This window comes from Excalfactoria chinensis, chromosome 1, assembly GCF_039878825.1.
Source record: "Excalfactoria chinensis isolate bCotChi1 chromosome 1, bCotChi1.hap2, whole genome shotgun sequence".
NCBI lineage: Eukaryota > Metazoa > Chordata > Aves > Galliformes > Phasianidae > Excalfactoria > Excalfactoria chinensis.
The window spans coordinates 137,284,150-137,428,328 of record NC_092825.1 but is presented as its reverse complement, the minus strand read 5'-3'; the positions used below and the strand labels follow the sequence as shown (position 1 = coordinate 137,428,328).

The window sequence follows — 144,179 nt, the reverse complement described above, 5'->3', positions numbered from 1 at the left end:
TACATTAAAATTTGAATCTAAGTCTTCAAAGATATTTTCCTTTCCTTAGAGGAAATTACTGAGAAGGAATGATCAATTTTAATTCAGAGCTGCAGTCTGCCTCTTTTAAAGATCCCATTCCAGGAGTCATTCTTCTTTTAACCCCACCAAAATGACATCCCCGGCTCTTGGACTTTGTATCAATCCATATTTTTGTGTGACTGGTTTACGTCTTTGTTCCTGGACCCCTTGAGCATAGGGGCAGGATTTGTGGCAACCCGTGACAATCAGTGTTAATTCGAATATCAATTTATTTGAATTTAGGTCATGGTTTTAGGAAGGCCCAGGTTTATTTGCCCACAGTGATAGCAAGCAATGCTGACAGTCTTGAGAAATGAGAAAGCTAACTCTGACTCTCTTAAAAGAGTCATAACCTGGATTATCTGAATCTGGGACTACCATGACACTGTCTAGATGGTTGTGACTGAAGAAGGTTGAGGCATTCTGGCTACTTTCAAAATAAATATGTCGATCATCTGCTGTCATTGGCTCCCACTCCAGTTGGCTTACTCGAGTTCTTAAAAGTAGCATGTCTGTTTGTCATGCACCTGGTGTACTTCTATTTTTGTACTACTATGCGGCATTTTATAAAGTACATAAATCATGCCAAGTACTGCAGTATTTTCAGCATGTGTATGTGCATGTAATACTAGCACATAGCCCCAAAGAAAATCTTTTGTCAAAATTACAGATCTCTAGACATTCATTATTCAGCATTGTTTGCATTTCTGTCCAAAACATTTTATTATCCTTTTAGTCTGATGGCAGTTTTCAAGACTGTTGTGCAAGCTTGTGTTACTTAGCAGTTCATCTCACCCAAAATTGGAATAACAGGCCTCTTTTTGTCTACCCAGATTCATACTGTTTTCTGTTTGATCTAATCAAAGAAAAAAAGAAAAAAAAACACCACTTTCCCTTCCACAGAACTCTCAACATACTGACATAGTTCATGTACAGCCAGAGGTTTTCAACAAGAAAAACCCCACAACCCCACAAAACACCTTGTAGAAGAGGTTAAGACTCAGTCTAAAACAACGTGTGATAGTATCTGTTAAGAGTAAATAGGAGAAACTTTAGCGTGTTCTATGGAGCTTTTGAAGGACTGGCTCAGATCCATAGATGCTCAGATCTTGCTGTGATGGCAGCCTTCAGAAATGAGTGGGTAGATAAAACTGGTATTCATCTTTCACCACTTTTGTTGTTGAAGTTTTATATGTACGGGCTTTCTTTCTCACATAATGAGGTTCTTCTTCGACTGATGATTACTTTGGGTAGGCAGTTTCCTGAGTACAAACAGGATGAACTTCCAATTTCCTCCCTAGAAAAGTGGTTACTTCAAGTCATCAGTATCTGATTCCAATCCACTTCCATGCCCTTCAACTGGAGATGCCTAAGTAAACTTATTTCTTCTCTCTACAGATAATAAAATGTAAAAGCCCACAGCTTCAGAGATTAAGGTGTTTTTGTTGCTCTTGTCATGTTTTTGTCTCCAGTATTTTTTTTTTCCTAAGTCTAATTCCCAATTCTCCTGTAGATTTGTATTTAAGATTTTAGCCAGAGGCACGAAGAGCTTCTTAGAGATTCTCTTGAAACTTCTCAGTTGATTCCAAGAAATCAGAATGAACATTCTTGTCTTATGGGACTTCTAGAATAGAAGAAAAAAAAAAAAAAAAAAAAAAAAAAAAAAAAAAAAAAAAAAGCCTACAAGGGCATCTACAATGTGAAAAACCACAAAGAAGAAAGAAGTGAGTCAAGTTGACTACAACTCAGCCTGGCTTTTTACCATCAGTGAGAAAGTCTGTCCTCTTATTTCAAAATCAAGGCCTCTCTCCGGTCTTCACTGGAGGCAGAGGAATGTTTTTCTGATTCTGTTATTCTGTGACCTGAATGAGAACTCCATTAGTCCTCAGCAATCCTTTTCTGCTGTAGGCCACATTAAAGCAAGGAGTTAGGTCTGGTCAGGCTGTGCAATACCCCAAATCACTTTTTCCTTCCCAGGCTAAGCAATTATCTGGCAATGTTTCATCCCTCTACATCACTATTAAATCTACATTATTATTAAAAACAAAGGTTTTTAATATTTTACCAAAACTTTAAGAACACAAGTTACACTTTTCAAGACGCCACATGCGTCTTGAAGCCTAACATTCATTACAAATCAATTGAACTCTCAAGTCTGGTTGATGCAGGAGGAAAAAACTTACTGTGCTTCTGAGGTAAGATTTATACATTTTGTCATTCCTCTCTTTCAGTCTTTTCATAGGCACAAGTCACACTCTTGCCATCTATCTCATACCATTCCATCAGTGCAAGATGAATGTCAAATTAATTTAATCCAGATTTTTATGATCTCACTTGCTCTGTGAGATCCGCTGTTTGCATTAGTGTTTGCTTAAGAAATACCAAAGATCGGGTATTGACCATTAACGTAGGAAACAGAACTAAAATTTATCCTTATTACTGAATAAGACTTATTGGTGCTATTTACATGTCTGTAAACACAGCCTTTCATAAATAGATATAAAGCTTTTTATATCCCTGAACTTAGTGTCCACATGCCATGCTATACAGAGGCAACCAAGATCCAGTATCTAAGGTAGATATTGGTAGAAGTTCAGGCACTGAGATTTATAATGAGAGTACTTGAAGATCTAATCATAAAGAGTACAGGAGAGAAAAAATAATTCCAGAATAATGCACACCTCATTCCCCACCCTGGGCACTGGAAATCCTTATACTGAGATTTGTTAGTTCCCTAACGGCACCTTTGTTCACATCGTACCCTGATCTGGGCACTGAAGACTCCTTGTGTATTTGAAAGTCCTGAAGTTGTGAACTAGGACTAGGGATACCCGCAAAGGCACGTGTAAATACCCTCCTTGCAAGAGATTCTAAAAGGAGCCTGTGAAGATGTCTTGGAGCAGTAGTTCAAAGACTTGGAGAACAAAAATCCCAGTGAGGGAATTTTTGTTGGAGAGCTTCAGGAAAATTTCATGCTTCCTCATTTTCAGTTCTTAACTGAAATACTTAAATGATATTGCGGATTTGTAATGATCCCTATAGTTGTATCTCCAGAAACATAAAATCTCAATAGGGCAAAACAGACACCTCTAGAGGGCTGTCTCCCTTCACTTTCCCCGCAGGGACCATGAGTGACTCAGCTTCCAATGGAGGCACACGATGTAGATGTTTTCAAGCAGATGGCATAAACTTTCCTATGCTTTGTATGTGCAGGAGGTGATGTAGATGTTGAACTAGAGTTTGTAGATCTAGGATAAACTTTTGCACTCTTTCAGGAAACCAACATCTTCAAACAGAGAAAGATGGAGTTTCCCTCACCCATTCCTTTTGGTGAGGGAGATAGTAGAACCCAGCAGAGGACACATACCATAATACATGAACACACATCTGATTATGCATATTCCAAAATCTTTTGCATGTAGGGGTTTTCACAGCAAACAACACACTGCAAAGCATGCTCAGTAGAATAGAAGTTCTGTTCAGAGAACCTGTCGGGAAAGAGGTAGAGATTGTTTTCACACCTGACTACATACTATTTTCACAAATACGTGTGTGCTGACTGCTTTATGTTCTTGCAGGAAAAGTGGCACACCATTTGTGCTCAGTGGTTCAAAAGCAAAGCAAAACCCAGGCAGCACGTCTGCTGTTTTTTATTGCTTTTCTTTATTGTTGGGAGTGGTGGGATTTTGGCGTTGAATGGGTATTTGTTATCAGGGTGGGTTTGTTTGTTTGTTAGTTTGTTTTATAGTACAATGGAAAAAGGAACTGTGTGATTTACTACCTAATGTACAATTCATACATATTTTCCATCTTCTCAAGTTGTATTTGTTGTCATCCATTCAGTAAGTCCTAACAATCTGCAGTCCCTCTAACAGAAACTTCCCAGTTTCCCCACCCTTGCTCTCAGTTTGCCAAAGATATAAATCTTTTCAAAATAGCAGCTCTTCCTCCCCAGAGAAGCTATTTATGTGATACGATAACTACAAAAATAAATACATAGCCAATGATGGACTGGATTCAGATTTGTTTTTCACTCTAAGAAGGCAAAAATTTAGCTTTCACCACGCCCAGGGCATCCAGAATAATCATAGCAATCAAGAATCTGTTCAAACTACTTTAAATATAGCTGCTTAACCTTTGAAGACCATGTACTAGGATTTGAAAAACTATTTTCCTCAGTAAATTAACTGTGTTGTTGGCTCTTAAGTAGCCTTTGTTTCAGATGTTAATAAATACTTCCATGTTTAACAAGATATGCACTTATTTAGAGATACGCAAGAGAGTTTTCAGCTGCTAAGAATGATGAATAAATACCGTATTAATTCTACTATGTTTCTGAAATGTAAGGAATTTCAGTAGGGAAGTATGGAAAACCCAGTGTTGCCTCTACGACTGCAGCTTTGTGTACTCTGCTTCTGGTTGCACACCGCCGCTCAGATTTTTTCCTAGTCAGCTGCTGCTTGAGTCACACTGAGCCAACATCCAGTTGTTATGTTCACGAGCACCAGTGGTTTCATAGGATACGGCCACTCCATCTCCATTAGAGCATGGTTAAACCGACATTGGAAATAACCTGTTTTGGACATGATATTGGCCTGATACTCCACAAATGTTTACGTTCAAAAGCACAGAGGTAAAATGTCATTAATGGGCATTATTTTCTGGAGCAGATGTATCAAGCAGTAAGAGCATGCTCTCATTCACTCTTTAGCACATAGAAGAGGAAATATGGCTGGCAAAGCAGTGACAGTGGAAAAGCAAGGGGAAAGGGAAAGCACATGAATATTTTGGTTGGCAAGCAACCTTTTGCACAGAACAGGGTCTTGGCAGACTTAGGACTTCGTAGCAAAAGAGCTTTGGATTTCAGTGAGCTGAACAGCTGGAGCAAGCAGGTGCAGAGAATAACATGCTGGTAGCTCAAGTTCTCCTCATTCCACTGCGATCACAACAGATCACTGGAGGTACTTTGTTTGTTGCTGTTTGTGGTTTTCATCCCAGTTGAAGCCATTTGACAAAAATGCAACATGATTTCCCTTCCCTCCCATCAATCACAAAACACCGACAAGGGAGAAGAGAGAACAAAACAGCACGTAATAAAAATGTGAAATGGCTACAGCAGTGCAGTAGAAGCCCCAAAGTTCAGAGCTACAGAAGAGCAATGCAGTATTCCAGGAGAGAATACATTCATTATACAGACAGTTTTATTTATTTAGCCTCACGTTCTTATACAGTTTTTATTGATCACAGAACAGTTTAGCATACCTGCAGAAATGTTTCCTGTATCCCACTGGGTATTACTAAAACCCCAGCAATATTTCACATTCATAGGGGTCAAGACAATTTGTTATGCATACTGCTACTGCGACACTGTTTTTAGCAGTACTAGACAGCATTAAAGTTTCCACTGATGAATGCATTAAGGGCTTAATAGCTGTAAATTGCAGATTACTAAATACCAATGGATTCACTTAAAACTCATCCTGAGTTCAATAAACCAAGGATGCCAAACATATCAAGACAGCTTTAACATCCCTTCAAAAATATTGATCATTGTATTGCTAATTTTTTATAAAGCTTTCAGCGAGACCAAAACACCTACACATTCACAGATAGTTTAAGTGTCGATTGCAAGTCTGATGCAGAAGAAAATGCCATACAGAAATAATCTTTCAATCCATGGGATTTCTTTCTGAGGGTTAGGGTGACAGTATGGTACTGTGTTCACAAACTTCCAAACAGAATCTACAGCCAGCATTTTCTTGCCACAAAAAGTGGTCTCAGTGCCATATGTGGAACTTGACCATGTTATCCACCAGGCACAGCTGTATCTCTTGGTTCAGGTTTGCATAATGAACTGGTGGACTGCTGATAGCATAAGCTTGTTTGCCTTTTCTTGCAGCCACACTTGGTACTAAAGTCAAGGTTGAGAAGTTTCTGTATCCTTTAGACACTGGCTGGCCTTGGTCCTCTTCCCATTACTGCACTTGTCTGTTCCTTTCTTTGCCCTGCTTTCTGTTTTTTATCCTGCTTTTTTGGCCCTTTCTTTTTTTTAACCCACTCAAAGAAGCAGGCTGCTAGCTCCTGTTTAGCCATAGTGGATATTCCCTTTCCTCTTTCCTCTACCAGAAAAGCTGTTTCTCTTTGTTTCTTGCTTAGTATAGGCATGCTCCTATATAGGCTTTTGGACAAAACGTCCAGTGCACAGACTCGTCTCAAAGTCCTGGGAATTACACTACTGAGTTAAGATACTCATTAACCGAGAAAAGCATCCTTACTTCTAATCACTGCCCTAATATTAGTGTTTCCAAAAATAACTTTGTTGTCTCCAGTCTTAGCCGCATTCTTCTAGTGCTGTTACCAACTCGGGAACCTGAAATACAAGTGTCACCTACCTCATTAGGTCAGTCTCATACCTGATGATTGAATGTAAGTTGTTTTTGAACATCAAAAAGCCAGGCAGTTTAATATTTGTCTCTGCTTTGGTTCTCTTAGTAAATCCTGAACCTTGTCCTTCTGCTGATATAACAAGCAGCTTTTTTTCTTTCTCTTCTATTTTTTTTTTTCCAGCTACCAAACATCGCCAGTCTGTTTTTGCTATATGCAGAAACACTGGATTTCCTTATATATTTCTCACCAGTACTTTCTGCTCAAATTCACTGGCTTATTCTAGCTCTCTTTCAAAAAAAATAAAAAGCAGTGACAAGACATATATTGAGCCAAAAAGATCTCCAGCTTTCTTCAGAGAAGAATGTGTCCAGAAAAACATCAACTTTGAGCACTTCTGTGTAGCTCGTATTACTTAACAAAGGCTGTCACAAAATGAACGAGATGACCTCTACTCTTACAAATAGGTCACTTGGATTTACTACCGCCTTGCTCTCCCTCCTGTCTCTTCACTCAGTAAATATAGAGGCACTGTTCAGTGCTACTGCCAACATTTCCATGAACTCAAGGCAACTTAACCATTCTTGGCACAGATGCCATTAGGACCAAGTGAGCTGTCTCTTATCCTGACTGCGTCCCCTTAAGTGCGAGGTTTGATTAACTCTGAAGTACAACGTCTGCAGTTCTCCTCTACCCTGCATACCAAACACACTCGGACTGGGTAAAACTCTCTCCTTTACTAGTCTGTAAATGTGTGAACATGTGAACATAATCTTTTTATCAAAATACTGTCCAGAGAAGAAAACAGAGTTCAACAGTCAAGATAAAATTAAAAGGATTTGTCATTCCCCAAGCACTACAAAGACTATACAGGTATCTAGCTTGGCAAAGCTCTGCCATCATAAAACCCCCAGAACATATTCTTCCCATCTTCTGCAGCCTTCCAGGCAGATACTTGTTTGGCGCAAATAGCTCCCCAGATCTCAGTAGAAAAATGTCCTTGTAAATTTAAATTGTTTTCTGGTTCGTTTCCTAGATATTTCGAACTTGCTAGTCGAAAATGATTCGTGAGCTCTTCAATGAATAGGTCCTAACCTCCTATGGAGAGCTTTTGTGCTTGATACCAAACTACAAGGACTTTCCTAAATGACTGTCCTGCCTCCTGCTTCTTTTATGATGCAGTGTCAACACACTGCAAACAAACTAAAGCAACATAATCTGCTGTGACTATGCTAATAACAAAGGCCAGATCCTCAAATGTTTTCAGTCTTACTGAAGCCATATCAAAAATAGAGGCCCAGATAATTACGAAACTCTGAGTCCACACTGCATGCCATACATACAAATCACCACAGACTGGCTGCGTCCCTTGCTAGAATGGGATGGAAGGAAGAGGTTAGGAAATACATATTCAAACTTGTATTGCAGGAAGAAAAAGATCTGACCATAACTAGACTGAATAACTCTGGTACTTCCTAAGTCAAGTCACCAAACAAAAGAGTAATACAGAATCACAGAATTGTAAGGGTTGGAAGGGACCTCTAGAGATCGACTCCAACCCCCCTGCCATAGCAGGTGAACATAGCAGAAACAAAAAGTATTATTAAAGATGAGGAAAAACTGTGCTGAGGAAAAAAGCAGGTATCAGTACGTGTATGCCTGTGCTGAATGGCTAGCCTCAGGCAATTCCAAAACGAAACAAAGGAGCTGCTGCAACCATTTGGTTTTGTACAAGACAGCGGGCAAAGAAAGTTATGTGGCAGTTGGAGGGGTCTCAGGTGGGGACTGAAGAGGAAGAAGCAGGACTGGACTGAGACACAGCTGACTACAGGATAGGAAAATAGATTTAGGAAGGGAGTGGGAAAAGCTCCTAGACACGTCATATTTTTGGGTGGTTTCATGTGGAGCCAGCAGTTGGGCTCAATGATCCTGTCCTCAACGACTCTTATGAGGAGCAGCTGAAGGAACTGGGATGTTTAGTCTGGAGGAGGCTCAGAGTAAACCTTACTGCTCTCTACAACTACCTGAAAGGAGACTGGAGTGAGGTTGGTGTCAGCCTCTTCTCCCAGGTAGCAGAGACAGGACCAGGGGAGGTTCAGGTTGGAAATGAGGAAAAAAATTGTTCTCTGAAAAAGTGGTGCTGCAGTGGCACAGGCTGTCAGGGGAGGTGGTTGAGGTGTTCAAGAACTGTGTGGATGTGGCACTAAGGGAAGTGGTTAGTGGGCATGGTGGAGATGGGTTGATGGTTGGAGTAGATGATCTTCATGGTCTTCTTCAGTTTTAATGGTTCTGTGACCCTTATGTCCAACTCGGGACGTTGTGACTCTATGATCTGATGGGATCTGACAGGGCAGAGAAGGATCATGAAATGAGAGAAATCCAGGCAGTTGTAAGTGGTTCTCTGAGGTCCCTACTTATAAATCTGCAAATAAATCATGCTCAGTGTTTTGCTCCTTCAACGGATCTTCCAGCTCCAAGAAACTGAAGCAAGCCCACCCCTCGCTGTCATGTCTTCCCTGACCATCACACGGCTGTTGCTTCTCATCCCGTGCCACAAATGCAGCACGATGTACTCAGATTTGTCGGGAAGGACAGGATTCACGCATGAAAACCACACACCGCACTGTCATCCTCCTCGCACCATCTGCAGCATTTATTAACGCTGAGACAGACTGAGCCTGTAAAACCGCGGTGCCGAGGAGCGGTGGCGGCACTGACTGCGGTCAGAGCTTGGGGACACGCTTCCCACCGCTTGCCACCAACGTCCTTTCACAGGGAACCAGCCAACGCCGTTCTCGGGAAAGGGAAAAACACAATCCCGGCGTGCCCGCCCCGCCGCGGGCCGCAGGGAGCGAGGCGGGCGCCATGTTGCCCTCAGGCGCCGCGCCAGGCGCCAACCGCCCGCGCAGAAGGGGGGGGGGGGGGAGAGCTGCGTGGGCTGAGGGGGAAAGCGCCTAGCGGCGGCACGGGCGGCCCCGCAGGAAAGGGAAATGGCGCGGCCGGGGCCTGGGGACGGGACGGCGCCCGCACCCATCTGCGGAGAAACTGCCCCCTCCCTGCCCTGCCTTCTCCGGCCGATGGCCAGCTTGAAAATCATAGGATCATAGAATGGCCTGGGTTAAAAAGGACCACAACGATCACTTATTTTCAGTCCCCCTTCTATGTTGCAGGGTCTCCAACCACCAGACCAGGCTGCCCAGAGCCACATCCAGCCTGGCCTTGAATGCCTCCAGGGATGGGGCATCCACAGCCTCCTTGGGCAACCTGTTCCAGTGCGTCACCACCTCTGTGTGAAAAACTTCCTCCTAATATCCAACCTAAACCTCTCCTGTCTCAGTTTAAAACCATTCCCCCTTGTCCTATCACTGCCCACCCTCATAAACAGCCATTCCCCCTCCTGTTTATACGCTCCCTTCAAGTATTGAAAGGCTGCAATGTGGTCTCCTCAGAGCCTTCTCTTCTTCAAGCTAAATCTTTATATGCAATAATTTTTTCCTCTCTGAGACACAACAGACATTTTCTGTGGTACTGTATCTCCATGCAGTGCAATTCCCTTCGTACACCCTTCTTTTTTAGGAAACCCCTTTCCACATCACTGCATATTTGTGTATACTTAATCCCGTAAAGGGAACATGTTTGACTTACTTTGAATAGACTCCTCTGGCACAGTGTTAAAAACGGGAGTCTTGCTGTTTTTCTAATTAAGAGCCAACCCCTCAGCATGTCGAAAGATGGGTGGTTGCAAGCCTGGACAGACAGCAAGCTAGCGCAGTCAGTAGCTACTTGATGGCAGTAGGTCACACTGTGCTAACTGCTTTCCTACCGTACCCTGCCATGTGTAGTAGCTTATCCTTTCACTGAGGGGTAAGCAACCTCAAATTACCCCATCCACACTACAGCTCAACTCCCGGCCTCGGCACCACATCCTCTAATTGCGTATTGTGCTAAGAAGTGCTACTTTTTATCCGTTTTTAATTTGCTACCTTGCAGTTTCACTGGATGACTCTCTAGTATTGTGTTGAGCTAAGGAACAAATCTGTCTCAACAAAGCTTTTTATCTACCTTCACTTGTACCGTTCTTTGCTTTAAATACAATTATCGTGCTCTCTTTGAAATGTCTGCTTTGTAAAATGAACAATCCCAATCATTTCAGTCTGTTCGTGTATGTTTTTTTCTTTACTCCTAACATTCTTGTTTTCCTCTCAATAACCCACTGTTTGCCATGACACAATCGCGTTTGCAACCTGTGTTATACAGGATACTAGGCTCTTGTCTAGATAATGAGTCCACAGTAATTCGGGGGAGGGGGGGTGCGGGGGGAGCATTTTTCTCTCTCCCACTCTCATGCATCACAAAGTCAGGTTTTCCTTCTGAGTACAGCTGTGTACTAAGAAAGACTTACATCTGAGCCATCCCTTCTGGTGAATGGGTGCCCTTCCTGAGTAAGAATCTGAAAAATTCAGAGTTTTCTCTCACACATGCATTATCTAGTGATGTTGAGCTGAGCCTGTCATGATGTTATTTATTTACCTGGCTGGGTAAGTCCTAATGTTCCTAAGGGTCTTTTCAGGACTTGAGTAGCCTAAGTGGCCATCACTGTATGTGGCTCATAGCCAGGTTTGTAATTTGAGGAACTATTTAAACCAGCATAAGCTTTCACTATTCCCCAGCTGCTCGCTCTCTGCTTTATAGAGTCGTACATGTTTGTGTGGCTACGCCATAAACCAAGTTTTGGAACAGATTGATCTATAGGCCAACACAAGGATCGACCTGATCTGTCTGAGTGTGTAGCTGTGGAAACAGCTGTGTCCACAAAAGAATGGCAGCAGAGCAGGGAAGGGAATGAGCTGTAGAGCATGGAGTAGTTTGGAGACTCTTTCATTTGCAGTATTGTCTCATATCATTAAGAAGCACTTGGTGAATGACAGCAGCTCTTAAGAATAACAGATTGTGGTTTTGGTAGAACAAGCTTTGTGCAGAAGTTTCTGTCTCTGCTATAAATGAACACACTGACAACACTCAAGATGAGCACCTCACATGGACCCCATCACTGCCAGCGTGCCTTGCTGTTCATGCCCCTCCATGGCATGGGATTCTTCATTCTGCAGTGGAAGGAATTTCAAGAACTTTTATCTAAATTGGGTTGGATCCAAGTTGACACTAGTTGTTGAAAAGCAGAGTTGGGGTGTTGCATTAAAAGTTAAATTAAATCGGTTTGATATATATCAAATGTCAGATATATATCTGAGGCTATTAGAGGCTACCAACAATAGGCATATGAAGAATCATTAGCCTTGAAAACCTAGAGGGTGAGATCACAAACACACAATCCAATTAATCACATGGGTTGCTTTTGGAAAAGCTGATGTACTATAGCATCAATTTGTTTTTATTCTGATGGGCCAATTGGATCAGTGTCAGATCTTCTGTGGGGTAAAAGATTTTGCTTTTAATATATATTCTTCCCTGAATGGCTTCTCTGCAGCTTTATTATATCAGACACCTCTGGTCTACTTTGGGATTACAAATAGAATATCTAAAATAGGCAAAACTGCTGAAGTAGAATTGTCACAAGATTATTTCGAGATGCAGACTTAGCATTGAAAATGTACACAATGAAGTTGCATTACATGATTTAAGTTGAATTGTTCCCCAGTCACTTTGAAATATTTCTGGTTCATTCTTATAACCCCAGCTTTAATCACATCTCCTTCTGAGAAAGGATTCCCTAATCCATATCTTTTGGAGAGAGACTTCAGAGCTAACATGATCTTATTACCTCTTCTGAAATCTTGACTCAAATTGTCTAATCAGACACATAGTAATAAAGTTGGGAAGTGTGATACAGCTAGGGAACCTTATTCTTTTAATGACTGTAACAGTACTTCAGCTGCTATGAATTGATTTGATTATGAAAGCTTTCCCTGCAGTAACATGTAAAATATTTGTAATGCAATCATCAGACTTATTAATGCAATAATGAAAATAATAAAATGCAATTAAAGCAAAGAAGAGTTGATGCCAATCTACACCAAGCAAAAAGATAGTATGGCCGCTTTCTTTCGTTGTTTTAAGAGAGGTGGAAGTGATATTATATGTTTTGTGCCATCTATTCATTTGTTGGGTTTACCCTGGTCTTGTCACTGCTATTAGAGAGTACAACACTTAACCTGAGTAAGTCTTTTCTTCCTTCCTGTGCTCCCATTCCCCTTTTCTTCTCCACATATTGCACATCAGAATTTCAAATGTAACCTTTTTTTTTTTTTTTTTTTTTTTTTCCTTCTCAAATTGCCTCTGTACTTCATTAAAAAAGCAATAAAAAAAGTGCAGCGGAATCTCAAAGTTACTGTCTTTATTAGATCACTTTCGGATAGGAAATGTTGCTTTGATAGCAGAGCTCTCCCATATTTCCTTCCTTCCTTCCTTTCTTCCTTCCTTCCTTCCTTCCTTCCTTTCTTTCTTTCTTTCTTTCTTTCTTTCTTTCTTTCTTTCTTTCTTTCTTTCTTTCTTTCTTTCTTTCTTTCTTTCTTTCTTTCTTTCTTTCTTTCTTTCTTTTTTTATTTCTTTCTTTCTCTCTTTCGTTCTCTCTTTCTTTCTTTCTTTCTTTCTTTCTTTCTTTCTTTCTTTCTTTCTTTCTTTCTTTCTTTCTTTCTTTCTTTCTTTCTTTCTCTCTTTCTTTCTCTCTTTCTTTCTCTCTTTCTGTCCTTCTGTCTTTCTTTCTTTCTCTCTTTCTGTCCTTCTGTCTTTCTGTCTTTCTTTTTCTCAATGATGGTTTCTGCTGCTGTAAACCAAGAGTGATAATTAATGTCTCCTGCTGTTTATGCCTGCTGACATCTACAGCGATGAGCTGCTATTATTCTGTCTGCTAATACTTGGAAAGGATACCACTTGGATGACTAATCCAGAATGCAGCAGGTAAAGGTCATTGTCACAAAAGCCTGAAATGGAAACATTGTTATGGATTCTAGAAGCGAAAGCTATTCGTTTTATTGGATCATCCAGTTCATCTGGCAAGATCGCTTTTGCACATGCTCTAATGTTTCACATAAGAGCCAGGTATTAATCCTATGATATATCTTGAAAAATATTGTGTTGCCTTGAAAAACTGTCTATGGTGCTAAGCAGACCTGATCTTGAAATGCGGTCCAGTTCAATGGACAGCAATGCAGTGATCTTCCTGCTCAGGTCCACATACTGGCCTGGAGCTGTTAGAATGGGCAGTTTTACTAAGGAGAACTAAATTGCAAAACAGTGCAGAATAAAAAGCTATGCTCATCTCTGTACCCATGGGCTGAACAAAAAGAGGAGCAAATAAGAATCATAGAATCATAGAATCACAAGGTTGGAAAGGACCTACAAGATCATCTACTCCAACCATCCTCCCTTTATCATACGTACAGCAAACCACTAAACCATATCTCCTAGCTCCTTATCCAGACGCCTCTTGAACACTGCCAGGGATGACAACTCCACCACCTCCCTGGGCAGCCATTCCAGTGCCTGACCGCTCTCTGAGAGAAAAAGTTCCTTCTTATGTCTAGTCTAAACCTCATCTGATACAACTTGCAGCCTAAGCTATGGTTTGGGCTGTGTGTTTGGTTGTGGGGACATTTTTTTCTGGTTACTTTTTTTCTCCTTTCTCTTTCTTTTGAGGAGTTATGATTTTGTGGAAATCAAGTCCCATGTCTGTAAAAAGTCTGTCGGGCTGCAGTTCTGAGTGTCAGATGATTTCTTCATGGGGACACACTTGTCAAACAAATGTAATTTTTTCACTGCCATATCTCTCATGTTTTCTTGTGGAAATCCAGATGATATGTGCCACTGGAGAGCTTCTAACATCTGGGATTCTTCTCTCCTATGGAGCATGTGTCTTAAAAGCCACACTGCTCCAAACAAATGTTACAGAAGCCACCTATCTGGCAGTCCTCCTATTGCAGGTGGTGCAGGACCCCTCTGTCCCCCTCACAAAAAGTTTCTTTACCATTTCACATTTCCTTCACTTCCCCCATAAAAACCGTTTTGCTTGACAACCCATTGGCAATCCACACCTAGTGCTAACCGAGTGCTGGGTGCTAGGAGAAAGTTGCACCAATGGTTCTTGCTGATTAAAAGCCTTAAGTAAAAAGCAACAGTGTTTGAGTATTTCAAATACATTTTAATTCTGGGCTATGAGATTTTCCAGTCTGGTGGTCTTCGGAGCCTTGTGACTTCTCCCTGAATATAAACATCACTGACAAAGAATTCAACATCCTCCTGACATCCAACAGAGGAAAAGGCAACATTTTCTTGTAGAAAGTCATGAATGACAGAATCTGAAAGCTAAATCTCTTTGATCATTCTATAAAATTTCCAAGAAAACCTCTTAACTAGATTGAAATGTAGAAGAGGGATGTTGAAATGTTGAGTGTATGTGGGAGGGATCTACGTTGTACAAAGCAGGAGACCAGGAAACAGTGATGTTCACAGTGTAAAAATAATGAAAGTAAGTGATTTCTTGCAATCAGTGGGGAATCGATTCAAAGAGAAAAAGAAAAAAGGATGATTTTCAATCCACACATCTTGAATTATTTCGTTTGCACTTCAATTTTACATGCCCATTAAGTCACTATTTTCAAAGTCAGGGCCTGAGTCCTTTAAGAAATGAAGGGCTGGAGGTCTTCACAGGCACCCACACCTCTGTACCAAATCTTAGCAAGCCAATCTTCTTAAAATATGTGTTTAAATGCTAAGAAGTGATACCTACAATTGCAGACAGCGTTGTAAGCAGATTCACAGAACAGAGTGGTGTGTTTTATTTTTCCTCAGTGCTTTTACTTAAACTATGATTGTTGTAGTCTGAAATCATATTAAAGTATTCTGTTTGTCGTATCTTTTGTGTAGCAGCTCCTACTTGTTTGTTCAAAATGTAATACACTGCTACTGCAGATCAAAGTAGCAAAAGAGCTGCTTTCTCTCTTGGCTTATTCAATGCATGCAGATATCTCTAGTTCTTCCCTTACTTCTAAGTCTCTGTTGCGTTCTTGTTTAAGTAACATTTGCTATCATTATACATGTTTAATAAGTTGTCCACAGCTGTTCTTTTTGCCTGTTTTACTAAGAACCTATTGATTCTGTCTTTGTGCCTATCAGTTAGTCCACGTCAGCCTGCTCTTACCTCAGTACCTTCTGAAGCCATTGCTCAGTTTCAGCTGGCTTTGAGGGAGGGATTGAAAGCTGAGTTATTAAGTTTTTATGAGTTTTACAGAACTAAAAGTCTAGCTAGGCAGGCAAGAGAGGCCACTGTTGGAAAGGCTCCAGCATGACTTGGATCTGTTTGGCTTGCCCAATAGCCAGCTAGCACATATGTACTTACTGGCTAGTCAGAATTAACACTGTTTGGAACATACCCAGGCATATGACATGAATCATGTTCTTCCATAGTCACCCTTTTGCTAGACTAAGCAATCCGAAGCCTTTTAGCTTCCTGTTGTGAGGCAAGCTCTACATTCTCTGGATTATCTGAATATCATTTGCAACTATCGGAATCTAAACTCTCCTCTCTTAACCATGGCTGGGCAGAATTGAATGTAGGGATCCAGCTGAGGTCACATAAGGACTGGGTGGTAACAGTTTTTGCTCGATTTCAATAGGAATATTATGTCTGTAATACACAGACCCATTCTCAAAAAGAGCAAGAAGGGGTTTACGTTTGTGTGCCAGGCATGACTGAAGAACTGAGGGCAGGTGTCCCTTTTATATCCACAGCCAACTTTTCTTTTTCACCCACTGAGTTGCAGTGGAGCAAACTACCTTGCCAGTGATATTTCTGCTTTTGTACACCCCCTTAAAATGCACTGAACCATGTGATGACTTTGAATCTCTGGCTAGTGACAATAGCTTCAGTAAGTCTCTCTAGAGCCATGAAGATGACTTGTCTCGGTCTAGGACAGTCCGGAGTCATTAACTTAAGCTTTTCCTTTCTTTTATTTGCATGATGCTTCTAGCTAAGATGTAGCTAAAGTACATATCAAGGTTACATTCAGTATTTATCTTATAAGAGAGATTAGTAATTTCTTGACTTCTCCTTCATTTGCTTTATAGGAATAAATCTTCTTGCAGAAGCAGATTTTACTGCTTGGCTGTCCAGTCATCTCTACCCTGCAGGAATAATAATACTTTTTGAACAAGTTGTTACAGAAATTAGCCTTATGATGTCTCTCAGTCAGATAAGAAAGGAAGAGATGAGTACAGGCAAGCAGCTGAACTAGCTGGAAGAAGAGAAAGCAGAGCTCTTTGGAGGGCTGGCTGTAGAGATGTCAGAATATTTAATGCCGGGCATTAGAATTTAGGGCTTAAAAGCATGCTTGAACTGTCATTTCTAAAATGTTCTTTGGTCAAATGAGTGGATCTTATAGCAAGTGTCTTTCAAAGCTGAGTCAAGAGAGAAAAACTGTCCTCCTGCCTGTTTGAAACATCTCTTTTTCAAATACACTGGTGGATATTTAGATGAAATGCTGAACATATGTTTGAAATTTGCTCATATTTGATTTGGTTGATAAAGAGAAAAGAGTGGAATGAAAACAGATTGATTGAATAAGGAATGATTCGTTTTCCTACCTAGCGGAAAAGTATTGAGTTATTCTACTACATAGGGAAGTCAGTTCTAGTAATGAAGATATTTTTCCTTTGATGTGATAAAAAGGGTGGACTATGGAGTCCCTGGGAAAAAGAAGAACAGGAAATATATTATTGTGAAGAGCTACACTGTGTGCTTCTTGGAAGGATTTTTCTGTAAAGCCGAGTTGCTGAAAGTAATCCATAAATAAGCTTAAAAATAAGCTTCGGTATTTTATTGTGAGTATCTCATCAAGAATAGTAAGGGGAACATTATGTATATTGACAGAAACGACTCTTTGTGTCAAGTATTCATTGTAGCTTCAGAGCTGCTGCGTTTTTAAGTATGTTTGCAAAACATCTTTGGGCCTTGTGGACCCACAGCAGTCATGATTGCTTTAATCCCTTCTCTGAAGATTTCCCATGATTTCTGGCTTATGAACATGAAAAAGGCAATCAGACACATACATTTAGATAACCAGAGCTATAAGGAGCATCTGTTTTCCAGACCTCTCTGTGTCGTACGTGACCTATGGTCCTGATTTGGCTGAAATCTGATAGTGTTGTATAATTTCACATGCCATCATTAGAACGTTCTTGTGAGGGGCACCGGAACAGGCTGCACGTCTGGGAGCAGCATGTTTGGGTTGTCTCCGAGAGAATCTTCCTGCTGGTAAGGAAGCTTCACTCACAATCACACCCAGCACATGGGGAGCCGTGCCCTGAGAATGGGTTTGGTGGGCAGACACAAGCTGGTCTGTGTGCCGAGCCTCACAGAAGCCACACAGCAACGCTAGTGCCGCGATCAGCACGTCTCACAGTAAGGTTCAGCAGCTGTGGTTCAGTCAGCTACAGCAGTTGCTGCCTCAGTGCATGGGTTTGCACAGTGGTTTGAAAAAACATGCAGATGTGTCCCTCCCAGCTGTGCCAGGTGTACGTACACACAGAAAACTGAGGTTGCACACGTGTCAGCCAGTATTATGATGTGTTAGGAGTGGATTAATAGATCTACTGTTAGATGTCAAGCCTCCTTCATCTTCAGTAAATGCAGTCTGGAGTTTTGACTCAGTCTTGGTCTAACCTATTCTGGACCGAACGTCTCTGGCACACATGTGGTTAGAAACTGTCTGCAGTTCAGTCTGGGCACTATGGTTTGGACCCCTCCTGGGGATGGAGCACATTTGGGGAGCACCTGGTGCGGTGCTTGAGATTCAGCTTCTCTGAAAGGAATGTAGTTTGAGTGTATGAAAGCCATTCCTTTTATGCAACAATGTGCAGTAAGTGTGAACGACTGGGGAACTTTAGTAGTCCAAGCCAAAATGTGAATACAGACAAAGCTGAATTCATTTTCTAATTGTATTATTTCTTCACTTCCTCAGTGTTTTCTATAGATCAACATGATGTGAACAGTTCACATAACAAAATCATTATGCATGCATTCTTTTGAAGGAGCACTTAAAAGTATCTTGAAATTGAAGAATGTGTTATCAAGTGGTGGAAAAATCCAAATGTTTTGTTTCAATGGCTTCTTCTACTTACATTATGTTGTTACACACTAAGTAGATTTAGAAGCTGGAGAAACAAGTTCACCTAACCGAAACTCTAAGGTGGAGATTTCCACTATGACATGACCGTGTACGCAAGCTTAATGTTATGTTATTGTGACATTTTCTCTGCAGTATATACAGAAGATTGGACAAAGAGAAATTATTTGATTGCAAAACCTTTCTAAATCCCCTGTATACTTAAGTGCCTCTACCTTGACAAACTTGGGGAAAACACAGAAGAATGAAATTATGAGATATGTGTTTGAATTAATATTATGGTTTCTAATCAACACTGGGAGTCGTGTTTGTCTACTTATATCCAATGGCATTCACAGAAGGAAAAAAGCCACCTATAAATCAAGTTTCAAGATAATCCTTTGAGCTCTGACTAAAATTAAATCCAAGCCTGGTGGCTGAGATCTGTTAGGATGGAGATCACATTTGAGGTGATATCAATCTGGTCTCTCTGAAGACTTATGGATGGATCACAGAATTCCATCAGACCCAACAAAGAACTGAAATATCTGAACAACAAGCAAGTGGAAGAGCATAGAGACAGAAGTACCTTCTTAAGCCTCTCTCTCTATATATACATATCTATGTGACTTGCATTCAGGTTGCACTGACTCATAGAGTAATATTTTAACACTATGTACCAGTGTTAGTACTATTCAGTGAAGTTCAGTAGTAGTAATTGTAAACACTTGTCAAAAGCTTCAACAGAGAAAAAGGCATCTGCAAGTGTTCCTTCCAGCGTAACTCCTCCAACAAAGATGTGAACATGCCCCAACCCTATGATAACCTTATAGTGTTTAAAAAAACAACTCAGATTTTATTAATCAGGAGTACCTTTATGGTCTGATATGGAACACATCTAGATTCACATCACTACACAGGAGGGTGAAAGTTGTCTGAGCGTCTTTAGCACGTGCTGTCTGCAGAACTGATGCCAGAATTATCATGTTGAAGTTACCACTTCTGATGACGGCAATCTGATGTGTTACCAGCCAAGTGAGTAACAAAAGGACAGATTTTTTTTTAAAAAAGAAATAAATCATAAATAATCTCCTGTAGCAATATTGAAATTGCTTTGAAGCAACAGTTCATTCCTTACTCAGAAAAGCTAGAGGCTGAAAAGGTCTCCTGGATTGCCATAGTAACTAAAAGAATAATTTAAACCAGCCTTTTAAAGAGTTGTAAATAATGCAAGTGTGATATCAGCCACTGCTCGTTGCCAAGTCGCATGCTCTGGAAGACTATTTGAAGAAGATTGTGGTATCACAGTTCCTCTTGTAAGAATTTCCAGCATCATAAAATGATGAGACCTCATCTGTCCCTTCCTCTGTTGTTTCTCTCTGGATCTACCTGATGAGAAATAAGAACTTGTAGAGCAGGCTTCGTTTATGTGTCTCTTTGGGATGCTGAAATGCACACAGGCATCCACTCCTGTTTGTCCAAAACAACATCACTGTAAAGGACCAAGAATATTAATAAGGCTCTGTATGTGTTTGTATGCTGGTTGTTGAAGAATATGCTGGTAGCACTGCAGTATTGATAAATGGCTGCAAAACATGTGCCAGGGTCTTCAGGATTACCTACAAGAGTGGAAACATGCAGGTACATGAGTGCTGCTTCATTTACTGTTAGTAAGTTTACATATTTTTCTTTTAATAGGGGCTTAAACATGAAGACAAAATGACACTGATGATTATCTAGAGACTGTTATAAGTTAAATGGCATGTATGTTTTTAATCTTGTTGTGTAGGAATAAAATATACAGCAGAATAAAAAGTTACTGAAGAGACATTTAGGTAGCATTTTTTGTCATCTCAGCACAAGAAAGATAAGATATGGAAGTACTGGAGCAGGTCCAGAGAAGGGTAACAAGGCTCGTGAAGGGCTTGGAGAATCAGCCCTACGAGGAGAGGCTAAGGAAGCTGGGGCTGTTTAGTCTGAGGAAGAGGAGGCTGAGGGGAGACCTTATTGCCGTCTTCCAGTACCTGAAAGGTTCTTACAGTGAGAGTGGGGCAGGTCTCTTCTCACTAGTGACAAGTGACAGGACGAGGGGAAATGGCCTCAAGTTGCGCCAGGGCAAGTTCAGGTTGGATATTAGGAAGAACTTCTTTACAGAAAGGGTGGTTAGGTACTGGAATGGGCTCCCCAGGGAGGTGGTTGAATCGCCATCCCTGGATGTGTTTAAGAGCCGATTGGATGTGGTACTCAGGGATATGATTTAGCAGAGGGTTTTTAGAGATGGAGTACTGGTTAGGCTGCGGTTGGACTTGATGATCTTCAAGGTCTTTTCCAACCTGGGTAATTCTATGATTCTATGATTCTATGTTATTAAAAATAATTCAGAAGATATCCAAGATGGATGTGTGAATTATAAAGACATGGCCGAAGACTGAATGTAAACCCATTTGCCATTTTAATTCCATATGGTGCACAATGGTTTCATAAGATACAGTAAAAGTGCAGTGTGGGATTTGGAAAAGCAAATGGGTGTGTGCCTTTAAGCATTAGGTCTTTGTCTCTGTCATGGGTAGGTGTGGAACTTCACTGTGTTCCTCCCCTTTGACTGGAATCAGATGGTACTGCAGCTCTCAGGCCATCTTTCACTGTCATGACTCTTAATTTTTACTGACACTGAGGAGCCTTGGACTAACTCTATCAAGGATGAGAAAAGTGTCATCTGAACATGTTTTGAAAACTGTAATTGAACTGAATAAAATGCTGCTTTGAAACTATTTTCCTTAGCAAACAACAAATGCACGTTTTCATCTCCTCTGATCTTTGTTGGGTGTTCTTTGGATAGAGGAAAAGAACAGATCCAGTTAAACTTCCTTTGGACAGGAATCTGGACCAGTCTGCTTTTATTCCGGAACCTCTGTCATTCACATCCTTTTTTTAAAATTATTATTATTATTTATTTTATTTTATTTTATTTTATTTTATTTTATTTTATTTTATTTTATTTTATTTTATTTTATTTTATTTTTTCCACTGGAGAAGCTGTATTTTCCTGAAAACATTATTTTTTTTTTATGGCTTCTGGTTATAGAATTGCATATTTCTTGTTAGCATCACTGTAGAACCTGGAAATAAAATCTTCCTCTGGCTTCAGACTGCTTTTAAGCCTAGGCAGCTTGATCTAAGAATGTATACCTGTGACATTTGTGCCAAGGCTGTTTGGCCGTGGTCCAGTCAGCCTTTATGTCCTATCCATTGGCAAAATGTGCTACTGCTGCATTTTCTCCTTGACATCTGAGATATTATCATCTCAGGAAACCGGACCACAAGATGTGTTTTGAAAACAGTAACATCTTCCACTAGCCTTTACTGGTTATACTGAAGGTGCAGTGGGACTGAATAGTCAAGTCCTCTGGAACTGAAAGGTTATGCCTATAAGACAAGACAAGACAAGAAAGAAAAAGTAACAAAAGATTTTTCTGAAACTGTTAATATATGTTCCATACAAAGAATTAAATTCCATACATAGAAAATCATTGACACGAGCCTTTGCCTCTCCAAAGTTATGGGGACATTCTCTGTATTGTGGTATTGGTACAAAGTAAGCAAACCCAATGATGGCTCAGGCAGAGAGAGTGCAAGAGAGGTCTTCTAGGACTAGTGTTGGTCTTGTGTTCAAGCAGGTAGGACCAATGTGGATGGGTACAAGACTACACCTTGAAAGAAAACTTAAGTAGTTCTAATCAATAACACAAATAAGATGACTTCGATGTAATGTCTGACTTCATAGAGTTCTTTTAAACAAATACAACCCTTCCTCTATTAAAGTTCAGTGTAACATTATATTGAATTCCTAGCACTTATGTTGCACTTTGAAAAGGCAAAATGCTATAAAGTATTGGTCATACAGCAACGGGATGTTAGTGAGTATTTGAAAAGACAGGGCTCGTGTGTGGCTTTACTTGGGGGTAGGAAAGATTGTATCCATTTCCCAGCTCTTGCTTTTGGCAATGAGAAATTGGAACCTGAAACTGAGATTCCATTGACTTAATTATTCCATGTAATTCTCCATTTCTCCCCCCCCACCCCAAATTTATTAGAAAGATCAGTGACAGAAGTAGTTCTGCAACAACACCTGCAATTTATACACAGTGCGTTTTTTATTATCCAGTGATTTTGTAGACCTTACTCATTTTCTCTATGGTGCTGTTCTTCCTTTGTATTATCGTTCTACCAAGTCAAATGTGTTTTGTGCAGAACTCAACTTCTCCAGCAATGATGCATTAAAAGGCAGATAATGGTAGGTAAAGTAACTGAATAAGAGGGGATAAAACCTGCTGACATTTGTCATTAAGTTGAAATTCACACAGTTGCAATTTGTAGCTGCAACTGGTTTTCCCCATTCAGTTTGAAAACTGTCCAAAAGGAAAAGAGACAGTCATATAATCTGAGCCCTACCCATCTCCACTGAGGTGTGTTGCCATATAGTAACCATACTTTGAAGCTCTGAAATGGCAATGTGCAAAATCCCAAGACATGAGTGTTTGGAATAACAGAGACCAGCCTGTCCACACAGACATGATTACCTCCCAGTCTAACTACAGGTCACCACAGACTCTGAAAGCTCCTGTGGCCTCCTCAAGAGATTTACAAATTCTCCTACCCACCAGAAGTGTTAGTCTCATTCTAATTATGTTTCTAAGGTTAAATACTTAGAAATAAATATATATAAACTGTGGTATTAAATACAGCTTCTTATTATTTAAAATTTACTGCCATGGCATTATTGCAAGACGAGCACCATGCTGGTCTCTGAGAAGGAAGACTACACTCAGAAAACACATTTCAGAAGGACAAGAAGAGCAGTTCTCAGCTCCCTATGACTACAGTGCATTTGTCTAATTGTCAACAGTCTAGGTTTGCTTTTCAGCCAACAGAGGGACATAATTCTAAGACATAAATTGACTATTCCTAGCATAAGAGTCTAAAATTGCTAAATTAACTCAAGCAGATTTTTGCAGTACAGATGAGGGGACAGTATTTCAAGCCCACAACTTAGGTGTCTCTATTTTAACTTGTTGGATGAGCTTGCATGGTAGTCAGTTAATGTCTGGTTGACACAGTCAACAGAGCTTTGAGCATGGTAAGCAGCTACATGGCTGCCCAGGCTCTGAGGTCAGTGTTTCCTCTCCCTGTAGCTATCTGTCTTATTTAAGGACACACACACTTATCTGATGTTCAGTTCCACAACCACACTGTAGACACATTAAAGTAAATGCCTTGTCCATAAGGCAGGTTGAGATGAATTTACATTAGGTATTTATGAACTATCAAACATACATTTTCTAACATCACAAACCACAGCCTATCTTTCACTGATTGAACTACTGCATTTCTAAAGTGCTCCCAGCTAAAACATGCTCCACAGCCAGATACTCTATTAGCTGCCCTATGGATGCACTGCTTCTTCATAGTACTCAATTGTTGCTAAGTTCCAGTTCCGTGTACTGCTGAGGTTGTGGAACTTTATCATATTGTCTCTTGCTTACAGCTGGCCCACCTGAGCCCTTGCTCCCTGATAGCCATATCTGTGTGCTAATTCAGATGGGATCATGGAATGATTAAGGTTGGAAAAGACCACTAAGATCATCTAGTCCAACCATTAAACCATCACCACCATGACCGCTAACAATGTCCTTCTCTATATTGACTGACTGCAAACGTGCTTCGTTGCTGTTGGGACAGGTATCATCATGCCTTTTTTTCTTTTCTTTTTCTAGATTTATTTTTTATGCAAATGAAAATGAAAACGTGAATGAAAAGCTGCCTATTGTTTTCAGTTCATGTCAGAACCTGCACTCTTGGTTTATTATACTTTTGCACCTCCAGGTTTCCAGAAATTCTCATCTGTTTCTTAATGCCGCATAGTAGGGGACCCATGCTTACCAATGCATTGCATGTGTAAGGACATGAATTATTTAAACACTATCAATTCGTAGCAGCTCTGTGCAGGTATGAAACTCTGCCTTAACTTCTGTGAAGGTGTGCCAGTAGCTTTAGGTATTTGTTAAGTATTCATTGAGCGTATCACTGTAAGAGTCATTTGCACACTTTAAAAATTCACTGTATAAAGCCACTGGATATTTCAGTGCTTTGTTCTACATTTCAAAGGACTCATTCTAATATATATATATATATATTTGCATATTTTTCCTAGGTAATTTTAAAACTAAAGCTCTTAAACAGCCATCATTCTCAGGCATTTTGTAGGAGAAACGCTGCAAATCTATATTAAATAGCAGAATAAGTCTCTATTCCAGAAGAAAAAAAAATCCAAACCTGTTAAGTGTATACTTCCATTCATCTCTGTTCAGTAAGCCTTTTAAACATACCAGAGCTACACTGGAACGTCAAGATATACCTAAGTGGTCTGACCAACAGTGACAAACTTAAACAAATCCTTACAGTTAAGTGCTTTGTTGAAACTGAATTCAGTGATGTAATTCTCACCCTGTAAATTATTAAATAGATGTGGGTGAAACTGCGAGGTGTGAGCTTTGGCAACCTTAATAGTGAAACTAAGACAATTCCTCTGGTAGTGCACTAACGATAGTTGAAAACACGTGTGCTGTCTTTCTGTAGAGTAAAACAGTTTGATTAAGTACAAGAATTATATTTTAAAAAAGCATGTCCAGCAATATCTAGAGATTTGTTTTACAGCAGCTAAATATGATTCAAAAAATACAACTTCTCTAGTAGGTGAGCAGCTGCAGCATTAAATTCTGCACAAATTTGTGCTGTGTAACAGCAGTAGGAGTAACTGGTGCAACATTTGATCTCTCAGTGCTCTGAGTTCTAGGGGATATGGCCTCAATGTAGGTCCTATTTTAACGCAGGTCTCATTGGATTACTGCCGCGCTCTTCACTAGCGTCAAAAAGCTGTGAAGGAAAATGTGTGAAACAGGTTCTTCTATAAATAAATTATCAAAACATTTGGGTCTTACTTTATGACAAGTTGTTTCACGCTGAATCTTATGGGTTATATATAAAACACCGAAGAAAAAATACATAACATTAGTTAATTTCACCTAGGAAACATTTTCTGGACACCATGTATAGGGGAAAAAAGTAGTATATAAGCTACATGTATTAGTATATAATGAGAAGGGTTATCTTTGTAAGAGTTTCTCAATGCAACACGCTCTGCTCCCTAAGGGAATGACTCATCATCAGACCTTCTCTTGACAAAGAGTAGTTAATTGTCACTCCAAACACTGCTTTGTTGTTTATGTATATCTGATTAGAATCTGATTACACCCAATTTGCGTGAACATGTGATGTTGCCTCCAATATTCATCTATGAAACTAGAAGGTAGCTAATTACCCAAAGCTTAGAGTAATTGTCAGCATAATGGACAGAGATCATGACTGAGAGGAAGGAAGTGCTAACAGAAGCTGCCAGTTGTTCAAAGACATCCAGTAGGATATGCAGAAAGTCATAATTTCATTAACGTGTGAAGCTCTTACTGGGCACAAAGTCATCCTGGTTAAAAAATGAAATGAGAAAATATAAAATTGATTCGTAAAGACTCAGGTGGGAAAAAAGAAATTAATGACAGGGATTAAAAGTAACAAGGCAGAGAGGAGAAAGAAGCTACTTGCTGGCATATGAGTGGGCAACTGAATTAAGCACAGTAGAAGGACACTTTTAGTATTAGGAGGGGATAAAAGAAGAGTCTCGTATTAAATATTCATGAAGTGTGGTGAGCAAACAGTATGAAAACAGCAAATAAAAAACAAAAATGTTTCATAGATTTCTGTTTGGAGTTATGACATGAAAAAGTGGCAAAAAGAACAAATATCACCAGCAAGAGAGAAAGCGGGGAGTATCAGTTCAAACTCAACCTCATCCCTCAGCATGGTTAGATGAGCGCCTGCCTCCAGCTGTTAACAATGTATTGTTTAGATCAGGGAGAATTCTGGAGGAGTAATGTCAAAAAAATCTCAGTGTGTAAAAGCTTAAAAGGACATATTGAATAATTATCAGATGACATTCATAACCATAGGAAAAAGATAGCTAATACGTGCTCTTGTCAATAAAAACTGGAGGTTAAAATATCATTAAAACCAGACACTGTGGCATCTCACAAGGTAGGCCCTACTGAACTTCTTTTGCCAGGTGCTGCCTGTGCCCTTCAGCACACTTTGAAAATCGATATAGTTCTGAGTGTGAAGACAACTGCGTTCACGTACCAGCCATTGATTTCTTCAAAGCGTTTTAGTCAATCTCACAATAACACTTTGATTTAAAAGACCTTCTATTATATGCAATTAGCACTGCATGGATTAAGAACTGACTCACTGGTGGATCTCCAGATGCCACTGCTAATGAAAAGGCATAAACAAAGACCATTATTGTGAGGAGTTTTTTTACCCAGAGATTGATTTCTTTGTCCAGTACTATTATCAATGATGCAGACAACATAAAATATTATGATACAGTTTGCAGACGATTGTAAATATTGAAGAGTGTATATTTTTTTTGCCAGTGGGGCTGAATCACCGGATTGAGAGTTACGATCCAACAAAAGGCAAATTAAAGGGGACAGATACATTGTATTACGCGTGGGATCTGACAGTACATTAACATCTGACATTAAGATACTCTGGGCCAGAAGGGAGTTTTGCAGTGTGAGTTTTGAACAATGCAGTGCATTCAGCTTATATGAGACCAACGAGAACTATGCTGACCGCCTGGTACAGCAATGAGAGACCTCGGTCACAGCTCACTTTTCAACCCAGGTGTTGAAGGCAAAACACTTGAAGATGTCTGGAAGATGGATAGAAACAAACATCCCGCTATCAACAAGCATAGTGGATGGGATAGGCTACTGGGGACAGCAGAGGACTTGCGCTTACTAGATGTGTGAAAACCTCATCAAAATTCTCGACACAAGTAACAGCCTCATTTCAGGAGCGGTGTTCATATTGCTGCCTGTTTCTTTCGGAAGAGAGTCTGAGAGGTTACATGCATGCAGGTAAATGGCATGGAGCAATGGTCTGGATGCCCAGCGTTGCTGTTGGCATCAGTCCCTAGTGTTTAACAATCACATAACACACAGCAACTTACACTCCTTCTGACAATACTGAGCGCATAAACAGGTAACAGCATCCCCTAAGATCAGGGAACAACTCTGTACACCAGGCAGTACAGCTGAGCCATCCTCATTGGGCACAGAAGATGTTTTAGCCATATGCATGCAATTCTCACTGCTGCCCTTGTCCACAGGGTCAAAGAAGAAGCTGATCCCTGTCTTGTTCAGCAGCACGGAGATGTCCCTTTGCAGGCCTGCTGCAGAATGCTCGTACTGTATTGTCCTCCACATGTCCATTACATTTGTAGCTCTTCATTAAGACAATGAATGTATTAAAATCTTGTGTGTCTGGACTTCAGCTGGTTGGCTGCCATAGTAGGGAAAGGCTCCTCTCTAATACACAATAACCCAATTGTATTTTGGGGGGCAAAGGCCCTTGTATTTTCCATTAGGATCATCTGGAGATGTGGCACCACTGCTTGTTAAAGAAGCCAACCCTTGCCAGGTCTTTGGTCAACCTTAGTTTCAACTTTAAGAGCAAAAGGCACATGCTTTCTATAATTACTTTGTCCTCCATGGGTTTAAGAGCTGAAAGGTCTGTGAAACATCCTAACAAATAAATCGCCAAGGTATTTGAAGTATTATTTCCAAAAAGCATCCCAAACAGATGGGGCAGATGGTCTAATTGTCATATGAACAAATTTAATGACAAACTCCTGAAAATAAAGGGCATCTCAAAACTTGTAAAGAAGAAATGTGCAGACTTAAGTGATTGATTTTCACAAACTTTGAGTGAGTCATTTATGGATACGTGGTGCTCCAACTGTAAGCAATATGAAGTTTACTATGTTAATTTATGAGTTCATAGGGAAGTTTAATGTGTGTTCTCATTATGAAAGAAAGAGAGGAAGGAGGGAAGGAGGGAAGGAGGGAGGGAGGGAGGGAGGAAGGGAGGAAGGGAGGAAGGGAGGAAGGGAGGAAGGGAGGAAGGGAGGGAGGGAGGGAGGGAGGGAGGAAGGGAGGAAGGGAGGGAGGGAGGAAGGGAGGGAGGAAGGGAGGGAGGAAGGGAGGGAGGAAGGGAGGGAGGAAGGAAGGGAGGGAGGAAGGGAGGGAGGAAGGGAGGGAGGGAGGGAGGGAGGGAGGGAGGAAGGAAGGAAGGAAGGGAGGGAGGGAGGGAGGAAGGGAGGGAGGGAGGGAGGGAGGGAGGGAGGGAGGGAGGGAGGGAGGAAGGAAGGAAGGAAGGAAGGAAGGAAGGAAGGAAGGAAGGAAGGAAGGAAGGAAGGAAGGAAGGAAGGAAGGAAGGAAGGAAGGAAGGAAGGAAGGAAGGAAGGAAGGAAGGAAGGAAGGAAGGAAGGAAGGAAGGAAGGAAGGAAGGAAGGAAGGAAGGAAGGAAGGAAGGAAGGAAGGAAGGAAGGAAGGAAGGAAGGAAGGAAGGAAGGAAGGAAGGAAGGAAGGAAGGAAGGAAGGAAGGAAGGAAGGAAGGAAGGAAGGAAGGAAGGAAGGAAGGAAGGAAGGAAGGAAGGAAGGAAGGAAGGAAGGAAGGAAGGAAGGAAGGAAGGAAGGAAGGAAGGAAGGAAGGAAGGAAGGAAGGAAGGACAACAGCGTCATCCCAACTTGTGCAGACAGGTCTAATTTCAATGAAAGCATGCCAGCTTCCCCTAGCTGCAGCATGTGATTGTACTGAGAAACTGTAAAGATTCTTTAAACTGGTGGTCTGAGATTGAGGAAGAAAAGGAATTAGTGTCTGTTCTTACAAATTTGCCACGATGCAGGACGGGTTGTTGTACTTTCACAGTTATTTACTGTAATTCAGCTAAAAGCATGTGCAGAAGTCATTTCACTTCACACATGCTCCCTTATATGAAATTGCCAAAGTGATGTGAGGCTTCAGAGAAAGGGGCATGCAGCGTAGAGCCAGATTTCTAGCGTTGTCTGAAAGTAGAGCACATTAGCAGGATCCCAATGTTTGAACTTCACGAGCGGAGACACGTGGGGGCACCACTGGGTGGAGGATGGCGGCTGGATGGGAGTGGGCAGCTGCCACCTCCTGCCTTGTTTAAATGGTACCTTGAGCCTTTGTGGCAGGTTGTTAATAAAAGCAATAAGGCAAATGTGACAAAACGAACCTGCAAATATTAAAGAGTTAAGAGCATTTAACTCTGACTTGTTTTCTCCTAATTCTTCTGGGCTGAATCTCTCAAAGCAAGATAATATTGACTAAGCCTCATTAAACTGATTCAGAGATTTTTATTTTTATATATATATATTTTTTTAAGAAACATGCAAAATTAATGAACCATGTTCTAATATCAATAAGGCACTTCAGAATGTACGCTGCTCAACTACCGCTATGAAAAGATACTCTCTCTCCACCTGCTCTTGAAGTTGGTCAAGAGATGATCTGAAATTAGCAAGGTCAGGGCAAGAACTTATTGCAGCCGTCCATTGCTTGAGGGGAGCTCATTAGCAGGAGGAGGTGGATTTTGCACACAGACAGTGATAGGACAAGAGGGAACAGTTTTAAACTAAAAAAGTGGAGATTCAGGTTAGATGTTAGGAAGACATTTTTCACTCAGAGGGCCCCAGAGAAGCTGTGGATTCCTTGAGACGTTCAAGGCTGTGTTGGATGGAGCCCTGGGCAGCCTGAGCTGGTGGGTGGCAGCCCTGCCCACAGCTGGGGGTTGGAACTAAATAGTCTCTAAAATCCCTACCAAACCAAGACATTCTGTGACTGTATGAAGTGATTGGCGGGCTCTTAAGAAGCCACAACTCTTAGGAAGTCAACACAAGGCTGCCTTTGCCCCAGAATGGTCCCATCGGATGCATTGGGCACAAATGGTCCCATGGCAGGGTACACTGTCACATATGCTTTGTAGAGTTCTACTTTTCATTGCTGATGAGTCTCAGCTGGTATACTACGTCCATTGTGGGCATCGCATCCCAGATTCTCAAGGAGACCAACAAAAAATGATGAATGCTTTGAAAATGTGGCAATTTGAATGGAGAAATATGGAGAGCATGTTACCTCATGATGCCTTCAGCTGTACTTGTGGAATATTGCCATAATGAGGGTAATATCCATGGTGCTCCACGATCAGAAGAGGAAGGCAAAATTGAATTGGGTTAATTTTCAGAAAAAGAAGCCTAGGCAGAAATAGTTAATGGACACAACAAGCGGTCTGGAAACAATGTGTTCTTCACTTGAGGTTTTTAAAAGCATGGCAACAAAATATGTTGGACTTGACCTGAAATACAGTTAATCCCGCTTCCCTCTGAGCAGATGCCTAATAGAAGGCCTCTGGAGATTCTGCCTTTTATGATATCAGCCCTGCACTAAAACCTTATTGATAGAACATCCTGCCCAGGCTTTTTGCATATTTAATAACGTCCAGTTCTCTCTCATCTCATATAATGACGATTAAAAAATAAACCTTGCCAGGAAAATGTTTCACAGTCTTGCCTGCTTTCTGCCAGGGAACCACCATTCACCGGGGGGCAGAACTGGGTACTCTTTTAAGCGGTGCCCAGTGCCAGGACAGGAGGCTGCAGGCACAGACTGTATCCCAGGAGGCTCCCCCTGCACACCAGGAGCAGCGCTGCGCTGCGCTGTACCGGAGCACTGGCACAGGCTGCCCAGAGGCTGTGGGCTCTCCTCCCTGCAGCTCTCCAGAAGCCGCCTGGCCATGGGCCTGGGCACCCTGCTCTGGGTGCTGCTGCTGGAGCAGGGGCTGGGACACAGGGACACAGAGGGCCCTGCCCGCTTCAGCTCCAACCCGGTTGCTCGGACGGCCCACCCGCCCCGCGCTGCCCGGGGGAGGAAGCGCTCGGGCTGAGGGCGGTGCGGAGCGGGGCGGGCCGGGGCGGAGCGGGCCGTGCCGTCCCGCCCCTCCGTCCGCAGCCGCCGCCGCGGCGGGAGAGGTGACAAGCAGCTGCGTGGAAGCGCCGCCGCCCGGCTGCGAACGGCCGCTTCCCGGCCCGGCTTCTCCGCGAGGTAAGGCGACCCCGAGACGCGCTCCCCGCGGAGAGCTCTGCGCCGATGCCCCCGGCCCGAGGTACCTGGGCGGGAGGCGGCCGCCGCTTCCCGGCCTCTCCTCCCCCTGCTCCCGCGTGGGTGCCCCCCCCGCCATTTTCCCCTCGTGTTTCCCATGGGAGCGGCTGCGGCGCGGCGGCGCCTCCCGTCCCGCGGCCGCCGAGGGCTCCGCGCTCTGTCGGGGAGCGGCGGCCTCGGGGAGCCGCGGTTTCCTTCCCGGCGGCGGCCCCGTGCCCCGCGTCGCCCCCACCCGCGGCCGTGAGCGTGACCGCCGCAGAGAGCCGGCGCGCCCCGAGGAACTCCGTGCGGAAAAGTCGACATTGTGTTGCGCCGAGTTGCGTGCAGAGCCCAGTGTGCGTGTGTACCTACGGGGAATGCGCACCTTAGGTGCGCACGTGGGAGATCTATGCACGCTAATAGATTTTCCGAGCCATGACGACATTGCCCGCAGGCTTCTGCTTCCAGATGTTTTCCTTTCTGTTTCTCCCGGCTGTGCTTCCCTTCTACTGGGAGCGAGGATGCTCCCTGGGCACTGCGGACCGGAGCAGTGGAGCCATCCGCATGCCCACGGTTCCTCATGGTCACGCTGTGCCGTGTCCCAGCCCGTGGGTTCCCAGTGCCGTGGACAGGCAGCTGCAGAAGTGCAATTAATGTTCAGCACGTGACTTGGCCCCGCACTTATCATCTTAACGCGGTGTTCGTACCTTGGTAAATAGGCACAGGTTCAGCCACCTGTCCTGCCTTCTCCCGCCCTGTGTGTGCATACCGCAGTGTGAGTGTGCACACAAATAAGAAGCGTACCTGTAGGTGGCTTTGGGGCCAAATGTGTATCTGAACTCCTCAGGGAAGTGCCACAAAGTTACTGGTAAGGACTGATGGAAAGCTCCTTTGATATGGTTTTTGACTGCGTTCAAAAATACCCCAAAACCGGTTGCTTCAAGGGTGGGTGATGCCAGTTAGTAATGTGTGGTGTGCTTGGCTGTTTGCATACACGCGCTACAGCTGGTTCTGCTGTGGGAAGGCATGCTGCTCTTCCCCTGCAGACAAGGCCCTTTTGTGTAGCTGTGGGCTCCAGGGGTGCGTGAAGCCAGGATGGGCCCTGTGGCCTCTCTCTGTGAAGAGGAGATGGCGCTGCTCATTCTGCAGGGTAGGGTATGTCGGTCTGTGGCACTTCCATGGCTGCTGCCATATGCTACAGCTTGTCTTTTGCAGGTGAGATTTGGAACGTTGTTTGGCTCCAGCAGGGGGTTGCAGTAGCACAAAGGTCTGTCTGTCTCTCTTTCCAAGGCAGCCTACAGTACGGTAGCCGTATGGTGATGTTTTTCTATAGCAGAAGAGGTTGGACGTGTAGTGATACCTCTGTGCAGTGTAGATATGAAGGTGGGCTCCACGACGCATGTCACCTCAACACGTTTTTCCTCAGAAATTTCTCTCCTTAATCATTTATGGCCCTCTCTGAATAAACAGCGTATTTTTAGAGCTCGGAAGACCTACCAAAAATCTCAGATCCTTGGAGTTGGTCTGTTTAGGATTGTGATGCTGAAATCTTTCATTCGAGCATCATTTTCTTAAATTTGGCTTTTGCAGAATAACAGTTGTCATAAGAAGATTAAAAATAAAGTCTACTTGCTGCTAACACTTGGTGGGCGAAATTTTCATCTTGTCTACTACATCTGCTCTGCAGTTTCTCTGCTGGTTGCACAGTCTCCAGAGCTGTAGGATGCAGCATCAAATAGATTTTCTACTAACCTAGGGATTCTCAAAGTGTGGTGTGCGTGCCGTGCAGAAGATGTCCATGGGTTCTGCCACCCATGTGACAGATGACTCCTCCAAGTTTGGGAACCTTCCTGGTCTTGTTTTCTCTGAGCTTGAAAGCTCAACTACTAGACGGCAGAAAAAAATGCTGTTAACAGTTTATGGCAGGAAGAAGCATCACACAAAATTGGTATTCCCCGTGCTGCCTGATGGTGTTAGGTCCTCTGGGCAGCGCTTGGAATCTCAGCAATTTTTAATGATTATTTTACTCTTTACACTGACGAGTAAAATTATAGAGCCTAATTTATTTAGGTTTGGCATGTTCTCACTGAAGCTGATGCCATACCATGTGAATGAACAGCCTCCTTGTTTATACCGCCTTCCCTCCCCCCTTTTAATAGGCCCCCATAGGTATTGCTGTGGTACTACTAGAAGGTTTCAGAATTTGGTCTAACCTGCCAATAAAAACAGAAACAGAACCACCAACAGCATTAAACCTGTTATTGAGGAAGGTATTTTAATATTGATGGCCATCAGGGTAGCTCACTTCAGAGGGCTCCATCCAGTCTTTCAATCACATTTACTGCTCCTCTGTCCTTTTCTTCTGGCAGTTTATTGTCAGCTGTATGGTGCCGCAGTACTGAAGGCAGATACGAACACGCTACCTTCATCTTTGCAGAACTGTAAAGTAACCTAATTGGCTTCCAGATCTCATGCCCCTCTATCATATTTCAAACTCTGTCTACTCATTACTGCTTTCCAGATGTCTTGTACTAATCAAATCTCTGCTGGATCACTTTTCCTCACATGCATTATTATTCATTTTCTTATATGCATCCAAGAAATTAAAATGCTTGATGTAATTTTCTTTCTTTCTTTTTTTTCTTCTTCTTCTCTTTTTCCTTTTGCCTTTCTTCAATATTCACCCATGTTCATTTGCAACTTTATGTACGTATAGTTAAGTTAGAAAGCGTTCATTAAGATGTCACTGAAGTGAAAGCTGGGAAAAGTGATAATCAAGAATACTTTCTAGTCACTCGTTTCTGACGAATGAACCTTTAAAAACAAAAGCAATCTCCTTTTTCTACTGGTGATGTTTCCCTTGCTCTGCTAGTGTAGTTTTTATCATGACGGATGAATGATTTGCGATAGCTGGGTTCTACACCTTCCAAACTGCAATACTGAAACACTCAACTGAATACGGAACAAAAAGACAGTTGAGTATGGCTCAGACAGACCTGAGTATAAAGGAAGAGCAGGTCTCTTCAAAGAGCTGGAAGTAAGCAATAATGCAACAGTTTGTCCTTGTCTTGCAGATAATCATTTCAGTGACTGATGAAGATGCCCACAGTTAGGGACTTCCTGTGGAGCACAAGATAGGCCCATTGCTGTCCAGTGCCTAGGCCTCAGAGTGCTTTAAGACAGCAAGTAGGGTTTTGAGCACTACAAGAATGCAGTCTGGAAGACAGGAGGATCAGTGTGGTGATGGTATGCTGTGTGATGTATTACTGATATGTTCTGGAGCAGTAAAATATCCTAGAGTGGGAAGTTTTGTGATCTTCTATGGTGTGTTACACAGGCCACTCTTTGCTTAGGTAGAGCTGAGACAGCAACACTGTCATTGAGTAATGTTTCAGTATGAAAGTATAATGTCAGTGTAAAGTCCAGAAATACTTCTGACCTATGACCAGCTGAGATCATGTATCTTAAGGCAACAAAGCCAGTCTGTAGGTGGCTGCAGACTCTAAAAAGTGTGGTGTTTTCTCAAGTTTAATTATTTTTGCTTACTGGTGAATTCCAGGTTTAGGTTTAAGTTCAATTTAACTTGTGCTAGCGGATCATTTTGATCATGCTGCAGTTGTTTGTGCTGAAGGATAAACAGCTCTGTTGTCTTGATACTGAGAAAATTGGACCCCTTCACGTGCTGGTTTGATACTGATGATGGAAACAGGGCAGAGAGAATTCTACTTTGTGGGTTTCTGCTTGGGAAGTAACAAGGGGTTTTGGAGCACCTTCCTATTTCATGCACCCTCTGCTGACAGACAAATATCTCATGCCTTATGGTATCAAAAGAACATCTGGGAGTCTGAGTTTGCATGAACCTGCATCTCCTTTCACTGGAAATTGTGTGGGGTTGAGAGTCCACGCCTTCTGTTTAGCTTGGTGTCCCAGGTCCACAGCTTTAGGTTCAATTAAATGAACCAACAGTTGGCTTTGTTACTGATCTTTCTCAGAAATGGGATATCTGACACTAGCAAATGGTTGTTCAGTAGATCCATGGCAAGCTTCTTCAGTAGTGGTAGGACTGTTTCTTTTTCAAGGATGAAATGCTCAAGAAAATTTACAAGTGTTTTGTTAGTGATTTAAGACTGTAAAAAAGTGTGGGTTGAATTCAGAGGTCTGGGAATAAAAACTGTTAAGAGGTACAGGGATCTCTAAATGTTCTTGACATGAGCTGTAAGTGAGCAGTTAGTTGGGTTTGGATGGAGGGTTCACTTGTTAGCTGAGTGGGGTTTCCAAGTAGGCACGAGGTTTTTGTGAAGTAGGATGCATCCCTGTGGTGTTCTCTGTTTATATGGATGTTGTAGGATCTGAGCATTGATGACCTTGGTGTATAAGCTTTCATGAGTTAGCTATCTAACCTTTATTTGCTGTTCTCAAAACTGGAACTTCTGATTTTGTATGTACACAATGAATCGTCAATAAATCAAGGTGATTTTTGGATACGCTTCTGGAGCAGTGCTTGTCAGGGCTTATTAAGTGTTCACTTACTGTAGCCTTTAAGTGACTAAATGTTAACTTTAGCTTTTCAGATTAGTGAAATAGAATAATGATGCCTTACTAGAAGCATCTTAGATTTCATGTCTGCAGAACAGGTATATAAAGTGTTTCCTGCTTGTGCTTGAGGCTTTGTCTTAACAGTGGGGGGGGGGGAGGGGGATAAAAAAAGACGTAGGCTTTAGATCTCCTTTTGACAGCATTGGGTGATGCAATTCATATCAGGTATTTCACTCTTAGTATTCTGTGTTGCCTGTTGGCAGTTAGAGATGGGTCTTGTGTTACTCAACTCATTCACTTAATTTCGTAATACTTTATGCTCTTCGCTTCCTGTTTGTGTTGGAGTATATTTCTTGTGCTACTTGTAGCTTTTCGATGGTATCTGATGTCTCTGGTTCTTTTCCTAGTTTCTTGAACAGTCCATTTCAGTTTACACTGTGTTAGATGGGTTCCATGTGGGCTGCTAGATGCCAAGGGATGGGCTTGGATACCCTGATGTTCTTTTCAGAGATATAAGTGTTGAATCCTAGGAATGGTTAGACTTGAAAATGTATCCTGTGGGAGCAGTAGTGAGTGTGGACAGGAAGGGTGAAGGTGTAATTAGCTGCAATGGCAACATTAGGGCACAGTGCAGCAGAACAAGGTGTTGTCAGTGGCTTCAGTTAGTCGCTTGGAATTACCTATCCTCACTTCTGTGAATTAGAGGAAGGGGAGGAAAGATCAATACCCTTTCTGAGCTGTAAAGTTGCATCTTGATCAACAGTGTGACAATAACTGGAGGCCAAGGCTGGGTGGAGCTCAGCGCTCCTCCATTGTAAAGCAGCAGAGCTGTTTGGTTGTCTGAGTTGTGATGATGGCCCTAGGGCTGACAGGAGGATTATTGCAGCATTGTTGTTGCTTTCTAGAAAGCTTACCTCATGCTTCTTTAGAAATTTCAGATGATTGATGCACTTTTTCTTACAGTGATGCCAGTGATGCCAAACCTGCTAGGGTTGGTCCCAACTGCTGCTGAGTCCTGGCAGAGAAAGCCTGCTGCCGGAAGCAAACTGGAAACAGGCAGGATGTCACTTTGAGATGCTGTTTTAGAGAGTTTTAGGATTGAGACAATGGGTTTTCTCAACTGGAGGAATCATTAAAACTGCTGTAGTTCTACTTTGTTTACATCAGCAGGATTTTGTCGGGGGGACTGTAATTATTTTTTGTTTTCCACTTAAAAGACTGGGGGGGAGGGGGGAAAAGGAGTAAAATAATGGAATATTCTTAAAGTTGTTGGTTTTTAAGAGCTTCCAATGCACTTCAAGTTACGTTGTCTCAAAAAGAAATATTTGGCCATGGCCGTAATTGGAGAGTCTGGTTTCTGAAGTGATGTATCAAGAAAGTTAGCTCTGGTTACTTTGTTCCTTTGTAGTTAAGATGTTCGGTAGCTGGAAGGGTCTTGATGAGACATCGTGTGGCTCAGTAGTAGATATCTCTCTAAAATGTAAGTGCACGCAATACGTAAAACCTCTGAGAGGACAGAAACAGGGCCCAACAGTGGACGTTTCTGTGGAGAATCCAGGGATTTAAACCTCTCTCTTCTGTCAGTAGTTGAAAGAAGAATCAAAAGGAGCAAATGCAAAACACTTGAGTGATATTTGCTCATATATGCTGCCAAAAGCAGAGGAAAGGGATAAAGGAAGAGACTCTCTAGTTCATCCACTGGGAACTGAGCACACATTCACAGCTTTTGTCACGGGCTCCAGTGAAGAGCTGTTGCCATGTCTGGGCCCATTGTAAAGCTACCATTACGGGCAATGGACTGTGCTGAGGGAGCTGGGTGTTCCCAGTTGGATGAAAGGAGACTGAAGGAAAATCCCGTGCACCTAGTAAAGGATATTGAAGCCAAGATCTCCTGAGTAGTGCCAGATGACAGCTAGAGGACAGTGGCAACAAGTTTTTGCTTTGGAAACTCAAATTGGTCATTGCCCAAATAGGCAACCCCTAATGATCATCAAGAGGGTGGGGAGACTGGTGAGGTTGGCCATAAGATTTTTGGTTGGTAGACTGTATACATTTGAAGGTTCTATATGGATTTCAGCCTGCGCTGTTCTTCTGCAGTCTCCTTTGCCTACTACTAACTTTAAACCAAAGACAGCAAGCAAGATACCTTCTAATCTTATTTTGCCTCTACTAATATGTATTTCATCTAATCATTAATCATTAATCATTACTGGATTTGGTACTAGGGGCAATAGTCAAATTAATGGCTACATCAATATTTTGTTTTACTTTTTTTTTTTTTTTTTTCCTTTCAAGTGAGAGGAAGAGTAGTAAGTTAGAGAAAAATGCAGAAGATAAAGTGCAAAGCATTAGCTGGAGACTATCTATTTACAGTGTTTTTCCTACAAATAAACTCTCCATTCTATCTCTGGACCTCTCATCAATGAAATGGTGTATGCACTTTGATTTTGAGGCTTTCTTTTTGTAATTTACCTCATTCTTTAGGTGGCGGGGCTCAGTCTTGAAAGTTGCTGCTGAAGCTGTACTGTCATTGGATATCAGGGTTTTCGGATGCCATTTTATCCCCACCTAGTGCTTCTGCTAAAGGACCTTGTTTCTTGCCCTTCATTACTCCTTCTTTGCCTGTTTATACCGAGTGAAAGCAATTCTTGTTTCTTCGTCTGTGTACAGATATTCACTTTCTTGGTTTCTGTTAACGTAATATGACATCAGGAAAAATAAAGATGCACGATTGTGTATATTTATATAGTGTTATGTGGCAGAATAATTAGGCAAAGAACCGCATGCAATGTTTTAAAACATTGTACACACAAAAGCTTCATAGTAACCATACAGCAAGCTGTAACAAATCAACCTTTTTGAGGTGCAAATTGAAATTTGATGTAAAACTGGTGACTGCTTAAATGCATGTAATTCTGATGTTTAAAGAAAGGCTTGTCTATGTGAACACAAACTGATAGACTTCACAAAACAGAGCTGCCTGCTAACCAAAAGACTAGTTGTTGCTTGCCAGCGGTTCGCTTGGCATAGCTTTCGCCTACCTGTCATCCATACTTCACAGAAAGGAATAAAACCCTGTACTTACATACTCCAGGCCTATCCTCCTTGCCAATGTAATGCTTTGTTAATTACATGGAGTCCTCTACTTTTACATGTGCAGCTCATTAATTGCTGTGAAAGGGTGAGGGATTCAATCCTGTTCTCATTGATTTTTAAAAGCAAAAATGATTCAATTGCTCTCTCTCTCTCTCTCTCTTCTTTATTTTTTTATTATTTTTTTTTTCCCTGAAGTCTCCTGGCGCCTGTTTTCTCTGCTTACAGTGGAGATTGCTTGCTGATTTTGCTGCATGCCCCTGAGCATCTACCCTACAGGCTCATGCTGTTAAGTGGCAGCTTGCAGGGAAATAGCAGCTAGCATCACCTGCTAAATAGCAATGGGACATTTTGCAGCTACCTTGTAGCAGTGTTTAATAACAATAGAATAATTTTAGACAGTTAGACTAAGCTGAATTATTATTGTGTTAATTTAAGATGGAGAGATTCAAAATGTAGCTTTGTTCAGTGACGTATTTTCCCCTTTGGGTTTAACATGGAGAAATAAAATAGAGCTCATGAATTTAAAGGATAATTAAAGAGTCCTCATTACATCACTGGTCAAAAGTTGTATTATTTACAGCCATTGCTTGAATTATGTGCAGGATCTGGATTACATTAGGGGCTGATAATTGAATCTTCACAGTAGATTAAAAAAATACTTGGTTTACCTATTACAAAACATAATTGGAATAGGCTAGTTTTTTTAGGTAGTTATGTAAAGGATTATTTCTGGTAATTTAGGAACTTTTTAAAGGACGAATCTTAGTTCTATTTCTTCCTGGTAGGTTGGCTGTTACGGGAAGCCACCAAATTCTAGCTTCTCAAAATAAGGGGCAGGAGTTTCTTTTAATTCAGTCATCACCTGTGTTCCCTGAAATACAAGGGACTTCTCCTATGTGAATTTAGGGATGGAGCTATTAGGTTCTCTGACAAGGTGATTTATTGAGTGGTTTCCTCTTTCTGTTGGTTTGAACGGGAGCAACTCCAAATCTGAGGCCAGAACAATAGCTGCGGAGGAAGTTAGTCATGGAGGGATCTGAGGGGGAGGGAACATGTTTGTATCAGAAATGGAAGAACTTCCCAAAACACAATGGTCTTACTAAGAAGTACTGAACAGTGGTGACTTACACCTTGGCGATGTTTCCAACTGGATGCTGAAGACATACAGGCACAGTACAAGACTTTCACCAGTTAATTCCCTGGTTGTGGTAGATGCTGTATAAAACAAAGGACATGAAATCAATTAGCAAGAAGGAAGATACATCTTGCTTGCAGTGTTAGTGCTTTTACCCCATGATTCCTTCTGACTCATAGAATTGTTCTTCCGAGTAGAGTTCAGAAGCTTTTGAGGAAGGTGCAACTCTTAAATCTTTCTAAAAGAGTTGAATGCAACAGGCTGCCCAGGGGGATTGTGGAGTCTCCTTCTCTGGACATATTTAAGAGCTGCCTGGATGCCTACCCATGCACCCTGGTCTAGGGAGCCTGCTTTGGGAGGGGTGTTGGACTCAATGATCTCTAGAGGACCCTTCTAGCCCTTACAATTCTGTGATTCAGATGCATATTGAAAAAAAATCATTTAGGTTTTTGGGTGAGTTCAAATAGTCAAGTACATGACTTCTAAAATGGCAACAGACCATTTTATGTCCGAGATAACTGTATGGGGCTGGCAGCTACAACCCAGGGCATACCCGTAGCCCCGTTTTTCAGCAGTGCCACTCAGGCTCTCAGTTGGGAAACTAAGATGTCACCAAATGTCTGTAATGTTAGTATTCAGTGGGCATGGTGGTGATGGGTTGACATTTGGACTTGATGATCTTAGTGGTCTTTTCCAACCTTTGTGATTCTATTGTAATACTTCTGTGATTTGATATTTCAGATCAGTGGACTTCAAAATCCTCAGCCTTTTTTTAGTTGTCATGAAGAAAAACAGAATCACTGTTTTGACGAAACTTTAGTGTGAGTCGGCATTCAAAGAGCTAGTTAATATGGGTGGTTTGCCAGTTTGTTTTGCCTGGTTTAGCACTCTGCCAGTGTATATTTCTAAGCTTATACAGTGAGAAACAGCAGTAAATCATATGTTCTATCAACCTTCCCTCCCAAAAAATTTCCCATGAGAACCTAAAAGAAAATCTTAAAGAACTTAGTCTAACTCAGTCTAACTCCTTTTAGGTTAATTTGGTGTCAATCAGTTGTTCAGAGGAAGAAAGCATGGGGGAGTGTAAGGATGGACATTCAGTCAGGGAAAGAAAACCTGGAACGTGTTCAGCATAGCTTAGAGAACAAGCTTGTGTAGCTTATATAGCAGCATAACTGGAACGTGCTTATAGGAAGCTGAGGATTTACACCAAAGCTGTAACTGTGCATTGTCAAAATACACGTGTTCTTAAGATATATGTTTATGTATTTAGTTACTTGAAATTAATTTGAAAATCTAAAGTGCCATCCAGAGCATGTAACTTCAATGCTTTAAGTTCTTAGGTTCTTAATAAAGCTTCTTCTGTGGTATGATTTCACCTTTTCTTTGTTTAACAAAGGAATTAATAGGAGGGTGGCCATCTCAGGTAACAGAGACAGAACATTTCGAGGATATGGAAGAATCTCTTAGAATATCTACTTTGGTATATGATGAATCACAGCCTACAAATGCCTATTTCTCTTCAGTGACTATAAAGAGTAAGGAGGAGTAGAGTGACTCATGGAGATGTGGTTGTTTATATTTGGTCATGTATATTTCAAGCCAAGTGCATAAGGCTACATTCAGAGGCAGCTCAGCCCTCTGGTGCACCCGGGCTATGTCTCTCAATCATTCAGCTATAAAACCTGGCTGCGGTGTTCTGCAGCTCTCTTCTGTCTGGCACGTTCATTACCCTTCCCAACCACAACCACCACAGGAGGGAAACGTGCATGTATACTCAGCTTTCGTGCTGATGTGGAATTGGTGTCATCCCAGAATAAAGTCGGGATACAGCCAGAGTACATGCCTGAATCCATGCATTTGGATCTCACAGTTTAGACATGGCTTAAATTCCCTGCACAACCAGCAGGAGGAAAGATGGGATTTGGAAGGCCTCCAGAAGCCCTCTCAAGTTTGGTAAGGTGAATCCTAACCTCTGACTTGAATATGTGCTTGCTTATGTGATATCTTACTGTTTCATATTTCTTTCAGTGTAGATGGTAAGACTAGAACAATCTGTTTTCCTGTCTGTGTACAACCCATTTCAAGGTTTTCTGGGTTAGGGAGATGTTGGGAAATCTGGGTACTTGAAAATTAAAGCAGTTGAAATTCTGGACTCTAAGTTCTTATAATAAGCATATTTAGAAAATAATAGTAATAATTGACCTAGCAGTGTCCTTTTGGAAGCATACTTGCTTCTTGACACTAACTTCAGTTTTGGCAGTACTAGAGATTTTATTTTTGTAACTTACTGTGATTCCTGCCATCACTTCAGCTCCAGTGCCTCGGAAATAGTGAGGTATTTTGCAAAGACTGGCATCAGTGACATTGCCTGTGAATAGGTCTAGGTGTCTAGATTTAAACTCATGGCAGCTGCCTTGAATTTTCTTTTCTGCTGTCATTCAGATCATAGCTACGAAGGTGGAATTTTGCTGGTGCTAGCTGTTGTGGGAAGAGTCTGTTACTGACACAAGGAAGTTTTGAAGTTGTTCCTGCCATTGCTGAACTTACCAAAATGTCACCATTGCTGTAGGTCATCTACTCTCAGCTCAAGATCTTCTTTGTGCTGTACTCAGTATCACATAAGTTACTTGTCATGTTAAATGTTAGCAGTATCTATAGTCTACTCTTTTTGCATAACTCTGCTTAAATCAAGTTTTGTTGGTTTTTGGTATTAGCTCTAACATCTATCACTGAAGAGCCAAAAAGCAAAAATAAAGCATGTTTTGTTTTTTTTTTGCTTGATCCATTTTACTACAACTTTATTACTTCCAAAACAGTCCAGTTTTCTGGGGTTGCTATATCTGTACCCTTCAGAAAGTTGTAAGAGTCGCCTTTAGCAGTGAGTGTGTTTACATTGAATCATTAAGTACAGGAGACTGTGAAACAGAGCAGATGGTATTTTCTTTGTTCAGAATGTACCTGTATTTGTTCATCTTTTTCGAGTTTGACATCAGAACTTCTTTGCTTCTCTATGATTTCTGTCATATTGCAATTAAATATATAATGCAGTTGCAAATGTAGATCTGAAAATTGAAATCCTGTCCTTTTTAATTGTAACTGATGTGAAAAATGCATGATTGGATGGCTACATCTCAAATTCAGATCAATCACTCTGGAACTCTTTGTTCAATGTGCAGAAGACCGTACTTTTAAATATACATTATTTTGTCTCCAACCCTTGAACTCATGACTTGCTGCATGCTATTCAAACACCATTTTTAAGGAAGATTACATATTTTCTCTTGAGCTTTCTGATGGAAGCTGGCTGAGGGGCTGATACAGTGTGTGATTTGAGAGGCTTCTGATCCCTTGACAAGGGAAGAACTAGAATGTAATCATCCACACAAGAATCCAGGCGAGCACGTGGCCATTGGTTTTGCATATGTAATTCTAGCAGCCTAGGTGTAAGACTTTGGAGAACCTGAACCACTCTTTGACTTCACCTGAAGACCTGAGCCTGCAGCCAACTTGTCTGGATTTATTTAACTTCCTTTTTGCAGTTAAGTTGCAAGCTTCTTAGAAACAAACTAACTACCTGTGGAAATTCTTTGTGTGCGCTGCCACATTGGTTCATAGGGAAAGGAGGACCATAGCAGTGTGTGCCTCTGGAGAGGAGTGAGCTGCAGACCTCTTGGGCCTGGGCTGGGAGCCATGACCGGCCTGCATCTCCACTACACAGGGCTAGTTCCTCTGTAGGTGGAGTGGTTGTGACTGTGCTGCTCATCCTTCTGTTTGGACCCTTTGGGGTGCTCTGTTGCCACCAGGCTCCATCACTGTTTTGTCCCTGCCTTGGTGTTATCTTTCATCTACTGGCTGTGCTGGAACTGCTGGTGCTTGGTGCTGGCTGCTCTGTGCTTCTCATCCAGCTCAGGCACTTAGTGCTTCCTTGTTATAACCTTTTTGCTCAACCAGACCCGGGATTTCCAGACTCAGTCTCTCACTTCTCTTTCTCCCCTTCCTCTGACTGCCATCTCTTCCCTCCTGCCCAGCTTCATGCTATGGTCCCCCTCGACCTTTCTCACATCCCACTGCAGTGCTGTCTCAAGGCTCTGTCTCCTGAACATCCGTGGGACATGAGCCAAAGGGTCACGAAAGCAACAGATGAGGTTGTCTTCCTGCTGTCACTTCCAATGTCTGGTCTTTGGCAGATGGGAGCAGCAGTTACAGGGGAAATCCTGCTAATCTCCTGTAACTTGAGCCCGTTACACGCTCAGTCGCACTGTGGGGCTGGTGCCTTTCCAGCCACATACGGCCATTCGGAGGAGGTGGTGGATTTACATTGCAGAGCTCAGAAGGAAAAATACGATGATATATCAGCACCATTTTGGCAGATCCCACAGCTTTATCAGATAGGAAAAATATTTTCATAAGAATAGCAAAAGGTGTAGCCTTGAAAAATAAAAGTAGAGAGTACTGCCAATTTTCAGGACTGCCTTTTGAGGGGAGGGGGTAGATTTCTCTGGTCAGTGGGCTCTAGGAATGGCAGAGCAATGTGTTTCTGTCTAGCCTGTCTCAGAAATGGACAAACTGCGTTTTGGCAGAAAAATAAATAAATCCTGCAGCAGATGTCCAGCATGGAAAATTTTAACACAGGCAGCTCGAGTCTGGCAAAGTCAGAAGGCTGTGGAAAATCCCAACGAGACGCACCGGGCCACCTCGACTGTAGACAGAGTTGCCAGTCTTGCCAGCAGCGAGACCCAGCTCCAGGTCTCTCGAGGCTTAATGGAACCAACTGTTTAGGGTTATTTTTGTCTGTTTTTGTATATTAGAGTGGAATGATGGGGGTGATTCAGCAGAGAGGGAGGGCTGCCCTGTAGGAGTCTCTAGGCAGAAGCCAGCAGCAGGAGCCAGCAGAAGCCTGAACTTGCTGGAATGGAGGAGGGGAGGGAGAGGAGGAGTGTGTCATGGTCAGATGGCGGGGACACCAGCGGCAGCCGGCAGGGGGCTGCGGTAGGGGGGTCTGCAGTGCTGGAAGGGGCAGACCTTGACAAATTGGAGGGGAAATGATGAAGCCCGAAGGAGAGTTTTTGCTTGTGGGATGGCAGGGTAATGGATTTTGGAAAGCTTCATTTATAATATGCAAAACAGGCGATAGGAAACAATGGGGCCTTGGGACAGAGCTGCCAGTTGAATGAGGGCTTTGTTTTCCTCTTGTCTATTCATATTTTTAAACTTTCAGTGGGATTTTAGATACATTTTACACATTTTTATGTAAGGGATTGAACTACATTAACTACTGTCTAAAGTAGTATTGCACAGCAATCTTTATCCCTTTTTGGATGAAGATTGACTTCCCGGTTAAGCTCCTTTTTTGTATTCTTTCTTAATTGCAACTCATGTTTGATAATCCTTTGCTGCATTGCACTTTTGGTTTAAAACTAAAGCAAAATTTGTGAGAAAACACCAGACCCTTTGTCCCAAGCGTACTGAACTGCACTGGGCACAGCCAAAAAATGGCAACTGGTATCACAGCCTCAGTACTGATGGGCATCAATGGTGAGCTGCTCACCCTACTGGGGTGCAGGTGCTGCTCATATGATCTGTCTGCCAGGGGTATTAAAACACCACCATTAGGTCATGTCCTCATCAAGGAGCATCCCGTACCTGGAGCACCTGGTTTCAAATGTTCTGAAAGATGCTGCCTGTGTGTGATGCTGCTAAATGAGCATGCTGCACGGTGGGATTGTGCAGTATTTAGGTGAGAACACTGCAAGCTGAATTGGAGTGTGGTTTTGCTGCACGTCAAAATGAAAGGCAGATTGTTTGGTTTATGGTGCACGGCAAACCTTTCCAAACAAAACAGCATCGCTGCGGTTCTGCAGATTCAGTCATACCGTTTGTGCATGCGTTTATGATCAGCAGAAGCTTTATAAAATCCTCGTGCAAAGCCAGCGCCGAGCTGTCGTTGTGATGCAGGGGGAGGTTTTTTTTTGCTTCTGCTGCATGTGGTGCTTCATGGAGGTATTGCTTTACCTCGCCAGCAGAAACCCTCTCCTGCGCGAGGGAGATTCCTGGCTCATCAGCATGGACGTGTTGTTTTTCCACGTTGGGAGCGCCGCGCTGCCGTGTCAATCACCCCGATCCAGTGGGTTCGAGAGCGGCAGGGCTGACGATGCGGGGTGTGATTGGCTGCCATATGCTGGGAGGGCTCTGGGAGAAGGAAGGGCTGCAGTCCTCCAGCAACAGAGTTCAGGCTGTGTCTTTGCTTCATCATCTGAGGAAAAATCCCCCGATAAGGCTCAGGGCTTTCTGAGTGCAAGAAAAAAAAATAGGAATAATAATAATAATAATAAAAAAAAGGACAGCTAATCGCTTGGTGTGGCATCCATTCATCACAATGATGCGATGGGAAAGGCGCGGCTGTTTGTTGATGTCAGATGTTTCTGTTCACATTGGAAACGTGCCGAATAGACGGAGCTGAACAAGGTAGGAGGACTGTCGGTTGTTGTCGAGTGTTCAGAGAGTTTGCTGCAGTGCGCTGCATACCGGCTGTGCTGCCTGGGGCAGTCGGGCAGGCGAGATTTCCCTGGTGAATACCTGCTGTCAGGGCTCAATATGCGGGTGTTATGCCAACTCGCTTTTAGAGGGACTTCATTTATGCCATAAACAGCTCTCTTCAGGAATAGATAGTGAGTATATGCGTATTAAAAATAACATGAGCAAATAACAGAAATAGGTCAGTGTGTTTCAGAAGTGCTGTACCCTAATTGGATTTTTAGCCGTGCTGTCGCCTAGTAGTGCTTCCTAGCCTTAATAAAGAGAATGAGTCAACCTGGAAATCTGTGAAGTTTATAGCAGATACGTTTGAAGATTTATGTGAATTAGACTGGCTCATCTAAATAATTCCTGATCAGAGGCTTTAACTAAAGCCGGGACGGTCTGCCTGGGGCTTGAAGAAGCGGTAGGGTAAGCTTACAGCATTTCACTCCATTACAGAAGTCCCGGGTTTTTCAGCCGTGCAGTGATTCCTTGTGTTCGTGAAGGCAAGCTGTTAGTTTCTGGCAATGTAGTTCAGCTGAGTATTCCCCCTGCCATTTCCAGGTCTTTGTCTTGGCAACAAAACGGGATCTTTATGTGAAAACAGGGTTACTAATGTGTGCTGCAATTATCTGATCTGTGTGCATTTTTAATGAGAGGACACACAGCTAGCAGAATAATTTAATGAGCAGGCAGGCTTTCGCAGCAATGATTTCACTGTGCTGAGACGCATCAACTTTCTTGGTGAGGAGGAGCCTCGGGAAGCAGTGGAGAAGATTTATGTTAAGCACTCTGAAGAGAAGATGATTATTTAGGCAAAGTCTTTTCAGTTGTGGAAGGCTTGAGGAATTGGTATTATTATTCATTATTATTATTTGTTAGATGTTGGAAGCAAACTTTGCTGCTGTATTGTTGGAAGGGTCTGAGGACGTTGCCTCATCCTGTGACGTGACATACTGAAGCCTCTTGGACTTTCCTAGACTGCCATTTATGCTGGCAGATCTCAGTACCTATCAGGATCCTACCCAGTTAGCTACCTGACGTAGCGTGCTGTCTTCAGGTGTGCTTATAGCAGCGTCAGGTTTGTGTATACAGTACATAGCTTTAAAAATAAATAAGAGATTGGCAGATGGTGAAACAGCAAGAAAATGCTCTTATCTTATTTCTCTTCTAATACCCATGAACGTTATATAGAGATATTTTTGTTCAGGTAAGATGTGGGTAGAAAAATTAAGTGTGTGATTTGAGAAGGAATGAAGATCAATGTCTAGAAGCAGAGATTTATGTATGAGAACCTTTTACTGTGCAATAATCTAAGAAATCTTTTAACTTAAGCTAATTTTAAAAGCGTTGTGTTAAATAGGCCCTGCTAGACCAACAGTTCCCCCATCTCCTTCACCCCCACTTCTTCAAGGAGAAGTACAGGGCATAGGTACAAAACTCCTGATGTCATCGCCTAGCTCCTCACAACAGACTTAGTTCAGAAGAGGCCAATTCAAATTCCCCATTATTTGGCTCAGTGCTCACTGAAGACCTGGGGCTGGGATGTCGATACATCTCCAGTTTATGAAGCAGTAATATGCTGCGCTTGTGTAAGTAACAGCAGCCGCATGTATCTCCCGAGAATTTCCAACTGCTAACAAGTGAAACACGTCAGGATGTAGAATGTTATTATTAATAGAATATGAATATGTACGTTTCACAGTTGATTGCTATCGATGTTCAAATGTAATGTTTGTGCACACAGTAGGTTAGGCAAGTGAAGCAAGGACTGATAATTAGAAGTCAAATAATCTTATGCAAGACATAGAGTGCGAGCTACTTTGTTATTTTTTGCAAATAAAACTATTTTCATGCACAACGTGCACTGAAATCTTTTCTGTCTCATATTTTGAGACTCTGACAAATACCTTAAACTACAGTTTTTCATATATTTGAGGTGACATTGTATAGAATTGGCTTTAATGCCGAGGTGTCTGCCTGCTCTCAAAGAACAGTTACACAGCATTGGATTCATTTCTTCATTTTCCTAAGATAATATTTACTAATCATGTAGCGTAGTGTCTACAGAATGTTTATGAAAGTTCTCTGTTTATACACATGCATTTTACAGAGATTTGCAGTAGTCATATGTTGCAAGTATTTTTTTTCTTGTGCAAGAAGAGTAGCTATTAATATTGCATGGGATTTCAGGCACTCAAGTCTGCTAAGTCATCTCTGCTGCGGACGAATGTTCTTCTCTGTAGCTCACCAGTATGTCAGCAATTACCTGTACTGTATTTATTTGCAAGAAGCTCTGAATGTTCACTATTTTATACCATTGAGAGGTGAGAAAAAGACTTAGGGTTCAAATGGAATTCCTCATTTCTAGTTCCACGTGTGGTTTTGTTTCCTAAATCATAAACATTAGTGACACGTCTAATTTTCAGATAGTAACCATTAATGACACCTTATTCTCCAGTGTTACTAGAAATTTCTCAGGCTATGAGGATTCTCTTTTATCTTTCAGAGAACAAATGCTTTTTAAAGCCCAAAGATTTTTCCTCTTTTTTTTCTGTAAGAACACACAACTGTTTACAAGAGTGTAGCAAATGAGAATATAATTTCCTTCTTTAGAATTTGTTAGTATGTTTGCTTCCTAAAACCATTTTACGGCCTTTGATTGTGAAACCAATTTGGTATATTTAGCACAGTGTGTTGTGGTCAACTAGTGTGAAGCAGTGCTGTAAACAGGCTGAAATTACTGCCTGCGGAATATAAAACTCATTTTAAGAGGGTGTCAAAGCTGAAAACTAGCTCAAATAATAGTAGAATTAACTGCTTGACTAATTAAACTAATCGTCTTATCCATTACTAGCAAATGCAATGACAGTTGTTGGTCATTGATATACGGTGTCCAAAGTCTCCTTTAAAAACAAACATTTCAGCTCTGTTTGGGGTAGAGGGTGCTTGAGGTTAAAAATCATACATCGCCTTCCGAGAATTTACTGATGTCTTAATCTCCATGTGAGTAAATAAAATGCATTAAATAAGGGATGTAAAGTTCTTATTTCAGTGTTTTGGGTGCACTAAAAAAGGAGTTTGAGACTGTGGAAATTCACGAGCGCACCTAACAGGAGATGAGAGGCATATATAACTAATACAAAGAATATATGTTATAACTCACAGCTATGCACAGAAATTGTAAGAGTGTGGAGGACTTTGGTGCTGTTCTTACCAAAGCTATTGAGAGATGCCAGTGTTCAGCTGGCTGCTTTAGCAGGAGGACTGTAGGATTCCTGGAATGATAAGGTTGGCCCAGGATCTGGTGGGCTTGTGGTACCAGCAACGATGTAAGTGAGAAGAGCTGGGCTGTTCTGGTTAAATGAAAGAGCTGCACAAACATGCTTGGTGCTTTCTTTTTTCCCTTCTTTTTTGTTGTTATTGTGTGTGTGTGTGTGTGTAGATGTACACACACACACACACACGTACGTGTAATAAAAACATCATATTTCATTTCTGTGATTTTGAAATATTAAACATGTAATGGTATAGTAGGGGAGGTTTTGTGGTGCAGTTCTTACATAAGGAAACAGATCAAGTTAGAACAGATGGTTTATATCACTCTTTTTTTCCTGTTTTTGATCAGTGAGTTTTAGGAATTTCCGAGTGCATCTTACACACCATTTCAAGATCATTTGAGTATCACACGTCGTTGAATTGTAAGCCAACAACTGATAGAATGGCTCATATGCTGGTGAAATCTTTTCTCCTGCAGAGATTACAGCAGTCTGAGCAATAGGCAGAATTAGAGAAAACACACAAGGAAAAATACAGAAATGTTTTTCCTGTCAAGGCTTATGGAATGAAGTTGGAACTCCGAAGCGCTCAGTTTTTTTCCCCTCTTTCTGTGGATCACGAAGGCAAATTTTCAATGTCGGTTTTTTGTTTTTTTTTTTTGGTGTGATTGCTTTTAAGAAATAGGCCAAGCAAATAATTTTCTCCCCCATCTAAGATTTTCTCCTATCCAGATGGATTTATTTTTTTTTTCCCCTTGGTTTTCTAAGAATTTTTTTGCTTTTCCAACTGTGGTTTTCAGGCATTGGGTACGTACACCAGATGGCTCAAAGTCCTACTCCTCAGCACCCATTTCCTGAACCTGCCATGATTTTTCTTAATTATTATTTTAAACAAAATATTTTCTACGATATTTATTTGGGACAGCGTTTTGAACGTATTTTGAGCGGTGTTTTGAACTTAGCCTAACCTTTAAGTTGCAAACTGGCAAGATTTCTGCTTATTTTCAAGACCTTGGAATAAAACTTTCCATAAGTGGACTTGTATGTTTTTGTTTGTTTGTTTGTTTTGCTTTTAACAATTTCACTTGGAGGCTCTCAGCAGGACACTGCTTGACACTGAGGTGGAGGAAGTGATTGTGCTGTAGGATATCTAAGCCTAGCCTTAATCCATTCCCCTGCCCCCCCCAATTCTAGATGTTTTTTTGGTGTTGTTATTAACAGCTACATAAATATTTCACTCCTACAGCTGTGCTGCTTTGTAAACAGACACCTCTGTCTATCCCTCCCTCTCATATGGGTAGCTGGCACATGTGCAGGTATTGCCCCGTTAATGATTCAGGGCTTTAGCAGAGCCGTGCATTTTATTTATTTGAAAGGTTGTGGTGACAATTATGGGGTTTTCCTGACAGCTGTATTCATTGACGGCTCAGACCTTGCCTTGTATTGCTGTGAAAAGAACTGTGCTGGTTTTCCTACTGTAGCCAGCAAGTGCAAGGCCCAGTGCTATGAGACAGAGACCCTCAGGCTGATGGAGGTGGGCTGAAGGCCATCTCCATCACAGAGCAGATGGGAGGCCCTGGGAGTAAGGCAGGCAGTCACAAGGAACTCAGGAGCTTGTCGTTCAGTGTTTTTGAGCAGACTTTTGTCTGTGGTGAGGTTTCTGTGCCAGAGGACACTTGTGTGTGGGCTGCTGGTGCCACTGATGGCAGAGCTGCAGTCCTCATTGAGATGCTAGGCGTGCAGCAGCAGCACGGCGCAGTGCTCTCCTGGAGCCACAGCACATGTGTTAAAAAACTTTTCACGGGTTATTTTTTTCAGTTCCCTTGTGTATTTCAGTTCCCCTTTGGATTGTTTTATTGTGATAATTTTGAAGGATAGGGAAGGGGAAATACTAAAAAGCAAGACATGAAGGCCTTTCAAAGTGACTGCCCTGGAATGTTTAGGAAGCCAGTACCTTTGCTGCTTCTTTTTTTCTTTTTTTTTTTTCTTTCCCCCCTCTTTTGTTTTTTTTTTTTAAGACCTCATTTAATGCTCAGGACATTGTGTGATGTGGCTACTTTCAAAGGCTTTGCAATCCATGGCAGCAGCTCTTTGAAGTAGAAATGCCAGCAGGGGACACGTTAACAGCTTAATCCTTGGTATAAAATGTCTGAAGTGGTAAGAAGCCACTACATCCATCTCAGGGGGAGGAGCTGGAGGGCCACACCTGGAATTACATCCATCTCAGAGACATGGACTTCATCCATGGAGCTGGGAGTGGCTGGACTCTTGTAGAACATGGGAGATACGGTTCTCTTTCACCTTCCTGTTGTTTGCCTACTTTCTATCCTTCCTTCCCTTGAAGAGCAGGACCCAACAACCAAAGGTGAGGGACTGCAGCCCGAGAACCACTGCCTGTTTCTGCCAGTTTTTTGCCTTCCCAAGCTGATGGCTGCTCCCCTTGCAGAGCAGGGCATTGGCACACTGCCTTTCTCTATGGGGATTTTTCTGCAGAGTGGTCTGCAGCTATGTGGAGCCTGCAGGATGTACATCCATACCTTTATGCCCTGAATTTTGCCTTTAGAGGTGCCCATCTCTCCTTTGGCATTGAGGGTGACTGAGGAGATGGTGCTTTTCAGTCACCAGGGTCACGTTTATGTGCCTCAGCACAGGTTGTGTGAGTCTGCAGACTCTTAAAACTGTTTGAAATAAGAGATGACTGCTGACTTTCTCATGGGAGGCCTTGAGGATCAGCATGTCCCTGAGGATCTGTCGCCAGGCCTAGTTGCAGAACTAGGCTGCTTGTAAGGAGTTGCAGTCCCAAAGCGGAGAAGGCAAAAGGGTAAGCTGAGGACAGGAATACAGACCTTGACTGGCGTGTGACTTCAGCTTTTGGTCACTGGGTTTCTGGGAAGGAGTCTCCATGTGAGAAATTGTATTTAGTGGCCTTTTTGTAGTGCTGACAATGCTATCATTACTCTTCTTATCTAGATCTGCTGTTGCTGCTCTGAGATGAGGGGGACCCACAGTATCTTTCTTCTCTAGTAGGGTCTTTTTTGAAACTAATGGTCTATGTGTATTACTAATTGCTTTTGTTGTGTGGCTTTTTTTCCCCCTCGTCTGCATTTTTTTTTTTGCTTTCTTTAAGTTCTTATGTCATACTGTCATTCACTGTACTCACTGTCACGAGATCCTTTTGTAACTCTCACAGTTGGCTCCAGGTGTGATTTTGCAATATTTAACCACAGACTTTCAGTGGTTACACGGGTGCACTGCAAAGGAGAGAAGGATACACTGTAGGTAGACTGCATCATTACAAAAAACACAGCTCATTATGAGAAGTATGCTATTTAGCCACGCGAGCTTGCTTAGGTGGGGAGCCTCATAGAGTTCACTGACCCAGAACTTCTGCTCTGACTTCAGCCTTCATGCCATCTGCAAGTACTTTACATTTTTACTTCTTTCTTTTAATTAAATTCCTTTTGACATCCGTAAGATCCTTATCATCGTGAGAGTTAAGTCCCACAGTAATCATCAGATTATAAAGATAACTGAATCGTTTGCTTTCATTTTGCTTAATGCTGAGCTTTTTGGGATTGGTGGTTTGTTCAGCTCTTCGCCGCGGTTGTCAGATTTGTAATTTTTAATAAAAACTGATAAGTTTCCTGCAAACATATTTGTAGATGTTAAGGCTTTATGGCGGGCACTTGGTGTTTTAAGGCTTCCATTGATATGGGTGGGAGTTAGCTGTACTGTCGGAAAACTGTGCAATAGATCCATGAACTTAAGGATTCTTGTGAGAGGAATCAGTATAGGTTATTTTCTTGAAGATAAAGGATATTAAAACTGTCTTACTAGTAATGAGTTGCTTTGGTAACGACAGTCAACTGTATCTCATTCTTCTTGGTCATCAGACATTAAAAAGTTAACATAACTTTTTACTTAGGGGAAAGGTAAGTATGGTAGTTTTCATCTTGGGAATGCTTCATCTGGAAGGTAAAAACAATTACCTGAAAAAGGTACTGAGCAGAACAGAAACAGCAGGCAAGTTCCTGCTTTACTGATTTAAAAATGCTCAGCTTTTTTGATTTATGTGCCTGCATTGACTCCAGTGCTTCAGTTATGACATTTAGATTGTGCTGTGCCTTACGCTGTGGCGGGTTGTTCTTCAGATTTTTCCTTTCTCAGCAAGCTTGGCAATAATCAAGTTTAAAAAAGGGGGGGGTGGGGGGTGGAGGAGATCTTAAATTGAGGATTTCCATCTAACATGACAAAACTACAATGGTTAAACTTAAAACAAAAACATTTTAAGATGTAAAAGGATCGAACTATGTTTCTAACACATCCCAAATGTGTGGAACTAGAATACCACTGTAGCCAAAAACTCTCTCATTTCTCTTAGACTATTATGATGTTTTTTCAGTAGCGGACAGGCAATTCTATTCAGTTCCATTAAAGTGATACCATGGTTGCTACTATTTCAGATGATAGACAAAGGGATAAATGTGTAGAAGGACATTACAAATAGTTTTTTAAGGTATTCCAGAGTCTATACACTGTAATAGATTGAAAGTCTCTGTGAAAGCCAAATATTGGTGATGTATTACTTTGCAGCATGTGAAAGTTGCGCAGTATTACTTGAGGGCATAATTCTGACTGAGAGGAAGTTAGTAGACATACATTTTATTTTATTTTTTTCTAGTCTGATTTGATATTTCATGTCACGTTTTCTTTGTCCTTGAAATGATAGGAGTTCTTCTCTTTTTCATACATCAGGTGCCATGGCTGGGGGTCAAATGAGATAAAATCTCTCCTTTACAAGCTAAACAAATACTGCATAAAAATTAAGTACATTTGACACAGAAATCATTTTGAAGTCATTTTTTTGCAGGCTTGTTTTCTGAAGTTAAAGTAAAATCGCAGCAGTCCATTTTCTTAATGTTCATAAACAGACGATGTTTTATCTCACAATGATGTTTTTGGTGTTGTTTGTTTGACCAAATCCATAATATTTTTGTGCTATTTGTTGACCTTGTAACACAGAAAGATTTATGTAAGCCAAAAAAAAAAAAAAAAAAAAAAGCTTTTAAGAACAGTACTGCCTATCAAAGTGAGTCTTGTGCAAGTTTAAGGGATTTTTTTTTTGCGTTACAGTTTAACAGAGAAGTTACACAAGGCAATGCAAACCATAGAACGCAAAACCAAATGTTCATTCAAATACCCATTTGGGACTAAGCTTGAAATACAACAAACAAATTAAACCTTTGAAAAGGACAAGACTGCTGAGACTCATATTAAACAGTCCAAATCTTGTGCTGCAAGTTGAGCAGAAAACATTCTCTTGCCAAAAGCCAGTTGTTTGCGCTTGGTGTCATGAGCATATCCATTGCTTTGGAAGTGCTCACCAACACCAGGCTGCACTTAGCAGTCCCAGCAGGAGAGAGAAATCTCTGCAGTTACAGGTAAGCAGATATATAGTAGACAAAGGGCTGGAAAAGTGCTCCATCAAAACATTTCTGGGAAATGCATTTAGTGGAAATTTTAATGGAAAAATAAAATGCTGTAATTCCTTGTTTCCCTAGGATGAAAGAACTTTCTCAGCTTCCAAATCAAGAAACAATTTATAATGTACTCCCAAAGAGCTGTGTGCTTACCCATGATGATATTCCAGTTACAATATAATGGTTCTACCATATGAAAATAAAGCATACAAGTGGAATTGTTTCAGTATTGCTAAAATACTTCTTTCTCTGATATTTTCACCTTTCAGTCAACGGAAGCATTGAGATACTGGGTTACATTCAGAAAAGTTTTCGACAAGTCCTAGAGAGAGTAGGAGGGACATTTTCCTATTGCTCTGTCTCCGTGTTAAATATTTGAATTAAAATAGTGATTTTTGTTTTCATATTGGAAAAAAAATATACAGTCCATTGATTTGAAGCAAGGCTGTGTGCGGGTCTTTCTTTATGACCTTGGACTGTCCAAATAACCTTGGACTGTTGCTGCATACCCAGTCAATACTGTTACCTGCATCCATGCTCACCTCAGCTCCAAAGCCAGCAGAAATGAAAAGGAAGGCTCTGCACATTAAAGTTGGTTTTACAACAACCTGAGAAAGTTTTTTCTTTCACAAATCCGAAAGTGGTTTGTGTCCATTTTCACTGTTGTAAATGGCTGAACTTAGCACATGGCTGGAAAAGCGAGTATGAATTTACCTGGTGTTGTTACTATAGGCTGATAAACTTTCCTGAGCTTGTTCCCATGTATCCTCTCTACCCATTGTTGTAAATGCTTTGTCTTCCATTACTTACTTAAAAAAATGAATTATTTTCTAAAATGAAACTGGGTTAAAAAGTAACTTTCTTGAAGTGCCAGTAGCTGGTGAGTTTTTTGGTCCAAGATCAATGTGACCTATTTTTATTGGGTCAGCACTTCCTAATCAGCGCTCAGGCGAAAAGAAAGGTCAGCGCTGCAGATCAAACACCAATTTCATCAGATCAGAAAAAAAAACCAAGGGTTTGATGCTCACTCCTTCCAGTTGTAAATGCTTCCTTTAATCATGAACCAAAGTAGAGGTTTTCAGGATTTCATGGAAAACAGAACTTGCAGGTGATTTGAGAAGAGCACTTTGTTGTTGCTTTACTGTAAGTCGCAAAACAAATCTTTGAGGAAGAGCCCTCTCTTTCTGAACTCATGATACACTGACAACAGAACACTATCTTCAGAAGAGACCGAGTGAACCTTCATCCCCCTAATTTTGGTGCCTTATGGAATCAAACAAGCAAACATTCTTTGAAGAAACGAACATTTCTTCATGATGAGGAAGGCTCTGAGAAATGCCTTTTAGTGAAAGGTTTCAGCTTAGGTTATTTAAACCCTTTGCCATTTGTTTGAATGTTGGCATAAAAACATTAACTATGTTATAAAGACGTAATAGAATTGCTTTTGAAGACACTTGGAAACAGTGTGATGCTCCATAGGTAACGCTGAAGTTAGGTCTCAGTTCCATCTTTTTAAGTGCTGTAAGATATAAAGTATTCTGACATGTACATTTAATCCAGCTGTGCAGTATGTCCCATGAGATATGTAAGAAGTAAAAAGCTTGCATGTGTTCAACCTCATGATGATTTCTTTAGTTCTGGAAGTAAATACAACTGTGTTTGTATGGTACATGCACACCACTAATGAAGAGAGAAAGGGAAATTGAATATTTGCGTTTAAATGGGCACTGGTTAAAGGTTGCCTGGACAGCCCTTTGAGAAGCAAATACAATATACATGTTATTTATTTTTCCTGTGGTAGACGCTTCCCTACTGCAATGAGTCGCCTCCCAAATGTGCCTGAGGTTGTTGTGAAATGCTTAGGGTCTGGCAGGGCACAGTCGGTGTGCCAAACTTTGGATCTTTCAGATGTGCTCTTGGCTTTTCTTTATTCTTTCTGATTCCCCACTGGATTACAAACATAGCATTGCTTTTAGATAATGCATCTGAAGATGCAGAGGGGATCTTGGTGTTTCTTCCCATGCTGATAGTTTTTAAAAGCACTTCTCAAAGTTCCACTAAAAGTGGAAGGAAAAGGTTTAACGCATTCAGGAGCAGTAAAAAGGCAGTAATAACACAGATTTAGTTAAGGGTTGTTTATTTGTTAGTCACCTTACTTCACAACAATGCATTCTGTTTTAGAACATGCGTGCATCTCTGAAATCTTGATGGGTTTTCTTCCATATCAACTCTCGTCTTCAGAGAGGCCAATCTTTTGTCAGCAAATGGAAAGCAGTTCTCTCTTGGTATCCCACTTTTCATGTGTGTGATGCTGAAAGACATTCTGATAGGGCAGCATTCAATAAGGGAGTAGGCAAATCCATGGAAGAAAAATCCAGTGAGATCTGGTAGATACAGATGCATCAGTAAGAGGTGCACGCTTTGCTGGCCCAGGTTTTGTACTCTTCAGGAGGCATCTGGTTCCTGGCCATGGTTGGAGACAGGATATTGGGCTAGATGGATACTTCAGTTGGCCTGCAAAGGTATCTTTTCTGTTTTTTAGTATCCTCAGTTAAAATGGAAATGGAGAAAGTGGTGTGGAGATACAGGTATCTCTGGATGGTGATGTTTCTTGGAGCTCGTGCAGGGAATCTGTTTGTCAGAATGGATTTACTGCCTAAGAGATGGTTGAGGTTAATAGTATTAGACGGTACTCTCGCTACACTCTCCTCCAGAGCTTTTTTGGATTTGCCATGCAGCTTTCCAGAGCTGGGTAATTTGTTGGAATTTATTATTAATAATGCTATTGGCTGTCTTAAGTGTATTTTTAGCTTGCAAGCTCAACATATCTTAATTTACATGGAGTTCTCAGTTCGTTCAGAGCTGCCCCTTCTCTCCTTGGAAGGGGATACAGCCTGTGACATAAAGAAATACCTTTGTAACAGTTCTGTCTTCTGGGCTCAGTGTGAAATCCAGGAAGGGAAAACAGAATGCTGACAACAGCCCCAGCTCTTTAAAACTGTGCTCACTGTAACAGCATGTTGCCGATCCTTTGGCAGGTGAGAGCAGTCACTTGATCGTGGACTCATTCCATGCCAATCCAGGACCATAAAGATTTCAGAGCATATACACATGCTCTTCTATGAATATTTTTACAGTCCTAAAAACATCCATGTGCTTCTGCAATTGGGCATGTGTAGGACCTCCTAATGTTCTGGGGTACCCTTCCCTGGGGAACCAGGTTTGATTAATAACTGCTGGGTGGTGCACTCTGCTAAAAGCAAAACATTGGTGTCCACCAGAGGCCAAGTGATAACGTCATTGCTGCCAGGGATGATTAACTCTGCTCCCAGAGGCACAGAAACAGGATTTGCTTTAGCCCCTTGACAAGGTGGGAGCAGAATGTTATGTATGAATTTGTGCAGCTAGGGGATGAAAACTGTTTTCATTGGGCTTGAAAACAAGAAGTGTTTTAAGTTACAGACCACAAAAAGAAGATGAGGACCAAGAAAGAATGTGAAGGTTCAGTGGAGCAGGTTTTAAAATCATGATAAAAAACAAGTATTTGTTAGAAGAACAACTATTTTCTACAGGTGTATTTTAACAGAAGCACGGTGAGTATTGGTTTTATTAGCATGACTTCCAAACACTTTGATGTTAGAAAATACTCCTATGGCTTCCAGTCACCTGAAGCCTTGAACCTCAGCAGAAATACTTCACAGTCCATTACCAAGGTAGTGCAGGGGATTCCTGAAGAGGTCCTGAGCTGCGGCTGTTGTTTCACAGCTGGCAGAACACTTTCCTCACCTCTTTCCCAGGGGACAGAGGGCACAGGTGGTGTTATGTTGTACTGCCAGCTTCAAAGCACACAGCAGGTTTTTGTAAGAAGCCCAGCATTATGCTGTAAGTGGCATGGAGCGTACTGAAAAACCTGAAGCTCAGAGCACCAGAAGGAGCAACATGGCACATTAGTGATCTTTGCAAGGAGAATGTGGCTCATTCATCAAAACTGATACTTGGAGGTTATGTGCAGTTCAAATAAAAGAGACCAGCATTTCCTAGCCTGTCTCTGGCTTTCTGTCAGCTTAACTGAAATGGTTAGAACTGACTCTTGGCAAGTTTTCCATTTCTATTACACGTGATGAGTGTTCGTCTGTCGTTGTATAACAGACAGAGAGGTGTTGAAAAACTTATCTGCAACTCAAGCAAATAACATAAGTAATGGTTCTTTTGTAAGTCAGAACATGGTTGACTTCAGTAGAGTTCAAGTCAAATTAATACAGGAACTGGGATTAGATTTTTAGTATTTTTGGCTCCTAGCCACTTGCTCTTTCAAGTATCAGGCTTCCTCCCTGATAGGATAGTTGTGTTTCCTTCCTCATTTGAGCAATAATGGTTTAGTCAGTGAAGAATGGGAGCTGCTTACTGTCTTTTCAAAGAAGTGTTGTGGGGAGGAGCTCTCTAAAGGATTGGAGAAATATTCAAAGTGTCATTTGAAATTTGCAGGGAAAAAAAGATGGATTTGTCACTTCCTACTACCATTGAATGTTGTTGTTTGTGGTTTTTCTTTTCCCTTAAAAATGGCAGGGAGGTTTTCCATTCATATTTCCCATCAAAGAACAGGCGTTGTTTCCTAAAGTCTTTCTTGTTTTCTGTTGTTTCTTGTGCACTGAAAATATTATTCTTGTGACTTCACAACAGCTGAGAAATGAACCAGCAGCCTGATTCTTTTTACGACTTTAATTTTCCTGAAATAGGCAAGGACATTACTGAACTCCTTGCACAGTCTTACCAGATGCTCTAATATTAGAGTATGTATCAATAATTCGAATGAGACTTTAGAAACTGGTTCACAGGAAGGGTGTAAAACTGACTCTGTACTCATTGATGAGGGGTACCCCTATATTGCTTATCACTTTCTAGTCTTGTTCCCTTATCTGGTGGGCCAGTGCAGTGAGAAAAGCTTATCTACCATCCAAAAATCTCTTGCACGTTCTGTCTTTAAGAATATGATTTATTCAGACATGATTTTCAAGCATGCTGACTGTCACATTACATGTCAGTAGAATAATTTTCATCCATTCACTGTAGCATCTTTTGAAATAACAACCTCTCTCTATCAGTTAGTAGTGGATTTTTCATAGAGAGGTTTATACCAGCTTGGTCAGCCTTACTTTCCAGGGACAGGGAGACTATTCTGTCTGATACGGCATTGTAAATGTAGGGCCTTGCATCTGAGAGCCAGGTGGGCTACAGTGCGAAGATGGAGGGCTGTGAAGGGAGCAGAAAACAAACCATGGTGCCAGGCCCAGCTAGTATGGAGATGTCGGCATGGCTCTGCTGAGGTAGTTGGTATGCCTGATTCAGGGCTTATGCCTGCTTTTTACTACTGTTTTGCCTCTATTCCTCATCTAGGAATGCTGTCTGTAGCTGATCCAGCAGGTAATGTGAGGTGCTATGAATGAATGGTTTGTGAGCTGTCAGAAAATCTGCTGGAACAAAGTCAACTTTAGAAAGACAAATGTGAACCAATAGAGAGTACACAGGATCAGCATGCTGTCATGTGGAGCATTATGCCCGCCTTTAGCCCAGGATTAAACTGCAGCCTTGCTTTCCTGAGCCTCTTGGCAGAGGACCTGAGGGAGAAATACAGAAAGCAGTACTGGGGAGTCAAGGAAACAGCAGGTATGTGGCATTTAAATGGTGCTGGAGTGTGCTTGTGGGTTTGTGGCGGTCATTTGATCTGCAGCTCCTATTCGTTTTGGAGGCCTGGGGTGCTATTTAAAGCACAAATAGTGTGAAAAATGACATTTAAAGGAACGTAACAGTAAGGAGTAGGTGAAAAGCTGTAGTAAAGTCACACCATCATTGGACTGATGTGAAACCTGGTTGTACAGCCATGTCCTGAGTGCTTTAAAAGTGGAGTCCACTACTCAGTTGCAACTCAGAGGTAGGGCTTCATGGGATTTGCATACTTTTTTCTGGCCTTGAGGGTGAGGTGTCATGTTCAATAGCTGTCCTTTGAATATCTGTATTTCCATTATGAATATGTAAAATATTCAACTCAGCATGATTCTGCTTCATATGGAAAAATCCCTTACGTATTAGAGTTGTACAGGGAATCTCTCCACAAGGTGTTGTCTCTTACCACATCAAAGGGCAAAGTGAGTTTTACTTGGCAAATATCACTAGCTGCTGAAGACTCATCCACAGAAAAGGACACATCGTTAACTCTTGTGCTTGAATTTAATGGAATTGTGTATGAATTCAATGGAATTCTGCACTTCTGTGTATGGTTATGCATTGTCCCATGTTGAAATCCCTGCTGAAATCACTGGTTTGAAACTAATAAGTCCAAATCAAAGGGGATGACTAAGCTGATGGTAATATTTCTTACAGATAAGTTTACCTCCTGGTCAAATAGCTGGAACTCGGTGAATATCATGAGAATCTGAGTGAGACCAGTACATGGTTAGGACATGGTTGCTGGGTCATGAACTTGCATTGTTGAGAGTGAAGCTTGTGATGGTTTTGGTTAACGGTGCCTAATGTTGTGAGGTAGCTGTTTTCAACTTTCTGCAGCTCCCATCCAGAGCTTAAAACTTCAGCTTGAAGTTCTTTGTGCCTGGTGTCTCTTGCAGGTTCTCCAGAAGTAATCAAGATGATTGTGTGCTTGTGCATAGGCATGTAAAAGTTACAATTGCAATCTGCTTTGGATCAAGGGCTTAAAATTTGGCGGTAGTATTTCTCTGGGATTAGAGAGTTTGGTTTACTTGAATATGCTTCTGTGGTTGGCTAAGCTATCAGTCTCTGCAGAGCTGCAAAATTATGCATCATGATTTTGAAAACTAACTTGTCAAGATGTTCCCTCGGCATGAAGTGTCCAACAGGTCATTTTTGGGGGCTGTGTAGGTAGGTCCTGAAAGTGAGCTTTATCCCATCTGATTTCTGGCACTTAACTGAATTTGGGGAGGTTCATATTTTCTGGCGTTTAACAGACTTCTGCCCTATTAGTAACCTGAAGGAGAATCTCCAACTGCCCAATGCCTCAAGGAGGATTTTTTTTCCTGATTCTTTTTTATCTTTCTACTTTCTCTTTTTTTTTTCCTTAAGCAGACTGTTGTAAACAGTTGAACTCATAAAACTAAATATATTTAGCAAATCTCTACTGACTTGCTGGGAAAGTAGAGTTTGTGTACTTTGCAATTTTGCTTTGGTGTAACTGAGGGTTTCCTGAATTTCTTTGTACTTACCATTGCATATATAGAAAAATATGTGGATCGTGTTTATGAACTTAGACAATAGCAGCAATAAATTAAGTCCCATTCTTGATATCTTTCTTACTGAAGAGTTTAAATACTTTGGGGTGGTTAATTCTCAAAGATTAAGTGGAGAACTTTTAACTCCTTTTGAGTTACTTTAGTGGTTCTTTTGGAGATCTGTGTTGGGACCACGTAGGGTGGACTGTGGCTGTGACTCTGCTTCTTTACTGGGAGGTGACTCTACTGCAGACATGACCTCTTGAAGATGAGACCTTAGATCATTATGATGTGTTTTATTAACAGAAGCATAAACATGCCATGCCCAGGAAGCCTCAGCTTCTCCATTACACAGATACTACATAATATTATAAGTAAAGTCAGAATGGCCGATGTTTTGTTTCTAGCAAAAGCTCCTGTTTTCCAGCTGAGCGATTCACTGGTTTATAACAGGGCAGGATTTTGTGGGGCTTCTAGCACCTGTATGCTCTGCATTATTTGATACATAAGAGGATCTTTAAATTATTGTTGTAATTTTTACTGCAAAGCTTTATTTGCCAACTTGGGAAAGGAGAAACGATTTAAAACAGAAGGCAGATCTGGAGTCTGACAGGCTCTTTCCTGCTATCTCAGGAGAATATGAAATTGGCAAAAGGCTCCCACTCCTCCATGTCTTGCTGTCTTTCTGCAAAAGGGAAGTAATGCTTATCTGAAAGAAGAGATCTGGAGCTAAATATCTTTTTCAAATAAATGTCCTTGAATTTATTTCATTTAACAACTAAACAACAAATTGAACTCCCTGAGCAAACAAAAAAGTGAAGCTTTCTGCCTGGATTAGGAACCCGATTAGTGCCAAGTGCTGTAGGCTGGTGAGCTCCTGTTGATTTTAGCAGGGCAGTTTGACTTTGTCTGATACTTTGGAACAGAAATTGAACTTAGAGGGACAGAGTTTACACTTGCTGGAGGATCCCAGTGATCTCTATGTAGATGTGTTCTGCAGCAAGTGGTCAGAGTGTACTGTGGTGTTAGTAACGGCCTATGGTGTGACAGGCATTTTATTGGGACTTTTTTATTATGAGCATTTCATTTGTGTTTTCTTTCATAAATCCTATGTTTCTTTCCCAAGTTTAGTTCAATCTGTTCACCTTGTAACCATAGTCTCTTCTGCTTTCCTTCTAAAATCCCTTCTCCCTTTTTCCTCTGTGTTCTCTTTTTCCCTTCTGACTTTCTTTCACACCTGTAATTTTTGTTACTCCCCATAACACCCCTTCCGTCTTTCCCCCTTCCCTCCATTTCCATAACGAGCCATTTCACTTTCCTGCTTTATGTTCCCGTATTTTCCTTCTCTTGAGCTCTTGCTTCATGTTCTTGAGCTCCTGTGTTCCTTGGTTCCTCCTGTATTTTTCTTCCCCAGTTTCTATCTTTTACCTTCTCCTCATATTACTTTCCACTCAAACCATATCTTTCCAAACAGTACTCTGTCGTGTTCCAGGGATAGGTGATGGACAGAGGAGGTATGGCGCTGCTTGGGATATGGCCACGAATACACTGGACACAGAAATGGTCCCCATGTGCCCCCCTGTGTTGGTGCCTGCTTCCTAAAGAAGGCATGTCCTCCTTCAGGCTCTTCTGAAGCCTATTTCAGTAGAAGCTGCTACATCCTCAACAGATACTGAGAAGTCACATTGTGATATTTTGAAGAAGATTTCTGAGAAAAACTTATGCTCCCCTTTCTTCAGCAAGTCTCTACTAGGATGTTGATATATTAAGAAGATGAGAAGTACAATGAAGCTGTGCTTCATTCCTCTTCCACTCTACTCCCCCACCCCACACACTGGGTGGTTCTTGCTGCAGTCTCATGAATCTTGTGTGTGGGTCTATTGTGAGTATTTTTGTAAAAACCATGGCTACAGCCATTTATATAACGTGTTTGCTTTGCCACCACGTGTAACGCCTGTTTTTCTTCAGTCTTCACACCTACTACTTGAAAAGTAGCCTAGTCTTTTGTAGTAGTGTGCAGCACAGCAAGAGCATTACTACTTGTGACTTTGAGCTGTGTGCAGTGTAGCATTTACCCTTATCCTAAAATTTTGGTCCATCTCCTACATGTATTACTGACAACCATTACTGGCATTTCTGAATTTGAATGTGTGGATCTCAAGGAGAATATTTCCTCTTTTGCATTTATCCAGATAAATCATCAGGCTGACAAGCTATCAGCTCAACAGGCTTTTTGGAGAGGCCCTCTCTCTCTTTCCCCCCCTCTTTCCTTTTAATCATTTCCAAGTATTTTCTCACCTCTTTGTGCATTTCCAGCTTCACCCCACTCTTCATTGATGCTGTGGGACAGCACTGGTAGAATGTTTAATTAAATAAGTGTTCAATTCTTATACTGTATTGTGCCACGGTTGAGTAGAATTGCTTTAAAATATACTCACTCTAAACATACTAAATTAAATTGTTCTAATTCTCAGACTTAATAGATATCTTCTGGACACATTATTGCATATTTGATTTGAAATGGAATTTTTGAGCAATTAGTATTACCCGTATTCATGCTAGTAGTAGCAAATTTTGTTATAGGCATTAATCACAGCTAAATTCTTTTTGATAGTATTAAGTTATAGGAGAGCCTTTTGATGCAAAGATTTGGAAGTCAGAACTGCAATCTGTTCCTGAAACAGTGTGTGAGTAATTCTTACTCGCATTACTAACAGTCCTGGCTTCGATTAAATCAAATGAATCTAAGCACAGAATGGTAATTATTTTGGCATGGGAAAGCTGACAGTGTTTTCAGAGCTATTTTTATTGCTGCATTTTAAAACATCACTTATTCCAATCTTCCCCCTTTTCTTTATTCTTCTTGCATAAAAATAATCCATCAACTGTTTCTGGCTGTTATCTGCAAAGTGAAGTTTGTGTGTTCCTTTGAAGCTGAACAGAAGGAAACCTCATGACCGTGATTTCACTGTCTGCGTATAATATAGTCATTTATTAAAAACTGTTTATAATGTCTAACCCTTTGATTTTCCAACCTGTTTATCTGAAAAATAGCCTAGGTATTTTACGGTCCTAAAATAGCTTAAGTTCTGTATTTAAAACTCTTTGGCTTTGGTGTTGAACCATATATTTGTATAGGTACATGAAAGCCAATTTAATAAAAGAAAATATCAGATAAGGGCTGCTTTGTATTAGAAAGCACTTGTCAGAGGATCTTCTGTGAAGCCTTTTTGAAACAACCTTTGACATACCAGGGAACCATTCTATTTTCTGGCAATGTGAACTTCTTTTCCTGTAATTGTGTGAAGGCGATTCTTTGGGAGAGAGAGAGGTGAGAAATCTAAACAGAATGCTACCATCTTCATTTCTAAGGGAGAACAACTAAAAAGTAGCAGCAACACAATCTAAAGGACCAAATGATAAATTAATGGAAACTGGTTCTTGTATATTGTTTTGGAGACTAAGCATGTTAGATTGAATTGTTTCACAACCAGTGTGCCTAATTATTGTGTCTGCCACATTCATCTATTTAAATCATTCCCAACGTTTGGATCGCTGCCTAGAATATTATTGCAATACGTGTTTCAGCTGGCTATTCCCTTGTCGTGCACTACTTGATGAAGGAGTCTGATTTTGTTTGGAAAAAGAAATAGAAGTAAGTATTGGTAGGATATTTAGAGTATCCGATAAGAAGCAGTGATATGTGTCATAATGTTGATGTGAACGAGCTGGATGTGAACTGATATTATATTTGTTTTTGTCAGGTCAGTGATTTAAGAAGTGCCTTTGTGAAGTCACTTTTATGGGAGAGGACTGCTACGCCTGTGTTTTCAATATACTGTCTTTGCCAGCTAGACGTTGCCTTGACCTTAAGCGTGGTGGAAGATACCTCAACTGTCTTGATTTGCCAATTAATTGATGGGAAACTGAACTCACCGTAAAAGCAGTAAGAAGGAATTATTATTACCAGGACATGAACAAATGAATGCATTGCTTTTCTTGTGTGATTGGTACCAGCAAGCGACCTGCGGCGAACTAATATTCCATCCAAGAGTGCCATTGCATTGAAGGACGTGCACTTGAAACCGGTGTGTCAGTGATACAATCATCAGACCCACACGTTTTACAGACAGAAATGCTCCTGAGCATGATCTTCTTCAGCCAAAAGTCTACAAGCGGGACTTAATGATTGATGAGTGACTGCTTGCTGATAAACTTGCTCTGTTTATTCAGTGTTGTGTGAGTTGGACATCATTAATCATCACCCCCACTATTTTTAAAAAAAAAAAAAACAAAACTTTCTTTTAAATTGGATTTTTTTTCTTGTGTTTTGTTTTCTTGTTTTTTTTCTTTTTCCTTCATCAGTAACTTTGGAAATTTCTTTGGTGTAATTCACTTGACGGCAATTCGCAAGTTCTACATCAGCCTTTCATCATGGCTTTGAATGTTGCTCCTGTACGAGATACAAAATGGCTAACATTAGAAGTGTGCAGACAGTTTCAGAGGGGAACTTGTTCACGCTCTGATGAAGAATGCAAATTTGCACATCCCCCTAAAAGTTGCCAGGTTGAAAATGGAAGAGTTATTGCCTGCTTTGATTCCTTAAAGGTAAGGAAGAAAATTGCATGTTGCAATGTATTGCAAATGTGTTGTATTGGAAGCAAAAATTGAAAGTGGACTGCAGCTAATCAGAAAGTAATCCTGTGGTTTGTTCTTGGTAAGATATATGTTAATACAAATGTTACTTGTCTTAACTTTTGCTTATTGAAGCTCTGAAAAGATTTCTTTCTATGGATTTTTCTTCTCCAGTGTCGATATGTTGTTTACTGAAATGTCATGTGACTGTGGGATACAGGGTTACTTTCAGCTGGTGTGACAACTGTAGTTACATTTTATAAATTACCATTGTTTCACTCCAAGTGGAAATAGGTGGTGGAGGAGTACTGGGCCATTGTCAGAGTGCAAGTGAGTCAGATGTCATTAAAAAAAAAGCGCATTTTCATTTAAATCAACAAAAGTAACAAAAGTCTATGCTCCAATTTTGACACAGCATATTGTTTACCCTTTGTATTGTAGACTCCAAGATAAATGAATAACCTTGCTTTTTACGTACATGTTGTTAGTATAGATAGCCATCTAAGTTTAGAACGGAGCAAAGGGATGCAGAGTGCCTGCATTAGAAATAGTGTGGCCAGCAGGCACAGGGAGGTAATCACCCCTCTGTACTCAGTGCTGGTGAGGCTGCGCCTCAAGTATTGTGTTCAGCTTTGGGCCCTGCACTACAAGAAAGACATTGAGGCCCTGGAATGTGTCCAGAGAAGGGCAACAAAACTGGTGAGAGGTCCGGAGCACAAGTCTTATGAGGAGCAGCTGAGGGAGCTGGGATTGTTTAGTCTGGAGAATAGGATGCTCAGGGGAGACCTCATTGCCCTCTACAACTTCCTGAAGGGAGGTTGTGATGAGGAGGGGCTTGGCCTCTTCTCCCAGTCAACAAACAGAACCCAAGGAAATGGCTGCAAGTTGTACCAGAGGAGGTTTAGATTAGACATAAGGAAAAACTTTTTCTCTCAGAGAGTGGTCAGGCACTGGAATGACTGCCTAGGGAGGTGGTGGAGTCACCATCCCTGACAGCGTTCAGGAGGCATCTGGATAAGGAGCTACGAGAGATGGTTTAGTGGCCTGTGTAGTAATGGTGATGGGAGGACGGTTGGACTGGATGATCTTGTAGATCTTTCGCAACCTTGTGATTCTATGATTCTCTCCTGGGGAGGAAATCTAGCACTTATACTGGTGGACCACAAGCTCTGTGTGACCTCATGACATCACGCATGCTTCAGAAAGCTATTTTAAAAGTTTTGAAAAAATATTTTGCTCTGCTGAGAAGACTGTGAATAACCCCATGGGATTTGAGGAGTACACAATGTTTTCTGTGAAGATGCATTCGTATTCTCATGTAAACAGAAGGAAAAAAATGACCCTTTTCTTGTATGCATGTGTATACATAATGACCAGGAAAAGTTAACCATTTGAAATTTTAATTTGAAAGTTTGGGCAATTACTTTGTCTTTTGGGTGTAGGGGAATGTATTGGGCTACTTTTTAAAGTCAGCTCCGTATATTAGAATTTCAGTTGCTTTCCGAGAGCTCTTGCTATGACACAGAATCAGCATGAATGAGAAGAAAATTCCATGTTATTTGAAAACATTCATTTAATTCCATTATACTGTTGAAAAATTTTAATTACAATACAAAATGCTCTACTACTCATCACTTCTGTTCTGATTTTTTTCCCTCTTCTTTTGAAGACTTGAAAGAAGGTAACTTGATGGAAGTGTTTGTGAGGGATTTATGTTCTGTCTGTCCTGTAAACCAGAACAGCACCTTTGGAGTCATCACATCGAGTGCTATTAATGACCTTAATCCGTGGATTACTGCACGATAAACTGCAGCAGCGTCTTTGTAGATGTTCTAGTATGTTGGTCACTTGCCAGTGGGATAATTTCTTTTTCTTAAATGGACAGGCTAGCAAAGGGGCAATAAGTAGCTTTCATAGAAAATAATCAAGTCAGTGGAATTATTTCAGATGCAACATTTTCCCCATTATAGAGACTCAAGAAACATTTTACATGCTGCCAAAGAAGTTTAATTTAAAACCAAGGCTTTTTCTTTTTTTTGAGTGTTTGTTTATAGAACTGTAAGATTTTGGATTGGTCAGACAGCTTAATTCTTCATTATTAACATCAAACCTGAATTGGTGTTTTATCCCTATAACCTTGGGGATTAGTGTGAGAGGAGAATCATTCTTACACCCTTCTGGTTCCCTGGCCAAAGTAGTTTTTAAACAACAGAAGGCTTGACCATAGACTTGGCCTTCCAAGGGAACATATGAGCAGGAAGAGAAATGGCTGTTCACAAGGGAGGAGAGTGACAGGACAAGGGGGAATGGTCTTAAACTGAGACAGGGGAGGTTTAGGTTAGATATTAGGAGGAAGTTTTTCTCTCAGAGGGTGGTGATGCACTGGAACAGGTTGCCCAAGGACTCTGTGAATGCCCCACCCCTGGAGGCATTCAAGGCCAGGCTGGATGTGGCTCTGGGCAGCTTGGCCTGGTGGTTGGCGACCCTGCACATAGCAGAGGGGTTGAAACTAGGTGATCATTATGATCCTTTTCAATCCAGGCCATTTTGTGATTCTATGAGGCAAATCAGTGCCAAAGCAATAGTCTTAGTTTCAGAGATTAGGAGTACAACCCTAGTAGCTGTACAGATAAAAGCAAATCTAGGAAGAACCTCAGTTGACCTAAAACTCAGTGCTTGGAGTGTGTGCACCCCTTCTTTTTCTGAAAGAAAGAAGGAATTGGTGTTACAAAGCTGCACTGGTTACAATGGGCTTTGTTGCTTCCTCTTTGACTGCCCTTGCTGGGCAGGAGGCCTGATGTAGGGCAGAGAGCTTTGTTCACCCTGTAACAGTGGGGCTGGCAGGGCAAGGGGCTGCTGCTGCATCTTCAGATCTAAAGCATGCTTGTGCTGTCTGCTCACCTGCCCTGACAGTGAGGGTGCCTGAGGCTCTGACACCAGTTATTTGAGCTGGAGGCTTTTGTGCTGGGATGATCACCACCCGAGAAATGGAACTTGTGTTGCAGCCAGAGTTAATAATGCAGTGAGGGATTGCCGCGGATAACTTGCTGACAACCAGCATCGTTGCTCAATGAGAAGAAGTCCGAAACCATTTTAAAAACAAAGTCAAAGCAAACAAGCGCGTTTTGTCCTTGTGCAGTAGGGCACCAGCTCTGATGGGCTGACACTTCCAAACCTGGCACTGGGGGCCAAAGCTGAGCTGCCCTGTCCTGTCCTCTGCTCTGTAGCTCTGCCCCCAGGCAGCTGGCAGAAGGGAGCAGGCACCCGTGCCTCCTGTGCTGTGTTTGTCAAGCTCATTTGATCAAATTGCTGGTAAAGATGGGGTCAGAACGAGAAGCCCAATTGCGGCCTGAAGCCACAGAAGCAGAGGCTCAGGTTTCCTTCCACTGGCCGCTGCAAGCTGGCTGATAATGTCTGCAGTCACTGATAATGTCTGCGTAGCTCAGCATCAGTCAGAGCCCAGCCTTCAGTACATGGAGGGCTTTTAGGATTCGCTGAGAGTGCGTGGCTTGGGGCTGTATCAGCAAGTATCCCGCATCCGTTAGCTGCATGATTCCAAAGGGTGTTTGTAAATTGATGCACGTATGGCAAGAATGTGTCTGGCTAGCTCGATTTGTTTATACTGTTGGTGGAGAGGCTTCTGTTGTTAGCCACATAAATCTATCTGATGGCGTGGCTTTCCGAAGTGCTGGCGTTAATCATATGGCTTCAGAATAACTCTTTGGAATTCAGCAGGCGGGATAACATTTTATGTAAATAAACAGTCCAGAGTTATAGATAAAATCAGGATTTAATTAAAAAAAAACAGAAGCTGTTTTCTTTACTGAACATTGGACCATACTTTAACGCGTGCAATTATTTAGAGTTTATTTGTGTAATAGCCAGAGCTTTGGAGACTTAGCATTTTTGCTGTCTTGGTTTGGTGCGTCTGCTGTAAAAATAAATTACAGTGAGTAAGTTGAGTGTCTTTGGATAAATACCTTCCTACCCGGAGAAGAAGCAGGATTTTTTTAGTCTAAGGTTGAGGTATTACATTTACGTGGTGCCTAGCAGCTACAGCACCTCTGTAAGAAATCAGACACCAGATACAGCACTCAGGCTGTGGCTGTCCTTGAACCACAAATCATGAGGGTCTATGCTCAGAGAAGGAACATGAACCTCTGGATGTGTTCTTCCTTCTAGTTATCTGGGACAGGTGAGGGAGCAGTGAGGTGTCTGTATGTGGCAGCTGGATAAGACTGGTGAAGAACCTGTGTGGAGCCACTGGACAGTTCAGCAGCCCACAGAGATGACAAGAGGATTGGAGCACCTCTCCTATGACAGCAGACCAAGGAGGCCTGGGAGAGCTCAGCCTGGAGTGAAGGCTTGGGAGATCTTACCCATGTCTATAAGTACCCAAAGAGAGGGTGCAAAGACTGCAGAGCCAGGCTCTGTTCAGTGGTGCCCAGTGCCAGGACAGGAGGCCGTGGGCACAGACGGTATCCTAGGAGGCTCCCCCTGCACACCAGGAGCAGCGCTGCGCTGTGCTGTACCGGAGCACTGGCACAGGCTGCCCAGAGGCTGTGGGCTCTCCTCCCTGCAGCTCTCCAGAAGCTGCCTGGCCACGGGCCTGGGCACCCTGCTCTGGGTGTGCAACCAGAGCAGGTGGCCATTTCACCTCAGCAGTTCTGTGATTTTGTGACAAGAAGTATTTCCACTGTCTTTACCTGTAGCCTCATGCTTGGTTAAAGGTAGTAAAAGCTGGTGTTAAGAAAGGAAATAATCACAGCCAAGGGATGCTTAGCTCTGGGCTGCACCACATCCTTCTTTGTGCCCCCATTGCTGTCTTGTGGTTGTGCAGCAATCCAGGCTGGGAAATTGATTGTGGTTGAAACAAAGTTGTTGTTGCTGCAGTTGCTGCTGGCAGAAGGGAGCGACTGTGGGGACCAGCAGAGCTCTGCTGCTTCTGCAGGGATCGTGCCATGGCCTTAGGCCCAGGCTTCTGGAGTAACAGGATTGCGTCAGAATCCAAGTTTTCCCGTATTGAAGGGATCTATTTGTAGGCCTGCTGGTTTCAAGTAAAAGGTCAACAGAATGTAATGAACGTTGTTTGCTTTTAACTCAGAAAGCATTTTTGACTCTGAATACCTGTTCTAGTAATACTTGGCTTTAAACCCAGAAAAATTTGCAACAACCACCCCTCGGACTGATTGCAGTTTTTCAGATCCAAAATGCTCACTGTCTAGGCTCTGAATATCCTCCATCTGTGAAATGCTCCAGGCTAAACAGAAATAGCTCAGGACTAATGAGCCTGGTTCAATTGCAGGCCAGAAACTTGCTGATGCCAGCTCCTGCCACATGGGCTTCTCAGATAGTGTTTGGCGTATTTTGTTTGGTTGAAGACAGAGCCTGGCGTGAACTACAGAGAGTACTTTGGGGGTTAAGAGTGTAGGGGATCATTCCTGTTCTTCCTGTAGGCACTGGTGCATCAGTCAGTAGATAAGCAACCATTAACCCTTCACAGATAGCGTTTCCTTGAGCATCTGGGCTCCTTCTATCAGAAGCCCTTCGCTGCTCTGCCAGCCAGTGCAGCACCTGAAATTGAACCAGGCAAGTGGCTCCCACTAGCTTAACGCCAGGATGAAAGTGGCTCCCAGCTAATCCACTTGCCTGTGGCTGACGTGGATTAAGGCGTATTTACATGATGAAGCCCAGAGCCTTTGCTGCTGGACAGGAAAGCACCAAGCTACTGAGGAAGCACTGCCAGTCAGAGCCTTGTCTGCTGCCTTAAATCATACTGAAGCCTTTCTGGGACTGTTACTTCACCTTAGAAGCCTCCCTTTGGATGCTGCAGTGATTTTGGGTCTTGTGATGAGGCCTATTTAAGGGGAAGTTTCAATTTCAGGAACTCCTCTGTTTGTGTTTTCATACTTCTTGCTCAGTTCAAGTAGATTAATTCTTCAAAAGTGAACAACCTGGATATAGAACACTTCATATGTCACATGCAGAGTCCTCCAAGTTCAGCACTGCAAGCAGGCAAACCTGTTTTCAAGACTTGCTTGTCCTGCTAGTGGTAAAGAACAAAATCCTTTAAAAGGGATATTAATATATAATCTCTAGGGATGAGAACATGCAGAACTTTGCTGTATTTAAAAAAACTTAAATAAAACACATTAAAATGAATACTAATGCCTGTGAGAGGAAGAGGGGAGAAGCTTGGCAGGTAAAAATATGTTCCTGTGCATTTCAGCAGGAGCTGACTCTCATGTTCTCAGGCAAGTCTAGCTTTTAAATTACAGTCTGAATTCTCTTGACCTTTTCTGCCAGTCGACTACTAGAAGGATACACTGTCTAAGCTAGTACAGACAACAGAGGAGATATCTTAAAGATACTGTCACTGCAAATTTTATGGTGGCAACAGGAAAATGAAAGCATTTTTATGGCTGGAGTTGGATTTTCTGTATTTTTTTCTAATCTATTTACTAGTGTCTAAATACACTGAACTGTTCTATTTACTGAGCCAGCAGACTAGTGTGAACTGTTCATTTGCATTTTCATGAAAGCCTTTTAAGAACATGCCTATCTGGTCTCATTTGGCAGTACAGAATAAAAGGTAATTGAATGCTGTACACAGTAGACCTGTTTACCAAGTTAAAAGGGTTCCAGGAAAAGAAGAGAGAGAGAGAGAGAGAGAAATTTTAGGAACATCCACTTTGTTGAAATATCTGAAACTGAAAAGAATCTGTGTAAGAAGGACTTGGTTTTATTTAGAAAAAGGAGGGGAAAAAGTCTTTGTAAACTGAGCAGGCTGTCTGTAAGGGAGTGATCTCACAGTTAGGATGTGCCAGCTAGCCATTTGCATTTCTGCAATTCTTTTAGGGATCTCTAAATGCTTTATAAATGTTAAGGAATCGGGATCTTATCACACAGTGGGGTAGATGATACCTGTTCTCACTTTGCAGTTGAGGGAATCTGGACAGATTGTAGGTGCATGCCATAGACAGAAGTGACCGGCTGGGCTTGTCCGTACCAGAGAGCATGTAAATGAGCATTCATAGTGTTTTAACTGGCACAATTAAAACTCACAGTTATGTGGTGTGACGCTGTTCAAAGACAAGGTGAGTTCAAGGGCTGTGCCTACAGCTGGTGGGAACAAGAGAAGAGTGACTGAAAAGAGCAAACTCATTTCTCCTGGGTGACAGCATTGTTTGTTCCTTCTGGGCCCGTGAATTCAGCCAGCTTTGCTGCACGGTGACCTAATTGCATTCGGGTGGATAAGTTTAGTATCTGGGCATGTGCAATTTGCAGCCCAAAACTGTTCAGGTGAGGATTCAGAATCCTGGTCCCCTCTTTGCAAATTATCCATGTGAAAGACAGAGCAATGGGTTCAGTCGTGTCACTTCTTATTATGCTTTTTAAGAGTAAAACTGCATGTGAACAAGTTACAGGTAGTCTGGCAGCACCTGGTAGAAGCTTTTCTGTCTCTGAATTGCAGAGAAGTGTGTGCATGAGGTGAAACTGTAAATCGAGGTCGGTTTTAGCCTACTGAGATGTAACTCTATGGGCTCCCTCTCTGTTCAAAACAGCTGTGGCCACCTTGGGTCAGACCAAAGCCTCATTTAGTGATGCAGAAGGGCTGGTAGTAAGAGGCGTACAAGCATGTAATGGCCTCATGGAGTGCTCTTGTAGCTGCCATTGGTCTGCTGCTCAGGGACTTTGAGAGCCAGATACAATCTGGTTGTACTTAATTCTTGCTGAACATCTTTCCCCTGGATTTGCCCTGCTGCTTTTTGAACCACACATATCTTCAGCACACACAGTATGCTTCAGCAAGGGCTTCCACAACTTCATTACACACATAACTGAGAGCTGCTGCTAAAAGAGATGGTTGCATCCCATCCTATATTCTGCCACACCTAACTGCACAGTTTTTTTTTGTCTTTGTTCAAGTAATCAGTTGTTCATCCACACAACTTGTTTGAGATGATCCAAAAGAAAGGAAAAGAACTGCATTCAAATCTAATGTAAATTAAGGTTCAACAGAGTTTAAGAAAGGAAAATCATTCTGAAGGTACCCTTTATCTCTGAGTTGAGGGATTCGCAGTTATTCCTGCCTTGTCAGTCACTGTTTGTTTTCTGCAAAACCCTCCGTTTTTATCTTCCAGTTTTAATTCCTGTGCTCCTCCCAGCACCTACAAGTTCCTTGACACCTTCTTTTTTTGTGTGTGCCTCCCTTCCCCTATGTCCACCTAACTGTCTCCATGCAAGCTGTGCTGGCTTACCTGGTATGGTTAAAAACCAGCAAATTGAAGCACTATGCAGACACACTTAACAACCCATGAACATGGCTAGACAAACATTTCACTGCAGCATGGGCCCTGTCCTTTGCTAGATTTTGCCTCTCAAAGAAGACCATTTATCCTCTGCTTTAGAGCAAAGTCCAGAGGCACAACCTTGTACTGCTGCCGCCCGTGGCTAACCACAGGGCCTGCACAGGCCAAAGCCCAAGCCTGCATGAGTAGGCTTCAATGCAAGGGCAGTGGCAGCACAGTAGCTAGGATGGAACAAGTCCTGACCTATTACCGGAACTTCTGGAGCAAGCGTTTTGCCCTCAAATTGGAGCTGTGAAGAACGCAGAAGCTGAAGCAGTTCACTGTGTAGGCAGTGTTTCTGTCTTGTAAAAAGAACAGGTGTTTCCTTCAGGCCTTGTTTTGTTTCTTTGTTTGTCTCTCATAGCAACAGCACTGTGAGCACGAAGTTATCCAGACCATCACTGTTACCCTGTGTTACCAGCAGAGCTGGTAAAGTCCAGCACTTTGCTTTGATTTGATATCAATTGATATCCACCCAGTCGGGCTGTTTGATAATTGAGCTACCCAGACCCTCCTTTGCTCGGATGGTCTGGGAACACCGCTGGTCATCACTGAGCTTTGCTGTGATCAAAGCAGAATCCCTTCACGTCTGGAAGACCAGTTGCAACAGCTTGTGCCTCCTTGGGCCCGTTACGGCTACCTGAATGAGCTCATGAGTGTTTACTGGCAGATTTCACTGTGGTAGAACTTGCTGAGCAGGTCCTATGGCCTGGGGAGGAGAATGAGCAACAGAAGCAGTAAAGGTTGAAGGAAAAGGCACTTATAGAACAGGAGCTGAAGGATGTAGTACAAATATATTTTCATGTTCAGTGAATCACGTTTTCCTGAGGGACCCACATTACTCTTTTCGTAGTTCCTGGTCACTGACCATACTGGCTTGAGTTAATTCCTGGAGCTTGCTGCTTCCAGAAGCCCCAGCAAAGGCTGACAAAGAATATTCCTAGGTAGTTTACCATACCCCTCTATCTCAGGTGCAGCTGCCACTCGGTTTTCAATCTCAGTCTGAATGATGAGGAGCAACTCGGCAGACTGGTTAGAGCTGTGGGAAACATTGTGTGGAAGGGCAGATGTTCTCATGCTCTTGGGGGTCCTTCATATACCCACTAATTCTCTGTGCAGTTATTGTTGCTGCACCAACCCGTACTCCCCTAAGCTTTATAATAACTGGTCTGTGGGTGTAGTGAAGGCATAATTCAATCAGTCTCTGACTCATCCCATCACTAGGATTTTGAACACAAGAGCAATTGCTCACTGCCCACTCCTCCCCCACACTCCTTATTAACTCAGGTCACTGTTCCTACAGGCTTGCTCTCTCCAGGTCCTCCCACCTACTCTCTTTTTTACTTTTTTTTTTTCTTTTTTTTCCTGACAGGTGGTCCTTTCTTTCCAGGCTTGATTTTGTTGTTTTTGTTGTGTCTTTTTGTTTATGTTTTTTTCTTCTCTTGGCCCACAGTATGCAGCTTTCTCTCAGCTCAGGAGTCATCTGTTCTTCCCAAGCTGTTATACTTGGAGTGCATTATCAGTATAAAATACAGCGCTGTGCTCAGATACAGGGAGCTTCCTGATGTAGAAGCCTGGTAAGAGTCCAGACCTGTGTTCCTGTTAAAGACTTCCTCAAGACTGGAAAGATAAGTTTAATAGCAAAAGATCAGAAAAGACTATTTATCTGCGAGTCCACTTGACAGCCATCCTGCTCTCGCAGCTCACATCTCACACAGAGACTGGCACCTTGTTTCTGAGGAGGTGGATTGCATTGGAAACCCACTGCAAAAAAAAAAAAAGGAAAGCTGTTATCATTTAGAGATGCTGAAACTTAGTGTTGAAAGGCTGGTGTGAGGTATCAGTCCTGTAGCTAAAATTCAAGAAGAAATCATGTGTGTCTACTTTCCTCCACAACAGCATGTTGTTTCTGGTGGCTGAGAGCATATTGTGCCACCTGGGATTAGATTCCTGCAAGGTCTTGGCTAAAGCAAGGAAAAGAATAGTAATGGTGAAAAAAAACAGTCTTCTCATCCACTTTGTCCATGAGCCATAGGACAAGGTGTTATGAACAAGTTTCTCAAAGTCCAAAAGCCTCGGTGCTTAAAAAGATGAATAATTGAGCAGTGAAGAGAAGTCCAATGGAAAATAGCATCATGCATGACAGAGGTAGCTGCATCAGTGAAGCACCGATGGCTCAACATGCCAATGGGGCCATCCTGCTTCCTGTTGGCAGTTGTGAACCTACAAGCTCATGCATTGCTATACACCATTACCCTGCACAGTGCCGTGCTGCTAACTGAAAGTTGACTTTGTAACATCACTGTATTGGAGTTACACCTTTTTTCATGAGGCATTGCAACTTTTCAGTCCTTACTTCCTCTCAGATTCAAGTGGCTTAAATGAGAGGGAATCCACGTGCTCTGTCCTTGCAGCTGGATGGATGGCTTGGGCTAGCAGCCCATTACAGCTGTGCTGCTCCTACCTCACTTCATGTGCCATAAACCAGACACCTTCTGAACTCTGTAAAACACTGACTTATTTACTTTTATTCGAAATTCAGCTGGGGCCTCAAGTCGAGCATTCTGCAAAGATGCATCTCTTAATAGGTTCATGTACCATTTTATCTGTTGTCTTACTGTCAGCCTCATGGCAACCATGTAGATAAGTAGTAGCCAGAAGAACTGGGTGGCTGAGCTGTGAACAGAGCTGCTAGGACTTCTTCTGTTGGTTCAAAGTGAGCCAGAAATGTAAATCCAGCATGTCAGATCCAGATCGGATGCTAGACTAAGCCACAGTGGCTGCTCTTGAACAGTTCCTCCAGCACCCACCCTCAGCCAAATAAACAACTTCACAAAAGCAGCTTTCCTAGCTAGATGTGAATTTTTAGAGATATATATAGCCCTTTATTCTAAGATCCCTTTCTAGATTAGGCCATCGCTATAAAATTAATGTATACTTATTTCCAATGGGAAGGACTAGATCTTTGGGTTTGAGTTTTTGGCCACAACGGGGGAACCTCATGCTGTTTGAGATGCCCTAGATGGCTTTCCAATGACATGTCAGAAGAGTGTGTCGTATCTGTTGGCGCTGTGCAGAAGTCTGGAATGTCTCAGTGTGCTCCAAATGGTTCTGCTGACTTCTCTATGGCAACTGACTGAAACCCTTCTCAGGAGGCAGCATTAGCTGCTCTACTAAATTGAGACCGTGATGCTGACTGCCTTGAGTAAAAAGATGGACAGTGCATTTGTCTCAGTGATGACCTGGCTGAAAGGAAAATTGGGGTATAGGCTAAACCCAGAAAAGATGTGTTCTGTAGCAGAAGAATGTTGGCGGGTAGAGCAAGCAGGGGAGGAAAAAATTCAGCATGTACTTACAGTTCACCATTAGTAATGCTATCAGCTAATTTAAACTCATTAACTTGAAATAAATGCAATCCATGTAACTAGGCTCTCCTGCTATCTATGACAAGAAGGGAAATCTTTCCAGGCACAGGGATGTTATGACAGTGAACTCGGTCCATTTAAAAATAAGATGAGCAATCTTTTGCAAATTTAAATTGACTTTTCCTTAATGAAGATTTTAAAACTAGAAATTAACTAGGACGTGGTCTCTGCGTTTGAAAAACCAAGGAAGTTTGAAAAACCAAACCCCATTCCCTGGGAGCGTAATTCTCCATCACTTCACATTTATCACAGATGTGACCATGTGTCAAGTACCATCAGATGTAGCAACACATAGCTGGCTTGTAATACATAACAAAGAGAAACTATTTGCTTTACAAGAAGCGTGTTAGTGATGATTTTCCTAAATCCCCTAAGTTAAGGGATTTGATAGTGTCATGAAAATGCATACTATTCCCTAAAACACATCTTACCTTTGTGCTTCATAGTGCTAGTCAATATGATGTATGCCAGCATTACATGGGATTTGCATGTGCAGAGATGGAGGTATGTGGATATAGATATGGGGATGCGGTATCTGTGTGCGCCTGTAAAGGTCAGTGTTTGTATGAAGGTGATTTTGTGCTGTGTATTGAACATGTTTATACTGTTGAAGCTCCAGCCTGCAACAGTCTACAGTATAAATCAATACAAACATTAATTTGCTGCAAAACACTCATTACTTCACTGAGAGCAGCATTGGCTGATTAGTATGCATGAACCGGTCTGTGTTAGAAGTGCAGGGAAACTCTGCGGTTCCCTTTCTTTAATTGAACCTTCTGGCTATAATTGTTTGTAGCCTGGATTCTTGAGGAAATGAGGCTTATGCAATCAAACTGCCTCTCTTTCCCTCCTCCCCCTTCACTTTTGAACCCACGGGCCAAATTCAGCCAAGTTTGACAAAGAGATTGTAGTCTCAAGGATAATTAAGTTCCTACAAGTTTTGTGAAAACAGGGAGCCAAATAGAAGAGGGGAGAAAGAGAGACGGACCTACAGACCCTCCCATATGGAAGGAAAGGTGTTGGTTGGAGTTTACTTCTTGTTCCCAGAGAGTACAGGAGGCTCTTAAAACTCAGTTAATCACAGGGAAGTCGGGTTTGGGGATTTGCAATCAAATGTGTAAAATCCCCACCTTGGTTTGTCCCAGTGCTCACAGAGCTGTCTTGTTTAAGTACAGTCTTTTTACTGGGAAGCAACTGTTACAGAGGGCTGCTTGCAGTCATTGCCTCTAATCTTTAGCCTCCACTTACTTTTCAAGTGTAGTTCTCATGGTATTTTCCTTTCTTGACCTTTTCAAATATCAGATTTATCGTATTGAGTCATCAGGACTTGCCATCACTTATTCTTCAGCAAGAAGGAAATTTCCATTATGAGTGCAGGCTTAGGTCTTATTTTAGATGGCTGTACAAGGCAATGGGGGGATCCCAGATAGTAGGTGGGGGTCAGCTTCAACACACCTTTCTGAAGCTGTTTATTGTGCGGGAAGAAATATCTGAAAGGTACTTACAGCAAGAGCTGGGTAAGTCTCTTCTCACTGGTGAGGGGTGACAGGATGAGGGGAAATGGCTTCAAGTTGCACCAGGGTAAGTTTAGGTTGGATGTCAGGAAACACTTCTTTACACAAAGGGTAGTTAAACACTGGAGTAGGCTGCCCAGGGGGGTGGTTGAGTCACCATCCCTGGATGTGTTTAAAACCCTTTGGATATGGCGCTCAGGGACATGACTTAGCAGAGGGTTGTTAGTTAGGGTAGTATGGTTAGGTCGTGGCTGGACTTGATGATCTTTAAGGTCTTTTCCAACCTGAGTGATTCTATAAAAACAAATTCATAAAAGGCAGCAAGAGAAAGCAAAATAAGGTGCAGTTCTATAGACTTCATGGTTAGAGCTTTTCTGGAAGGAGGGGCTTTGCAGTGACCATCTCTGCTGCTTGATTTCTTTGTCCAGCTTTACTTTAGGCACCTACTGGATGCCAAAAAAAAAAAAAAATAATAATGAGTAGAGGTGACAGTGCCTCATAGAAGAGCCTTATGCCATTTCGTCCTGAGTTCTTTGCATCTCATTTTTAGATCCCACATCTTTTTCTATGTCCCAGAGCAGGAATAAGCTGGTCTTTGGCATTACTTAGGACTGGCCTAAGAACTATTTGTGTATCTTTTTTCTTCCCTCAAACTCGCTATTTTTGCAGTGCAGCTTAGTGCTTACTGTTCCATGCACAGATGGTCTTTTAAACAAGTACTATTGTAAAAAATACATTTAGCCAGCTTTCCCTGAAGCACCAACAATACTATAAGCAGGTTTTCCTTTATTGGATATTTCAGCATGCCAGCTGTTGTGATAAATGTAATGCGTTTAATGAGTAAGGGAGTTTATTATTAATTATTTGAATATGGCTCTTCTTTCTATATAGTTATTTTTTCTTTCAACCCTTGATGTTGCAAAAAGGTCTGCTGTGATCTGCGTCTGTAGTATCATGGTGTGCTTTGATTTGGTGATGCACGTGAAAATGGGGGGTGCAAAAGTGGGCAGCAGGATTGTTATGTGAAATAAGAAATGCTGTCATTAGCTAATTAGGTAGCAAGTTATTTCATAAAAATATATGTGGCCTGATTCTGTTTAGTGTGTTTACTTATTGGTGCAGACTTGGAAATATCAAATGGGAAGGTGGTGCAGTAAGTTAATAAATACGTTGCTTCTTTAAAGGCCATAGAGAATTGATGGTAAATTGATTTTTAGCTCAGTTCAACACAAGTTAATTAAGTGGTATAGCTACCACATTTTGTTGATCCCAGCGTGCTTGTGATTGCAGACAGCTTTATCACCTGAGATGAGATCTGAGCAGAGCAGCCCAGAGGAGGAGAGTGACATGGCCAAAGCAGCTCAGCCCCAGTTTAGGCTGTGCTGAGCCCTAAAGCCCAGTGTGATGCATCGCTGTGTGTGTCATGGAGGTACACAGAGGGTACAACAGCATTTGTAAGAATAACAGAAGTATGTGGAAAGGGGAAAGCTGTGGCCAGAACTGTGTGCTGCTGTTGCATGAGGAGTGAAAGAACTTTCCCCTAAACTGTTTGCTTTTTGTAATGAGGGTAAGAACTAGCAGACATGGGGAGCACAGGAATGCTGAAGTTAAGAGTATGTTGCGATGCTATAGTGTGTTCTCTGGTTCAGGTGCTTAATTCAGACCAAATGAGAGAACAGCATTATGCGGAATAAAAATTCGCTGTTTAGACAAAGAAAAATTAAAACAGACCTGAAATGAAGGTCAGGCAGGGCTGAAGCATTCTGATATGGTATCTGCAGGATCACTACAAGAGCTGATTACTTTGATATGTACTTCAATATGACTTTACGTTTTTATGTGATAACTGAATGCAGCTAAGACCGTGGTTTAAATAGACATCCATAATTTGTCAATATAAATGCAGTAACTTTAACATTTTATTTGATTATAATTTCCTAAGGTGATTTCTTCTTCTATTTTCTTTACACAGCAGCATTTGTCTGATGATGCGCCGCAGACCTCTGTTAGTGTCTGTGTAAAATGTACAGTGTTTGAAAGCATTTTCTTAGTTTCAGATCTGCTATTGGTATGGCCGTGTTTTACACTGGCCTTAAAATCAGTGAATGAGGAATCAGAATCTTTTTAAGATATGGATCTTTATATTTAAGCAAACATCCGTGTACAAAATGTTGGTCTGCTTTTTTTTTTTGAGCTAGGATAGGGATGGTCTTGGATCAACAGTTCACAGGAATCGCTCACTTCATAGCAGATCTCTTCTGGCTAACAGATAACCTTGGGAATTATAAGATGTTTCTTTAAATGGCAGCTTTTGACGTGATGTGCTGTTGTTTGACGCAAATTGTTTCATACTGTCGTGCCTTTGTTTTCCCCTTTGTAAAAGAGATGTAGCTGTGTTTGCTTTTTTTTGTTGTTGTTGTTTTTTTTTACTTAACTCTTTGGTTTTTAGAAGTGGGAATAAATAAGCTGTTCAAGGTTAGAAGGGAGTGATAATAATAATAGACATAGCTGGAAAAGCCATAGACTTTTTTGTTCATGTAGGAGGTGTACAGAGTCATAGTTACAAGCCTTGTAAATACAGCTCATACTTGTCAATACTCATTGGTGAAAATATAACATTTTGAAATATCTAGGAAATATCTAGTGGTTATGTCTGTCGTGCAACTTATTAGTCACATGGGATTCTGTGGATGTGTAGAACACCTACAAAGATAGGTAGATAGACACACACGTGTACAACGTCTAGCATGTTCTGTGCTAAGAACTAGAGCTGGTAGATCTAGAATACAAGTCACTTCTGCAGCACAAAAGCATTTTGCTTGTGAGTTCCTGACATTCAAACAGTAAATTAGTTTGAAGCAATAGAATTAAGAGGAATTAAGAGCATTGGTGGTTGCTTCTGCAGCTCAGAGAAGGGATTTGTACCCAAAACCACAGAGGGACTTTTGTCTGCCTCTAAGGATGTGGTAGTTGAAATGAAAGATGGGATGCTGATGTTGATGGTGAATATCCCCTAGACATAGCACCTAAGGTCTCTCCCTTCTGAGCAGTTGACCTGGGTATTTAGATTCAGGCTCTTCAAAATGGAAGCAGGCAGCCTGCGGAGCCCCTGGTGTGAGGGGCATTGCCCAGCAGCCCTGTGGCCATGCTGATAGCCTGGTGCTTCACAAATGGCCATGTACCCTGACTTGCCCTGCAAGAGGTTCCCATAAGGAGCTATTTCCAGCTTTTTTTTAATGCATGGCAAGCCAGAGACTCTCAAAACCTGTCAAGCAATACTGTATTTTTGTTTTCATATTAGGGTATCTATTGAAGCCTGATGTAATCTTGTCTTAGCTTCTGAGTGGAGAAGTGTAATCCTTTGTTGAGGTTTCCTATAGCTGTAAATTCTGTCACTTGAAAGACAGAAAATAACATCTGAGTGGGCTCTTTCCTTGCCATTCTTTATCTCCGGTGTAGCTTTTCAGTGTGAAATCAGAGGCTCAAAAATCCATTATGGATAGTTTATTTATATTTTTAATAGATAACAACTGCTGTGGTATAGCATTCAGTTTACCTGGCCTCACCTGCTTCCTAGCCAAAGTTTTCCCTCAACCATCCTGGTACATGACCAGTGCTTGGCTTATCTCTGTATTGAGCAAGGTCTCCTGCTTCTGGATCCCTGACACCATTCCTACAAATACTTACTGTATTAAAGACAAGTTGGAAAATATGGTTTTGAGGGAGCTGTGTAAGTCAGATCTTCCTGTGCCACTTTTTATCATTGACAACCATGTTGCCTCTTCAGTACATCAGTCACCGATTTCCATCCTAAAAATGAGTGGGGGTTTTGGAGGGCATTTTTCTGCTTCCATCACAAGATTTTCCTATAACTCCTCAATATGCCACCTTCTCATTTCTAGTGTGGATTTATTTACTTCTGTATTAACCTCTGTTTAATTGAATGCTACTGTTATTTTGTAGCTTAAGCAATTGCATTGTCCCTTCCCATTATCCCAGCTCCTCTGAGGACATTCACTGCAGACAGTCAAATCCCTCCTCAGACCTTGTTTTAATAAGCCAAAAAACCGCTACGCTCTATTTCTCTGCTTGTAAGACAGTCTTCTCTTTCCTTGAGTCACCTTGGCAGCCCTCGCTTCTGCCTGCTCCAGACCAAATCCATCCTTCTTGAATGCTGGTGGCCAGAAGCACACACGGCATTGCAAGTGGAGATTCACCATGAGAGAAAAAGTCGTCGTCACATTTCGTTAGCTTAGCTGGAGCTTCTGAAAAACACAAATGTGGTGTCCCAAACAGATGAAGCCTAACAGTGTAATCAAAGCAGTTGCTTTCTGCATCTTTGACTTAATAGCCCCTCCAGGCTTTGTCCCTACAGATGACTTCTCCCGGGACTGATAGTGTGTCCAACTAAGCCTGTAATAAATCTTCAGTTGATTTCATGGGACATTTCACTGTCCCCACATTTTCTGCACCTTTGTAAATTCAGCTCGGTTTACATGTTTCTGGCACGTTCTTAAAAACTGTCTGGTCAGTGTGGTGCACCAATATGTGCAGATACTCTTTCTGTGAACAGCAAGTGAGATTCTGCATTTCTCTTGCATCTGTGAGCGGAAAAAAAAAGGAAGGAAGGAAAGGGAAATCATAAGATTTATCTTCTGTTCAATCATCTTTTTATTTTGAAAGGAATGCTTCATGCTTTCACAAAGGGTGTGTGTGTCAGACTTTGTTTTCTTTAGGTTTTTTCCCCCCTCTTCTGTCAAAATTCCATCTCTGTTTTCCATCAAGGATATGTGAAAAATACTTTCAATATATATCATTAAATGGTTTCCTTGTTCTTATACTACTCCCTAGGCATCCGCTGCCGACTGCTTTTGGAAACAGGATACTGGGCTGGATGGACCTTGGTCTAACACAGTGCAGCTGTTTTTATTTTCTTAAACGCTGAATCATTTGTCAGAAAAAAAAGTGATTTTTATTTATTTACTTCTACGCAGCTGCAGTGGCTCTCAAGAACTGGAGTCTGCGGTTTGTTCTTGAGAATATAAAAGACAAATTCAGAGGTGTTCAACAGCTCATCTAGGTAATTACCCAAGGGTTTCTAATTGTAACCTTCTGCAGAGCTCAGCCAGTCAACATGTGTTGCAGTGAAGTGTGCTGTGAACTTGCAGAACAGCCAGAGGACTCCAGGAGCAGGGATGGAGGGAAATGTCCCAGGTTGTACTGCAGAGGGAAAGGTGCCAGATGGGAACAAAATCTGCCCGAGACTTGATAGCTGTTGCTGCCACTGCTCTGAAAAGCAAACGGGAGAACTGGGGATGTTTCTGAAATCCATAAATATCCTAAACTCTGGATGTTAAATGTTTTAGTAGGTAGTCAGCAAATCTTTAAGAGCCCATCTGTAACCCTTCAGACGTTCTTGATGAAATTTCTATATAATTGATGTCAATCCATGACTATTTTATTCCTTTTAATATGCAACATAACAAAAAATTACTGTATTGTTTTTGTTGTTGTTTTTCTATGGTGTAAACACAGAAATATGGAATCTCTTACCTTATAAAGCCCTATTTTTTGTTGTAGTTGTTGTTCTCCTTCTTAAAATGCCCCTGAAGTCATGCTGTGGTGTGTTGCAGGAAGCCCAGACACTGGACTTTGGAAGATGGCCTCACACTGTTCACTTTGTGCTGAGCTCTTTGAAGATTCCTGAACATTCATCTTCTCTATCTGCTTACGTGGCCAAATGTTTTCTTGGGATTCGGATTTGAATTCACAGAATTTTCAACCAAATTCTACATCTGGCCATCAGCTAAACTTTTAAGTTACCTTTCCTGCACTTCTAACCATTCGGTTATCAGAACTGATTACACAGTTAAGCGCACTGTCATCTGTTTGAATTCCTTTCTCCACAGTTAGTAATTTCACACTCTGCTGTCTGAATTTTTACCATCTAACTGCACGCTCTCGTTTATATTTTTAAAAGGAGCTGGAAAGTTCGAAATCCTTGACCCACATTTTTACATTTAAAGTTGGCAGAGCATTTGCAGCTACTGGGCTTTGTTGACTTGTTGCTCAGGAGTTAAAGTTGGCTGAATATCTGCCCTAAATATTTTCCTAGCAATGGTACTTGGAACACCAGTTTTCCTTTCGCCAGTGATGGTGAACTAGCCAACAAGCAATATATTCTTATCAGACTCCAGTCTCCTTGAAGGACTTTGATCTTAAGGAATTCCAGCATGTGTGTTTGCTTTAGCTTTAAACAGTGAAAAATTTAAACTTCTAGAACAGATAAAGAGACGTATGAATGTTAGTGTTTGCCCTTAATCTATGAGTGAATATGGACAAAAATAAAGTTTGGATGCAGTTTGCTTTGTATATAAATTATCTTGCCAAATGGATGATGGTGTTTATAGGTCCTTCTATGTAGCTAATTATTTAAACAGGCAAGCTTTGACTGGCTCACCCCATGTTTTGTAAGATCTGCCAGTGCTAAGGTGGAGGGGATTGGGTTGAATTGGGGTTTTTGCTATCTTTTCTATTAGGATCTTGGAGGTGGGCGCTGGGTTTTAGGCAGCGTCAACAGTCCCACCCCTAATGGTGCAGCTGCTTTGAGAAGAGGAAATGGAAGCTGGAGGCACTGTTGTTGTAGCTTAGGCTGTCATGTGTCCCTTGTAGACAACTGAGTGCTTGGATCAATGAGCCATGCTGTATACTTGGGCTGTGCATAGGCACAGAGAAATGTCCTAACATGAATTTCTCATTCCCAGACAGACAAATGCTCGATTACCCCTAGTCCTTTACCAGCATTAAGGATCTTACGGGGCTTTTTAGACCTTTGGAGAGCATGGATAACGATCACATTTCTGTCATAGTGAGGCTGCTGTTGTCCCCTTAGCTGCAGTCGGGAAGATCAGAAAAACACTTCATTATTAATCTAGGGTCTAGTGTTTGCATGAGTTTGTTTTTAATAGCAGTCATAAAAGGTAGATTAAAGCATTAGAGTCGTGTTTTTAGAGGTCTTCGTAGCTACATGATAAATTGGCAGACAGCTGTTTGATGGTATGTGACATGTTGTCTGGTACTCAAGTAGCATAACATTTCCCAACTGCAATCCAGCATGGTTTGCATAGGATGCTGTTCTGATATCACTTGCTTGCTCACAGCAAACTGAATATATTAAAATGTATCTGAGATTGTTCAGCTTTACTCTGAAAGACCTTCAATTCCTCATTAATTCTAGTAGTCCATGAGGAGTTAACAACTCTCTAAGGCTTCTATTTCTCAAGAGCCATATTTAATTACCTGGTGACTGGCCTTTATGTTGGGGTTTTGTTTGGTGAATGTGGAGGGAAATCCTTTGTGTGGGTCGTTTTTGTATTGTTTCACTGTAGTCTCCAAACTGGTCATTCCACTTGTCAAACTGGGTTGGCTTTTGCAATCTCTTTTGTTGTGGGATTCTTCTTTGCTTTCCCCAGTGCATTCCAGAAATGGTTTGCTTGCAGGCAGTGCTATTTTTAAACTTGCTACATTTCTGTTTGATGTTTGGAAAAGTTCTTTTTCATTATTCTTACCTTTCCTTTGGCTTTGCTGTGATATGCTAATCAAATTTTCCTTAACTAGTTAAAACTGAACACTTGTTTGTTAAATGCAGCTGGCCAAGGAAATGCTTCAGGCATGTATCCCCATGTTTTGCTGTCTCTGCTTCATTGTTCTCAGGATCACAGCATGGGAAACACAAAGTGTGGTCTACAGTATGGTGGGCAGCTGCACATATGATGAAGCTTCTATTGAGACCTTAGGACCTTTAAAATTCGGAATGTTTCTCCTTCTGAAGGCAGAGTTGACATTTAAAGCTAATTTGGTATTCCTTGTTCACTGAAACTTTGAGTCTGGGACTTACATTGATGAGGAGAACTCAGATAAATACTGATGATAAAACACGGGTTTTGGTGTGCGATGGTAAAGTAAAGCACATTAAAAGACAAATTGGAGGAGGCAATTTTCTTTAAAAAAATATTAACAGTGCTGCTGTATTTTTAATGTCAATTTAAAATTCATCAAAAGACATTTTACCCATTGGCAGTTTGTTCCTTTCTGCTGAAGGAGAATGCTGATTAGTTACTGTATTCCATGTGACTTGCTGTAGGAAAGCAAGTTACCTCTAATCAGTCTGCTACAAGGTGTCTGAATAGCTACAGAAACAAGTAGAGCTTAATAATTGTAAAGCTAGTGACAAGGCTCCTGGGGTGCATCTCTGAAGCATCTCTGTGTCAAAGGTCACATCTGTAAAGGTATGGAGACACTCATAAGAATCTTGCTTTACATATATAGCCGCTCTGTCTACATATAAGGGCTGCTCTGAAAATGATGCCTCCTATTTTGTTATGTTGGCCCAGTGGCAGAGGCAGACATTGCTGGTATTGGAGTAGAGGTTGAACCTTCCCACCAGTATCTCATTACAGTTTTTTGCTGTGTGACGGATGGCAGTCTGACAGAGTGGCATCTGACGTGGAAGTGCGTATGAAGCAAAGGGGTGTCACTGAATTCTTCAGTGCAGGAAAAAATGGCTCCCATTGACATTCAACAATGCTTGCTGAACAGTTACAGAGCCCAACCAGTGGATGTGAGCACAGTGAGGCGGTGGGTGGTGCATTTCAGCAGTGGCAACAGCAACAGTGGGTCACCTCCACAGGTGCAGGTTTTGAGAAAGGATGGAGTGCAAGTTCTTGTTCACTGCTGGCAAAAAATGCACAGCTAATGGTGTGACTGTTGAAAAAGGGTGTGTTGTCGCTGAGACTTTGCTCCATCCAAGAGCGTTGTTGTGCTCCCTATCTGCTGTAGTTTCCATGGAAAGAAACAGAAGGCATTACTTTCAGAGTAAACTATGTATAATCCACATATCCTTTAGTATGTGACATGCCTACAGATGAGTGCAGTCCTTCCAAACGCCCACGTCTTTTCTCTGTGTGCTTGCTATCTATTTGTCAGCAGTTGGGAACAGAGTTTTACCCTTTCTGTATGAATATGCTCCTTCTGGTTCATAGGGCTTCCAGAAGGTCCCTAATGAGTTTTAAGTTTCTGTACTGTGTTTGTGGATATCATGACACTTAGCTCTGTAAATCAACTTATGTGTCATCACAGCTGGCTTGAAGATGTGAAAATATATGTGAAAGTTGATTTTTCTTTTTGCTTTCACTGTTTTATTACTAAGTACTGTCACACAAGAGTTTAATAGCCTTAGGAATAAGATTTTGTAGGCTGCCTTGTAAATGGCTGGTAGTTGGTAAATGACTGCTTGTATCAAGAGCATGGTTTTACATTACATTTGTTAAAGAAAGCCTGACTATTCTCTTTGTCTTCTTAACATGGCAAGATAGCTTGTATTGCTACATATGCCCCACTTCCTACAGTCACTATTTGTTGAGAGAGCTGGCTGTGCGCTGTGCAGAAAACCCACAGTAGGTGTTGCTGATTGCAGCAGGCCTGGCATTGAATTCATGGAATTGTCCAAACTCTGTTACGCCTTCTCTCCACCCAGACACTGAATCCCTGGTGATTAAACAAGGGAGGTGGTTAAACCCTGTCTAGCTTCTGGTTAATGATCTCATATTTTGACTATTTCCCCTGATGAATGGTACTCATCCATCACAGTTTTTCTTCACCAGAAAGCAGCAGGATGGAGGGGGGGGAAACAACCCAGCACTGATTTGGCTACCTAAATACTTCTTTTGCAGACTGTTTGCAATTACAAAGGCTTTGAGAAAATTCTGAATAGTGATTGTTTCAATTGTGATTAGCATTTCATACCATACTACATTTTAACTTGGATGCTCTTCAGATCCAAATTGAAGTGCCACAGTGATTTTAATCATTTTATGATGTGTGTATCAGACAAATAAAAATAGAATACAGGAACAAGTACTGAATGTTTCCTGGCTCTGAAAGAACCACTCTTGTGAAAAGTATGAGATCACTATGTATTTTTTTGTATTTTTTTTCCATAAAACTTTGTTTTGATTTGTGGAGGTTTAGTTTAGTATGTTCTTCAGTCTTTTGACATTTATAAAGAGTATTGAAACGGAGGTCCTTTCTGACCGCAATGTAGCTGTGGTGAATGATTCTCTAGCAAATGAGAAAAACATGGTTTGGCCATGCCACCAGGCCGGGTAGTGACAGATAACTTGTCACATGCTGCGTACAGTTTTACAGCCTTAGTTGTTGCTGCCCTCCTCCTCATCCAGAGAGGAAGGTTTTCCAGTCTCTGATCCCCCCCCCTCCTACTTGAGAGCAGAGAAGGTCTGTCAGCCACAGGCGGTGTAATCATCACCTAGAGTTTGTTAACTGTTGTTGCTTTGACATAAACAGCGGTGACAGAGACCTTGGCTGCACCCTGGTTCTGTTTGCATCCTCTCTCTTCTTCCTTGGCACCCAAAGGAAAGCATTTTGACACAGAGATGTTTGAAGGGAATCTTTGTCTTGTGAGTCAGATGCAGTGCAGACAGTGGAAGCACTTTATCAGAAAGTCATAAATGATATGCTACTCTGATTCCTGTTTAGAGAACAGTATTTAGGACCCAGAGGCAGTTTCTCATGAGAAACAGATGAGAGCGCTGCCAAACAGTGAAGGCTTCCAGAAGAAAAGCAGTGAAAACCATCAGCTTTCCACCTGCACAGTGAGAACCTGCTCATCTCCTGCAGAAACTTGGAAGGGATGGGATAACCGATCACCAAGGTGATTCATTGACCCTAGTGGGTTTGCACATTTCCTGGCTCATAATAGCCTCTTGGTACCTGTTGGACTGCTTTTACTTGTTCAGAGTTAGGGTGTGAAGGAAACTCAGTGAAGTCCTTGTTTAAGTCAAATGGACACGGCTTTCTTTTTGCATTTGTTTTGGCACTGGAAAGACTTTGTACACTGATGGAGCTTAACTTAAAATATAACAGAGTTTGCCTTGGAATGCCACTTACATGCTTTTAGGCATTATGTTCTTCAAAACATCATTTGGTAACTCCTTATTGTGTCAGTGGAGTGTGTCAGCTGAGATATACGTAGGTCACTCTGAAAGTAATGCCTCGTATTTCTTTCCATGGAAACTACAGCAGATACAAAGACCACGATAACAGTATTTGATAGAACAAATTCTTAGCTACAAAGCACTCTTTTTCAACAGTCATTTGCTGTGCTCTTTTTTGTGTGTGTGTGTGTGTGTGTCAAAATCTGTGTTAGTGGAGGTAATCCTCCCTTGCTTTGGCTGGAAGGTACCACCTACCACCTCACTGTGCTCACACCCACAGGTTGGTCTCCAGAAACATTCACCAAGTCTCAGTGAGTGTTAGTGGGTGCCATTTTTTTTCCTGAATTGAGCAATTCATTTACACAACTTTGTTTCATATGCCCTTCCACATCAGGCATCATTCCGTCAGACTGCCCCTCTGCTGCCATCTGTCACACAGCAGCAACATGTAATGGAATATTGCTGGGAAGGTTCAACCTCTACTGTCATACCATAAACATCCATCCCTCATGTCATAGACCAACAGAATAAAATAGAAGGCACTACTTTCGGAGCTGCCCTCATATAGTGACTATTTGTATTAAAGTATTTCTGGACAAACAGTTGGGCAGATTTCATTTTTAAAATGACTTTTTTATAGTTGTGTTTAAATAATTTTATTTCTAAGTGGGTTCTTGGAGTGCGTGCAGTCATCAGCTTTTGGTTGGGATCGTTAGTGAAGCACTTGTGAGGGATTTATTACCAACAGTGTGCTGTTGTCATCACCTGGATTTAACTTTGCCCACCACTTTCCATATAGTACACCTCATTTTCTGTAGCTTGTAAGTCTCTCAAAATGCAGTTATTTGGGCTGAAACATATGAGTAGATGACTCAGGATGTTTATTTGCAGTTTTGGTGAAACACTTCAACCATTTTTGAGAAACAGCTGAAAGGTGAATACCTTGATTTTGTTTCTGAAGTGTTTCTTAAAATTGCTTCAATAATAAACTTGATTTCTCATTGTTCGCAGCTGAAATTTGAGATCCCCACAGCAGAAGGGTTGCTCTGATATCAGTAATTTGCCGTATGCTATTTTTGTGAAATTTCACCCAAATTAGATCATTTTTGTAAAGCATGAAAAGTCACTCTATGCCTAGCAGAGACTTTGTACTGGTTTTCATCCAGATCAGTCAGGCTCTGTGTGCACTGAACTTGCTTCAGTGCAGGGCTTCAAGGACTATGTACAACCATCTTTACACTTGCTCTGTGTGAGGTCGGGCACTAAGCAGTGGATATCAGCTTGCCATGATTCTCAGCAATGCCCTTTGTTGCCCTCCTCATGCAGACGTCCTAAAACATATGTGCATGGGAGAAGGGAGAAAGTAAAGTTAGGGGAGACTGGTGGTGATGAAAGGCAGAGGAAGGGAAGAGCTGAGGCATGGTGGCACTTTGTGAGATTTGAGGAAAACATGTCGGCAATGTGTTTTTCAGGTAGTGACAGCATACATTTTCTTTTGCCTCAGTGTGTGCATGGCAGAGATGGCTTTCTGGAGAGGGGCTGACCTGTGGATGGGATAAGGCCTGTATCTGGATGAGACTGGCTGGGGCAGAATGAGAGGAGGTGGTCTCCTGGTCAGACCTTCATGGCTCCTCTGGAGGACAGTGAGCAAGTCCCTGAAACTGGTGTCCTCACCGTTAGCTCTTAAGTGGCTGTACTCCCAGAAAATGAAAACTGGGAGGAGTCATACAGGAAGCATCCATGTGTGCCAAGTTGACACAACTGCAAAGGGAAAGGAGGACCAAGATCTGTAGTCAAAAGCTGCAGGCACTTCTTGTTGTTTTAACCATATTTGGACTTGGTTTGTTCTGTGTTGAGTAGGAGTAATGCTACGTAATCTCACAAAGAGACTGAGAAAACCCATTAATAATTTTAATGGAAACATTCATGATCTGATCCTATGGAATGACTCCTGTGGATAGGCCTAAAGGAAATTAATATGTTGCATTCAGGGTGGGAGAGAAGAATATGCATTAGAGTATTACTACCCACTATCTGTTAGGGTTACAAGAAGTATGTTTGACTGCCTATTCACTGCCTGGGAAAGAAAGTTGTGTAAAAAAAGCTCATGTGATCATGTAATATAAGTTGGGATCAACACGTCTACTCGTGACACTGATGAGGTAAGGTGCCATGGACCTCAGTGTATACTAAAAATGTAGATGCGGCATGACAATTGTGAGGAAGTCTTGTGTGTGTGAAGGCCATGGGTATATGCCTTTGAAAACCTATTGGCAATATTTTAATGTGAGGTTAACCTAGACTTTTATCTAGTTGTCACCAAATCTGTTTTAAAGAAAAGAGTAATTATCTACTCCTTCAACAGAGCACTGAGAGGGCATAAGCTCTCTCAAGACCACTATCTCATGTCAGAGACCTAGATGAATATAGCATTCAAGTAAGGTAATAAGACATCCTAGCGTGTCTTATCTTTTCTCATAAATGTGATTTAGCTCCCAATGCTGTAAGCTACTATTTGAGATAAATGTAACCTCTTTCTGCTTCTTGCTATTTGTTACTCCTGGAAGTTTCCTAATACAGGATGTAGGGGACAAAGAATTATTCAACACCAGCAACAAAAGGTGGGATTTTCCTTTAGTTACTGAGGTGTCGGAAGTTCTTTCTTGCCTCTTGCTCAAGTTTCTTAAGCTGATCTGAACTGTTGATTCCCTAGGTAATTCACACTAATAACTCTCACATCCTACTGCTTCGGAAGAAGAGGTTTTATTACCCTTCCTACTAGTAGTTCTGTTTTACCTATTCCCTAAACAGGGAAATCTGAGTTGTGTCGAGCTTCAAGAAAAGCTAGAAACTGAAATTTATCCTCGATGTTATTAAGAAAGCCGATTCCCAGGAAAGAAGTGTGGACTGGTATGGAAGTGGGTAGGAAAGGTTCCTGCTTACCTTCTGCATTTTGGGTCAAGTGCACTTGTTGGACATTGTTCTCTGTAAGTGGTCCTACAGTGGAACAATGTCTGTTCATCTCATTTGATTATTTGATGTTTCTCATGTGGTAATGGGCACTACGGGGGATTTTATTTGTGATTCTTTTAAAGAAATGCAAGTATATTCTCATTTTTTGGGATCTTTTTTCTTTAATATTTGCTTTTTAATTAAAAACAAACAAACAAACAAACAAAAACCCCAACCAAACAAACAAAAAATATGTCTTTTCTAAAACACCAAGACATTCCTGTATGTTTTCAGCAGCTTACCAATGAGCTAGATACTTGTGTCAGGTTCCAGCTTTGCTGGTACATCCCGGGAGCGAAGCCTGTGATTTATTAATAACACAGCTGTGGTTCCTGCACTGTCATTAAGGGCTGGTAAACACTCTTCCTTCTGCAGAGGGAAAAGATAGTGTACTTTTCACCTCTGCAATTATGTAATGCATGTTAGGCTGTTTGTATATTTAACTAGGAAGTTGCTTTTTCCTTTTGTTTGTAGGGTGATCAGCTAAGAAAGCGTGAAATCCACAAAAGAGAGGCTTTGTGTGTTATTTGTGTCTTGATAATGCCTAGCTAACCCCAGCTGGATGTGGAGCCTGCTATCAAGTGCACGTGCACTTGGGAAGCTGTGGAAACTACTCACATGAGGTGACAAAGCTGGGGAAAATTATGGTCAGTGTAAGGAGTAGCAGAGGGACTCGTCATCAGGAGATCTCTTTTAAGAAAGGGAGAAAGGAAAATCCAGGGAACTACAGGCTGTTGAGCCTCATATCTGTGTCTGGGAAGATCACAGAACAGATCCTTATAGAAGCTATGTTAAGGCGTATGTGAGAGAGACAAGAAGGTCATCAGATATAGCCACTGAGGGCAGATTGTGCCTGACCAGTCTGATGGCCTTCCATGATGAAGTGACAGCATTGGTGGACAAAGAAAGGACAACTGTTGTCATCTGTTTGGACTTCTGCAGGGCCTTTGATATGCCCCTCATCATATTTTTATTTCTAAATCAGAAAGATATGGAGTTGAAGGGTGGTCTATTCAGTAGAGAAGGAATGGGTTGAATGGTCACAGCCAAAAGGTTGTACTCAACAGCTCTATGTCCAGGTAAAGATTGGTGATGAGTGGTGCCCCCAAGAGCCTGCACTGGTACTGATATTCTTCAACATCTTTATCAGTGGCCTGAATTGTGGAACTGAGTGCACCCTCAGCAAGTTTGCTGATAGCACCAAAGTTAGTGGTGCAGTTGATACAGTAGAAAGAAAGGATGCCACCCTGATGGGTATGGACAGGCTTAAAAAGTGGGCCCAGATGAACCTAATGAGATTCAACAAGGCCAAGTGCAAGATGTCAAGCTTGTGTTGGGGTGATCCCAGATGCATGTACAGACTGGGAGAAGAACAAGAGCAGAACAGAAGAACAAGAACTCCTCAGGCTTCCTTTGGACAGGTGACCGGCTGACCACCATTGAGATGCTTGATTTTACAGCACTCTCCCTCCATTTTGTTGATATCTGATCACAAACAGCTCCACATTGCCAAGGTCCCTCTTCTGCTCCTTCATGGTGACATGCCATTGATTTTATGACTTCTTCTGCAGCATGTCCAGTGTTCCAGCTGTCCCGTTGAGGGAACTGTTGTTGAGGCATCCCAATGGTAAAGCCCTGTCCTCACTACTGACAGTTCTCTCTTTTCTATCTTGATAATGGCAGAAGGTATGCTGTATCAACACTGAGGATATTTTAGCTTTCTTCCACAGCCAATGAGAGAAAAATAAGATGTCTCAAGGCACAGACTGTCAGTACTGCAGTTACTTTTGCCTGCATTTTCACTGCCAAGTGGTGTTTCCACACACATGTAAAGCACAACTTGGAGTTTAAACTCACTCCTGTTCATATAAGCAAGCTTGTATTAAAACCATACATCTGCTTGAAGGTTTTTACAGGAGTTGTAAAGGAGGTGAGGAAGGAGGTATGCCAGGGTTCGGCACCATGCTGTGCTCATTCTCTTGTCTGGTCACAGCTTGGTTTGTGCTATTCTTCTCTATGCCACTGTTGCATTTTCTTTTGTCAGCTGATCCGCAGTCACGCAAGTTGTCTTTCTTTACTGGCTTTACTTCTGCAGTGACTATTTTTGTCTGCTCTTGAGATAGTGAGAAAATTGGAAAAAAAAATTTCCTCTTACTGAGATTTTCAGCTTTTATCTTCTTTTTTTCAATCCAATCAAGTTAAACTCAGTAGTGAAGTATGTTGTTTACCAGCAAAACATCCGTGTTGCCCTGAGTTACCATGCGGTCCCACCCAGGATTTACACAGTTCTGTTCTGTCTTAAAAACAGTTGATCTTTGTAATGAGCACTGGGAGCTGCCCAGTCATCAGTTCAGTGTGTGTACTGCACTCAGGCCAGCAGATACCAAGCCTCTGTAAAGGCCATGGGCGTATTTTCTGTAATTCATGCAGGAATCTGCAGACCCTTTGACTTGACAAGAACGAGTGGTGCTGGAGCACACTGCTCTGTGTTCCTGCAGCCCTCCTGGGTCCCTCAGCAGCCTGCATTATGCCTAAAAGCCCCACATAATGTACCTTAGCATCCAGTGGAGAGCCTCACAGCTAGTATAACTGAAGTAATAGGTTTGGGAACAAAGTTACCCTTCCCTCTGCTTCCTTTACGTTAGCTCCATAGGAGCTTTCCCTTAGCTCCACATTGGCTGCCTTTTATTTTATGGAAATTGCCTACGTGCATTGGAGTGAAGATGTATTTCGAGGGTTGTCCACAGTTGTTTGTGATATATTCATCAGTGCTGGTAGCCAAGCATGAAGCTGAATTAAAAATAACTGGTTTAGATTTTGAGTGCCAGTGTGAAAATGAAGGGAGGAGGGGAAGGAAGAAAAAAGAGGTTATACGATTGGAGAAGAAATAAACTTTATTTCCCGGTTATTCTCAATTCACGTTTGAGTCAGTAAACATAGAAATAAAAGAAATCGGTATCAGTGTAAGCTATTATTTCTTTGAGTTTTCTTTGTCTTATTTGTTAATCTCAAGGATGTTTGTCAAATGACTTGCAATTTCATACTCATCTGAGCAATTTAATATCGAGTACGCTTCCCCTGATATTGCAAGGCAAATTATTAAACCATTCTCTGTAGCGATCCTTCTCCACATTTGTTTGAAAGAGCATCTTAAGAGACTCAGAGCTCTCTGTGTATTGCAAATGTGCTCTCCAATAGAACATTTTGTCTTTTTCCATTTAAATAAATATCTCTTATTAAGCCTTTAGTGTTAAGATTCTCACATCATTAAGGCATCCCATCTTTTTGTAAGACTTCAATTTTTTCTTCTCTCTCTCTCTATATATATATGTATATATTAATGCCAGTTACAGGCATAAAGTAGTGTTACTGGTAGCTCCTGTTTTCTAGATTTATGAATAAAACTATCATTTTTACTCTACCAGTTTCTAGTTTGTAGCAGATAGCTGAAATAATTAGAAGAGTAGTTAATGGGTTTTCTTAGCTTGCTGGAAAGCAAATCAATCTAAAGTCACCTGAGAATTTTTTTTTTGCATTCATTTTCCTTTCCTGCTTTAAAGCAGGAAGGTGAATTCGCTTGTACTTTTTCTTAAAACAGGAACATGTAGGTGCATATAAATATGTATGCACACTCACTAACTTTGGTGGGTGGACTTGCGAGGTAGCTTTAGAAATAAGGAATTAATTTCTCTACAAAATTTTCAAGAGCTTTTCTTTTTTATTTTTCTTTAGCTCCAACAGCTGGAGTATTTCAAGTGTAATACATGAGATGTTCTTGGCTTTCTGAAACACATTTTGTTCTTGTCCTAAGGTGTATTGGCAACAAGTGAATTTTCAGATCTTTGAACTTTCCATGAAGAGCTTAATATTTCTATTACCATTTGGCCTTTTTATTTTCTTCGCCTCCAACAGTTCAGTCATGTCTCATTTTCAAGATAGAAGATCTTACACTGATCTCCATTTATTTATTTCATTTTTTTTTTAATATAAAATTAGATATAATTCTACCTAGGCTACAGGAATCCTGTTTTCATATACATGCATATTTGCAAATCAACATACTCTTTATATGAAATTATGCAAAATTCATAAACCCTTTGAAGCTTTTTTAATATACATTAAGGAAGAAATAAAGTAATAAGATATATTTTTAAAAATCAATGACTAGTCTGTCTCAAGGCTTAACTAAATCCCTTAAGTCCTTGCATATGTGCTTAACTCTGCAGGCAAGTATAGTCTTATAGATGGTGTGAGATGCTAAGTATCCGCAGCAGATAAAAAGGAAAGACTTTATTGAGGTCTCTTCTTTTTTACTTTCTCAAAGAACTTAGGAAGGAGATAGATCTGTAAAGGAGAATTGAATTCCAATGTTGAAATGCTAGATGGAAAAGACTTTTTTATCCCAGTCCTAACTGAAATCTAGTATTAGGCCTTGATTTTGAGTGTTGAATTAGCTGTTGGCATTTCAGCTCTCATGTACAAAAATGAATAGGAGGAATAAGTAAATTCAAGTCCTGTAGAACAAGGGGAATCATCCTTCTCTTCATCCTTCAATGAATGTACAGTCACTGTTTTCTTTTTTGTGTTTTTCCTTTCTGGTATTTATTGCATTTGAAAAATAACATTTCAACTGGATGTTTTGGAGTGAAGAGGACAGGAGCACAAGCTTAAGTGCCTCAAAGTCCTTTCCTTTTTTTGACTGTGTCTGGTTTTTGGTCCTACGGAGCCCAAGTTTTTTGGAATTGAGAATTTCTATATGTATGCAATGGTGAAATTGTTAAATTAATTGGGAGAGATCACACTCATTCCCAACCAGACTTTGCTAAGGGGCAGCTGAAGAAGAATGCCAAAGGAGGAGAAACAGTCATTAGAAACTCTTTCGGAGTATTTATGGCTTTGGTACCTCCACAACTGCTGACATTGCTGTCTCTGTGGCTATTCTTGCTGTGTGCTGCCTCTGTCCCAAACAGGGCCGGTGATAGCTCTTACTCAGCCAAGCTCTGAACAGCATGTAATATCTTCAGGTATCTAATATCAATATGGAGCAGGTGGTATCTGGCTGACTAGCATGCCCACAGTTGCAAATGGTTTATTAGAATGTGATCTGATCTTTACAAGCATGTGCAAAGTTTGCTGAAGCCTTATGACACATAATTACAAATATATGTATGTATATATACATTTACAGTTGGAGAGTTAGTTGTAGCATCAGGTGTTTCGTTGATGTTTGGTGGGGTTTTTCAGGTGTTTTTCTGATTCCAGAATATTGGGCTCTCTGGGTGTCTGGCCAGAGACCAGCGAATCTTTTTGCCTTTGTAGTACAAGTTGCTCAAATATCTTCTAAAACCATTCACATCTTAAAAGTCATAGATGTTTTGGGTTTTTTCTTAAAATGGCATGTATAATCCTGAGAGATCATACAATTCTATCTGCATCTGTTAGTTATTGCTTATTTTGTTAAGGTAGGATATTTTGTGTAACTACACTATCCATACTTTTGTTACTCCCAACCTTGCACCATAATAACTTTGAACATCCTAGCCAATTTTGCTGAAAATAGACATCTCAAAGACATAGGACTTGATAATGTAAAAAATAATCTTGCTATTTATGCAAAAATCAGTGCTGAGTAGAAGAGAAAGATCCAAATTTCTGCCCAGTTAAGGAAAAGGCTGCAGCCTGAACCGAGCCACTCCTGAGTGTGGTCTGCCAACCACATGCACATTTTGGCTGGCTGTTGAGGACACACACAGCTCAAGCAAGTTATATTTATTATCTGACTTGTTTGCTGGTCTATAGTTAGGAGAGGTGGGAGAGTGCTCAGAGAAAGGGAGAGGGAGGGGTTTGGGGTACAGGAGGAATTTGGGAGCTTAGGGAGGGGTGGAAGGTGCAGGCATGGCACTTTGGTGGCAGCAGCCCCTACTACCAATATAAGCTGGGGGATATAGGACTGGAGCACAGCCCTGCAAAAAGGATTTGGGGGTGCTGGTGAATGGCAAGATGGATATGAGCCAGCAATGTGCCCTCACAGCCCAGAAAGCCAACTGTATCCTGGGCTGCATCAAAAGCATCATGGCCAGCAGGGTGAGGGATGTGATCCTGCCCCTCTGCTCTGTGCTGGTGAGGCCTCACCTGGAGTACTGCATCCAGATGTGGAGTCCTTAGTACAGAAGAGACATGGACCTGTTGGAGCACATCCAGAAGAGTGTCACAAAAATGATCCAAGGGATGGAACACGTCTTCTACAAGTACATGCTGAGAGAGCTAGGGCTGTTCAGCCTGGAGAACAGGAGACATGAGTCCTCTGAGGAGACCTGAGAGCACCCTTTCAATATCTAAAGGGGAGAATTAAGAAAAAAGGGGACAGACTCTTCAGCAGCATTTATTGCCAAGGGGGAATGTTTTCAAACTAAAAAAGATTTAGATTGGATGTAAGGGAAATGTTTTTTACAGTGAGGGTGATGAAGCACTGGAACAGATTGCTCAGAGAGGTGGTGGATGCCCTGTCCCTGGAGACATTCAAGGTCAGTCTGGATGGGGCCCTGAGCAACCCAGTCTACTGTAGGTGTCCCTGTTCGTTGCAGAGGGATTGGAGTTGGTGGTCCAATTACTACTGGACCTTTATGATAAGCATAATAAGAATATCATAGAATCATAGAGTCACAAGGTTGGAAAGGACCTGTAAGATCATCTAGTCCAACCATCCTCCCATTAGCGTTGCTACCTCAAGCCACTAACCATCTCTCATAGCTCCTCATCTAGACAATATGTACTGCTGTCTTCTGTCTTAAAAGCAGCATTTGGTAGATGAGCGAAATTTTTGTGGATAAATTAGTTGAACCTCAGCTTAAAAAGATAAAAGAAACATTTTGTTGTTGTTGTTTGGTTGCTTTTTTTATTACAAAAAGAAATTCAGGCATCTTATTTTTATGAGAATTAAAGGTGATTTTATTAAGTAAAAGCTAGCACATTATGCATGAGCCATTCCCAGCCTGGGTTAATTATTGTTGTTGTTCCAATAGTAAAAAATTGAGGAAAGCCGTGAATTCATAAGATATTCAGTAAAGAGATGTGTCTTTCAACTTGCATGCAGGAAATCTTGGTATTTTAATATGTACAGTTAAAGCATTTTAATTCTCACTTCTTTCTTACCATTCCTAGTTTTTTAATATATCATAGAACAGTTTGGGTTGGAAGGGACCTTTAAATCACCTAGTTCCAACACACTGCTAAATGCAGAGACAACTCCCAGTAGTCCAGGTTGTTCACAACCCCATCCAGCCTGGCCTTGAGTGCTTCCAGGGAAGGGGCATCCACAGCCTTGCTGGGCAACCTGTTCCAATATCTCACCACCCTCACAGTAAAGAATTTCTTCTGGATATCTAGTCTAAATCTACACTCTTCCATTTTAAAACCATTTCCCCTTGTCCTGTTGCTACATCCCTTCCCAGCTTTCCCATAGGCCCCTTCAGGTATTGGAAGGCTGCTGTAAGCTCTCCTCTGAGCCTTCTCCTCCAGGCTGAAGAGTACCTGCTCTCTCAGTCTGTCCTTGAAGGGGAGGTGCCCAGCCCTCTGATCATCTTCATGGATCTCCTCTTGACCCACTCCAGCAGCTCAACATTCCAATTTTTGAGCTGTCTTGTGCCACTGGGTTTAGGCAAGCTACCTACTGCTCTTAGTAGGGAAATCTATTGGTACCATAATTTGTGGTGTGACACAACTTGCAAAGGGACACATGATTTTGATGCCAGGCTAGTCAACAGTTCACAAGAGCATTGCTCACATGGAAACAGGGCCCCTTGTTGCAGCACCTGGGTACTGGGCATCATAGAATCATATCATAGAATCATAGAATGGCCTGGGTTTCAACCCCCCTGCTATGTGCAGGGTCACCAACCACCAGACCAGGCTGCCCAGAGCCACATCCAACCTGGCCTTGAATGCCTCCAGGGATGGGGCATCCACAACCTCCTCCAGTGCATCACCACCCTCTGAGTGAAAAAAAAATTCTTCATAATATTTAACTTAAACCTCCCCTGTCTCAGTTTAAAACCATTATCCCTTTTCCTATTACTATCCACCCTTGTAAACAGCCATTCCCCCTCCCGCTTATATGCTCTCTTCAAGTACTGGAAGGCCACAATGCGGTCTCCCCAGAGCCTTCTCTTCTCCAGGCTAAACAAGCCCAGTTCCCTCAACCTTTCCTCAAAGGAAAGGTTTCCTCCAGCCCTCTGATCATCTTAGTGGCCCTCCTCTGGACCCACTACAAGAGCTCCACATCCTTCCTGTACTGGGGGCCCCAGGCCTGGACGCAGTACTGCAGATGGGGCCTCATAAGAGCTGAGTAGAAGGGGACAATCACCTCCCTCTGCTTGCTGTCCACCCCTTTCTTAATGCAGCCCAGAACACAGTTGGCCGTTTGAGTTCCCAGCTCATTGCACGCATTCCTTCTGCCTCCCACCTCCTCCTGGAATGAAACCTGTGGCACACCCCAGGTGCAAGCCACATCTTGTCCCCAGTCTGGATAATCAGCAGCAGAAAAAGTGGTGTTTCTGCTAAAACTTTCCATTACCTGCCAGAAATATGGCCCAATGCTTTAAGCTAGGCCAGCTGTAGAGGACCAAGCAAGAGAAATGAGAGAGAGGTCAGAGGTAGGTACCAGGCTTCCAGATAAGGAGTGTTGGGAATTTCATCCAAAATCCATGCATCATTCCTCTCAATTACAGATAACAAGACAGCTCATTGAGAGTGAGTTTTGGTAAAGAAATCACATAGAAAGTGATCAACAGCTTGTGATGAGCGTTTTGATAACCTTCATTTCGTAGGTGGAAGGAGTTTCTTGGGACTAAGTTTTAAGCCAGTCTGTTTGCACTCTGTGTCAGAACTCTGACTTATATGTGGGAGTAGGTTGTAGGTTGTATGAAGCAATTATTTTCCCTGCTGCTTGCCCTGTCTTTTGAACAGAGGTTGTACTGCTGCTCACCACCAAGTCTGGAGCAGCTCCTGTGCTGCTGTGATTTTAAGAGCTGTGATGAACCAAGTCTTGCTCCAGAGGCTTGATACCAGTGCAGCCCAAAGCCAAAGCAATCAATTTTGCCTCTGTATTTGTTTTGAGGTAGCCTACTACTGTAGTATTTTTTCTTTGAGAATCCAAATGAACCTTTATTGTAGACCCAACATGCTGAATACTTTAGCATTCTCTGCTGTTCGGTTGATGTGTTGCTGTCACTTCTGTTGGACTTTGATTTTGACTTTTCAGTAAATAAAAAAACCCAGGGTAACATCTGACTGAGATGATGCCACAAGTTTGAATTTTTATTCCTTATTTGATGATGATTGGGTATCAGCCCAATTCTGCTGTTGCCATCAGCAGTTCAGAGGGACACGGACCATTTCTCAGCAAAGAAATGAAAGGTCACTTATAAGCATTCTTCCCCAACCACTGAAGGTCCAACAAATGAAAGCTGGTCTCAGAATTCATTTGGTTTGGGTTGCTAGGACTGGATTTATCTGCACACTATTTTCAGTGCTCATTCAGTTGTGGTTTATTTTGGGTCATTTCACTTTAACAAGGCTCGATCTGTTTACAGTGCTTTCTATAGCAGCCTGACAGGGCCACATAACTCTTTTATAGTAAGTTCATTGCTAACCAAGAGCTCAAAGAAAACCAACAAAAAAACCCCACTAACTAGTAAATGAGGCACAAACATGGATAACTTCATAGAATAGAGCACATTTTTATGTGTTTGGCTTATTTTGGAAAGTTTTCTGAAATAACCAGTCCTTTGTGCACTGTGGGCTGCTTTGCTGAACTGGAAGTGCTAGCATAAGCTAGCTATGTGCTCTTGGAAGCAATAGCAGAGGGCTGGCTTTAGGCTCTTTTCAGAACCGAGGTACTTCAAAAGCCACTCTAGTTGAGAGTTACTTATGCTCCTTAATTGAGGATCACTTTCATTTGCATTGGTAGGTATTTCCATCAGATAGAGTTACTTGATTTTGTTTTGCTGTTTTCATTTTCAGATTTGCTGTATGAGCCATTTACATACAAATTAGATTAAAGTTAAATAGGTCTCCTTTAAAAATGCCTTAATCAGGAAATCCTCGTCAACCAGCAAAAAAGCAGATGCTCATTGGCCACGTTAAACATGCTCCTGTTTAACATGAGAAAGGCAGTGGCCTTATTTCTCAATGAATGGAAGTGCCTTTTTCTGTGTCCAAGACAAATTGTGACTATTTTGTTTTTGCTTCATCCTGAGGATAAAGTAACTTTCCTTTTGCACGCTTGATTAAAAGCAACAATTAGTGACCTGCAGAAATAAGAAGAAAGAGCGCACCATACTGCAAATGGCCCCACCTTCATCAGCATGTTAAAACATGCCAAGAGATGTTCCTTGGCACTGAGGCCTGGCTGTGTGCATTCTTAATACTGCACTCTTAATACTGATGTTCTGGGACGTCCAAAGCATACTGGTGGTTTGGTAGGAAAGTGTGTGTGCATATGCAGTGTCAGAGTACGTGTGTACTGTGTAATGTTCTCTTGCAGGGATCTAAATGTTCCTGTGGCTGTAGGAGGATGTTCCTCTTGGCTAAGAATTATAGAACATTCATAGCAGAAAACGGAAACTTTAAGGAGCACTTTAAAAAAAAAATTAAAAGTAATCTCCATTTGGAAACTTGTCTTCAAGAAGATGAGTGTGTCACATCCAGTCTGACAAATACTTTGGGTCGTCTACTCACAGCTCTTAAAACTTGGTGACTGTTTATGAGCCGTGCCATCAAGGAGCCTCTGATCTTAGCGCATCATGCCTCCCCAGTACACCCCATCATTTCCTTTTCTGGGGAAAATGTATCAGTTTCTTATGCTGCTCTGCCTACATTTTGGCCCACATGAGGTCAGTAGACCAACACGAGCCATCTTGAAGATGGCTGCATGCCATATTTCTGTTGTCTGTACTGTCTGTCTTGTAACCATGCAAAGCCCCTGGCTTCAGAAGTGCCAACTTCTGTTTCTTTATACTTTGCTGGAAATAGTTCAGAGTTGTGCTTGATGTAATAAAAGCAGGAGGCAAGAAGGCAGGGAACTGTAATTCAACATGAACGTGAAGGAAGACACAAGCAGAGAGTTGTCACACAGTTGGTTTTTTAGCATGCAATGTGTTTAAAAGAGCTGTATTTCTCTTAAGGAATATTTAAATTTGTTATCCGTGATGTAATTTATAAAAGCATGGTATCTTAATAGTAACATGATACTCTAGCCAAAATCCAAGAGAGGCAATTCTGGTAGCCTGGATAATACTTGGGCTGTTAATTGTATCGCAGCGGTTTGTACTTAGCAATGATAAGTGCCATCAACTGTTTTCAAAGCCCTTCTCCTTGGTTCATGGCCGCTAGCTGTAACAGTCAGTCAGATGTAGTGGGCTGAGGCAGAACTCAAGGCTGTCATCTCCTCCCAGCCCGCTACACCATTCCCAGGAAACACCCTGCATTTCATTAGTTCTTGCTTAGCTTATGGTGTAATATTTTGCCCCAAGGCATTAAGCTATCATCAAAAGCAATAGACCAATTAGTGTGACTTCTTTTTCCAGGGCCGTTGTACAAGGGAGAACTGCAAGTACCTTCACCCACCAACGCATTTAAAAACTCAGCTGGAAATCAATGGCAGGAACAACTTAATCCAACAAAAAACTGCAGCAGCTATGCTTGCACAGCAAATGCAGTTCATGTTTCCAGGAACCCCGCTACAGCCAGTGGTAAGTATATTTCTCTGATGCTGTTGCTGGTAAGTATGTTGAGGTAGAAGACTATATTGAGCTGCAAAAGGTTTCCAAAGTAATCTTAATAAAAATAAACCTCATCTGTTGACTTAGGGAACCCTACTGAGATGCCAGAAATGCCTTCTTCTACGTTTGTATTGTAAAAGATGAAAGAGTGTTGCTGGAGATTTGATATTTCTTTTTTTTTATCCCAGACTCATTTGATTTCCCACCCCCCCTCTCTTTCTTTCTTTCTTTTTTTTTTTTTTTCCCTCATTCAGCTCTTGTTAAGTTTTGTCTAGATTCACAAGGCTTTTCCCCATGACACTTCTGGAGGCAAAAAGCTGTGTAATAATTTCTTAGTAAGTTATCTGAGTAGGACTACAAAGTTCCCCTCTCAGCAGTCAGTGAGTTTGAGTGGCTTCAAACAAGATTTAATCCTGGGAAAAAAAAAAAAAAATAAAAGAAAAATAAAAGGTGATATTATTCTGGGGAGTGATTTCTTTCTCTCTTGAAATCTGAAGTGTCTCAGATTAACACAGGCAGAGAGATGATGATGTGTTCACTTGCGAACTCAGCATTTTATCTTATGGTAACACACTTGAAATCCAGGAGGTGACATAAAACTAGAGTCCTGCAGACATGAGCAGTGTCTTTGGGATATATACGGGAATGATCGATTACTCTGGGCTGCCTTTGCAGTTCAGCTCCTTGTTGTACCAGACTTGCAAAGCATGGCTAGATAAGTATTCTGAAAGAGGCATTTGATGGCTAATGATGTTTTCTCAGTTGCAATACCTATGCAACAAACAGGAGTGGGATTAATTCCTCTAACCTGAGGCATCTGGAGCATTGGCATCAACTTTCACACTGGGCTTCCCAGGTCCATTTAGATTTTATCAAAAGCAATAGGCACTTTCAATTATCGTTTGCTTGGCTTGTTTCAGAAATTGGTATTCAGATTATATGGTTCGGTTTCTTTTAATTGCTGGTGTCTTTCCATGGACTGTCAAAGGAAATAACTATAAACATTTCAGATGAAGAATCTGTATTTGGCCACATAACTTCAGACTAATTTTACAAAACTGATTTTACACTGGAAGCATCTGCTATAAGGTGGGATGCATGACCAAAAACTGGGGGTCAGGAGTCCCTGAGTCTGAGTACGTGTTTATCTTCTTTCAGTATGCATGTAAGATGTGTCTTGATATTTGGTCAGTGTGTTTTGCTACTTCCTGATTTTATACTGCTTAAGTTTTCACCATTTTTTTAATTATTATTTTTTTCCATAAAATAATAAAATGATTCCACTTCTTGGTATTATAATAGAAAATTGAAGTGGCGAAATCATGCTTTTTTCTGCTCACTCATTCCATCACTTGAACTTTACGTTTTCACTGACATAATGCCTTCTGTACTGCAGGCTGTGATAAAAGCGGGGAGTCTTATTTTTCAGTCTCACATAAATTGCTACATGAAGATGACTCAGCCTTGACCAAATGGATAAAATGTAGGAAAAAACTCCATACAAGTCATTTGACATGTAGATTTATTCTTAAAATTGTATCTGAAACAAAGATGGTATTTATATTAAACATGACACGCGTTGTCCCCAAAATAGTTGAAATGCTTTTTCATGGAAATCTTCATTATTATGCTGTAAAGAATTTAGTTCACAATTGGTATATAGACAGTGGTATTTGATATTGAGCAGTTTTGGTCTGAGAAAACAGAGCATTATTCACTTTTCATTCCGTAGGTCAAATACGAGGGCAACTTTAAAAGTAATGCCTCCTATTTATTCTGTTGGTCCAAGGTATCAGAAGCAGATGGTGGTTCCAAACACCTAAAAAAGAGAAGAAAGAGAAGGAGAAGGGGAACAAACAAAATACCCACCCAAAATAAACATAGCTTGTTGGTTTCTCTTATTTATTTTCAACATAACGCTTCTAGCTTCTCTTCTCCAACACAGGCCATGCAAGTCACCTCAGTGAGAAAGAATTTCCTTTCTCAGTAACCATTTTTAAATCTCAGTAAGTCTTTTTACAATGTTCTGTTATTGCAGGATTCATTTCTAGCTTCTGACTTATTCGGGAACTTAATTTGTGACAAAGCTGACCTCAGAATTGTCCTATTTCATCTGAATTTTTCATTCATAGTCATAATTATTTATAATTATAACTTTACTCTGGAGTAAACATCAGCTCTGCAGAACTAAATCACTTTCCAGTTCCAGTTATGACCGTGGTCAGACTATGGCTATGTTCTGCTTCCATCCCCACTGGAGCTGGAAATAACAAAGCCACTCTTCTGCTGCGGTAGGGCTGGATTTTAGCATCACACAAGCGTTCTTTCTTCTGATCATGACTTCACTGACTTTTTCTAGGGAGGTATGAAACAGATTTTTAAAACCATATCATTTCTTCCAATCAACCTTTTTTGTAAGATGAACTCAAGCTAAGCCTGAGTAATCCTTTTCTAAATATTATGTCCATCGGAGATTATAATATTTATTCTGCTTGCCACTGGTGACAGCTGGGCACACAAACATTCTCAAAGGTGAGGCTTTTCCATGTGTGAGCTATAGCAACATATAATTGCAGGAGGTGGCAAAATACAGCATGCAAACAGATGAAGTTGAGCCAAAGAGCTCATTGTTTATGGTCTCATTAGAAATATGGCTTTAATATAGTTAATAATGCTTCACCTATGAAATTTGGTACTTTGAAAAATAGCCTGTTCTCCCAAGGAATGCAGGTATTGAGAAAAAGCAATAAAGTCTATGTTATTTCTGCTTTTAGATGTGTAAATAAGCCTGCAGTATAAGCTGGACCTCCACAGAGATTTGGGTTCGCAGTAGGATTCCCTTTGCATTGGCAGCCTCTTTTGCAATAGCAGAGCTACAAAATGTGTGATTCCTAGTGTGCAGCTGGAATATGTTACATGACTAAAAGAAGGGAACATGCTCTGTATTTTGCCAGCCGCTTGAAATTTTATGATTAAGAAAATGAATTGGCATCGGGGAGAACATGCAAGAAACATCTAATGAGAACTTGATTAAGATTTTTTTCATCTTGGTCTGTGTTTTCATTTTGCAGCCCACATTTCCAGTGGGTCCCACAATAGGAACGAACACGGCTATTAGCTTTGCTCCTTACTTAACGCCGGTAACACCAGGAGTTGGCTTAGTCCCGACTGAGATCCTGCCCACGCCACCCGTCATTGTTCCTGGAAGCCCACCGGTTTCAGTCCCTGGTTCTACTGCTACTCAGAAACTCCTCAGGACTGATAAACTGGAGGTACTGTAGACACAACCATGACTAGAAATGCTGTTCTCTGATAAGCTGTAGGAAAGCTCCTGGAGGAATAACTCCATTATTTTAGAAACTCTGCTTGAAATACAGTTGCTAAAAGTACAGACATCGTAACTAGCCAGAATTCCTACGCTTGCAGCCAAGAGTAATTAAGCAGTTATTTTGAAGGTAGTTTACTCAAGTTCAATAAATAGAAATCAGCATGAAGTTTCATCTTTTTTTTTGTCTCTTCGAATGTCCCTCAGCTTTACATGCCCGTAAAGGAATGCTTTGATAAAATATTTAACAAGCACATTCTTATTGCAGTGTTAATTCTCTCCTGATTTTAATTAATCAGTGTTGGGGTAATTTTACAGGCCTTCAGCCTTGAGCTTCCAGTGAAGGAGTTGCATGTCACAAACCTCAAAGCAGACTGGGCAGGAAAGCCCCCAGCTACATGTAGAGCCTCCATGTAGTTGGTGGATCCCCACATGGCCGAGCTCGGTGGAATCCATGGTCCAAGCACACAAGAAGGCCAAATGCTGCTCACAGAAATGAGTGCCCTTTCCCAAAAGCCCAACATCTAGAGCACTCGGCTCCGTAATAAATTCAGCTTATTGCTTCTGTCCATTTTTAAAAGTTGTTTTTTGGAGGCTCTCCATTTTGCTTTAAAACTCTGTACAGTTCTTTGTGTCTTCCTAGAGTATCAACAGGAGGAGCACTTTCCCTACCAGTGGAGTTGCAAGAACTTAGAATACAGTTGAAAGGGACTGAGCATTGTGAATCTCAACTAGTTTTGCAGGGGCAGTTACTTCAGTAAGAATCCTTCCTAGCTGCTTTCTAGGTAGGAAAAGGGAAGGACGTTTTGGAATGTTTCTGTTTCATGTCCATTTAGCCACCACACCACAGAGTTACCCAAGAAGTGGTAAAATAGATGCATTTTCCCTCTCCCAGAAGAAGACAGCGAGTTCATTAAGTTGGATTCGCTGAGCTAAATGAGGAGGGGGAAGGTCCATCTTGGGAGGCGTGGGCTCTCCCTTGCCGTTTCGGGTTGCAACCAGTATTGTTTTGCACGTAGGTGTGCAGGGAGTTCCAGAGGGGAAACTGTGCACGTGGAGAGACTGATTGCCGCTTTGCACATCCGGCAGACAGCACAATGATTGACACAAACGACAACACCGTAACCGTGTGTATGGATTACATAAAAGGTCGTTGCATGAGGGAGAAATGCAAGTATTTTCACCCTCCTGCACATTTGCAGGCCAAAATCAAAGCGGCGCAACATCAAGCTAACCAGGCTGCAGTGGCAGCCCAGGCAGCTGCGGCAGCTGCGACTGTGATGGTAAGTGCTGGCATATGTGGCTGCTTTTCTTGACAGAAGCTCTCCGATGCCTATTTTGCTTCAATATAATGCTATTTGCTTATACTTTATTTTCCCTTTTGCTTTTTTTTTTTTTTTTTGGTAAAAGATAAAGAGTTTGTAAAATTTCTACTATTGCTTGATGGGAGGCAGCACTCTTTTTCTTTATTCTCTTATTTTAATGCTGTATTTCTACTCAAGACAGTGAAGCAAATGACACTCTATACCACTTCTGTTCTCTGCCTTGATTATGTGTTAAATTTGCCCCCTTGTATTTCCAAACAAAAATAAAACTGTTCAGTGTCCCCTGAAAAATAGGGGTCGATATGCTGGTTTAACTCTCTGACAACAGTTAGGCATGTGGAAATATGGAAGAAAAGGAAGAAAAGTGAAGAGGGTGGGTTTTGCTTCAGTTTAGTATTAAAAGAGAAACATGTTAAGATTCAGTTCTCGCCACTTTAGATGCCCTTCAGTCAAAAACAGCCTAACCCAGCCATCTTGGTTTCACTCTAAGGGCAGTGGAGTAAACCCCATATTCATCTACATTGTTTATTTGACCCACTCCCATTGGTGCCTGTCTGAGGGGGAGGAAGAATTATCCTCTGGAGATAGATGGCTTTCCTCACTGCCTAAGATATGCTGACTGTATCTTCTTGAACTTTGGCTAAGGCTAATGAGTCTCATGCTAAGAGGCCCTTCTTTCCTCTCCTACTGACAGAGCAAGTTCATTGAACCTCTGTGCTATGGTTTTTTTTCTCTTAGCATAACAGGGTTTAAAAGTAGTAAACTAAAATGGGAATAATAAAGACAAAGTGGAGTAAGTTTGGGTAGAATTTCTATTTTCAGAAATTTGAAAGCTGTTTGAGTGAGGCAGCCCATCCGTTTACCAATATTGGTTATCTCTTATGGTTGCTACCAGGGAAGTTGTTAAATTTAAATAAGTGGTATTGATGAAGTTAAAGAAATCAAGCATGCAGAATTTGACTTGGGAGACAAAATTGGTGGCAGAAAATCAAAGAATCGTTGTCCTCGTTGCTGGCACTGGACAAATAATTAAGCAGATGCAGTTTGTGGATTTGTGGGCAGTGCATACAATAGTTATAGACAATATAGTTATTCTTTGAGTAAGGAGCCTACCACAATACAGTACAGTGTATAACTACCCTGAGCTATTGTATTTAGCAAATTAGCAAAGAGCAGACTTTCTGAGGAACAAAGGGTAAGTTATGCAAGTAAATAAACCTCTAATATAGGAAAAAAAATATTCATTTTTTTGCACTTCAGTAATGGTTGGGCATGTACCCTTTAATATTTAGGCTGTCAAACACAAGAGATTATTTTCAATCCAACTATTTTTTACTTTATGTAGATGTGAAAGAATAAGATAAAGTGAATGAAAAATCACCAGAATAATGACAACAAAAAAGTGGTAGAAAAGATGCACACCTGCAAGCTACCCAAGAATGAACAAGAACAAGCAGCTGGATCTAGAGATCAAACATAAAGCAGAGATACATACACCTGTAGGGCTCACTTAGAGGTTGTTGCGAGGTTGAACTGTAAGAGGTCTTCCTTCCTGAGGGAAATGTCTGCACTGCTTTGGCCCAGAGGGTTTTTTTCTAGGCAAGCATTGTGGACTTTACTGTAGTAGACATTGTGTTTAGTAGACATTGTAGTTAGACCTTGTAGGCCCATTGAAGGTCAATGAAGACTACTGCCTGGGACCATAAAATCCCTGCCTGTATTTTCATACACTAAAGATTGGGAACATTTACTCAGATGTCCTGAGTGACCTCATACTTTGAAGTAAAAAGAAAGGGGAAAAACAATGAAAAAGGCTACAAACCATATATAGCCTAAATCCTAATTACATTAGAAGGCAGTCATCTGTCATTGTATTCAGGGAGCTCCAGCTATTCATGTACTGCATCAGAAAACACAGGAAGTCACAGAAGGATGTATAGAAGCCTAAACTAAAATGTGCATTGATAGTTGAGATTGGAAGGGGCCTTGAGATTGTCTAGTCTACCCCTCCTGCTCTGGTTGGATGGGCTCAAGCAGACAGACCAGGATTGTGCCTGGTTGGCTTTTGAATTTCTCCCAGAACAGAGACTCCATAACTTCTCAGAAACAGATCAATTTAATGCCTCTAGGTTAAGCTGAGTCTGGAAGGCAAAAGAAAAGCCAGCAAGCACTTCCAAGTAGGGAAGTAAGGATCAGAAGACCATAGAGAGGAGGTGGAGAAAGGCAGTCAATACAGAGATAACAAATGAGGACAAATAATAGGGGTACTGGATTATAGAGGTAATTAACTGAAATGCTTTACTATTCTTGATGTTGTTTTGAATTTATGTGATTCATCATCACATAATGCTGAATTCAATTGTAATACTTAACCTACACGTAGACTTCCATCAGCGGTGGATGCAGAGGGTCTGAGGTTCTGTTAGCTTAGCCAAGGTACCTCACATCAGCTGCGCAGCGCAGTGTGTGAATGAAGGAAGGCTATCCACATCCTTACACTGCACCAGCTGTTTTTTGTTATAGCTGAGTCTTGACCCAGACAGATGAGCAGATCCTGTACGTCAAGGAAAATAATCCAGAAGTGCAATGCAGGATAGATGGGGAGGATGCTGGGAAGCCTCACGCAATGTAGCTGCAACAGGGCTGGGCAAAGGCTGTCCTGCAGAATACCCTGTTGGTGTTAGCTAATACCATGACTACAGGCTGTTTGTAAGGCATTTTGTGCCTTGTCCTCTTTTTTAGACTTTTGTTCCCTATTTCCACACACTGATGTCAAGAGAGACGTAATCTGCATATCCTGAAAGAAGGTTAAGTATCAGCAAATGCTTTGGAAAAAAAAGGGGGGGGGAAATTCTGATTTATGAGTAAATCATCCTTGCTGTCTGAAGGTTTGTAAGAATAATCTACAGTACAAAATTTGGAAGAAATGTGTTGTTTTTTTTAAAGAATATCATCATATCAACCACAGGTTTAATCTTACAGTGAAAATATACAACGATATATATGTCTGTGTACTATGCCTACATATTTTCTTTTAAAAAAATTTATAATGCAGAACCGGTACTATGAGTCATATTTCAGTGTTTAATACTGCTAGGAGCAGCAGTATTTTTACTCCCTGCTCCCAAAGCTGGTACTGTAAGTTGCAGTGAAATTTAGAAAACGTGTTTCAAATTCTGAAAGGCTGTTGTTTTTTTCCTCTCAATGTGATGTGGTAAGTTGCAAGGGAAAAAAAGAAAAAATCTACAAAAATGACCCACCTTTAGGGAGAACTATAAGGAATTAATGATAAGTTAGTGTAATGGGATGTATTATTTATTCTGCACTGGGAATAGAATCACAGAATCATAGAATCGTTCAGGTTGGAAAAGACCTTAAAGACCATGGAGTCCAACCACAACCTAACCATACTACCCTAACTCTAACAACACTCTGCTAAGTCATGTCCCTGAGCACCACATCCAAACGGATGTTAAGCACATCCAGGGATGGTGACTCAACCACCTCCCTGGGGAACCCATTCCAGTGCCTAAAGGGAAAGGTGAACCTCTCTCATTCGGAACCCCAAACCTGCTGTATTACGCACTTCTGTTGCCTAAGCCCCTCTCCTTGCAAGCACAAATATTGGGAACGTTTGTGATGCATTACAGCTTTCACTATTACTTTTTGTTTGGACGTGCAGCATTCCAAATTTAATTGTACTCTTGGGAATTCGTTTTGGCTAACTTATCAGAAATTCTTGTAGGAGTATCCTTAAAACTTTCCGCATCTCTGTGAAGTGTTGATAAAATGCTTTATAGTGTCTGCAAGCTGCTGTTTTACTCAACTTTCCTGAATTTCAAACATCTATATTTTACTCTCTTATATGCTTTTAACTAAGGTATAGTAGATGCATTTTTGCTTCAGTACTAATTCGAGATGTAATATTCATTTCTTTAGAAGACATTTTTGTTGTTGTGCATGCCTAGTGTTTTGTATGTTGTATATTGCATTCAGAATATTTTTTTCCTTCTCACCTATCCACAATGCAATGCCGTTCCCATGATGCACCTCTGCTTGCTGTTTACCTGTATGTTAATTCGCTTGAATCCCATTGGCCCACTGCCATCATGTGCTCGCTGCCTGTTATTAAAAGACTCAGTCGACTGCCAAAGCAATGAAGCGACCTCTCGAAGCAACTGTAGACCTGGTACTTTGACCTTTCACCTTTTGCTTTGCATGTAGCTTTTCGGAGAAGCAACTAATGAAATTTGTATTGCTTTCTTTTTAAACATCAACCGGAAATGATTTCACATACTCTTAATTTACCGGAAACTCAGTACCGTATTTATCCATCTCATTCTCATACGTAATAAACGCAGACAATTTAGTTTGGTTCCTAACACGGTTTCATTTTTAAATACCTTCTCATAAAAAGTCCAATTGAGATAAAACTGCTTTTGTAATTGAAAACGCTTAACATAATCCATTAATCTGTATAATAATAGGAAACTATTTCAATTTAAAAAACAAACAAACAAAAACAACCCATACTTGGCAATGAAACACAAGTGGTTTTTTCTCCCTATGATATCTGAAAACCTCTTTAAAGGAAATGCCATTTTCGTTGCTTTAAAGGCCTTTCTTTTCAGTAGTTGTGCTGCTACAGTTTTAGGTTAATAGTACCATGCTTTTGCTATCAATAACAAAATTTCACTCATTTTACATTGCTGTGCTTTGAGTTAATATGCATGGCGAGGCATCTTTAGCCGCTTTAAAAATTACAAGTTTTTCGTATTTTTGTATACGTTGCAGACAACGCCTTAAAAATTACTCCCTTTTAACTAACTTTCTTATTCGCAGGCCTTTCCTCCTGGTGTTCTTCACCCTTTACCAAAGAGACAAGCACTTGAAAAAAGCAATGGTGCCAGTGCCGTTTTCAATCCCAGTGTCTTGCACTATCAACAGGCTCTTGCCAATGCTCAGTTGCAGCAGCATGCAGCGTTCATCCCAACAGGTATGTCACACCCACACCTCACCCACCTTGTGCTGGGTAGCCTCTGCAGCAAGCAGTTGTGCTTACCAAAGGGTTACGCTCCCTGCCCTGCTTGAAATGGGGCCTGCACAGATATTTCCATGCTGATTTAATTCCTTCTGCAAAGTGCAAGGGGTCGGGCCGAAACTTCAACATGCCATTTGACTGCTTGTCATTTTCATGGCCTCCATTATTGCCCACAGTTTGCCCTTTTTTCCTACATTAAATTGGCTGTATTTTGACTTCACCTGCTGGAGCTTTCCTAGGGAATGAGAGGGCGAAACACTGCTAGGAAAAGTCTGGGGAAGGTGTACAGCGTTGGAGATGCCAGGGGTGTCCCTTCATGGCCTCTGTTGCTGCTCTGCATCAGTGCACCAACATGAGTCTTCTACTTATACCTGTACAGAAGCATCCCCAAAACAAATTGCTTCTCACCTTGACAGTAAAGGGGCTTAGAGGCATCAGATTGGTTTTCATGGCTTTCCTTTTGGCACGCAACCAGTGCTTTTCCTAGCATTTGCAGCTGAGAGCTGGGGCTGAGCCTTCCAGGTGAGCCAAAGGTTATGGGATGCGCTCTGCGTGTCTGCACAGAAGCCTGGGAGATCCAGTCATCCAGAGGGCTAATGCAGCTCGAGCTGCACCACAGAGCTGGTGTTGGGACTCCTTTCTAACACCATGAAAGAAGGAGCACACGGTATTTGCACAGACAGTTACACCAGGATCCTTTAAATTACGTCAGACACCCTCACTCCAAACTTTCTGCTGGTGAACTGCCACTCTAAGGAGTGAAGTGTTTTGGTCTGTGACTGACAAGTGACATTTTCTGGTATCAGAACATTATCAAGGGTGAACATCAAGAATCCTTTGAAACTTCTTGTTTGCAAACACACTTGACATTTCAGCTATGTTATTTTTGTTTATAGAAATAATGCTGGTTATAACAGGGAATGAGATACAACATGCAAGGATTGCCCAATCTATCAGCATCCCCATATGTCTTTAAAGATGAAAATAAACACAGATGGCATTGACTTCATGTGATTTTGCTATAAGGCCTGAGTAACAACCTTGGAGCCTGCCCCTATGTTGATAATGGCAAGTTATAGAATGCTGTATTTTTAACACATTCTTGCACTAGAATGTCTGTGGCAGAAAACACACCGACATTTATGGGAGTGTATGGAAAAAAAACAGTGAGACTGCCTATATGGATGTGAATGGAAGACCGCCCAGTGCTTATCAATGTACAGAAATCTCCACAATTTTTTTGCATATCATAATGCTAACAATTCGCACTATGATTTGCATTATTCCTTCTCTTAAGCACTCCCTTTCAGGGTTTATCACTGCTGTAAGCAACTGCCATAGACTTTAAATTAACTCTGGAAAACAAGAGTACCTTTTTCAGTGAAACAGCACTTGGAATTTTCCAGACTCTTGGATTAGTCACGCTTCTTGAAGTAGTTGATTCTTTGTACCATTTATTGTCCATCCCTCTTTCCAACTGGTGGCTATCGTTGCAGTTTTATCTTAGAAATTTCAGATGGTAGAGAGGGTGGCTCTTGGAACTAAGTCCTAGAAGCCAGATTGTTAGCAAGTCCAAAGCAAGGGCACAAAAAAAGAAGAGAGAGAGGGAAAACACAGGTGAATGCCCATGGTGGAAGGCCTTTCTCAAGGTGCTGAACCTCCTGCTCTTGTGAATGCCATCAGCACCTAAAAAGGATGTTAGAGAGATGAATGGGATACGGAAGAAGGCTAGAAAGGGAGCACCTGCTCTATATGAGTGGATGTAACACAAGTTTGGCTAAAGATGGTTCCTCCAATAGTCCAATGTTTCCTGAGAAGTTTCAGAGAAGGTTGGATCCGGTAGGTGTGAGGCCTGTCACATTACCCAGCCCTGAGGAGCAATGCATGACATTATCTATGGGATTGAAAATGATGATGTGATATTTTCTGAACTGGTATAATTTTCAAATGTGTTCCCTGTGTGTGTGTGTGTGTTTGTGAGTGTGTTATAAAAGTTAAAATTTAAGACAAGTTTTGCTGCTGGAATATATATAAAACTTAATTGTTTTATATAACCTCTTGCTTTCTTAACCACTTGCTCCCCTAATGACAAGTGTGAGGCTTCACTTAGCATGGCTCGTTTCCAGATTTTGGCACTTCATATGTTTTCCATCTGTTTGATTGCTTCGTCACCTCTCTTTCTTGTTTGGTGAATGATCTCAAGAACAACAGATCTTTTCTCTCCTCTCATTGCTGTTCGTTAGCATTTTATGGCCACTAGCCTAGGAACTGTGTGTATTTTCCAGGGGTTGTTCTTCTGTAAGGTCATTCATAGTTACACTGCTTCTGGGACAGCTGTTAGCAGGAATATAGGAAGCATATTTGACTTAGTATCAAATATGTGTGTGTGTGTGGTACCAGTCTCCCTGCCTCCTCACCTTCACCAGCTTGCTTTATGCTCTGTGTCAAAAGCACATCGGTTTGTTGGTTTTTTTTGTGGGTTTTTTTCTTTTTTCTGGTCTTCTCAGAAAGGCTAAAGCCATTTAGCACCAAGACCCAGCAGCCTTTTTGCTGCCGAGCTTGCACACTTTTAGATGCTTAGCCTTTTAGGTGTTGTCCCACTAGTCTTTTTGTTGGTCAGAAGCACCTCCCTGCTTCATGCCTTGCATTAGAATTGTGTAGGTTAACATTAAGGATCAATTTGACAAAGCCCCTTCGGTAGTAGATTGGTAGTAGATTCAGTAGTAGATTTTAGAGTAGTATTGGATACTTCCATTTTAGCTTTTTTGGTGAACGTTGATCTGCTCAGCATTAAGCTGTCCAAACCATTTTAGAGTGAGCTCTAAAATTACAAAATAATGTGATATTTAATCTAAGATGTTTCTGTAAACAAAAACCTGTTGCTGCAGATTTATGTACACAGAAACACTCCAAAAGTCATATAGTAGTGCAGGAATTTAATATGAATGTAATCACATCTTTAGCATTAAAGCAAAACTATGAATGACCTTAAACTTTCATTAAACTAACTTATCTGTGGTTGTGCTTGAATCTCACTTTGAATGTTAACTCTAAACAGCTAACCTGTTTCTTCCCTTTATCCACTTTTTTCACCTATCATTGCATGACACGCAGGGTCAGTTTTGTGCATGACACCCGCTACCAGTATTGGTAGGTTCCAAATTTCTTTATTGATCTCTTTTATACTGTATATGATGTATATTCACTTGTTTCAAAACTCATAGGTGAGATTTAGGCAATGACTAGAACTAAAGGCTCACTTGTCCTTCTGGTTGACTTTGTGCAGTATTTAGATTTGTAGACGAAAGCTGCAGCTCAGATGTGATGTCACCTGCTATAACAACTATACTGCAAAAGCATAATACCATGAATTCCAGCCTGCTTTTCAGTTTCCAAAGTTTTATTTCCCTTTGTATTTATATTGTCTAGTTCTATAAAATCATAAAATACTGGAAAAAGCCAGCAAGTTTCATCAGTGTTTTAAAGTTTCATAGTGGTGTGCCTATTTCTCCTTTTTGCTGTGTGTTAGAAAGTTTTATCAGCGTTTCCCAGAAATACCTACTTTGATCCACAACAGTTTGGTTGAAACCCGTGATAAAAATCTCACTCCTCTTGGAACGAACATTTTGGGCATGCCAAATTAAAGTCTGATGTAGCAGAGTCTAAGATGGGAAAGTAATGTTTCTCCTATTCTGTAGCTTCATCCCAGTGATTTCTTTCTGCGGCTGCTCAGATAAGCAGCTAAAAGCTTTGAAAAGGTAAGGTCAGTATTCTCTCATGAGGGTGCTGAGTAACATTCGTTCTTCAGATGAGCAAAAGCAGCAGCTTTCACAAAATCAATCTTGCTTTTTTCGACCAAACGAAGAAGTATTCAAATCAGGAAAATGGTTATCATCCTTCTTCTGACTTTTGCCTCGAAGCAGATGGCAGTTTAACTCTGATAAAGTCTAGCAGTCATGCAGTGCTAGTAGAAAAAAAAAACAACACGCAAATTGGATTATATAGGAAGACGACGAATATCTGGCTTCCTTCAAAATGAAGATGCATGACAATAACTTGTTTTTAATTCTGTTTAAAAATGAAGATAAACAGTTACCGTTTTCCTTCCCAGTTGAAAAGACTGTAGGTTCTTTTCAGTAGACTTTTATTTTGGAGTGCTTTGTAGCAATACTGGGAGGGGAAAAAAAAGAGATTGTGTACGAGTTCTCAGGTAACGGGTTTTTTCGGTACAGACCTGTTCTTAGAGATAACACCCGCATTTGCAGTGGTCCTTGCTCTTTTTTTCTGGGAATCGCCGATCGTGTTGACAACCTTCCTTTAATTGTACTTGTAATAAGCTATTTTCCCTTTTGTTTTTTTTTTATTTCTCCGCCACGCTTTCTCGCTTTGCACTGTGATTGCATGCCATCTGCTGGTTTAACCCATGACGATGGCTTGCCGCTCTTGATATTCACCATGCCAAAAATACCACTTCTCTTACCATAATGCTGCACCCTCCTGTTCATTGCTTCCATGGTTCCCCTCCTGAAAGTACCCATGATGCACAACGCTACGGCCGCCACTGTCTCTGCAGCAACAACTCCTGCAACAAGTGTTCCCTTCGCCGCAACAGCCACAGCAAATCAGGTTTGCTCCTTTTAAAGCTTTCTTTCACAAGATCCCGAACTCTAAATGAGTGCTGAGATTTTATTTATTTTTTTAACAAAAAAAATTCTCCCAGAGAATTTTTTTTTTTAATTTTATTTTATTTTTTCTGTGTTTACCCCCATCAAATTTTTATTTTTAAGTCGTTTATAGCAAGTGTTTGTGGGACAGGCTGCACTTATTTAGAGTTAGCATTTGTTGCAAATAATGATGTAGCTGTGTTTTGTGTTGCGATGTTTGTACCTAATTATTGTGTAATTAACCCAGCTGGAATTACAATCACAGTAGCAGTGGACTGCTTATGATAGTCTGTTATTAACTCCTAAATTCAAAAGGAAGACATCACAGGTTAATGTCACCTTCCCCACGAGGGGTGTGGAAGTCACTGACATGTAAGCATTGAAGCTGTCCGAAATAACAAGCGGGAAGAAGGCAGCTGAAAATAAAATGGAGAGAAACCAAACGAATGTTTTCTGTAAATGCGGGTGATCAAAACAGCCCTGGGGGTGTTTATGACTGTGTCTGCTTTATGTTTGAAAGAGTGTCTTCAACCTGGAAGTAATGTTTCCCTAAGGAAGCACATTGTTACAGCGCTTCTCCAGGATTATTGGCATAAACAGAGTAGGCAAGATGAGCCTTTCTACCTTTGTGCTGCAGTTTGTTATGTTAATGGAAGTTTCAATTCCTCTAGGGTCTCCCCCTCTTCCATTAGGACCAGTCTGTAGAGAAGCCGTATCTATCACAGCTCCCCATGCACAGCATTGATTCCTCCATTCAGTCTTTGGAGGCTCACCCCTGGCTTTTCTCTTACTTTATGAGTTTCACGACAGCACTGGGCTGCCCCACTTTCCATCAGATCTGGAGTGGTCAATCTGTAAAGCAAGCACGAAACAGGTTTGCTTCCCAGAAGCAAGGAAAGGGCTAGGACCATGGAAAGGTCACATCTCCCAGTGTTGCTCCTGGCCAGGCTACAGGCCAGGCAGTCCTCTCCGCCTGCCAGTGAGTTATGAGGAAATCAGTGAAAATCTTTTGCTTCATGATGCTACACCAGCAGACTGATATATTCAAAGCCACAAAACGGTTTTAAGTATCCCATGAAAAAAACAGAATTTGCTCTGAGAGTTTATTTATAATCATCTAGGGAAAATATACTACCTCTGAAATACACCCCGTTTTATAAAGAAACACAGCCTAGTCCATTTTCTCTTCAGTTCTTGAAAGATATGTTTGGCAGCATTGCAGCTCTTTGTGCTTCTATAGGTATTTTCATCTAAAGAGAGTTGTTTTGTGCACTCCTTCCTAAGGGCTGGCTTGTTTTAATGAAGCAACACACGGTATGTACAGGGAGGGAGGTGTACCAGGCAGGTACTGCATTTAACTGTCCTTCCTTTTGGCATTTCAGCTGTGGTAGTGCAGCAGGTGGGTGCTGGTTGGGTGGGCTGACGGGCCTGTGGGATGGCAGTGAGCACAGAAGAAAATGTCTGCCAAAGAGTGGCCTGGTGGTACCCAGGGCAGCTGTGGAATCCCAGAGCGGTGACAGAGGGGTTTGGGAATGGAAAATGAGAAAATGGGACTGTTTTGGGGAGTGGCTCAGCTGGGACCCTCCCCACACGGTGCTGTGAAAGGTGCCCAGGGAACGTACCCAAGAAAAGGACTGGGAAACATCCAGGGTTTTTTAACAGGGAATATTTCACACGAGTATCTAGAACCACTGGGGAGACAGAGGTGTGTCTTAATGCATTTTCTCACCTAGGAGGACAGCAGGCAGAGCCCTTCCATTCCCAGTGCAGATTTTATTTGCATTGGAGGATTAGAGCAGTTTGAATTTATAGTAGTTGTAAAAGTATCTGTTTGTACTTATTTGGTTACATGTCTCTCTGTGTGTATACATAATTCCACATCAGAATTAGAGGATGTTTAACACAGGGATAGGTTTCCACTTGTTTAACTTCTTCAGCTACTTGGCGGCTCAGCATCCAGTTCATCTGCTTTTCTGTAAGTCTGTGCTGGGGCAACATGACTTGCCCTGGAGGGTCCTGCCTCTTTCTGATGGCTTTAAGAAGCTTTAAAAGCTACTTTAAAAGAAGAACTGCATTTAAAAGTAGGTAAAGTAGAAGTAGTTATCCTTATAAGAGGTAAATCTTCAACTTTGCTTCTTACTTATAACCTCCTAGAGTTGGAGACCAAGCTATGCTGGAAAAGACGTCATGGTAACTCTGTGGTCCCAGCCCTTGGTGTTTCTCTAATCCAAGAGACACAAAAGCAGCAGGTCATTAACTTGAGTTCACCTGTTAAGACTTAGTTCATGGTCATCGTGTCCTTTGTTTATGTCCCTCTGTATGGACTTACACTCTCCCTTGTATTTCAGAAGAGGATATATTTTTTCCCATCTAGGTAGATTTTCATTTTCTGACCTATGCCAAAGCACAGACTGATTGCTTCTCTGTGGGATCCAGTTTCCTCTGTCCAGTGTATCTACTTATTACTTTAATCAACCTGCAGCCTTCAGTCTGTCCTGTTTCTGCTCCTACAGCTTCTTCTCACAATGCCAGGCATGAAAGGAAAGTCATTGCAATGCTTAATTGTCTGGCTCAGTATCTTTTGGCTTAATATTTGAGCCTGGGGGAAAGACTGCTCTGCTTCCTCTGGGGTCCTAGGAGCATCAGTGGGAGGGAACGTCAACATCCCAAAAGCCAAGGAGTCTCAGCTAATGACTGAAAAAAAAACTAATAATAATAAGATGATGAGACGTGTCTTGTACCTTCTATATATATTTATTCTTTGAAAGTATTAACAAGGTGCAAAACATGCTTGCATTGACCCCACTCATAACCATTCATACTCAGCCAGCAGCTCTCTGTGTTTTGTGCTCAGCCGTGCGTGGGGTTAAAGCCTAAAGGAAGACTGTGTTGGGTTAAAAACTATGCCTTAGTGCATACGTGCAGGGGGACTCAATTAAGGACATGTGGAAGATTAGGAGTCTCTTGCTTTTCCTGATTACATAAATTGAAGAGAGGAGCCCTTTGTAACTCACTCCTTCCCCTTTTCCCCTTAACCCATTCCCGACTGCTCCAGCCATCCCCACTGGAATGGTGCTGAAAGCCTGCAGCTGCTTAGCCTGCCTTTCAGCTTAATGAACTTAGGTGCTGGGGCTGTGAGCATTGTCTTGCAAGGTGGAGCCAACCAAGTGGAAGCATGGAGTAACTGGGAGAAGTGTCAGGGACAATGAATGGAGGGCTTGGCACCAGCTCCCTCTAGTGCATGCGAGTGGGCAGGCATATGCCAACATCTCATTGAAAGCATTAATAGAGTACCATTGCGTGTAAATATATACTTCAGGTACCGTTAGTAAAACTTGTTATTTTTATTCATATTCAAATAGCGGACTGGTCAGTGCACTAGGCAGTACCTGAGCAAGCAGATCAGCTGTTTCCTACTCAGCTTCGCTCAGAGCTGTTTGTAGGATATCAAAGAGGTCAGTTTGCCCTGCCATCACTTGAAAGATTCCGTGTTGCTCTGAATTCTGATACTGAATTACAATTTTGAATGATGCCAGCCTAGTTGATTCGGTTGCCTAAATGTGTGTCGGCTGACATTTCAGATTGTCCCAAGATAATCTTGAATGTCTAAGTTATGCAAGACAGTCTTGGCAGATACAGCACAGGACCTGCAGGGAAAACATGCATACTTCTGAATATGCAGCTGGATGGCAGGGAGGAGACCTGAGCCCAATCAGTAGTGAAGCCTGGCAAGCCTGTGGCAGCCAATCCCACTAAGGGATCTTCAGGCTCCACTGACCTCCTGATGAGATTGTACCACACTGTTGACTGCCGTGGGAGTTTAATTGATGTGTTTTAATGCATCTTCAAGCTCAGTGTGTGCCTCCTTGATTGTTAATTGCCACAGAGTGATCAACAAATTCCAGATTGCTTTAAAGAAGGCAGTCTTGTTCATATCATTTCAGTGCAGAGCAGTACGTGCCTTTATTTTCTATAGCAACGCAGGTGGGCCAGAGACTGACCATGTCAAAGGAGTATTACAGAAAATACTGTGTAGAGATGCTAACACAACTTTATTCTGCTGGTTATGTGACCTTTAGCCAAGGAAGAGAAATTAAAAGGCAGATGTAGTAGAAAAATGAACAACTTACAGGCTTGTGTCTGAAAAGAATTATAAGATCAACAGTCTTTCTCATGCTAAAGCTTGTGATTATCTAGCACAGCTGTTTTAAATTATGTATCAGTGTTCTCACTAAATGAGGTGGTAATTATGCAGATATTAATTATGAAATCATTTGTTAGCCTTCAGTTTTGTGAAAATCTGTAAAAACACAAAAAAGTGAAAATAAAAATGATGTGTTACACTGCAGTACTACAAACAAGGGAACAATTAAACTACTTGCTTCGGAATTCACCAAGTTATTAACATTGCATAAAATACAAACGTGCCAAATTCTTGGTAGGGATTGGAGAAGCTGTGTGTGGCAGCTCCCTCTGGTGTGAGGGGAGCAGGGAAGTGCAGTATGAAGGCACCTCTCTTGGCCAGGAAAGGTACGGGGCTGCTCAAAAGGCAGATTGCCATTAGGCTGAAACATCCTGTGGCACCTACTGAGCAACAGGCAAGTGAATTTCTTCTTCTGCACTTGCTCCCTCTAGCACATAGAGCACTGTGTGCCCCCTAAAAGCCTTAAAGTCTGATGGTGGTTTCACTCCTCAAAGTGCTGCTTCAAGTATTCTCATTTTAACTGGACAGTGCCCCAAGCAGCTGCTGAAGTCACGCTGGCGAAGGCCAGCAATTAGCCTGGTTGGATAGTCAGAGCCTAGAGAGGCATAGGAACAACTCCTCATAACTAATATATTTTGGGGGAAGGATTAAAAATTTCCATTTCTTTCTGTGTAGCAGCAAAAGGTGGAATTCTCAGTTTGCTGGGAGGTTTGTTTTGTTGTAAACTATCCTTGATTGTGAAGGGTACCCTCCAGGGAAGATATTTGGAATAGCAACAGTCCATTGTGATGTGAAAGGCAAACTGAAACTGTTTGCTGCCTATTTCTTGCTAGATACCTCAGAATCAGAAGCCTCAGCTCAAACCAGTAACAAAGTCTGAAGACACTGAGTCACATGTAAGTAGCCGTAACTTTGAGAATTACACTTTCAGACTCAAAGACCACAGCAAATGTCAAGCAGCGTCAAGAAAAGATCCTTTGAATTGCCTTGAAGCAATGGGCATTAGTAACTGCGTGGCAAAACTTTGTTTTCTTGAATTGTAAGGCAGCAAAGAAATCTACCTTGAGGAATTTGAAGGAAGGCTATTTTAAATCTGATGCAAACTTGAACTAAGCTTTTATTTTAATATCTATTTCTTTTTTGGGGGGTGAGGGTCTCTTCAGCTCAGATATTGGGGTTTTCTTTTCAGTAATTCTTACTCCGACCCCCCCAGTCCTGTGGGGACTGCAAACTGAACCTGCTTTCCCCTCATTGCCTGCTAGATGGCAGTATCACCTAACGTGAGCATATAGCAAAGGCAAACACATTTCTTTTATGTAACAAATACCTAGACATATTTCCCTTCCCTGTTATAGTCTGTCTTAACTTTCATAGCATCGCAGTTAATGTAATGGAGTTGTTTGATATGATAGCTTTCCTTTATGCTCTTTCGTTCAATTATTCAACAAATGATACTTTGACAAGTTGAGTAAATGTCTCTTGAGGCATCTATTCATTATTTAAATGCAGGAGACTTTTCCTGAGGTCAAGTGATTTTGTAGGCATTTGGGGGGGAAAAAAAGTGAGTTAGTCTCCTTGTTCTTAGCATGTGCACACAGCTCATATCAGCCTGTTTTTTTCCATCATAAAATTTTAACAAGACAGCCCTGTGCAGAGCTCCAGATGTATTTGCTTGGGTTTCTGCTCTTAGAAAGCACTGTGTCTGTACATCTACAGCTGCTTCAGCTGTTTGCCCTTGAAAAGAACTAATGCCATCTTTTTAATCTTTGTATATGATTTATTGAGCGCTCATTTTTCCCACCAGAAATGACATTCTTTGGCTCTGAGCGTGAAGGAATCTGCCTACAGAACAGCACTGGAAATATTGATTGACTTATTTATTTGTTGTACCTGCCCTGTCTTTCAGCTTGAGGCAGGGCTTTGTAAACTGTGCAGTGCTACACAAGCTTATGTAGATATGTTTACATAGAAACATGGAATACTTTAATTTGGAAAGGACCTCTAAGGTTCATCTAGTTCCACACCCCTGCCATGGGCAGGGAGATACGAAAGTATTTAAATAAGAATAGAAAGAGGGAAGCGGTAGGTAGGTCATAGTGAGGATCAGTAAGTTCTCCTTGAAAAGGTTATAAATGAAGTGAGTTTTATAAAACCAACAGAGTTCAGTACCTGAGATCAGTTCTGTTATAAGTGTGATGTCTGATGAGTAACCTTGGTGAGGAAAATCTAAATGTGGTGCATATCTGTACAAGAGAAGTTTTGGATGCAGCAGTGGAGCATCGATTTGTGTTTGCCTTGTCATGAAAGGCTCATCGTGAATGCGGGCTCACCTTGAGCATGGGCTCAACTGAAGTGTAGGAGGAAAACAAAGCAGGTCTTGTAAAAATGTAAAATAAAGTAAAAATATACTGGATGAAGGCAACTGTGGAAATACAGGTTGGAAGAAGCCCAAACTGCATAAAGCAGGGATAAAAGAGTGAAGAGCTGTAATCTTGATTTAATGAGAACTTGATCTTTACTATTTATAAGAGACCACCACTGTTTATCCTTATAAAGGGTACTAAACATACTAAAGCAAGTCTCAGAATCACAGAACGGCCCAGGTTGGAAGGGACCTCAAGGATCAGGGACCTCCAGCCCCCCACCACAAGCAGGGCTACCAACTTCCACATTTAATACTAGACCAGGCTGCCCAGGGCCCCATCCATCCTGGCCTTGAAAGTGTATTTGAGAAACTCATAACATGTTTTCCTCACCCCTTAAGATCGAAACTTATGTTTGTCCCTGTATCTGACCCCTTGGATTCACACTGAAAAAGCATTGCTAAATCTTGCCCAAAGAAACTGGACCAAATAAGCTTGCATGGATACATGGCTACGTATTTCATTCTGGCTGTAATGATGTGCAGTTTCGGTTCCGTTAGCTGCTAAACCTCCCACTGGGTATAATACATGGACTTGTTAGCAGACCCCAAAAATGCAAATAATCAAAGTAATGGGGCAGGTGTTTTACCTCAGCAGTCTTTGACAAGTGGCCAGAAGGAAACATGTGACGAACCCTGTGTTAGTGACTGTGTTGGAAGACAACCCAGGAGATCATCTGTGGCTTGCAGACCTCACATTTATATGCAAAGCAGAGGTCGCCTCACTGATGGGCAAAGTAGACAAATGTATTGGGAATGCACTGGATAAATGGAGAAGCAATAAGATAAAATCCTCTTTGCTCGTGAATTAAAGAGAGGTGCACCATTAGAAAAACAAAGTGAGCTGATGTTAAATAGTATAATGCTGGAAAGGAAAACAGGGCTTCTGGCCATCACGAGAGCAGGAGCTGCAAAGGGAAGCAGCCAGTGACACAGAGTGGGGCTGGGTGTGTTTATGAACAGTGTTGGAGCAATCAGCAGTGCTGGTGGGGGACAGGCCAATAACTAATGTGTGGGAGATGCAGAGAGTACCCAAGCAGCCCTCCAGCAGTGTTTGGAGCAGGCAGGCTGCTTTTCATGCAGGTGTCTGAGGACAGGATCAGGTCCCACTCCTTGCAGCAGCATCGGAGGGAGTCCTGGGGTGAGGCACTGATTGACCACAGAGAAAACAGAGGTAAAACAAATCAATCTGCATGGCTATGACCAAGTAGAACTGATGTGACGGTGAGCACTCTCAGTAAATGCCTGAATATTCTCAGACATTGCCTGAAACTCATGCTTTCCCATTTTTGATTGAGAAAAAAAGAGACTGATTCACTGCGAAGACAAAGAACAAGGCACACGCCACAAAAGAGCATTCTAAGAGAAAATGAAAAATAAAGAGATGAAGGCACTTCCCAAAGGCACTGGGAAACATAAATAGTCCTGGGTTTCATGTCAAAGGGAAGAAATACTTGGTGCTGGTTTTATTTTTAGAGAGTGGGAGAAGTTATGAGACAGCCTGATATGAGCAGGCTGCCTGAAAATATCTATCGGTTTTAATGTATACCCTCCTTACATCTGACCATCCTGCTCCTGGTGTGAAAAACATGGAAATGGAAAATGTCACTGTGGTAGGAGTCATCTGCCCTGACGCAGATGGCTACGAGTGAAGTACCTCAGTGTGAACTGCTTGCCGCAGACTCTGACGTTGGGTGTAGGAAAAGAAAACATCATGAGTTTGTAATTTGTCTCATGGTAAGATAAGTTGCCTGAGGTAGAGTAGTAAGATGTAAAACAGGGTGACCGGCTGCGGCTTGCATGTCTGAAAACATCTGAGATGTCTGCAGAGAACTCCTATTAGTACACTGCTCTGAAATTGAAAGGCGGAGATGTTTATTGCGTATGAGGTCGTTTTTGGAGGGATAAATGCTTTGCAGTGCGGAGGTCAAGTATGATCTTAATCCCACCTGAGAAAGTATTAACACTCATCAAGTGTACTTTGGAGAATTAATTTGAGAACTTCTTAAAGAGAAATGTCTCCGAGCCAGATGCAAAATCATGTTTTCCAGCATGTCCATTGTGACAGATCTCTGAGTTCAAAGAATCACAGAATTGTAGGGATTGGAAGGGACCTCCAGAGACCATCGATTCCAACCCCCCTGCCAAAGCAGGTTCCCTACACCAGGTCGCACAGGTAGGCGTCCAGGCGGGTCTTGAATATCTCCAGAGAAGGAGACTCCACAACCCCTCTGGGCAGCCTGTTCCAGCGCTCCGTCACCCTCACCATAAAGAAGTTCTTCATAAAGAGTTGAACAGGAGTTCGTGTGCACTGAATTCATGTGGCAGGGCACATTTTCTGTGTTCATCATTGTATAATAAGTCCAGAACCAGAAGCAGAATAAAACACACACACACAGAAGTTTCGTGAGTTGTAGGCCTGCAATCAGCAGTACCCAGTCACGATCCTTGGGAATCCAAGTAATTATGTGAATGGCATTAAGTAGAACAGTGCACAGAGTATTCTAGAGGTCAGAAAAGGTTTGCAGATGTGCAATTCCTGCCTTAATCTGAAAGAAACTGAGTGTTTTACTCTTAAGTCTTGAGACAGTACACACTCACAGCCTTCTCTGCCATGTCCGAGGGAACTGCAGGCTAACACTGAGTTGTCTGCTGCATTCGGGAGCTGAAAAAGCCAGCTTCAGAAGCTCGGATCCCCTCCGTGTATTACCAGTTTCATGAGGTGTAGTAACTAACACTGGCACTATGTCAGTGATTTTAGTCTAGAGAGTGGCAGTCTCCAGCACTTGATACAGGGACTGAGTAAGAAGGCAGTGACATCTGTGGCTCAGGACAATGCCGCTTGCTGTTATAAAATCTTCTGTGCATTACTGTCTCAGTCTGCACGTGCCAGGCCATTGTGCTTGTGCTAGGAATAGTGTTCGTATTAGATTTGCAGAAAGTCTCTTTTCCTGCATGTCTGTACCTAGTCCTGCAGATACGGATGTGGTATTATCCTTACAGAGCATGAGAAAGTGCTTTCCCATGCTTGAGCCATAGACCATTGCACATGGGAGCATGTGCATACACACACACACACAAATGCACACTCGTGTAGCTGTATTTTTCTACTTGTTATGCTCGCATGTACTGTGGTGTCGATACATTACACCCAGTTGTTAGGAAGCTTAATGAATGTAATAGTATCACAGCACATGGGATGAGTCATGTGCATGTACATAAGCAGACGTCATCCTTCCAACAGGATTTCTGGTTGTTAGACCTCCTTACAAGTAATGGGGGAGTGGAGACTGTAGTAAGTGTTTGCAGGGGTGTTCTTCGGTCACTGCTGTCTGTACAACTTCTCCTTGCTCAGCGTGCAGGCAGTGAAGCAATTAGCAGAGATGCAGACTTAGATAGCTTCCATGTTCCTTCAGAGCCTGCTGCTTTGTTTGTAGGTTAAGTGGGAGAGGTTCACTGCGTGTTTTCCATGTAAAGCAGTTTACCATTTCGTGTTCTTCTGTCAGACACAGTGAAAAAAAAAACCAGTTGCAGATGCTGCTACATGTGTATGGAGCTGTGGTGGAGTTGTGATACCTTGGGAGAAATGGGGTGTGAAGATATAATTAAAGACTATGGGATGCATTTTACACTTTGTGGCTGAGGTTAAAAAAGAAATGTAGCTCCTTGGTTCCGCACCTCTGCACTGGAGAAGCTGCTTCTGAAGGAGAGACTTGAGGATTTTTCCTCAGAGGACTCCTACGTGTGCTAGGAATAGCCAGGGTGCAACATGCCCTAGTTACACACTGCACGAGCGTTGGGTTTGCAAGGAAAATGTGCTGGGGATGAGCTGGGAGGAGGAAGATGCAGTGGAGTCAAACATGGGGGGAGAACTGCAGCTGCTGTCTGCTCCCCTGCACCCAGCACCACGTAAACAGGACGTGCACACAAAGGAGAAACGTCTGCATTGTCTTCGCTGCTTCCTGAGTGATGAGAGTGGGGGACAGATGGCAGGATGGGGATGGGGTGGCAGAGGTCCTCACCTGGACCCTGCTGCTCACCTGAGTGGTGAAGGGAGGAGGACCCAGCTCTTTCACATTGCCCACAGCTGTCCTGTGTTTTGGAGGAGCTGGGAGCATCCATCCAGTTTGGCCCCTCGGGACATCTCAAAGTGGCAGTGATCTCCCTGTCTTGTCTGTTCTCTGTGCATTTCCAAAACAGTGGTGCAGGGAGAAAATAAGTGAGAGCAAAATGCAAGTTCTGTCCCCTCAAAAGTTGCCAGGGGAGACAGGCAGCTGCAGTATCTGAAATCCTAATGTTGAAACTGTGTAGATTTCAGGTGATGTTCCATTAAACTACACTTTAGGATCCCTTAAATACATTTGCGTGACCATGGCTAACCCAGTATAGCTAAAGCTGCTTTATTAATTACATGGACATGTTGGGTCATAACACGCTAAAAATACCAGCGCTGATAATCTGGGCCACTTCTTATTTTCAGCACGGCTTCGTTCTTTGTACTAACTGCCAAGTCACAGTGCTGTAGATGGACCAGGATAATCACAGGCAAGGCTTTATTATTTCAGCAAAGGTATTTCTCTGTTATTTCGATAGGAAACAGCAGATAGACGATAAGCCCACAAACTCACAATGAGTGGAAGTCATTACAAATATATGTCCTTGTTGTAACTATGATGTATTTAGACGTCCAGCCCTTTGGAGTGGGAGTCACCAAGTTATCAGTGATGATAAGAGATTACTTTCAAGCATGCCAGCAAGTTAGACAGGGTTTGTATTCACTGGCAGTCCTCGTGGCATGCTGTGCTGTTCCTAAAGTCCTCCTTAGTGCATTGGGAGCAGAGCAACGTGGGGTTGCGAGGCATGTTCAGAGTGGTCTCAGGCTGCCTCGGGCAAGTGCTTTCCACACAGTGCTGAGCGTGTTTCTTTTCTGTATGTCAGAGGTAGTATGTTGCTGAATTCATTTTCAAAACACCTTTTTTCTTTCCCTTTTAAAATAAATATTGCATTAAGCAGCGGTCTGTCTGCGTACTACACAAGTAGGTCAAAGTGCTGTCATGCCTGTCTTGCAGACTACCTGCAAACACAGCTTAAAAATACACGGAGTGCCAAATCAAACAGGAAGAACAAGTGATATACTCCAGTTCCTTGACTTGTGCTTTGGTCTGGAGTACAGATTAGCAACAGCGTGGTAAAACATCAGACCCTGTGCTTCTGATATCCCATTCACCAACAGCCCTTTACGTGGCAGAGGACGGAAATCCAGATCATCTCCCAGTACTGCATGCTGGTTGAGTCAATTGCTTTCATGTTTTGGAAGCTCACTGGGCACATCCTGGACAATACCATCACAGCATTGGAGGCACAAGAGCTTGCACCTGCAGAATGTTTGCTTCATCCTTAGGCTAAGGCCATTGGAGGCAAGCGGGCAGGTTAGCAACTGGCTGGGTGCCTTTAGGACCATCCCCCTGGACTTGCTGGCGTGAGGAAGCGTGAAGGAGCTGTCAACTCACTGACCTGCAGATAATGCGTTAGAAATTAGCAGTTGCTAGAAATGCATTAGAAAAACCCAACACTTTAGCTTGTCACAAACAGTACGCCTTTTTTTTGGCTTGGTAGTGGTGAGCAGCCCTGCCTCCACCTCTGCCTCGTGCTGTTCCCATTTGGCTGCCACAAGAAGGTGAGCACTGGGGGCTTCCCCAGCCTCCTGGCAAGATCCAGAGTCAGGGCACCTTGCTGGGCCGGCCTCCTGCCAGCGTGGTTTCCTGGTTCCCCTCTCATGTTTTGTTACCTAAACCGTCCTCTCCACGTATCCTCACGCAGCAGAGGATGTCTTGAGCAGGTCTGTGAGACTCACAGGCTCCCACCCAGCATTTAGGGCATGAGCAGCTGTCCTGTAGAAGCTGGCTGTAGTCAGAGCAGTGCCGCCCATTTTGGGGACTCAGCGGCCTCACCCAGCGGCGCGATCACGCTTTCCTTTCTCTCCACAGATAATCCTGAAGTAATCAGCAGGAACGGGACGGAGTGCCACGAAGCCTCCCTGCGGATGGCCAAGCACGGCTACTGTACATACTATCCTGTCTCCTCCTCTCTAGAATTGCCACAAACTGCATGCTAAGTAAAGAATTTGTTCTTATGGACAAATCACAAACTCTAAAAAGCTAGTGCTGCTATGTCATATATGAATATTAAATATGGTATGCTTACTATACTCCGACCTAAAATAGTTAACTACCTGATACCAGCTGTGATGTTTCAAGACATAAAGGGTAACATTTAGTTTTAAAGATTTTCTAAACATAGTTTAATTCTTGCAAACGTTGTCTTTTCTCCATAACTATACCTAATGGGAATGGTCCAATTGAGTTAGCCTTGGGAGATTCACAGTTCATGAATCTTTCAAGCTCAGCAATAATTAATTTGTATTGGCTAAAAACATATCCCGGTTGCACATTTAGTTTTAACCCGAACTATAATTGGGGGTTTTCTCCTTGGTTAAAAAAACAAAAACAACAACTTCTGGTTTTGCTCCCCGAGCAATCTGACCCCGAGAGGGAAGAAGTGCAACAAGGCCCGGCGTCCTGCACGTCACCCCAGCAGTCTGAATTAGCCAGAAACCCAAAGCAAAGCACAAATTCCTTTAGATGCACATAGTTGGCGTTTGACTTGTATGGAGAAGTTGCATTTGAGTCACAGCAGAATAGGAGAAATAAAAAAAAAAAAAAAGAAAAAAAAAAAAAAAGTGAGAAATTTTGCACAGTATGAGCTTCATACCCCCCTTTCAGTCCCCAAAAGAACAAAGTCTTGAGAATATTATTTTACGAGTATATTTATAATGTTTTTAAAAGAGACTTTGCAGAAGTGCCTAAATTTTGTCACATCAGACTTGGTGAAAGCGAGCCTGATGCCAACAGTCAATCCTAGCAGGAGCGATTATCTCTTAGACTCGCGGTCGGGTTGCCCAGGAGATCCGAGCTCTTAGCAAGTAACCTCGACCGACGTAAAATCAAACGAAAAGACCAAACTGACAAAAGGAAAGGAGAAAAAGAGAGCTGTAGATGAAGAGAAGTGTACAATAGTCTAATTTAATGGAAATCCAGTTTAGTCACTGAGACTTCGTAAGTGACTTTAATCTAGGTTATTAACTGAACACTAAGAATGTAGAACGAGATTCAGTTTAATTAATCATTACTGTACTTGCTTTTCTTTTTTTTTTAATTGGGTTATAAGATTGTAACCAGATTAGAATGGAGGAAAAAAATAGTTCTTCTAATGGTTTTTTCTTTAAAAACATATTTTATGTCACGAAAGTATGAAGATATCTTTAATACGATTATATACATATTATATATACATACATACATATATATGGATGAAGCAGATTTTAATGTTGTTTACTTTTTTAAATACTTTGTTGATTTACAAGGTAATTATATATGTATAATTAAAATTTCATTTGTTTGATTTGAGATTTGTTTCAAGCACTATCGTACCAAATATTTCATATTTTCACATTTTCTATGTTGCACACGTACCACGGAAATGACGTAGTTTTTAAATTATTGTTTTAAAAAAAAAAACAAAAAAAAACAAGACAGCTGTTATAAGTGGATATTATGTATAATTGTTTGCGGCATAAGTTTTCTATGTGGACATTATTAGTGATTGCAGTATTTTAACTTAACCTCTTCAGATTGATTGTAAACTACTTTAAACTCTGGCAGCACTGCCCGTTGGGAACGACTGAAGGCACTACGCGTGGAACTGTTTGTCTAGGAAATGATTTCCGGGCTAAATCTTGTTCGTCCAATGTCTAATTGCTATCTATTTATATATGTAAAGCTGGAGATTTGATCATCTGACAGGAAAAAGGAAAAAAGCAAGGATCGCCATTGGACTGTAAAATTAACATAGTGCTTGTAACGTCGCGTTAGTTTTAATTTGTGGGAAAAGAGCGTATCTTAACTTGTTATTTAGCAGTTAAGGTATCACCATGATATTACTATTAAAACACTAATATTTGTAGACTTTCTCAGTCATTATAACTAGGTAGTTGACACTGCAACTTGCCTATATCCGTCAAAGTTGTTTTTATTTTTTTATAATAGTTAATTTAGGCATTTGGGTAGCGTACTGTATAATACTAAATGGTAAATTATCCACGTTGTTTAAATATTTTATGTAGATAATTCTACGAGGCATCGTTTTGCGTGAACTTTTTATGTTTCGAAATAACCGTTATCCTATTGTTTTCTACAAGTAACCCAACACGACTATGTTTGGTTTTTTTTTGCCCACGGATGACGAAGCTTCAGATACATCAGGTCTTTCATCCAGATAAACTGACAGACAAAAAAAGAGATAATGTATTTTTAATAAAGAGATCCACTTTCACGACTCGACGACTTTGTAATATTCCTAAAAACTGCACGAGTGCAAAAACCTATGCTAACGGTAAGGAGGCAATTACAGAGATGTGCAAATGCGTGTACGACAGATTCTGCATTTTATTTATTTATAAAGTAATTTTATAGACTATTTGGAAATTTGGGAAGATCTAAAAGCTATTTTTCTGTATAAATATTATTTGCCAAAACTTTGTTTATATTTAAAAAAAAAAAACAAAAACAAAAAAAAACTCTAACAGAGATGATTAAATTTTAAACGCTTTGTTTAATTAAAAAAAAAAAACAACAAAAAAACCACAAAAAAAACAACAAACCAACAGAAAAACACACAAATAACTCCCCCCCCCCCCCCCCTCCCCAAAAGGAACCATGAGATGGGCCAACACAAAGGCAGTGAATACTGTGGCTGAGGCGTAGTTTCGAGCTACTCGAGGTGTCTCAGCGTAATTTCCTTCGAGCGATGATGCAGCTCCTCACCAAAATACCTTTTTGTTTGCCTCTCTCATCCACTGTAACTGACAGCGCTCACACAAACACCTCGGGAACAGTTCGAGAAGCCCCTCCATTTGCTCGATTCCGGCGTATAACTACTAGTGGTCTGTTAAATAGCCATTCTATTTCTGTTGTGACGTTCGATTCATTCACCCAATGTACAACCACTGAAATAAAAAGAAGCATTTTAAAGTGACGGCCGAGTCAGACTCTTCCTTTATTGAGAGGTGACTGTGAACATGGGGTGGGAGCAACAAACATAGACCAAAGAAAGCACAGGTTGCCTTTTTAAAGCCTACCATTTTTCTTGATTGCACATTCAAGGAACAGATTGTCATGTGTGGTCCCCTGTTCCTGGACACACATGACCTTTGCCATGCTGAGCAGCACACACCCGCTGCCTGCCATAGTAGCATCCCTGCCTGCTGCCTGCACCCTGCACAGAGTAAAGCTCTAAGCAGTGGCGTCATGTCCCTGTGCCAAGGAGGAAGTTTGTCACTCATAGGGTGATGAAGCACTGGAACAGGTTGTCCAAGCTGTGGATGCCTCATCCCTGGAGGCATTCAAGGCCAGGCTGGATGTGGCTCCGAGCAGCCTGGTCTGGTGGTTGGTGACCCTGCAACATAGCAGGGGGTTGAAACTGGATGATCATTGTGGTCCTTTTCAACCCAGGCCATTCTATGATTCTGTGACACTGGACTGCATGGATTTAGCCCCTCAAAAGTCATTTTGTGCCCCTTCCACCTGTGGAGCACACTGGGACAGCTCGCAGATGGGTAACCACTGCGGGGTTTGTCATGCTCCATCCTCCTGCCTTGCACACATCTCACAGAGCTTTATGCCATCAACTCATCCCCATCATCTCATAGTTCCTCTGGGAGAGCAGTATTGCCCATGCAGAGATCACACAGCAAGCTCAGTGGCAGAGGAGGGATCAAAGCCACTGGTTTGCAGCTCCACGGTTTTCTCACACCATCTCCTCTGTCCATTCTTTAAATGCTTGAAAGAAATAACAATTTCTGCTCCCTTAGGAACACATGGAATCAAGAAGAATTTGTGTCATAAGGCTGTACACATTGCATCAGTGTGGGACTGGTCTGAAAGGAGTCCAAGGTCACAAGTGATGTGGAAAACCACCAGGTCAACCAGTCAGTTTGGATGCATCACGAGTGTAGGGAGCCAGAAGCCTGCTGAGAAAGAGCATGTGGGTTGGAGGAGAGACACGGGGCTGCCTTGCAGAGAGAGGGCTGGAGAATTAGAGGGCTACAAGGGCATTGTGAAGCAGGAGCAGCAAGCAATTCAAATTCACCTAAAAATCGAGGAGGAGAAAATTTCTCTGTTTGTGCTCCTTTGAGTTAAACCTCAGCCTGCAGTGACCTTCTGGTGAATTGTCAGGGTCAGGATGTGTTCATTTTCTCATCTAAAAATGGCTTTGTTTCCTGCATAGCAATGAAAAAGCTTTTCTGGGAGACAGAAGCTTTTTGGAGCCCACCAAGTCAGGGATATTTGTACATCTCCATGTGTGAAGATAATTTCATGATTTCCAAAAGATATTTCCAGAGAGAAGATTATGGAGACCTTTTGTGTTCTCCACAGGGCAGCTGGCCGTGGGCCGTGGCTCCGCAGCCACGTGTGCCCTCACACACAAGCTGGTGTCACCACTTTGGTGCCAAATGCTGTGTCTCCCTAGGGAACAGTCCCTTGCCCTGCGGACATCATGTTGCTTCACATCAGCCTGGCCTGGCCAGCTCCATGTTTGCTGCATCCATCTCCTCAGGCCTCACACAGCACAGCCATGGCCGTAAGGCACGGTTCCTACCTCCATTGTGGTTCTATTTGTTTTGCAGTTCAGAGGTCTGAAGCAATCTGAGGGCTGTTGTTTTTTTTTTGCAGGCCCGCTGAAATTAATAGCGTGAAACAAAAGGATATGTGACATCTGAGGGGTCAGTACCTGCTGGGATAGCTTTGCATGTTTGTATAGAGTGGAGGAAGCCAAAACTGGTTCAGCTGTGTCCGTGCTCCGCTTTGGGAGTGTCAGCTGAGCAAGTTACCAAAACAGCAGCTGGGGTTGGTTTCAGAAAGAGCTGTTTCTCTCCAGCAGAGAGTCCAGCAACAACCCAGCCCTTCTGAATTGTGGCTGGTGAAGGAGAAGGGACTTGTGGGCACGGCAGTCAGGCAGTGTGGACTCTGTGCTGGATCTTCTGCTGGAGGCATTCACTGTATGAGTCGACGGGACCCAAAAATACACCTTGACTGGAACTGCTGAAAACCTTCCTTGGCACCTGATCACATGCATACCGTGCCTCCCTATGTCTGCAATCATTTCTCTAGCCAAGCCCTTACCAAGCCCTACTTTTCAAGTAACCTCCCTTTTTAATGTCATATAATTGACAGTTCAGAAGGCTTTTTGGAGGGCAAATTGTGATAGGTATAGATTATATCCTTAGATTTATTTGTGAAAGAATAAATTATACAAATGTCTGCTAAGTTCTCATTCGTCCGGTTCAGTGGTTAGAGAACCCTCAGAAACTGCAGGAAAGAAATTACACGTTGTTTTATGGAAATGCCTTCTGCTACAGGAGGGGAAAAAAAAAAAGCCTTCCAAATAGGATAATGGTGTGAACTGCTGGTATGAGCAGTGCGGTGCCACAGTTGCATCATTCCCATCAAAGTTTCTTTCCCAGTCAGGAAAATACACGTGACTTTATGATGTGGGAAAATCACTGCAGGAAAAGACACCTTGCTCCTCTCATCTTCAAAGAGCTGCATTTGGATACTGCTCCGAAGGAAAACAAGTTTTGGTGATCATCCCCCTTGGCCGCGTTGTTGGTGTCGTGGCTGTGCTCAGGGTGGAGGTGCTGGCGGTGGCGGTGAGGTTTGCTGGGAGCACCTCTCATTTCACAGGGTGTTAGACAGGGAAGATGAATTTAGTTCCTTGTTTTCAGCTGAAAGCCACCACACTGAATGCCAGTAGAGCGCATTCGGAGATGGTGAAGTTGGTGACTGACAGTGCTTCTGTGAGCCAGCAAGCTTCCCACACTTGGAAAGCTGCTAGGAGGGATTCCGCTTTTTACCTGTAGCTGCTGTGTCATCTCAGACACTTGGCCTGGAGCCGCTGCTCTGAAGGAACACAGACATGGATGGGTATCTCCAGTCTGGCAGACCCTGTGGAGGCCTTAGGTACTCAGCATCACTGAGTATCGTTGCATATGAAAGCTTGTATTCACCTACAGCAGTGCCTAGAAATTCTTCTCATGTCACCTAAATGCCCACACGCTCACTGAGCTAAGGCCGAAGAGCAGCTCATAGCATTCTTGAAAAAGTCATATAAATCACCAGCAAAGATATCACATCTGGTGTCTTTGAGATGTTGGTATCCCTTACCAGGTTACAGGAAAGAATTTAGAATTACCTTACCCCTCTGACAGGTAGCATCAGGCATAATCTTCACATGGGCTTTATTCCATCATTGGGATTGTACCAAAGCAAGTACAATTTTATCCTTATAACTTAGTGTGAATGCAGTTTTAATCATAGAATGATTGGTCAGGGTTGAAAAGGACCACAATGATCATCCAGTTTCAACCTCCCTGCTATGTGCAGGGTCACCAACCACCAGACCAGGCTGCCCAGAGCCACATCCAGCCTGGCCTTGAATGCCTCCAGGGATGGGGCATCCACAGCCTCCATGGGCAACCTGTTCCAATGCGTCACCACCTCTGTGTGAAAAACTTCCTCCTAATATCTAACCTAAACCTTCCCTGTCTCAGTTTAAAACCAATGCAAAGAACCATTCTTGTCTGCAAATGAATTGTTTTATTCTAAATGGTTTGGGTAGACCCACTGTACCATACTCTGTCTGACCCATTTCGACATGTGGGAACTTCTGGTTGGCATTTTTCACCCCAGTCTACTTGGGGGTTAGGTGGCTTGCAAACCCTTTGCAGCTTTCAAAGGTCAGGCTACTTAATTTCCAGTTTGCTTCAGTCCCCTTAAAATGCACATTTCAGATGCGCCCGTTTGTCTTCTAGATCAATTCCTCTCAGCCCTCGTAGAACGGCCTCTGCAGCAAGCTAATTCAAATCTTCCTCTCTATGAAGTACAATCCAGAAATAATTTGCAACATACGAAGAGCCTATGAGGCAAATTAGTTACATCAGATTGTCAGCTAACTGCACCTTCTCACTTGCAACTGCTTTGTTTTCCAGATGTAGTGCAGTATTTATATGGATTGCCTAAACAGTGGCAATAGTTTTCTTCTGGCCATCTTTTTCTCTGTACTGGCCCACTAAAGTCAGGTGGAAGATGAATTAGAGTAATAACAGAAGCATATTTGTACTGCACAAAAGTTAGGCCTTCTGCATTCAGACCCAGATTTCCTGTGTGAGCAAATGGAGTGAGAAGGGGATGCTGGAGCCAGCAGAAGTGCCTGGGTGACCCCTGCCAGGCCATTCTAGGTGCTGTGCATCTCCCTATCCACTCCCAGCAGCCAAATTCTCCTTGCTCTGACTTTCAACTCAGCTTCTCTTCTGAGCATATGTACACCACGGGAACCCCGTGCTGCCTGCCAACTTCTGCTCCTTCACTTCTGTCTGAGGTTGTGGGGTTCTTAAAGCATCTTATGCCACATGGAGACATTTCCTGCAATCTTACGAATCCTAAGAATCACAAAATAGCTTGGATTGGAAGGGAACTTAAAGATCATCTGGTTCCAACCCCCTCGCTGTAAAAAAAAATGCCTGCGTGGGAGCTATTTCCAGTTAGACTGACCAGACAGTCTTCATTCTCGTAACTGAAGCAGGAAGCCACAAGGGTCTGAGTATTTAAAGCACCGCTTAATTAGGGATTCACTTTGTGTTGATGGAAGAGTGGCCAGGACATTCCTGGAGAGAACTTTTTGCAGACAGTGTCCTGCCTGCTCCATGCAATGTTTTGAGACCAGGGAGAAAATGGTGAAGGCTTCCTTCCAGGCAGGCTGTAAATAAGCCCACTTTGAGAAGTGTTGCAACTATTGGGTGAGATAAATTTGCTGGTGTTTCACAGTGAACGCTCCCCACAGGGCAGGTTTTGACGACAGCTATCAGGTATTGTGGAAACCCAATGGAAAGCAAAGCGGTAGCGCAATGAGGGGACATTGTACAACAAGAACCCAGCAGGGACACTTGAACAGAAATCCAAGCACAGCACTGTTGTTCTCTTACTTGCTTCTCACATCCGTCTGCATCAGGTGATCGCTCTGACACTTTGCCCCTTCTTGCTGAGATGAACCATTTTCTTGAAAGGACCTGTTTTTCTCGGAGCCTACGTTCTTTGTTATTCACCTGTTTCCTCTCCCTTTGCTGTAATTTTAGCCCTAATGCAGATGATCTTCTGTGACATCAGAACAGCCTTCAAGTTTTGGTGAATTCCTCCGTAGGAGTAATTATCACAGGAACTGCTTTCAAGTCCAAGCTTCCTGTGCAATACAATTATTCCTATTTAAATAAAGGACGCCGGCAGTGCTGCTCAGCAGCACCTCTCTATATAAATCCAGAGCTCTTTTCTCAGAGCACAGCTTGCTTTCTTCTCCTCTCAGAAAATGACTCGGTCAGAATCAAACATTAGTCATTCAAAATGCCCCAAATCAACCATCATTTCATAGCCAATCGAATCTTTACTTTTATAAATAGCACAATCAAAGCAGTCTATTTTACTTTCCTTTATGGTTACCGTTACAAGAGCTGCTCCAAAAGCAGTGCCTCCTTTTATATTACGTTGGCCCACAACGTCAGAGGTGGATGGTGGTAGTATGGCAGTAGAGGCTGCCATATGACTTCCTGCCATTATCCCATTCCATGTTGTTGTTGTGTGACAGATGGCAGCAGAGGGGCACTCTGACAGAATGGTATCTGATGTAGAAGAGTGTATAAAGCAAAAGGGATGTCACTGAATTCCTCCACTCAGAAAAAAGCCCCCACTGACATTCATTGATACTTGCTGAATGTTTCCAGAGCCCGACCAGTAGATGTGAGCAAGAGGCAGTGGATGCTTCATTTCAGCAGTGCAGACAGCAACAGCGGGTCAACTCCACCAGTGCAGATTTTTACAGGTGTGGCATGCTTAGCTAATGGTGCTGTGTTGAAAACTAGTGTTTCGTAGCTGAGAATGTGCTCTATCAAAGTGTTATTGTGTACCTGCTGTAGTCCACATGGAAAGAAAGAGGAAGCATTACTTTCAGAGCAACGTATGTATTACTTCATGAATACGTGCAGAGAGAAACAGCTGTCTCACCTTCGTATCTTAGCTCCATTCTATGGCACATCTGGATGTGGCTTCACCCTCCAGGAGCCAATCCACCTTAAAAGTGATAAAAGAAAATGGCTCTGCTAAGATCTGGTTTCTGCAGTGCCTGGATTTAGTCTTCTCAGAGACGGAAACGTGTAGGCCACGCACTCCCCTCAGCTGCTTCGTAAAGCACTGCTTAAATCAAGAAGCGATATGGATGCATGTAGCCAGGACTGGACCAAAAATATTCTTTATTTTGACCTTGGCAGGTTGAAAACTCTGATATTTATACAGTAGTCTCAGAGGTCACCTCTTTGGGTCACACAAGCCAGTGCAGCTTTAAGATACTGGAGTTCATGTCAATTTATTGTGGCTGCGACTCCAGCTGAAGGTTTTCAAGGCTGCGGAATATATTGCAGCTCAGATTGCTCCTGCTCTTTAATTTCCTTTATGTGTTTTTAAATAGATGTTTCATCTTCTAATCAAATGGCACTATATAACTCTATATCAGGCTCAGAGACAGTCAGTTCCCCAGGCACTAGCTGAAATATGGACATAAATAAGAAAGCGCAAAGAGAGTTGTAAATAGTCTGGTTTATCCAAAACATGCTGCTTTGTCTTGTCTTTCTAAATAGGTGGGGGGAGGTGTTGACTGTCATCAGTGTCATCTGTACAGAGGCTGATTTAGAAGGTGAGACACAATATTTCCTGCTCAAACAGGCATGAATAGGCCACTCTCAAATTGTGGGGGTTGATCTGTACCACTAAGAGAAATAAGAGAAATGTTTAGGGCTGCAGTGAGCAGTAACTTCCTGCTCCCATCTCCCTCTGTATAAAGAAACCTGTGGTAAGGTTATACCCAAGAGAAGTGCATTATTTCTAAAGTGGGCACAGCAGTGAGACACAACCACAGCTAGCATACATGCACACACCCCTCCTTGCTAAACTGCCACAGAGCAGTGAGTTGCACCTATGTCCCCTTGAGACATGTGCCCCTACGGACCCCAAACCAGCAAGCAGCCCTGTCGTGAGCTGCAGCCATACCTTAGCACAGTGGAGATGTATATGAACAGCACTGTTTTGGGTCTATCACCCTCTGACAGGGAGGTCATTTGCTCATGGTTGATTTGGAGCTACTGTTGGCTCCTCCTCCACCCATGTTAAACTAGCAGCTAGTTGTTCTTCTGGGTCTTGGAACACCAAGAGGGTTTTGTTTCCAATGACTTCTAAATGACTTCAGGGACACAATTTCCCTGCTACATTAGACCATTGCTGACAAGACAATGGATCGCATCTTTCAAACATGTGGATCAGTTGGGGGTTCACCAGCCACCTTCACAGCTGGCTTTT

At 41.8% G+C, this 144,179-nt stretch overlaps 1 protein-coding gene across 15 annotated transcripts; it reads left to right on the top strand.

Moving 5' to 3' along the window:
• The first annotated feature begins 31,517 nt into the window (after positions 1 to 31,517).
• MBNL2 (muscleblind like splicing regulator 2) lies at positions 31,518 to 136,275 on the top strand. Of its 15 annotated transcripts, XM_072348607.1 has the most exons (11): positions 31,518 to 31,640; positions 66,723 to 67,566; positions 106,493 to 106,657; positions 109,759 to 109,959; positions 111,032 to 111,139; positions 111,215 to 111,295; positions 115,473 to 115,526; positions 116,180 to 116,333; positions 119,493 to 119,528; positions 120,910 to 121,004; positions 133,656 to 134,376. In XM_072348607.1, exons 2-11 carry the CDS (start codon positions 67,393 to 67,395, stop codon positions 133,668 to 133,670), a joined length of 1,083 nt encoding a protein of 360 aa, XP_072204708.1. In that variant the 5' UTR covers positions 31,518 to 31,640; positions 66,723 to 67,392; the 3' UTR covers positions 133,671 to 134,376. The 15 variants fall into 15 exon arrangements, with proteins under 15 accessions (XP_072204708.1, XP_072204633.1, XP_072204736.1 ...); XM_072348532.1 differs by having other exon boundaries at positions 111,032 to 111,295; positions 133,656 to 135,233; XM_072348635.1 differs by lacking the exon at positions 115,473 to 115,526.
• Positions 136,276 to 144,179: the final 7,904 nt, after the last annotated feature.

Coding starts and splice junctions, on each gene's coding strand:
- MBNL2 (XM_072348540.1), top strand. CDS start 67,393: ATGGCTTTGAATGTTGCTCCTGTACGAGATACAAAATGGCTAACATTA. Junction 111,296..115,472: donor CGGCAGCTGCGACTGTGATG/GTAAGTGCTGGC, acceptor TGTTATTAAAAG/ACTCAGTCGACTGCCAAAGC. Junction 115,527..116,179: donor TCGAAGCAACTGTAGACCTG/GTACTTTGACCT, acceptor TCTTATTCGCAG/GCCTTTCCTCCTGGTGTTCT.